The sequence below is a fragment of the Antennarius striatus genome, chromosome 1, assembly GCF_040054535.1.
Source record: "Antennarius striatus isolate MH-2024 chromosome 1, ASM4005453v1, whole genome shotgun sequence".
NCBI lineage: Eukaryota > Metazoa > Chordata > Actinopteri > Lophiiformes > Antennariidae > Antennarius > Antennarius striatus.
The window spans coordinates 3,363,534-3,504,922 of NC_090776.1; the positions used below are offsets into that span (position 1 = coordinate 3,363,534).

The 141,389-nt window shown below is 42.9% G+C and overlaps 10 protein-coding genes across 17 annotated transcripts; 5 read left to right on the top strand and 5 right to left on the bottom strand.

Annotated features, from left to right (window-relative positions):
• Positions 1-4,778: 4,778 nt before the first annotated feature.
• On the top strand, positions 4,779-6,736 carry uqcrfs1 (ubiquinol-cytochrome c reductase, Rieske iron-sulfur polypeptide 1). The gene is made up of 2 exons (XM_068314446.1): positions 4,779-5,039; positions 5,728-6,736. Exons 1-2 carry the CDS (start codon positions 4,829-4,831, stop codon positions 6,336-6,338), a joined length of 822 nt encoding a protein of 273 aa, XP_068170547.1. The 5' UTR covers positions 4,779-4,828; the 3' UTR covers positions 6,339-6,736.
• Positions 6,737-10,886: 4,150 nt separating this feature from the next.
• Positions 10,887-16,102, top strand: si:cabz01068815.1 (solute carrier family 51 subunit beta). The gene is made up of 6 exons (XM_068313272.1): positions 10,887-10,958; positions 12,603-12,644; positions 12,716-13,099; positions 13,716-13,835; positions 14,012-14,102; positions 15,481-16,102. Exons 2-6 carry the CDS (start codon positions 12,605-12,607, stop codon positions 15,800-15,802), a joined length of 957 nt encoding a protein of 318 aa, XP_068169373.1. The 5' UTR covers positions 10,887-10,958; positions 12,603-12,604; the 3' UTR covers positions 15,803-16,102.
• A 258-nt stretch (positions 16,103-16,360) lies between these two features.
• rasl12 (RAS-like, family 12) lies at positions 16,361-19,915 on the bottom strand. Its single transcript, XM_068313283.1, has 5 exons — positions 19,588-19,915; positions 19,042-19,098; positions 18,577-18,650; positions 17,669-17,859; positions 16,361-17,419 (listed from the first exon to the last, which is right to left on the bottom strand). The coding sequence occupies exons 1-5, from the start codon at positions 19,688-19,690 to the stop codon at positions 17,086-17,088; spliced, it is 759 nt and encodes a 252-aa protein (XP_068169384.1). The 5' UTR covers positions 19,691-19,915; the 3' UTR covers positions 16,361-17,085.
• A 1,670-nt stretch (positions 19,916-21,585) lies between these two features.
• On the top strand, positions 21,586-23,979 carry kbtbd13a (kelch repeat and BTB domain containing 13a). Of its 2 annotated transcripts, XM_068318392.1 has the most exons (2): positions 21,586-22,494; positions 22,744-23,979. In XM_068318392.1, exons 1-2 carry the CDS (start codon positions 22,356-22,358, stop codon positions 23,844-23,846), a joined length of 1,242 nt encoding a protein of 413 aa, XP_068174493.1. In that variant the 5' UTR covers positions 21,586-22,355; the 3' UTR covers positions 23,847-23,979. The 2 variants fall into 2 exon arrangements, with proteins under 2 accessions (XP_068174493.1, XP_068174492.1); XM_068318391.1 differs by having other exon boundaries at positions 21,586-23,979.
• A 722-nt stretch (positions 23,980-24,701) lies between these two features.
• On the bottom strand, positions 24,702-32,175 carry ubap1lb (ubiquitin associated protein 1-like b). 3 transcript variants are annotated; one of them, XM_068313864.1, is made up of 7 exons: positions 32,132-32,168; positions 30,990-31,196; positions 30,738-30,843; positions 29,525-30,094; positions 27,205-27,402; positions 25,700-25,801; positions 24,702-25,559 (listed from the first exon to the last, which is right to left on the bottom strand). In XM_068313864.1, the coding sequence occupies exons 3-7, from the start codon at positions 30,840-30,842 to the stop codon at positions 25,425-25,427; spliced, it is 1,110 nt and encodes a 369-aa protein (XP_068169965.1). In that variant the 5' UTR covers position 30,843; positions 30,990-31,196; positions 32,132-32,168; the 3' UTR covers positions 24,702-25,424. The 3 variants fall into 3 exon arrangements, with proteins under 3 accessions (XP_068169965.1, XP_068169957.1, XP_068169973.1); XM_068313856.1 differs by lacking the exon at positions 30,990-31,196 and having other exon boundaries at positions 32,132-32,175; XM_068313872.1 differs by lacking the exon at positions 30,990-31,196 and having other exon boundaries at positions 29,525-30,009; positions 32,132-32,163.
• A 488-nt stretch (positions 32,176-32,663) lies between these two features.
• On the bottom strand, positions 32,664-36,245 carry pdcd7 (programmed cell death 7). 2 transcript variants are annotated; one of them, XM_068313842.1, is made up of 5 exons: positions 35,183-36,244; positions 34,883-35,021; positions 33,318-33,548; positions 33,153-33,240; positions 32,797-33,066 (listed from the first exon to the last, which is right to left on the bottom strand). In XM_068313842.1, the coding sequence occupies exons 1-5, from the start codon at positions 36,158-36,160 to the stop codon at positions 32,934-32,936; spliced, it is 1,569 nt and encodes a 522-aa protein (XP_068169943.1). In that variant the 5' UTR covers positions 36,161-36,244; the 3' UTR covers positions 32,797-32,933. The 2 variants fall into 2 exon arrangements, with proteins under 2 accessions (XP_068169938.1, XP_068169943.1); XM_068313837.1 differs by having other exon boundaries at positions 32,664-33,066; positions 33,153-33,548; positions 35,183-36,245.
• Positions 36,246-36,428: 183 nt separating this feature from the next.
• Positions 36,429-41,226, bottom strand: spg21 (SPG21 abhydrolase domain containing, maspardin). 2 transcript variants are annotated; one of them, XM_068313891.1, is made up of 9 exons: positions 41,088-41,226; positions 40,822-40,884; positions 38,944-39,105; positions 38,637-38,717; positions 38,423-38,568; positions 38,231-38,339; positions 37,574-37,681; positions 37,355-37,495; positions 36,429-37,069 (listed from the first exon to the last, which is right to left on the bottom strand). In XM_068313891.1, exons 2-9 carry the CDS (start codon positions 40,882-40,884, stop codon positions 36,944-36,946), a joined length of 936 nt encoding a protein of 311 aa, XP_068169992.1. In that variant the 5' UTR covers positions 41,088-41,226; the 3' UTR covers positions 36,429-36,943. The 2 variants fall into 2 exon arrangements, with proteins under 2 accessions (XP_068169992.1, XP_068169985.1); XM_068313884.1 differs by having other exon boundaries at positions 37,355-37,681.
• Positions 41,227-56,257: 15,031 nt separating this feature from the next.
• LOC137593897 (anoctamin-9-like) lies at positions 56,258-72,826 on the bottom strand. Its single transcript, XM_068312993.1, has 24 exons — positions 72,586-72,826; positions 69,441-69,506; positions 69,156-69,278; positions 68,905-69,044; positions 68,701-68,750; positions 66,566-66,624; positions 66,202-66,281; positions 65,358-65,492; positions 64,496-64,589; positions 64,144-64,204; positions 63,981-64,063; positions 63,138-63,242; positions 62,829-62,993; positions 62,140-62,176; positions 61,878-61,989; positions 61,386-61,440; positions 61,215-61,312; positions 60,936-61,132; positions 59,984-60,136; positions 58,968-59,112; positions 58,762-58,884; positions 58,567-58,660; positions 58,371-58,483; positions 56,258-58,266 (listed from the first exon to the last, which is right to left on the bottom strand). Exons 1-24 carry the CDS (start codon positions 72,601-72,603, stop codon positions 58,233-58,235), a joined length of 2,340 nt encoding a protein of 779 aa, XP_068169094.1. The 5' UTR covers positions 72,604-72,826; the 3' UTR covers positions 56,258-58,232.
• A 4,593-nt stretch (positions 72,827-77,419) lies between these two features.
• Positions 77,420-113,407, top strand: arnt2 (aryl-hydrocarbon receptor nuclear translocator 2). 3 transcript variants are annotated; one of them, XM_068329030.1, is made up of 21 exons: positions 77,420-78,352; positions 78,431-78,471; positions 86,720-86,831; positions 87,473-87,520; positions 88,653-88,700; positions 90,553-90,766; positions 91,576-91,789; positions 96,532-96,634; positions 98,821-98,886; positions 99,333-99,418; positions 102,250-102,326; positions 102,895-103,029; positions 104,983-105,057; positions 105,145-105,296; positions 107,563-107,635; positions 107,734-107,857; positions 108,140-108,242; positions 108,326-108,464; positions 111,338-111,488; positions 111,588-111,733; positions 113,279-113,407. In XM_068329030.1, the coding sequence occupies exons 2-21, from the start codon at positions 78,441-78,443 to the stop codon at positions 113,375-113,377; spliced, it is 2,196 nt and encodes a 731-aa protein (XP_068185131.1). In that variant the 5' UTR covers positions 77,420-78,352; positions 78,431-78,440; the 3' UTR covers positions 113,378-113,407. The 3 variants fall into 3 exon arrangements, with proteins under 3 accessions (XP_068185131.1, XP_068185223.1, XP_068185306.1); XM_068329122.1 differs by lacking the exon at positions 88,653-88,700 and having other exon boundaries at positions 77,421-78,471; XM_068329205.1 differs by lacking the exons at positions 77,420-78,352; positions 78,431-78,471; positions 86,720-86,831; positions 87,473-87,520; positions 88,653-88,700 and adding an exon at positions 88,703-88,827.
• Positions 113,408-131,929: 18,522 nt separating this feature from the next.
• Positions 131,930-139,722, top strand: abhd17c (abhydrolase domain containing 17C, depalmitoylase). Its single transcript, XM_068311866.1, has 3 exons — positions 131,930-132,730; positions 135,539-135,718; positions 137,395-139,722. Exons 1-3 carry the CDS (start codon positions 132,246-132,248, stop codon positions 137,612-137,614), a joined length of 885 nt encoding a protein of 294 aa, XP_068167967.1. The 5' UTR covers positions 131,930-132,245; the 3' UTR covers positions 137,615-139,722.
• The last annotated feature ends 1,667 nt before the right edge of the window (positions 139,723-141,389 follow it).

Sequence of the window (141,389 nt, forward strand, 5' to 3'; positions counted from 1 at the left end):
TTCTCTACCTGTGGAACAGAGGCAAAAAGACAGTGGCAGTATCGTGCAGACAGACAGTGTGATTTGACAATAGTAGTAATAAACTCCAGGAGTAGTAATAAATTCTAAGACCATAAAAAGATAAAGAAAGCGAAGGAGAAGTGACAGATGCTTCAGAGTATCTCCCTTTAATGGGAGAGACGGAGAAAATACCCTCAGCAGCCTAGGCCTATAGCAGCATATCTAGTGGGGTGAGTGTTATTTCTAATTGTAGGCTCTATCAAAGAGGAGGGTTTTTAGTCTACTCTTAAATAAGCTTAGAGTGTCTGCCCCTCGGATCGAGGTTGGGAGGTCTCCCAATGAAGCTTCTGCCTCCAGTTCTACTCTTAAAAACCCGACGGGTCATCAGAAATCCTGCATCCTCGGATCGAAGGGGCCTGGGGGGGTGGTACACTCTCCACTGTAAGATGGAGCCTTACAGTGGAGAGCTTTATATGTAATCATAAGGAGTTTGAATTGTATTCTATAATTAATCAGGAGCCAATGAAGTGACGCTAGGACAGGAGAGATGTGTTCTCTCCTCCCAGTTCAGTCAGTCAGCGGTCAGCTGCATTATGAACTACCTGTAGAGTCCTAATAGAGGATCTAGAACAGCCCGATAATAAGGAATTGCAGTAATCCAATCTAGAAGTAACAAAGACATGAATGATTTTCTCTGCGTCTTTAAAGGATAAGAAATTTCTAACTTTCGCAATATTTCGCAAGTGAAAGAAGGCTGTCCGGGATACAAACTTGATATGAGAATCAAAGGACTGATCTTGATCAAAAATCACTCCCAAGTTCCTGACATCACTGGTGGAGGATAGAGCAATGCCATCTAAGTGAATTGCCATGTTAGAGAGATCCTCTCTAAGATGCTTCGGCCCAATAATAATAACTTCAGTTCTGTTACTGTTCAACATTAAGAAATTGTGAAGCATCCAGGATTTAATATCCCTGAGGCAGGATTCCAATTAAATTAGCTGATCAGATTCATTTGTTTTAATTGATAGATATAATTGAGTATCATCAGCATAACAATGAAAATTAATGTTATGCTTCCATATAATATTTCCCAATGGTAACATATAGAGATTAAACAGAATTGGCCCCAGAACGGATCATTGAGGTACTCCACAGGTGAGAGTCCCTTGATCTGAAGATTTATTATGTACATAGACAAACTGAAATCGGTCGGATAGATATGACCTACACTAATCTAGTGCTGAGTTTTTAATCCCAACTTCCTCTTCCAATCTCCTTAAAAGAATATTATGGTCAACAGTATCGAATGCTGCACTCAGGTCTAACAAGACTAGAACAGACAGAAGACCTTTATCTGACGCTGTTAAAAGGTCATTTGTGACTTTTAGCAGTGCGGTCTCCGTACTGTAGTTTGTTCTAAAACCTGAATGAAAACCCTCTAACAGAGTGTTCTCTAACAGGTAGTCATTTAGCTGTTTGGCCACTACGTTCTCTAGGATCTTAGATAGGAATGGCAAGTTAGAGATCGGCCTGTAATTTGAGAGGATGCCAGCATCTAGATTTGTTTTTTCAGGAGGGGCTTGAATACAGCTACTTTGAAAGATTTCGGTACATAACCTATTTTTAAGGATTGATTGATTATAGATAGTACAGGTTTATTTATTAATGGTAGAACCTCTTTGAGGAGCGTACTTGGAATTTTGACTAGAAGACAGGTGGTGGGTTTAGTAGAGAAAATTAGGGAGTTTAAATCGGAGAGTTCCATTTGCTGAAAACACTCCAGGGTATTGCCAGAATTAGTTGATTCTTCTGCTATCTTATTTGTGTTAGGCAGTACATGATGGATCTCATCTCTAAGATTTGTAATTTTGCTTTGGAAAAACCTAAGAAAGTCATCACATTCCAGATTTAAAGTATTGGTAGGCTCCATACTGTTGTGTTTCTCAGTCAGCCTGGCTACAGTGCTGAAAAGAAACCGAGGTTTGTTTTTATTTTCCTCTATTAAAGTAGAGTAGTAAGTATTTCTACTTCTACCGAGAGCCTTCTTATATAACATAAAGCTGTCTTTCCAGGTTGAATAGGCTAGGTCAGTTTTTGTCGATCGCCAGATTCTCTCCAGTCTGCAGAAGCGATGTTTAAGGTCGCGGACTGACGAGTTAAACCACGGGGCTGACCTTTCCTGTGTTTTAATTTTTCTTTTTTAACGGGGCTATGCCATCAAGAGTTGTTTTTAGAATGTTAGCCATACTGTCTGTCAGAAATTCGATATTTTGTCTACTACTGGAATAGGGGTCAGGGGGTTTTTGACTCATGAATATTTCTTCTTTCTACTGGTGACCATTCATATCTGACTGCTACTGTTGCAGGACTACTCAGTTTTGTCCACATAAATTTTTTTTAAATATATGGGTGTAGTGCAAAATTTTATATGACTAATCAATATTGAACATAGTTATTGTGTTCTGCTAATGATAATTACACCTGGATAGATTCTTCATAAAACCCACAGAACCCCTGTTAACTCATCATGATATGTCAAACATAAAGGTCAGGTGTGCAAGATCGTGTAGATCGTGCAAGATGTTTATCAGTTAATTAGGATAAAAAGTATTTTCATATGTAATATTATTCACATTAATGTGAACAAACTTTATTTCTCGACTAACAGTTTTATTTTTACATTCTGTTAAATCACACCTGCTTACGTGACAAACGGTGACGTGCGGTCAGGGGAGGCAGGTGACGCACAGCCTCATCTGCCATCACGAAAGAAAAAAAGTGAAAGATGGAAGAAATAAATTAAATGGTAATATTTATCCAGTGATGTGTAGTATAAAGTTATTTTTGGTTTAACGTCACCAATTTTAGGTTATTTTTGCTCAAAATCGCTGAATTTTCACATTTACCGCTGAAATACTGAGAAGAGGTAGGTAGGTAGATAGATAGATAGATGGATGGATGGATGGATGGATGGATGGATGGATGGATGGATGGATGGATGGATGGATGGATGGATGGATGGATGGATGGATGGATGGATGGATGGATGGATAGATAGATAGATAGATAGATAGATAGATAGATAGATAGATAGATAGATAGATAGATAGATAGATAGATAGATAGATAGATAGATAGATAGATAGATAGATAGATAGATAGATAGATAGATAGATAGATAGATAGATAGATAGATAGATAGATAGATAGCCAGGCATTACATAATGTCTGGCTATCAGACAGACCACTGAGAGGATTACATATCTCAACTCAAATTTTTTCCGATGCTTTATTTATAAGTAAACATAACATAAAAACAAACAGGTAGGTAACAACATAACGTTTTTTTTTAAATCAAATGTACTTATTTGTGTGTTACAGTTTGTATGTGTAAATAATTCTGCTCTGAGACTTTAAAAATAACCCATCGAGCTAACTTTCCCAGTGCAGACAATCACATGACATGCATCAGTCGTCCAGTGAGAACCCAGCATCCGTCCACTTCCTGTCCTCTGTTAGAGGAAAACCCAGCGCCTCCTGTCGCCTCATGAGCGATGACACTTTTCCATCACCGACCCATCCTTTCCTCAGTGGGAGACAGGGCGTGTAAATGAACTGAAGTGAGTGCTGCCACTCATCAGCTCTCTGCATGTCGGTGATAATAAAACCATCACATAGTTGAAATTGATTGAACTCCAATGCAGTCTAAAAAAGAGATGGTTTGCCCTAAGGTCTGTTTTTCTCTGCATAGCATTGACTCCACTGATTTAAAATTAGAAAGGGGGTAAGGGTGGAGAGTGAATACGTATTAGCAATCGCTGGCTGTCAGCAGGTCATCTGGCCTCCATCAGTGTCCCCTTATGTGAACTAGAACTGAAGAAACCTCTGAGATGAAACCAACCCCAACCCAAATTTTTTGTTTGTTTGTTTTTCGTCCACTTCTTGATTTTTAAGGGGAAGAGAAACTGTTTTTTTTTTCAACATAAAACACATCACGTCATTTCATATACAGTATATGCATGTGATTGTTTAAGTAGAGTGTGCCACTAATTATCCTTTGGGGATTATTCAAGAATATAAAATAAAGTGGATATTCCTCCTATAAATCCCAATTGATGTTTCCTGAACAAGTGTAGCTTCTTCATATGTCACCCGATCTCATCTGTTATGATGGATTCAGCCAACTTGCATGTAATACATGTTAGTCTCACAGGCCAGTAGTTTCCTGGATCTTTCTCGTCTCTGTGTTGAAGATGGCGGTAACAGTTCCTTCATTTCAAACTTAAGGCAGAAGACTGATCATGTATTACTGATAGTATGGCAGGTTTATGGTTTGTACAGCCATGTAGGTTTGTATGCTTACTGCAAGGAGTAAGGAGATGACTTCACTTAAGAGGGCTCTACGTAAATGTTTCTAGTTTTACAGATGTATTTTAAATATTACTCGAGTGATTGTATAACATGCATAAAATTCTCAACAATGCAGAAATGAAGGCATGTAATTTCCTCCGGGATTACTAAAGTATAAATCTATTTATCTATCAAATCTTTATTTTGTCAAGATCATGAAAATGGATGGAAAAAAATCAGTATACATTAAACTTCTAAATGTATATTGTATTTTATTTTAACATCATAACTATAAGGTTAAATGATAAGTAAGAAATAAATCAACACACATTTTCCGTGGAGTTGCTTTTACGTTTTTCCGGTCGTAGCGTTACGTAACTTTATGACGTCATACGCAATTGGCGCAAACACTGCGCCCAGGCGTTGCTCGCCCACAACTTCACAAGGTCGTTGTCGTAAGCATCTAGCCGCAGCCATGATGTCGCTCGCTGCCCGGTCAGGGGCTTTTTCTCCTTATTTGCAGGCCACAGCCTTTGCGGTGGCGGGGCCCCTGAAGGCTCTGGTACCGGGGGTCGTTGTGAAGACGGAACAATTCGTCTTGGATCGGAAAAAACAGTTCTTGTGCCGCGAATCGCTAAGCGGTCAAAGCCCAAAGACGGGGCCTGCTGTTACAGTTAGCATCAACGGTGAGTACTACCAGCGTCCGCTAGCGCTAGCGCTAGCCGGCTAAGGCTCGTCCTTGTTTTTTTTACTGAAACATTTAGACTTGACGAGTGAGATTCGCGAATTATCATGCTATCGAAAACGAGTTCTCTGATTATTTAAGGTTCAAATATATAGCAGCCGGTGATTTAAGCACTGGCTGCTCCAAACCAAGCTAACGTTAGCAGCTAGCTAGCGTTAGCTTGGTTCCTAGTGACCTATAGTTGAGGTCAGCTTTAAATACGGTTAACGTTATATATATATATATAATATATATATACATATATTGTGTGTGTACCAGACTGAGCATATATTTATGGGCTAGTTAAAGTAGATTTTATTCACGTTTTATTCACTCGGAGTCGTCTTAACTTCACGACATTCACGCCAGAAAGGGACGCTTAACGCTTGTTTGTTTGTTCTTCTACTTCCGCCTTCCGTAAATGTTGTGCACTGATTGGTCACTCGAGTGTTTATAATGTACTGAAATATAATCAATAAATTACTGATGAGGTGCGCCTTATAGTGCGGAAAATACTGTATTATTAGTCTTATAGCCATGAAGGTTTTTGAGATTACTTTTTTTTTTTTAGATTAAAATCCTTTTTGTTGGGTTGTTTTCACCTGAGTTCATCTATGGAGTCACTGATGACCAGTTTATTTTGCCTCCAGGTGGTGCAGGAGTGCGGTTTGCCCACACTGACATTAGGATACCAGACTTCTCTGACTACAGGCGCGAGGAGGTGCGGGACGCGACAAAGTCCTCTAAGGACAGCGGTGAATCCAGAAGAACCTTCTCTTACCTCATCACCGGCACCGCAACGGTGATTGGTGTCTACACTGCCAAAACGGTGGTCACTCAGTTTGTGTCTTCAATGAGCGCGTCCGCGGACGTCCTGGCCCTGTCCAAGATCGAGATCAAGTTAGGCGACATTCCCGAAGGCAAGAACATGACCTTCAAATGGAGGGGTAAGCCGCTGTTTGTCCGTCACCGTACGGCGAAGGAGATCGCCGCGGAGACAGCCGTGAACATTGCAGAGCTGCGAGACCCTGAGCACGACAAAGACCGGGTCCAGAACCCCAGGTGGGTGATTGTTCTCGGAGTCTGCACACACTTGGGGTGCGTGCCCATTGCTAACGCTGGCGACTTTGGGGGTTACTACTGCCCCTGCCACGGCTCTCACTACGACGCCTCAGGACGCATCAGGAAAGGCCCCGCCCCCCTCAACCTGGAGGTTCCCTACTATGAGTTTCCAGATGAAGAGACTGTGATCGTTGGATAAATAACGCGCTGTGCTGCGCTCACTGTCGGCTTGATCCTTCCATCTGTGAAGAAGGAGTTAGTTTCAGCTGCCGAACGTCGACCCGCTCTCTTCTCTGGTTGCCTGACTGTCGATTCACCGTGAACAACAACATAACCACCGGTGTTGGTCATCCCTGCTACCGCCTGTATTTAATGTAATAAATCACGTCACAGAGTGAAAACAAGCGTGAGCTGAGTTTCCTTTTGATGGCAAATCATTGAGAATGTGTTATCTTCATTTAAGTCGGTAGACACGGGGCAGATAGCGTTGTTTGTTTATTGTGTAAATTTAAGAAATGTCTGCTTATCCTGTCCATCTCTAGCAAAGTTCAAATATTAAATTCGGGTCTGATTATTAAAGAGTTTTATTTTACTTGACACCCGGGTCTCTCTTTCCTTACATGAAGTTATTTGGATGAAGCTATAGCAGGATGTTTTGTGGATGAAGTCACGTGATCTGGGTTTTAACATTTGTACGCGAGTCTCTGCTGTCAGGTAGCGCCTAGCATCAAACGGAATGTAAAAATAGTTAAACTACAAAAATGTGCCTTCACAAGCAGTAAAGATGTTTTACTGATATTGTCCTTTGGGAATATTTAAGACTGATTGAAAAAGTTGCAATTTAAAATTTTTTAATGGAAGTTCTCATCAAACCGGAAAGACCAACAATTTATAATTTAATTGGTGATCAAACTGCAAATGCATTCGGTCCGTAGAACAAACGAGCACTGGTGGACTCGAGTGGGAGAAACGGGTTCAGAAATGTAAAGGTTCATCTCTGCCTCCTTCCCCTGAAGACACACGGCAGTGGAAACGAGAGATGCAGCAGTACTGCAGATAAGAGAACATTTTCAGCACCATAGATGTTAAATCTGTAAGAACTGGGAAAAAATGCGGGTGATTCGTAAAGAATTTGTTTAGTGGTAATGGAAGGACCGGAAAAAAAAAACCTCAGCACAAAGCAACACTTCAGTCGAATAAATACACAGCTGTGTTCAAAATAATAGCAGTCCGACGTCAATAACACGATAAATCACTTTTTATCAGAATTTCAACTTCACTGCAAGTAATTTTCTAGAAGGTTTAGTAAATACAGAAAACCAACAGGAACTAATTAGTACATGAGTTTCAGGAACATGGGATCTTCAAACATTAGTTTATTTGAGATTGGAAATAAAGATGTCGACACTACTTTTTTTTAACCTCTACTGTGTAATTAAAAAAATTTTTTGAACATTTGCAATGTCTTCTATTTACATTTCATTGACGGCGATCAAAGTTGCAGAATCACATTCTTTTTCAAAAAATTTTTTTTTACATTATATATAAATATACACACACACACATACAGTATATGTGGTAGTATATTCCAATGATCCAGAACCTCTATCCATCTCCATGTGCTTCTAGAGACCAAACTGGACTCCATTTGTCAGTTTTGGAATGGAGGTGAATGGACTGTATTCTGGATGCAGAGAACCTTATATTGTTTCAGCATTTGAAGCATTGATTATTTAATGTGAGTGTAAGAGCTGGTGGCAGATGAAAAACACCATCCCTGGGAATAAAGCTTCAGGGACGGAGGAAAATGAGCTGAAGACGTAAACAGCACTTTATCATGAGCAATTAAAGGGAGGCGGTAATAAATCAGAGCTGCTCTCCGTGTCACATTCGTTAATGACTCGGCCTCTTAATGCTGAAATGAATTATTTACAGAGCACAGAATCAAATCAAACAGGAATAAATCTGTTTGAGGGTAACGGAGCTGCAGAAGCAGCTGCATGGAGGTTCACGACGCGTCGTCTCTGTCAGAGGCTGAGGGATGTGTGAAGTCCTTAAAGCCCACTGATGAGATGAAGCACACAGTCCACAGCTGAGGTTCACCTCTGTGGGTGAGAAACAGTCATCCTGACTCACAGGTGTGATGCTGCATTTGTTGGGTTGTATCACCTCACAGTAAACCTCAGCCCACTGGAGAACCAAGACTTAAAGCCAGCTTTAATTATAATCACATTACTCACACGTACGTCTGTACTTGTGTCAGTGGTGCACCAAAAATGTAAGAATTATTTATTAAATCTATTTAAAATTGTAATTTAAAATGAAATACATTTCTTTATAATTGTCCTTAATGTACAAGTATTGTTATAATATATCTTAAGTGCAGGTAAACCTCAGTTTACATCGTTTCAAGTGACGTCGTTCTTGATTATACGTCGGGTTTCAAAATAAACAAACAGAAAAATAAAAATCAAGTTTAAATCATTTTTTTCCACTTACAAATAATAGTGATTTCTGTATTTGTTTAATAACATTAAAAAAGGGTCATTATTTTAAAATTCATTAATAAAAAAAGCGTCTGTGAGCCAGAGTTTGGTAGCAGTCAGCTCCTCCCTCCAATCAGGCACATTTTTTGTATACGCTGTAACTATGCTTCTTTTCTGGCTCAGGTGTTGATTGTTGCACATGCTGCTATAAGTTATGTTTTTTTTTTTTTTGTATATGTTAATGTGCTTTGTATGTTTTCCTAAATTTCCTTCTGTGTATAAATGAGTTTATCTGGCAGAAGCGTTATTTATTTAAACTTTTCTTTCATTATAGACAGTCTGCCACTGCTGTTTTGTTTTTATTGTTTTATTCTGCTCCATTTTTTTAGGTTATTGTGCTCTTATGTAGTTCTCGTAATTCTTCTGGGCTTGTATTTACCCCCCCCCCCCAAGACAATATACTGGACTGTGGCAGCAGTCTTGTTTTCCTTGCTGTGTGAGTGTGTGTCGGGTACTGAGCTTGGTGAGTGCTCTGGCCTCGATTGGCTACCTAACTGCGGTTGTTCTGGCCGTCCTGCAGTGCTCATGCAGGTAATTGAAAGCTAATAGGTCCATTGGTGTTTGTGTTGCTTGTTTTATTCTATTTTAATAACGTTTGTAGTCTTGGAAGATTCTCGTCTCCAACCATTATTTAACCGTCATTTGTGTCAATTTGAAATATCTGTGGTCTGCTAGTGAGCCTAGACGAGTTTCAGAACTTCTCGATTTAACATTCTCACACCGTGTTCTTCAGTTTGGCAGCGGCTACATACGGGAAATATCGCCAAATTGTATTCATAAATTTAGGTTTTTTTGTGCACTATATTAAAAAATTGTAAGCTTAAAATAGTTTCTTATTAACCATATTTCTATTCAAACTCATATTATTTATAACCTGGAGACAAGTTAATTCAACTTACAACGAGTCTTGTAAAACCAATTAACGAAGTAAGCTGAGGTTTACCTGTATATACGTATACATATACGTATATATATATATATATATGTATATATATATATATATATACACGTACATATATATATATACTGTATATATACACACAAATATATTAGCAGTAGGCTTTTTGGTGAGCTGTAAATGTTACTCAATGTGATCTGAATGGAGCTGAAAGTTTAACACAGGGTTCTCAGGAGATCCTAGATTTAGATTGTAGTAGCAGAGAACGCGATGCTCATTGTGCTGTTCCTGACCTGAGGAGTCGCAGGAAAGTCCTCCATCTATGTCCTTTGTGGTGCTCTGGGGGTGGGGGTGGGGGGTCATCCGGTTCCCAAAATACTGGAGCTTTGGTTTGTCACTTTTGGCTGACATCAAGGGGTCAGAGGGTATCCCGTTTGGTGGACTTTGGATTGCATCTCCGCTGTTTGCAGATGATGTTTTCCTGTTAGCTTTATTGTGACATGCTGCTCTCTGCAGTCCAGGCACGAGTTGCATCCCAGAGGAGGTCAAATATTGCTAGGAGGGCATCAGGGGCTTTAAGCAAGTTCACATGTGGGGGAAGAAAGGACCAGAAGACCAACCGATGGATGGCAGCAGCACCTGTAGTTTGGTTCTGTTATGTTTTGTTAATCCCTCTTTATTTCATGTGAAATAAACCTTTTCATCATTCCTACAATTATTTACTTTGACAGTCGGTGTTGCATCCGTTTGTGTGGGTTTTGAAACGTTAAAGTGGTGCCCAGTGATTTATTTTCTAATGTCTCCATTAAACCTTCACAAGATAAATGAAGACGTTTGTGTTCAAATGTTTCTTGCATTTAGTTTCTTTATATATCAAGTCAGATGATCTGTATTACACCGAATCACAATAGATAAATCATTCAGTTATGGCTTATAACGTTGTCTGTCGGTTACCATAAGTAGCTTCGCTGCTGTTAAGTGTATGAAAGGGAACTCCAATGAAGACAGACATCCTCTTAGACCTTTCAGCCTGTTCACATCAGCTTAACTTTCTCTTCCACTGATTTGATTATAATCATAAATGTGTCATCTTCATTCATTCAATGATCCACAGGTCAGTAACCTCTCCACACCTTTGCTGTAAAGATAAAAAGACAGCGTTTAAATGTTAACGTGCGTGGGGTGTTTGACCGATCGGTCATGTTCTCACACAAACAGACATAGACAAGGTTCCTGTGAGGCTGTCTAAACAGTAACCAGGCAACACGGTCAAAGAGCAGCGGTCCACCAGCCTGAACTTTGTTCTCAAGGTAGTTTCTGTGTGAAATCACAGACTCACCGTCACTCCTGATCTCCACCAGAGACCATCACACAAGTAAGTGCTAGATCAAATTACTACGTAGTTACTATTTCTATATAGGTTAGAGTCGTTTTGCTAGTTCATTTGACATAAACTGTTGAAGCTACATTGAAGCTAGTCTGCTGTATGGCTGTGTGTTATTGTTGAGCCCTCCACACTGCACTGCTTTGGTCGACACTTTCACTTAACACGTCATTCTAATCTAATCACCCTCAGTAAACCCTTCCTCATCCTAATCCGTGTCATAATCTCCATCTAACTTGTCTGTTTTAGTAGAATTACTATCCGTTATCATCGTAAGGGAGCACACAACACTTTCATTTAATATTAAACACTGAAAAATTGTCTTTTTTGATGATTAATGTACAGGACACAATTATTAGAAACTGATCTGTAGATAAATATCCAAATTTCTTTGATCAATGTGTACAACTATGCTACTTGGCCATTGAATGGCAAAATCACAGTGGGGTCAGTGGATGTTGGGGCACATAGTGCACAGAGGTCACCATCTGTCTGCAAAGAAGTTGATAGTTACAGACCGTACCCCTCCTCCATTCTCCAATGTTGATATTTAATTCTGACTTTTATGTGCAGCCATGTTTTGACCGGTGAGTTCTCTTACACTGCTTTACATACAAACACAACAGCCAACCATCCTGTTAGTAGGAAACAGTCAAAATGACATTAAAGTCTCTCACTAACTCACAAGTGTTCTTCGGAGCAATGAATAAAACATCATCAAACACAACTCCAGCTCTTCAGCGTGAGGCGTCCTCCCTCCGGGTCAGGAAAGCACTCAGTTCACCTCAGAAGACCTGCTACCAGTCTCTGAGCCTGACTGGATGCTTGAGGAAGAATGTTTTAATGCATTTTGAAGCTTTGTTTAACTGTTGTATGACAGAGTACCCTGTGTTGCTCATTCAAAACGAGTTCAGACTACTTAAGTCTACCTCGGGTTATGTCGTTCTCAATAATACGTCGGTTTTTCGGAAATTCACGGAAAAATAAAAATCAATTTTAAGTCACTGTATTCCAAATAAAGTCTGTCTGCCACAAATTCTGGAATTGCACAATCATTAATAATTAAAATCACATAATATCATGCTATTGTACAATAAATCAGAGTAAAACATATAATATCATATTATTAGCCTGTAGCAACCCCCGTGACCCACAATGAGGAAGAAGTGGCTGAAGACGAAAGTGAGATTCTTTTTCTGTACTATATTAAAAAATAAAAGTTAATTGTTTGTCAGTTTAAAATAGATTTGTATTAACCCAATATCATTCAAATACATTCATGGATAAATTTCAGTACACAACTGGGAATGGTTATCTTTAGTTTAGCCTGGAGACTAGTTTATTTGACTCACGTGATTTTTCGATTTACCTCACTCCTCCTGAAGTAAGTTAACAATGTAAACTGAGGTTTACCTGTTTAATTGTTTGTTGTGACAGATACTGCAAATAATCCTCGTTAGATTCGATCCCCCCTATCTCTGAGACTTCTTCTGTGTGCAAGAAGTTACAGAACTCTAACAGATGGAATGGTTTTTAGATTTTTGTTGGTTCAAATTGTCCCTTGCCCCTAAAGTTCCTGCTTTTTTATGTGAATGTCGTTTGTAATTTATCCAAATGTCCTTCATTTCTCTGTAGATATGTTTCACGCCTGGATCCTCTTTTCCCCACTCCTGTTAGGTAAGTCCACCCACAACGCATTTACAGACTGCATTAACAATAATTCTAAACCAGTCTTTCTTATCATTCAGGAGCAAGTTCCTTCATGATCCACAACACCTACCACCGTCTGTGTCTGGAGGACTCTGCAGCCACAGGCCATGTCCTGTTGAAAATTTGCAACCTGGACTCAGAGTCCCAGCAGTGGGTCTGGATCAATCAGGGCATGCTGATGAGCGCTGCTACCTCCAGATGTTTGTCTACCCAGCAGAGAGAATCTGTCCAGACCCTGCAGTGCCGGGGTCCGAAAGTAGATGCTGCAGCTTTTATGTGGGACTGTGATAGGGATATGCTCATCAGCAGGAACACATCAATGCTGCTGTCAACTGATGGACGGCAACTAATCATTACACATGACAGCAAACACTCAAAATGGCGATCTCTGGATGAGGGGAGCATCTGCCAGGAACGACTAAGTGAGCAGAAAGACTGTCATCTGGACTATTTGGAGTGTTATCAATGAGGGCTTTCACATCCCTGTCAACAGGCTTTTACAATTCCAACCCCAACAATTCCAACCCCAACTTGTTCCAATTGTTGGGGTTGAGTTGTCAAATTGGGGTTGGTGTTGTTGGAGTTGGTGTTGGCAAGTTGCAGTTGTTATTGTTGGGGTTGGTGTTGTTGGAATTGGAAATTGGGATTGGTATTGTTAGGGTTGGGGTTGAGGTTTGTAAATTGGGGTTGGGGTTGACAAGTTGGGGTTGGTATTGTTGGAGTTGTGGTTAGCATAATTAGATTTTGGAAGTTGATGTTGGTATTGTTGGAATTGGAAGTTGGGATTGGCATTGTTAGGGTTGGGGTTGGGAATGTGGGGTTGGAATTCTTATCTACGAAAACAAATATAACACAACAAACACTAACTTGAACAATACCCAACAATAATGGCTTCCAAAGTGACAAATTGAAACTGAAACTATTTTACATGTGGCAGCTTCTATCATTTACCGATGTGTCTAATGAACCGTTTGAAGACTAGTAGGTAACCACAGAAGAAGCTTACACATTGTTTTCTTTGCGTTGTTGTTCCTCTAGGATCCAGGAGAGCATCTGATCCGGGAAAGTCTGACGCTTCAGAGAAGCAGACAGAAGAGCTGGACGCCATGACAGAAGAAGAGAAAGCCTACCTCCGCTGGTTCTACCGCACAGAAGACCGTAAGTCCTGCTGCTCAAGCCGAGAACGTTCATCACAGAACCAGATAGAAAGGCGAACAGCCACTCACACAATTAAGTCAAGACAATAAAGAGACATAAAACAGGAGAGGAAAGCCACCACAAACGTTATGTGTTATACAGTCGCGTGTTCATCAGTCATCTTCTTACTGTTGCAGAAACCACATGGACGTTCGTGTTGCTGGGGCTGGCATTCTTCTGCCTACTTGTAGGCTTCTTACTGTTGGGAATGGGAGCCATGGCCAACAAGTATGACTGGAACTAATTCAATAATAATTACTTATCTACGAGCTATTATTGTTTGGTTCATACCATAATTCCTGGACAACTGAGTGCACCTGATGTAATGTGAGATATTAATACAGGAAGATGGTACACAGATTTAAATTTTTTTTATCTGCCTCTTTCCCGAACAATGCGTGTAACACGGCAGTAAAACAACGCAGTCATTTCAAACGTGTCGCCATCGATTCTCTGATGCTAAGCTAACGTGCAGCAGCTGTTTCCTACTTCAACAGCCAGGTCGATTGTCTGTAAAAGTTGACAACATGTGACTTTTTTTCACGCGTTTCCCATCATGAGGGGTGTGCGTGCTCAAAACACAGTCAAACTACGGTACAGTCTTCCTCTAAACATTGTCTCCTCCACCTGTCCGTTCTATGCCAGGGAAGAGCAACCCCTAGAGGCCGTTAGCCTGTAAAAATCTACAGATTAGCCATGTTGATTAAATCACAGCGTTCCAAGCATGTGAAAAAAAGTTGCGGTTTATAGTCTGGAATTTATGGCATTCTAGAAAAACTACGTATCCCAGCTGATATTGGGCTTGACAAGCCTAAAGAAGTCAGTGTTTTATCACAGGACCAATCATAACAATCAATCACACCTATAATTACCCTATTTTCTGGACTATAGAGCGCACCTGTGTATAAGCCGCAGCCGCTCTTTTAAATTTTTTTTAAAAAGATACACAAGCCAGGATTTGAAAGTAATTACCAGTTACTAATTTGTCGTGCGTGTTCTATCTGCTAAAGAAAAAGTAGCGTTGGCTATTCTTCTTTACATTTATTTTTCATCTATTTTGATTCTAATTCCGGTTAGAGCACCCTTAGTGGTGGAAGAAAAATCCACAAAATAGCCGCACCTTTGTACTACCCCTAGCAAAAAGTATGAAGTCACCAGTCTTGGAAAAGCATTCACTCCGACATTTCATTATTTAGAACAAACTCAGATGAAAAGCATGAAAAAATAATGAATTTTTACAAAAGTGCAACACCTTGACATTCAGAAACATTAAAATAAATGAAGAAAAAACATTGTGGTGGTCAGTAAATGTTACTTTTATAGAGCAAATAGTGATTCTATACTTTTTTCTAGGGGTAGTATAAGCAGCATGGTTCAAAACCTAGGAAAAAAGTAGCAGCTTATAGACCAGAAAATATGGTAGTCACATGTTGCGGTCATCTCCGGGGGAGTCAGGGTGAGGAAGGCTGTGTGGAAATTTAATCAAATGTATTTAAAGCACTGAAAAACATAACCCGACCTGTGAACAGTCACATCACCAATTATCGGCAGACGCTTTACTGCTTGTTTACAACCCGACGACTGACATCCTGTCTGTTTCATTCAGGAACAGGAAGAAGATTGCAAAGTATAAGGCGGCGGCGGCGAAGTCTCAGAGGAGCGGTGGAGAAGAAATGATGGTCATTTCAGCCGTCAGAGACGACGACGGTGGCGCTCGCTCTCTGCCCATCGACATTCAGACGCAGGCAAGCAAGGCATCCCCATCCAACGGTGGGGTGGGCGAGCTCGGGACCGGAGACATCATGGTCACCTGGAAGGATGGCAACACGTCCTGCTTGTACCCAGATCCAGCAGCAGGGGGCGTCGACCAGGAGGAGGAGGTCGTCACCGAGGTGGACGCTGACGAAAAAACGATGGCGATGGAGTGAAAATCAGATTACCAAAGATGTGAATGAGAATCAGTTTATGGCAGCGTTACGGAGTTCCTCTTTGGTTGTTTATGAAATGCTCCACCCACAGGGGGCAGTATCATCCATAAAATGATGAGTCAGCCCCTGGTCATCGCCACAACCGGTAGTTTTATTGTAGGCGGGATGTCAAAGGGATGTACAATCTGTTTAACTGCATTCTAACAGGAAGGAGAAGGGCACTAAATGAATCAGAAATGTCAAGATATGAAATATAATGTGTAATATTTTTTTTAAAAATAAAGTATTTGAGGTATATGATATGTACGTGGTTCTGCATCAGAACTGAACACATATTGAGGATGTGGTCCTATTCTGGCAGTCTGAACCCCAATGCATTGTGGTCCGTGATGAAGGACGAGCTGATGCAAATCATGTCCGCGTTTCTCACCTGTCCAGGTAACTGTAGGTAATGTTTTCACTCCTGATCCTAACTCATTCGTAGATTTGTTGCCAGGGGAACCATAAAGTGTCTTAAAAACTGAAAGCGGGTTCGTTTCACCATTCACACCACATCCATGGAAAAAACAACAACAGCGTTTTATTAGGATTTGAATAAATATAACAACATAAAGTAGGTTTCAGTCCAACACAGGGTCAGGATTGTGTTTGACATTGTTGTGTCTACATTTATGTCATGTTGTGTTGATTTGTTTGTGTCTACTTCCAGCCTAGTCATGTGACACCAGCAGAGACTGATCCTAGCTTACTGTAGCATCACAGCGTTAATTAAATGATGAGTACACACATGCACACACACACACACACACACAGATAGTGTTGCCATTGGAACACATAAGGGTTCTGTGCGTCTTGCTCTACGGTTCCTCTCCAGTCCATAACCTGGTCCACGCTGGTCTAGAACCAACCACCCTCTGGTTCCAGAAACAATCTGTTGTGTGTGTCTTTAGCTTACCTCTCATGGTAATGGCAACAACAAAAAAAGTCTGGATGCACAACCTTGTGTCCACTTGTGTGGCTGGACCCCCTGTGTTGGGGCTGGAAGCAGTCCTTTACTATAGTCACCGTAAGGATGGGGTTCCAGTCTGGTGCCTGGAAATGATCCTTTTCAGGAATAAATAGGGGTTCATTTTAATGACCAGTAAATATTATTTCACTTGCATATTTGGTTGGTCCATTACTTCGAAAGTTCAGTTCAGGTCAGCAGAAACATGTCTGACTATCCGCGACCCTGTTGGTATTGTTCTAGATTATTTTTAACTTGATCCTGTCAGGGGGGGGTATCAGAAGATCTTGAAGCCTTTGAGTAGGGTGAGCGTGGCGGCCCTTCTTTTACTCTGAGCTCTGGACGTCTTCACGGTGACCAGCTTGGCGGTGGCGGGGGCCGGCAGCTCCTTGTAGCAGGGGGTGGTGAAGGTGGGGACGTCGAGCAGAGCTTTGTCCTCGCTCAGGCAGACAGCCGGGACCAGGCGGCTTCTCTCGCCTCCCCTCCTCGCCCTCCTCACTGCCTCGTAGAAGACGTGCTGCACAGACAGGAAGTCCAGACAGGCCGACACCTCGAAGAACAAACAGCCAAAGCGAGACGCCAGGGCCTCGGCGTCGCAGCGGCTCACCTGCCTGAGAGGAAACCAGGTGTCACGTCATTGATTTGATTGATTGCAGTACTTCTGTCGACACACTCAACAACGAGTCAGTTCACAGTTTGCAGGTATGCTGAAGCAAACAGACCACAAGACGATTGGAATCTCAGGTCACGGTTCTGCTGGACCCTATCCCAGCTGGCTATGGGCTAGAGGTGGGGTAGACCCCTGATGAAATGCCAGCTCATTACGGGGCCAACAACCACTCACACACTCAGATACCGACCTATAGCGGTCCATGTCCAGCTTGTTGCCCAGCAGGATGATGGGGGTGTGAGTTCTGAAGGTCTTGTTGTGCAGGGCGAGGGTTTGCAGGTAGGGCTGGCAGCCTCTGAAGCTCTCCAGGTTATCAATGCTGTAGACGATGAGGAAGCCGCTGGCCCATGACAGGTAGCGCTCGCAGTTCCCTGGACCATTCTTCACACACACACACACACACACACACACACACACACACACACACACACACACACACACACACACACACACACACACACACACACACACACACACACACACACACACACATTAGAAACCAGTGTGTGTCCGTCTGTCACGATGACATCAGAGTGTCTCTTCACATTTAAGTCACGGTTTAAAGGTGAGGTTTAGCCTTAGTCTGGAGACTTGAACCAAGTGCTAGAGTGTCCCTGGTGGATGGAGGTCTTATGTTTGACCAGCAGGAGTCATCACTCACCCACAAATACTAAAATCTAAAACAACCACGTCTGAATCCTAATGATTAGCACAGATTCGTGACTTTTACTTTATGATTTTATTTATTACTTCAAGTAGGTCAATAATTCATGTGTTTGGGAAGAGAATTAAAGTCGAAGTTCCCGGTCTGGGCCGGTGTCGGACTGACTGTTGATAACATCTCAACCTTTTCCTCACACTGGACCAGGAACCATGACTCTATTCACGTCACATGACCCACATTAAAAGTAGATCATGATTAATTTAATATAGAAAACTGGAACGACTGATGATTAATAAAGCTTCACACTTTCATGACTTCATGTTTGGTGCCTTTAATCACATCAGTGCCTTTTCAGGTCAAGACACGCGTTTTGTGTTCATTTATGTGTGTGTGTGTGTGTGTGTGTGTGTGTGTGTGTGTGTGTGTGTTCATACCCTGTCACAGGTGTCCATCAATCTCACTGTGACGGGTTGATTGTCCACAATCTCTTCTGATGAAAAGATGTCCTCTAAAACGACAGACACACACACACACACACACACACACACACACACACACACACACACACACACGGTCAACCATCATGACGTCACTGACATCACTGTGAGTTCTACACCTTATAGTAGAATTGCTTGATATTTAGGAGGAGGAAGGGGAGGAGGAAGAGGAGGTGGGGGGCTGCTGACTGTCTGTAGGTCTGGTGCTGCATCTGATCCCAGTCTGTAGATCCATCAGAAACACGATCCTGCTGATGCAGGTGATGAAATCATCCCTCTTGACATATCCATGACATCACCGGCAGCAGAAACCAGTGTCTCTGCTGTCTGGGACATTTACCCATGATGCACAGCAGCACAGGATCTAATGTTAATGAATCCAGTGGTGTAAAGATGTCTCACCTAGATGGGGGTCGTATTCGCCGATGAAGCGCTTTGTGAGGAATTTGACCGTCAGGGCTGTAAAACAATGAAAACATCATGTGACCCAGGAGTCAGGAGGAGAGCAGAAACGGTTAACTCATCTCCAAATTCCTTTTTGTTCCCCATCTAAAATAATAGACCAAATACCATACAAGATGTCACTTAACCATCAAAACATTGTGTTTCTATTACTCATTTGTTCATTTGTAGTATTTTAAGCTCAGTGCTGAGTTCTTTTTCCCCTCAAAGACATTAACCTTCTGCTACGAGTGCAGAAAGGTTCCCATCATCCGACTCTTATTAGCCTGGAAGCATAATTTGAGTAAAAACAGAATGATTATCGTTATTACTCACAGAGCAGATAAATTGAGACACTTTGATGTCACATAAGTCAGAGGATTACATTTGATTTAGTGACACAGAAGTCAATGAATCCCTTCCTTCTTGACGAGCAGCCGGTTGGAGGGTCAGCTACAGATTTAACACACTCGGTCTCAGGATGCGGTTGAGGATCTAAAGCGTCACCTGATTTCCCGGAGCCCATCATGCCGAGCAGCACCAGGTTACAGTCAGCTGGACTTCTCTCTGGAGCCGCTGCTGGCTTCACTTTCCCAAACATCAGTGCCATGTTAGTCCCACAAAAATCATTTCTGGTGTGTGTGGATGATTCTCAAGTGGATAAAAATATGCTTTCACAGAGGCAGGCAAGACATGAAAAATGCGTGTTTATTTTTCATGCAGATGAGCATTAGAAAAAGAAAAATGAGGATTTGTCCATGTATCCGAGTGGACTGAACACAGTCTGTTCCAGACACTGAGAAGTTATCACTATGTCATTCTTGTGCTCCCATGAGAGTTAAGAACAGTCTCGTGTGCAACGGATGCACTGACCTCTCCTTTTTAGGACAAAGCCAAACCAGGCCAATAAACCTGAACCTTAACACGGTGCATTCACAGCTGGATCAGAGTCTCCTCTCATTTCTCAGGCCTCTGAGCTGCCTTTAGTTTACATAGGCCTACATATGTTTGTTATTAGGAGTGTTTCCCGTATAGGACCACCCCCCCATACAAGTCCCATAAACTCTGTACAGACCAGGATTTTAATATCTAATGCTGTGAGTCCCTCTAATGGATTCATCGCTCTTCTATATATAATTATATTGTATTAAATACGTGTTGATTATTGAATGAAGTAGTTTCTTATTTTTCTCTCCTTCTCCATCACCTGAGAGGTCTTGACTGGAGGCACAGCAATGAATATCGGCTACAAACACATCGATGTTCATGAGGTCACGTGAGGTCTCGCACCATCCTGTCAGGTGACCCAACACCTGACAGGATATACACACTATAATGTGTCTCACGACCAATTTATGCTCCCTCTATGCAGGTAAATAGGTATGTCTATCTGCTGTAGCTTACGTACTTCATCTAGACCTACGTCCGTCCTTCCTGTTGACGTCAATACAACATTAGGGCAGGGAGGAGTTCAACAACAAATATGGTGGAGGAGGAGGTCGTTGTCAAGTGCCTAGAAATTCAGAACAGCTGCTTCAAGACTTGTCAAAGACTTTTGTTTCTTTACTTCTTCATTGTGTACAAACGTATTTGCATTGCTTGGATTAGTAGCTACACTGCCCCCCCATCAGTACCTCTGGAAACTTGTACAGATTAAACACCAGATGTGTGAAAGGTTCCATCTGTATCTGTCGTCAGTGTAGAACTTAAAGAGCAGGACCTCCTCCATGGGCACAGACCCAGACCTCCTCCATGGGCACAGACCCAGACCTCCTCCATGGGCACAAAGCCAGACCTCCTCCATGGGCACAGAGCCAGACCTCCTCCATGGGCACAGACCCAGACCTCGGCCCGCTCACTTGGACTGGTTCCATTCAGCTCTTCCCTAGAGACCCTTCAATAAGGAGCACCAGCTTTGAAGACACTGACCTGTGTGTGACTGGAGCAGGGTCATGTCTAATGCTGTCAGAAACTTGACCACATCAGACACGACCATGTACACAATGATGAAGACTCGCTGAAGGTTTGGGCTAAAACGGTTCCCCGTGGGAACCAGTTCCAATGTGAAACAGTAAGAACTTTTAATCAAAGTTCTTATTCTTATGGGGTTTATAAGTAAATTTCAATTGCACTCAAGTGAAATTTAAGTTTCCATGGTGGTGACAGTCTCCGTAGTTCCTACCTCATGGGCTACTCTTCCTGTTGGGCTACACCATGGAGAACAGGAAAGAGGGCGTCCTACAGGTTCTGTGTGGAACCGACTAACTGATCTCCTTCTGGACTGGTTTGAACCCACTTGGAAAGTTCTCTTTTCACCCTAGAGCTGGTCTACAGCACCTTTTAAGGGGTTGTAGTCATTATAATAGGTAAGTAACATACAGCACTTAAAGCAAGTGTTTATCAAAGATACTCAGGAAATAAGAGACAAGTCAGCTGACCTGGTTTCTGTAATAATATAATGTGTGGTTAAGTCTATCAGCTGTAAGCTACTAGGTGTATTTTCAGACATGTTCTGTTATCATAATGAGTTCTTTCGAAACAATTCTAGTACATAAATGTCTTGTTAAGTGTCTGGTGATCAGCTGTTGCTAGACAACATCTTTTATTAGTTATCTGTATACACCTGTCCTTTCCCTTGCCTCTTTCATCACACCTGACGTCTGACAGGAGCCTCACAGTTCCAGAACATCTGCAGCAGCCATCTTTGTCTCCTATAACTGCAGATAGCAGAAGCACATCTGTTGTGAGTCGTAGCTAAACTCTATTTCTTAGTAGCATCGTCTTCGTCCGGTTCTGCCCTTGTTTGGCAGAGGAAATGCATTCTAACTGCTTATCTTTTTTAATTGATCTTTCCTTTTTTGTTCCCCTTCTGTAAATTAACGTGACTTTACCCTGTAGTGGGTAAACGTTCCACTTTGCCCCCAGCTGTACACAACCCAGGAGAGCCCTCGACTCTACTGCTCCGTGTGCTCAAGGACAAACCCTCAGCTGTTCCACAGCTAAGTCCTCGGCACATTCGCAGCCACCCTGCATTATCTGGCTCGTCTTTCTCCTCTGGCTGCATGTCACAATCCGCTGGAAGTGAGTCACACGTCCGTCCGCTATGTATAGAGTGTGTGCTTGGAGCTGTGGAATCAGGCAGGGAGTAGCTGGGGTCAGCTTCATCTCCTAAACACCAGCCATTCAGCTGCGCCGGTGAAGTGCTACAGATGTGCACTACTCTGATCTGGATCTTGACGGAAAACAACAGGAGTGTGTGGTTGAGCTAGGAAGTCATGAAGACGGAGGTGATGGAGTCCAGCCGCTGTCCCCACCCGGGCCAGGAGTCGACATGCTGTCAGGAGGCGCACCACCTGAGGGTCACCATTGACAGCAGCTCCTTCACCGTGGATAAATCTCTTCTGGCAGACAACTGTGAGTACTTCAGAGCCTTGTTCCAGTCAGGAATGCGAGAGTGCCAGCAGGAGGAGGTCCGCCTACAATGTGTGGGGGTTCTGGGCTTTTTGATCATGGTGCAAGTCCTTAACGGGGAGCGCCCGGTGCTGAACGACGACCAGATCGTGGAAGCCATTGAGTGTACGGCGTTTCTGCAGGTGCCAGCGCTCACAAAGCACTTAATCAATGTGATCAATTCTGAAAACTGCCTCCTCATGTATCACACAGCGGCCACCTACGGTGTGTGGGAGCTCTTCCACAGCTCAGCCTTATTCATCAGGGACATGTACGCCGACCTGAAAGAGGACGTTGTCACTTTACCCAACAGCATGATGGAGTACATTGAGTCTCTGCTCCCCAGCAGCTACGTGGCCGTCTGTAGCCACTCGCCCTCCACTGAGATGTTGGGGGATCTCCAGAGGACGGTGTGCTACCTGGATGAAGACACCCAGGAATGGAGGGTCCTGACACATCTACCTGTCAGCGCCAGCACCACCATGGCGGGCTTGGCAGTCCTGGAGAACAGACTTTACATCTTCGGAGGAGTTCACGATGTTAGCAAGAAGGTAGTAGAAAGCGGTTTCTGTTACGACCCTGCAGCTAACATGTGGACCACCATCTGCGGCCCTCAGCAGCCACGCTATAACTTCACTTTGATAGGTCATGACGGTTGTCTCTACGCCGTGGGAGGCGAATATGACATGAAGGCCCTGTCGTCTGTGGAGAGATACCAGGCATCCAGTGGAAGCTGGAGCTTCGTCTCGCCCCTCCCGTGCTCTGCAGCCTCCGTGGTGAACGCTGTGGCCACCAACAGGATCTTTATCTGTCTCTGGAAAGGACAGGGGGCCACAGAAATACACGAGTATCTGCCTGAATGTGACCAGTGGCTCCTCGTCACCACACTCGTCCGTCATCACAGTTACGCCCTATATATGGTCGCCCACAAGGATAATCTGTATGTGATGCGTAACGGCCCCGGTGATGACTTCTTACTGTGTGTGATGGACCGTTACAACCTGAGCTCAGGCCAGTGGACGGCCATATCAGGTCAGTACGGGAACAGCAAAGGATCTCTGTTCACCGCCGTGGTGCGAGGAGACTCTGTGTTCACGCTCAGTCGACACGTGACCACCGAGTACTCCATCGAGGATCATATATGGAGACCGAGGCGTCACATGAAAGGTTTTGGCAGGATTGGGTCTATATATACTTTCCTGATGAGGCTGCCTAAAGCCACAATCTCCCTCACGGGAACCCCTCCAGGTCGGACACAGGACCAGATTCTCAGAGTCAGTCCCATATTATCGTCACAATGCTCCGATCACACGTGAAAGTCCTTACGGGATGGAACTTTTAGAAGACTAGTTATGTATGTTTCATGATTTCAGCCATTCAAATCCCACAAAGGTAACAACGATCAGGTAAACACATGAATATAATGAATGTAACCTATAATAGTGGGACTTAAACCTTGTTAGAATAAATAAAAACAGGTTAAATTGATTCTCTGGATCAGAAAGTTTTCTTAACGTCTCAGTTACGTTGATTTATTAGTTATATGTGGCTGACGTAGCAACATGGAAGCATGAAGAACCTGACTGATTTACACACATTACACAACATTAGCACAATATTTGTTTGTGGATCAGCAGCACTCCTGCATTGCATGATTGTACATCGTGTATCTTTGTTTCACAAGCAGACGAAGCCTGGTGTGTAAGCTAACATGCTTGGGTATGGTTGATGGCTAACTAATGGATTAGCTGGATGAAAGAAGCTCTGACTTGTTGCTCTGCTGTCGATCTGGTTCTCTAATTGGATTATAAGCAGCTCCAAACCTTACGCTCCAGTTTTAGCTTAATGCTAATGCTACTAGCTGACATCACGGGTCGTCCTACCAACATTCACACTTCATAACCACAGAATGTGAACACAACTTATTTTAGTCTAAGTTAAACCTGTTGTTCAATACACTGGGGCATATGACCCACCCAACTCTGCCAATGATTGGCTTGTACTTGTTACCATAGTGATCATAGTTGGTTAGGTTTAGCTATGAGGTGTGATGATTGAATTATGTGTTGACTGAACAGTGGGATGAGTGTCTGCTTGAATATCTTTATGGGAGCAGCGGGATGTGAGCGTCAGGTGGTAGATAAGAGACAAACAAGACAGCGTGATGACGAAGCTCTTTAATAAATCTGTTCAAATAATAATCAATACCCAGATCACTTCTGTTTCAACCAATTCGACTACAGGTAAACCTGTTCTTACGGCGTTAATCGGTTCCAAGGGATGTGATGTAAGTCATGAAACGACGTTAGTTGAATTAACTCCTCTCCAGACTAAACTGTAGATAACCACTCCCAGTTCTGTACTGAACTTTATTAATGACTGTATTTTAATAATATTTAGTTAATACAGTAATCCTGGGGTGCACTGGCATTGCTCCCGGAGTTTGACACGCTTCACGCTCTTAGTCAGCTGGGATAGGCTCCCGCACAGTAACATGATGCTATGTGCTTTAAACAGTTCAGTAGTGATTTTATGATTCAAATATTTGTGACAGACAGACGTGAAGTTGGTTAAAATCTAGTAAAAACTTGATTTTTATTTTTCCATGTTTTTGAGAAATATCATCGTATAATTGAGAACGACATAACAATGTAAGCCGAGGTTGATCTGTAATCTACAAATACACAGCCAGACATTTGACACCATAACAACATGGACAGAGAGGTTCAGTCAAGTTAGATTAAATAATATGGGCACCATCATGGTGATAACGTCATATTCCCATTATCTAATTATAATACATCAACAGTGAAGGCCACACCCACGTTGTCTCTGTGGCTTTAACATGAAGCAAGTCAGTGTGTGTGTGTGTGTGTGTGTGTGTGCGTCTGCTGTCACACCACACGCGTCATCAGCTCCTCCAGTGCCCGTTCTCTGTGGTTCTCGTGGACCAGCAGGACCTCCTTGATTGCGTTCTGCTGGAAGCCCATCTCATTGAACTGACTCAGCAGCTGGAGGAACTCCTCAGCCTCGGGAAGAAGAAAGGTCAACAGGGTTACACTGAATGTTTGGTGTGTGTGTATGTGTGCTACACGTTACATGCTAGCTTAGCATGTAGCAGTTAGATAGGACACAGTTAGCCTTGGGGTGTGATCCTGAAGGACCTTACCTTGGTTTCACAGTTCTGAAACATCTCCAGCGCCTCTTCTACCTGAGCCATATCGTAACCCCGCTGACACAGGTGGTCACAGGACACCAGGTAGCTCAGGATCTGTGAGACACCAAGGGATAATCTGTGATTGGTGGTTGTATTTGAGTTTACCACTAAGTAAATATAAATCTTTTCTGTCAACATTCCAGTGTTTCTACAAATACTTTCAAGACAATGTTGTGTTAACACTAAAGAGTTGTTTTTCACAGACTTTTGGAGACCTACAAGATGTCCTCAGCGCTCAGCGAGTCAACCACCAAACAGTGCCCAACCAATCCCAGTCTCTGGATAGATAGCATAGGCTGACCCTCATCACGTGACCCCTGGAACAGGATCACATGGGCTTCATTATTCCTCAGTGACCTGAAATGTTCTGTTGTCTGGTTGAAGCCTGTGTTCTCTGATGAAGACCGTCTTCTTCTGGTCTTGATCACTATGGTTAATGAATCCATATCTATCTTGTTAGAATAGTCTGCTCTCCCACACACAGCCATGAGACAGAAGCAGTAGAATATCTACACATAGCTTCAGTAAAATGACTGAAGAGGTGTGTGTTATTGCTCTTCCAGTGTTTGTAACCTGAGCAGTTCTTCATGGGCAGGCTACCAAGTCTCTCTGGTCACCATTTCTCCCCCAGTACATTTCCCGTTTCTCATGTGAAACATCTTTCCAGCCCCACATGCCCTCTTCCCATCAACTCTGGGAATATTATGGGAAGACAAATAACAGGCGACAGGCTGTTGAGACTCCAGGGTCTATTTTTACACTAGCTTACGAGGCTTAGTTTCATGTATTTTTGTTTCATTCCTATATCCCTACTTTTACACTGAAGATCCAGGATGAAATTGAAAGGTGGTATTCAGAAGGCAAACCCACAACTCTCCAGTACAGAGCTGGAGTTATGGTGTTTGACTTCTTCTCAACATTTCATCATTTTATGAGCCACAGTTTGAGAACATTTAGCTGTTCTGAAACTAACAAACACGAACAAAAACTTTTCCCATCACAGATGAAATTCTGAAAGAAGGAGACAAGAACATATTGTGAACACATGTTCAAAAAGGTGATGAACGTGGGACTATAAAAATAAACCTGTGTTGATGTCACTGCCTTACAGACTTGGTCATGCTGTACCTCCAGTTGAGGAGGGGGAACGGTGGTCTTGACTAGTCAATCCTGGGTGACCTGCTGATGGTATAAGGTCAACATGGGTAAGAACTAGAATGTGTCACTGATTCCTATTCAGTCGAACCCGGGGTAGGACGACTCTCTGCACACATTGAATGGTTTGTCAGGCAGCTCTGTTTCATGTCCCTTTGGAACGAGCATTTCCTGTTTATGAAGTTGACTCATCTAACACAACCACGTCCAGATCAGGTTAGCAACCACTGGTGGTGACAACTGGACAGCAGAGGTCAGCATTTCATTGGTTCTTACATCATGTGTCTGTGACCCTGACTTACGTGGTCTGGGGTCTTCTGGCCCGTCTTCTGCAGGGCGATGATGGCGGTCTGGAGGGGGTAACCTCGGGCAGTGATGGCTTCCAGTAGTTCTCTCTCCTCTTGGCTGAGAGCTGACAGGAGCTCTGCTGAGGAGTCAGGTCCAGAGATGGGGGGGTCATGGTCGGATGAGTGTCTGTATGAGTCTGGGCAGGGAGACTTCTAGGAGGCAACAGACTGTAATGAACGAGTGGCTCCTCAGAGGGGGGGACCAGCTGGGGAGCTTCTTTGACAGCAGAGGTGAGTGGCAGACGTCCAACCCACTAATCTGGGTGAATGTACAACGTGGCTGGATTCAGGAGCAGACTTTACACCGGCTATTTATATTAGAGTGAAGACCCCTGAAAACATTGTAGACTTGGGAACTGAAAAACAACTAGACTGTCTTCTCTGTAATGAGGTGTTGGTGCTCAGAGACAGAATTATAGTACAGCTAAAGGACATGTGGCCAACATGACTGTAAATGAAGGCAAACTAATTGTGCTGCCATACACAGAGAGACTGTCCACGCCAGGCTTATGTGTGGATGTTAAAAGTAGACGTCAGGAGTAATGCCCCAGGCTTTAGGCTGTATTCATAGTGTGTCCCTGCAGACCAGAGGCAAGGCTATCTATACCCCAGAGCATTAACTCCTCTCCCCTCCGCAGGCTGCATGGACCACTTCATGGAGGCAAAACAAGGTCTTTGTACTGAAGCTGTGGCTCAAATCAAAGATACGTACCCTAAACTTAACCCTGACCCTAACATTAACTTTAACCCCAACCCCTAACCCTAAACTCTAACCCTAATCCCAATCTTAATTTTAACCTTAACTCCAACCCCAACCATAACCATAACCTCTTAAACCTAAGCCTAAATGTCATTTTAACTCTTACCTTAACCCTATCCCTAAAGCTAACCCTAAACCCTAACTCTAACCTTAACCTTAACCCTAACTCTAACCTTAAGCTTAACCTTAACCCTAACCATAATCCCTAACGCTAACCTTAACTCTAACCCTAAACTCTAACCCTAATCCCAATCTTAACTCTAACCTTAACTCTAACCCAAACCATAACCATAACCTCTTAATCTTAAACCTAAATGTCACTTTAGCCCTAACCTTACACCTGACCCACAACCCTAACCCCTAATGTTTACACATAACCCTAACTCTTAACCTTAACCCTTTACACATAACCCTATCCCTAACTCTAATCCTAACCCTAATCCTAACCTTAAAATAAACTTAACCCTAACCCCTAAACCTAAATGTCACTTTAGCCCTTACCTTACCCCTAACCTTGACCCTTAGCCCTAACCTCTAACCTTTACACATAACCCTAGCCTTTACTCTAACCCTAACCCCTAACATTTGCACATAACCCTAACTCTAACCTTAACCCTAACCATTAACCAAAGGATTTGGAATTAATACAAAATCAAATTCAAGAACTTTACACCTGACAGTCATGGACCCCTAATATTTCACCTACACATTGGCTATAGACGCAGGTTTTTAGCTGTTCGATCATTTTCATCAAGTTCTTCTGAGACAAATTTACAAAATCTAGAAAAAGTCCTGCCATTTTTAAAAACATTTTTAAAAAAAACAAAGAAGAATGAATGCTGTTGAGCCGGGTCCACTCCAGCATGTAGTTCCTCCTTGGACACCAAAGTCACTTGAAATCGGTTGATTCATTCATGTGTAATTAATGTTTAAAAGCAACAGAACAGCGTTGTCAGCGCCTCATATCAGTCTGCTGAGTTTGACACCGGGATGGCAACAGAAAAATGTTCTTTTTAGTCCAACTATTAATGTTGAACCAATCATGAGAGTTTCAGTCATTTATTGCCAATTTAGAGTGAAATTATTGATTAGAAAAATTACACTGACTTAACTTTAGCTAACATATTTAATAAAGCACAGGACAGAAAGGCCCGGGTGGAATCGAACTCAGGACCTTCTTGCACTACTAGTCATTGGTGTATAATGTGAACGATAACGGGTGAGAGAACACGGCCTTTTGGAACCCCAGTGTGAGAGCTGATGATAGATGACTGTCCACCGTGGACGCAGAGTCCATTAGGCTGAAGTGTCTTCTTGAATTTTGACATACAGTAATTCCAATTTATTCGTGATGCGATAGACAGTTTTATTGATCACTGCTTTGAAATGAAGTCGTTTCAATGCAAAAAATAAATTGGTTGGATTTTGCCATATCAGCTTTGCTGCACTGAGAATGCTGAGAAGCTTGTTTTAATGAGGAATAAGTGGAAGTATAATTAAAGGTGTTCCTCTTACCGTGTGGTTGCTGCTGTTTGACAGCCTGTCACCTCTACTGGCTTTGGCGATCGAGGTTCTCCCAGTTGTGGTTCTGGGTTCTGCTGGGCTCTTGGACTGGTCTGAACGGGGTTGGGGTTGTTTGGCGGTCTCCAACACTGACAGGGAGCTCTGTCGGAGATTCTTCCTGCGCTGGTGAGGCAGACTGCTGAGGCAGGTTGGCGGGTTCAGGAGGTTTGGGACAAAGGCTCTCTGAACTTTTCCCTGACCATGCTGACATGAGCTGGGGAGATGTTCTCCATTGGATGAATATGTCTCCGTGCCATGCTTCCATTTCTCCTCAGAGTTTGAGGCAGCAGATTTAGTGCATAGGACGGCGGGGTTGAGGCTGTTTGAACGTGGGCGAGGGTTGGGCTCCCAGAAGTCCGAGCAGTGCCGGCTGGCCAGGCGACTCTGCTGTGGGCTACTGAACATCATCCAGTATGGTGGACAGGATGGCTCCAGTTCTGATGAAGAGCAGAGAGGCTGATGATGGTTGGCGAGGCCGTTCTGAAGCCCGGTGAGTACCCAGTTCTCCAGGCTGAAGTCATACTGACATAAAAACAGACATGTCAGTGTTCTACCTGTCAACCCTGGTCATCATTTCCTTCCATTAGCATTGCTACATTAGCATGGTGTTTGTGTAGGTTTGCAGTTATCCAGGTCATGGTTATCCAATGCTGTTTAAATCTATCCGCTGGACTTTTAAGAAAGTTTCTTGAAACTGTCAAGAAACCTTCTTAAACGTCCAGTGGATTGATTTAAACTGCTTTGGATTAGCATGATGTATAAGTCTAGGCAGAGTCATACGTTCCAGTCAGAGGACCATGCATGAGGACCATGAAGATCCTTATCCATCAAATCATAGAGATACAGATTTCATCTGGATCGCATGTGAACAAGATGAAGACCAGCCTGGAACCATGAGGGTAAAAACTTTCTATCTGTCACTGCGGGAAAAGTTCAACATTGTTGTTGATGGAGCTTTCTTACTCTCAGTAAGAAATGAAATGGTAACAATACTAACAATGCTAAAAATGCAGTTGTAGCCATGTAGTTCTTCAGTCAAGTTTCAAAGTTATATCATGTATTTCTCCATCCTTTAGGTGCTAGAAAGACATACAAATACTGTACATCTGATGAACAGAGACTGGCTGGTGTGGACGGTTCAACCTCCCACCGGGAGACCACTCACCTCCGTCATCAGCAGCACGCTGAGGTAATCAGGAACCAGGACTTCCACATTGTCTGTGGCTCCATTTGGGGCCTCCTGAGGCATCTTCAGAGGGACGCCATCCATGCTGCAAAGAGACGCAATGGAGAGCAAACAGATCTCTCTTAGAAGCGTGACAGAGTTGTTCTTCTCTGGTTCTGTTACGCTGGTAAATACTAGCCTGGCATGCGTCCTACAGAGATAACGACACTGTCACGGTTCAAAGACAACAACCTGGATGTGTGACGCAGGACAGACACTCAGGCAGCTGCTGTCTGTCTCGGAGACACTAATCACGTCTTTGCCCCGTGACACCAAACGCTGTGGAGCCAGATGGTCCAGATGGTCCAGGCCCGGCAACAGCAGGGGGGTCCAGCAGCTCCTCAACTCAGAGTGTCATTGGCTCTGGACCTACATGACCTGCAGGTGATCCGACAGGTCCTGCCAAAGTGCTCCAATCAGCTCTCTCATTTGTAACACAACGTGTCGCACACAGCTGAGGCGTGTTTAAGGTTTAAAGTGAACTCATTCTAAATAGTGTGCAGACCGGTGTAATCTTTAAGATTCTCACTTTATTTTATATAAATCCAGATAGTTGTGGCAAAAAATACGACAATGAATGAAGCTAAAGAAAGAGAGTCGGGCTGAGATTCAGAAGACAGGATCATTTGAGTTGTCTGCTGACATTTGAGCCATTCAGATTAGCTTCTTTGCTAAGAATGGGAAGAAATAGAACCTCAACAGGACAAACTGTTGCTTTATTTTCAGTACATCCTCTGAAATGTTCATTTTTTTGTCAAAGAAATATTATTCTATGTCAGATTGTAAATGAATTAATCAGTTTTCTATTAGTACTCCTTTACGGTCTGTTTGTATGGTTGTGATCCTGGACAGGACGCTCTACAAATTATATCATATGAAAGTAAAATAAATGAGGCTTCAAGTTTAAAGAGTTTAACTTAAGGATCTCCAGCGTTCATGAATCAACCGCAGGCTCTATTTCAGGTGTGAGCGCCGCTGTGTTGCTCTGTACACGTGTTGAGTGGCGTGTGTCCGGGTACGGTGAAGCGTCAGCATCTTGAATAGTGTGTGTCCGGGTATGGTGAAGCGTCAGCGTGTTGAGTAGCGTGTGTCCGGGTATGGTGAAGCATCAGCGTGTTGAGTAACGTGTGTCTGGGTATGGTGAAGCATCAGTACTTGAGTAGCGTGTGTCTGGGTATGGTGAAGCATCAGTATCTTCAGTAGCTTGTGTCCGGGTACGGTGTAGCGTCAGTTGAGAAGCGTGTGTTCAAGTATAGTGAAGAGTCAAGTGTGTTGAGTAATGTGTGTCCGGGTATGGTGAAGCATCAGCGTGGAGTGTGAATTCTGAGGCTTACCTGTGGTGTTAGAGCTGCAGTCAGATGTGTCCTGGCCGCAGTGGAACTCCACTGAGACTGGAGGAGAACCACCTGGAGTACTAATCCACTGACCTACAGTAACCCTCCCGCCCCCACCCACACAGAGTCATTACACAAACAGCCTGGGAGACATCAGACTACGGTTCTCGTGATTAAGTTACCTTTTCTCGTTATTCTTTGATTATGGAAGTACTAAAGTCAAAGAGGGGCTGAAAATGGGATTTTTACCCCACCAGAGGCATTTACATTTCCTGTTCGGTTGTCAGCACAGGATCCATTTGCTTCATGAAGAGAAGCAGGTGAAGGAGGAGGTCATGAATGGAAGACCAACACCACCGACAGAATGATTTTAAAGCTGAGAAAGAATGTTTGATTGAAATTCACGTTAGTTTTTATTTCATCCTGTCTGCTGGACAAAGAGCAGCTACAGTCCAGGTTCTGGATCAGGTCCAAACTGTCACCGGTCTAACCACAGTAACCTCAGACCAACGTGTCTAGTGGTGAACCCACCGGAGGGGTTGAGGAGCTAAACAGAGAACATTAATCTGGTGACACCAGATTGCTGCTCGCTAAGATCCTCAGCTGTGTCGGAGGCGTCCGCTTCAGGTGGACAAACATGCATTCACCCCCAACAAACATTGGGTTTCAAAGCATCTTTAATTTCATCCAGACATTACAAAATATAAAACACACAGGGCATGAGAAGAAGAAGAGTTGGGTCTGATATCCACACGAACAGAGACTGTCTGTCCATCCCGTCCAGCAGCAGGTCCAGTGTCCGTCACTCTGTGTCATCCGTAAGGAGAGCAGAAGCCCAGATGTGATCCGACGGGACGTCTGGGAGGACCCAGTCTTGAGGAACCGAAGAACCTTCAGGATGATCCTCTGCCACCACAAACCGGTCCCAGTCTCTCCTGAAAGACAAACAGACCCGACATGTCAGTACGCCGTCCTCACCCTTGTGTTGGTTCCACAGGCTGGAGTCCAGACAGAGGAGCACCTGATTTGGAGCAAAGCCTGCAGGGAGTGTTCCGCCTGGGTGTGATGTTCTCTGAAGGGCAGCAGCACAGGATCAACAGGAAGCTCGTCTGTGGAACAAACACACCAATCTGCACCAATCTGCCGCCTGACGGAGGACCAATGTGGAGCGGCTCCGAGGCCGTACCTCCAAACAGCATGGCCTCCGTCTTCTGCTTCTTCTGCAGCAGCCTCTCCCTCTCCTTCTTCGCTCGTCTCTCCTGTTCCCTCTTCCTCTCCTCCTCCTGCTCTCCCTCCAGCATCACCATCAGAGCGTTCTCCTCGGCTGAGTAGACGGCCGTCCTCCTCTTCATCACGCTCCTCAGCTGCTCCAGTCTGCTGCTGAAGGCCTCCTCGTGCTCCGGCTCGGTCGTGATACCTAAAGGTTCCACCGCAGCACAGCGGCGACACCTTTTAGTGCACATGACCAACATCTGGAAGCTCTGTAGACAATGATGCTGTGACAAGAACAACACACCAGGAGGTGGCGCCGACCTCATCTGCCTCCCTATACTGAAAACTGCTTTGAGGGATCATCTTAGCGTTAGCTGCTGAATGCTAAAAGCTTCTTCTGATGAAGAACCATAAAACTGTAAATACATTAACATTAGCGATGACGGTTTGATTCATTAGCCACCCTTAGCGTACATGTTACATGTGTTCTCTGTAATGTTAATAATTCCTCAGTTCCAAATGCTAACGTCACTGTTGAGAATTTTGACAACAAATACAAATCAAGGAAAGAAAAAAAAACTAAAAACCAACTTGTGGCATTTATTTTTGCGTCTTTTCCTCATCTTACTTAGCTGTTAGCGCTTTATGCTACACAGTTAAACAACTGTTTGTTTCTACAAGCGTATTGCATTAAAGGTTTAATAAACTCTAGTCTTAACTGTCTTTATTTTTAGTCAGGCTGGAACCCAACGATGGTTCTATCAGAGCAGCTTCATGCCGGTGCCATAAGGTGGAACCCTTCCCTTCAATTGATTTCATCTTTGAATCCAATCATGGTTGTGATTTCATAGTCAGAATTGCTGACTTGGCGTATTTCCTGCATAAAATACATAAACTGGACGCAAAGTGAGTGAGCAGCTGAGCCTCACCTCAGATTGTACGACCAATAGAAACACGATTTAATTCAAAAAGAATGGTGCACTCCTCTTGATTTTAACCAGTTTTTAATATCAGCCTGCTAATGTAATGGCAAATACACCACACGTCACGTTTCTGGGGGTGTATGTTCGCTATGTCCTCACAGCAGACTAGAAGACATCTGGTCTGGATGAATCAGACTCCTGTAGCGCCATCTAGTGGCCCCGGAGCTCCATGAAGAAGATGTTCACCCCTAGATGCATTAATGATGTATTGAGCGTCCACCCCGACCCAGTTCTGTCTGTACACACCGTTCTGCTGCTGGTAGCAACAGTTCTGACATCACGCGCTTTATTCAGAGGCTCGCCATGACAACGGAATCCTCTTTGAAGAGGGAGGCGTGAATGTCTTCCCTCTCTAAAGTCATGAACAGACTGGTAGTCCTGCTTTCATCCATCGTCTGTCTTCAGGATTGCAACTTATGAACCTTCCCTGCAGTTTTCCTTCATTAAACAAAAACTTGTAAACCAGTTTCCTGCATTGGATGAGATCAGCATTGGTTCTGGGAAATAATACAGAAATCATGATGGAGTGCAGAGGAAACCACAGGACAGGACTAACCTTTTCGCGACGCGGCGTCCTTCCTCAGTCTGCGCAGCTTCTCCAGCGAGCGGAGGACGTCCTGCATCCTCTTCACGTCTGCCTGCTTCTTCCTCACCTCACAGAGGACGGCGTCTGCAGCCAGCTTCAGCTCCTGCTCCTGGGAACACAGGTACACCGGCAGGTGAGCATCACCAACATCAGCATCAGCATCCCTATCCTCAGTCTCTGTCATGTGATAGTGTCCAGTGTTTCACAGCTTGAGATGAATTCATCAAGGATGGATGGATGGAGGGATGGATGGAGGGATGGAGGACTTACAGTCTTCTTCTCTTGTACTTGGCGGATCTGCTCCATCCTCCACTTGTCTATGACGGCCTCCTTCTCGGCGACGCGCTCCTCCCGCCAGCTGTCCTCCACCTGCCGCCGCCTCCCGGCCCTCCGCTGGCGGGCCCTCCTCTTCGCAACACGGGACAGTTTCTCCTTCCCGATGTCTAAATGCGAGCCGTGGAGGTCGGCCAGCTTGTCATCCAGCTGCCTCTTCACCTCCAGAGCCAGCAGGTAGGAGTCCATCCAGACACCCTCGTTGTCCGCCTCCCTCCTCAGGGTGTCGCAGGACTCCCTCAGCCGGGAGACGAGCTGCGCGGCCCCGGCTAGAGCCGCCCGCAGCTCCGGGAGGCTGCAGCCCTGCTGCCGGCTCCGGGACGCCCCGGACGGTCGGTCTCTGCTCCGGAGGAAACCTCTGAGCCACTGCCGGTCCTGCTTCCTCTGCAGGGTCGCCCCATCCTCAGCTCGGGGCGCGGTCTGGACCGAGTCTTCCATGCTGACCTGCGGGGGGTGGCCGAAGGGAGACCCGTGATGAAGGTGCCTCTGGCGGGGGTCCCGGTCATACTGAGCGGTCTGAGACCCGGAGCTGAACGTCGGAGGGAACGCTCCAGTGCTGCCGTAGGAGTTCAGCGGAGCAGGAGGCGCCATGCTGGGGAAGGGTCCAGGTGGGGGGCAGCCGAACGGAGGTGGGGGGACAGACGGGTCGAACCCGTACGGGAAGGGGAAGCCATGTCCGCCGAAGCCTCGTCCTCCTCCCCCGGGGGACGGAGCGGGAAAGCCGTGCCGGTGATCGGACGGGGGACCGTCGTATCCCTGTGAGGCCGTTAGCCGTGAAGCGGTGTGGAGTAACGCCGACGGGTCGCGCTCCGAGCCCGGCGGCGGCGGTCTGTGAGCGGCGGGCGGCGCCTCCAGATAGTCACCGTAGACGGGCCGCGGCTCCTCCGACGGGCCGCGGTGGAACGGAGCGTCCATGTCGCACAGAACCCGTTAATCAGAAGCAGCCATACATCCGACTTCCTGTTAATTGTCGCCTCTAAATGACGTCATTCTCCTTCTTCACGTATTTATCGGGCCTTCCAGCTATGTAGTGCGTGTTGTCGCCACTATCCCGCTGTGGTCAATGTCGGTACTGCAATGACCGACCACTGCTGAGTTTTAAGTTTTAATACTGTATAAAAATAAAAAACTGCTACTCTTTGCTCGAATCCCTTTTGCGTCAATGATTTACTCCAATAATAAGAATAGGCTACATTTTAATCAATACAAATTTCACTCAAAAACATTTTACAGGTTGATGCCTGCAGCACATCTGTGGTTCCAAAGTGATGACATTTTTTGAACATGTAAAATTTGAACAAATTAACAAATGCATCTTTATTCACCTTCATAACACACACACACGCACGCACAAGCGCATACACAACTAGATGGCATTTCTCTCATTCACTCTCTCTTACACACACACACACACACACACACACAAAATTAACCCTTCAGGTGGTTTATAACTTGCGAGACTTTGCAGATTAATTCACAGAAGGCAAGGTATTGAAGGTATTGTATGTTCTTAAAGCAAAGTGACCCGCTGTCATTTATGTACAGGTCATTATAAAAATACTGCCTCATCTGTCCAACAAAAATATTCTGTTGTCCCACTGATTGGACACTGAAATCTACAGAACAGCTGAGGAAGATCCTGTAAAATGATGTGTTCAGGAGCCACTGTGGCAAGTGCTGAGAGACGGTCTGTCCGCCTCATTGGTTGTCGTCACAGTCCTGGTCACTGGTCACGTGACCCTCCTGCACCTCCAACTCCTCAGCACTCACCATGCTGGGACTGATGGCGGCGTATCTGGTCCCGTGGAACTGCCGCAAGTGTATCTGCACATGAACAACAAGCATCAACACCGGTTGTCTTCCAGAAGTTTGCTGTTCTGCTCATTAAAATGCATGTGGAGTAACGTGTCCGTATATCAAGGTGGATCTGTGGCTGAAACATCGACTCTTAATGATCTCTAGAGATGTCTAATTAGAGATGTCAAGAAAATCAAAGCATTCAGAAACAAATCAAAATGTTGTTTAGTAGAGGACAGTATGTTGTTGCTGGTTGGTCTGAATCCAACCTGCTGATGCAGGACCACCGCCACCAGTGGTGAATAGACCCACCTGTATGTAGAGGTTGACTTCAGCGCTCCTACAGAGGTAAGGAAAGTTTCCTCCCGTCTTCAGATGAGCGCGTCTCGCGTTGGGATATAACTTGTACATCTCCTCCTTGGCCTCCAACGATAGAGCGCTCTGATCGAACACCTCGAATCGACCACACAGGAGAGAAAACTCACAAATATGTGGAACAGGGTGAACCAGACGGGACGGTTCCACACTTACATCTATAATGGTCACAGCAACGTCTTTTATTTTGTGTGGCTCCACGTACGAGTTCTGACAGTTGAGTGTCAGTCGTGAAGCTAAGTCACTTTGGTTCAGACTCTCCAACTGCAACACACAAGACACGGAGGGTAGTCTTTCTTCCATTATATATACATATGTGTGTGTGTATATACTGTATATATATATATATATATATATATATATATATATACTATGTGTACACACACACACACACACACACACATATACAGTATATACACACACACATCATCCCTACGTCTGTCCATCTGCAAACATTGTATGTCCAGAGCACCTCATTAACTCCCATTAAGCTGCTTTCCACAATCCTCTCATATCTGTGATAACTAGTTAACTAGTTGTCTACCCCAACCATCTGCACACTAGCGACAATATCTTTTCCTGTTTCCCTGGAATCATAATTTTTAAGGGTGGTCATCTTGTCTTTCAGACTATATTTGAGTTCCATCACAGTTACACATAAATCAAAAGTGATATGTACTGTAGTTGAGCCCCACGTCACAGTTTACTGAGAATTAACTATACATTATATATATATTTCAGAATTATATAGTTATGGATAAAGTTTTAGTTGTGATTATGATTATTATAATAATAGGTATGTGTGCCGCTTACCCTGTCAACCATGAAGTCGATGGCTTCGGCCATTTTAGAGTCCACAGGTCCTTTGGCAAAGTTGGCCAGAACAATCTTCTTAAGCATGAAAGCTGGCATCAACCAGAAACTGCAGAGCAGGAAACAAAACGTGAACGGAGAACACCAACCGAGCGCCGGAGGACGATCCACTACGGGACCGCCTGAGATCACCTGTTTGCCGTCCACGTCTGATTGAAGATGGACGTATCGCTGAACGAGTTGCACAGTAACAAGGAGTGCACCCTGGGAGATTTGTGTGTGCACTCGGCAAACTTCTGAGCCAAGAATCCCCCCAGAGACGCCCCAAACAGATGGACCTGGGGGTTCACAGATGACCATTAGAAGATGATGGGTGAGATGGGGGGAGTCCTGTGAAGCGACTTACTTTATCCAACTGCAGGTGATCCAGAAGTTTCCTGAAGCCATCACAGAACTCCATCAGATCCCAGTACACAGGATACTGCAGCTGGAGACCACATGGTTCGCTTATTTTACTGTCTGATTAACACAATGTGGACATTTACTGCTCCCACACCCACTCAGGAGCTGAAGACACCTTCCACACAGGATTCAGCACTGATAGTTGGTGGATGGATACATCAGCTGATCTGAGGTTCTACTGTGTTATTCTCTGAGTCAAAACCCAACGAGCACGCAGATGAAGTGAAGGACCCAGACGAGTCTGGTCTCACCGAGATGACTCTGTAGCCCCAGCCGGTCAGAGCCAACACCTGCTGAAAGAAGACCTCTGCTGTCCCGCTGACCGGGGGGAGGAAGATGATGGGACACCTGATGCTCTTTGGGCCAGCATCATACAAGGACCACACCTTACTGTCATCATCATCCACGATGATCTGGAGGAGACAAAACGGGAACCAGTTGAACCCACTGGGTCATGGAGGAAACCCTACAGCCGTGTTCAAAGGGAGATGCTGTGACAAAACTCAGAGTTACTACTAATAAATATAACATTCTTGGTTATAACCTCATTTTATAACAAGAAAATACAAAAAGCTGATGGAACCGTTTCAAACATTTCAATTCATATTCATGTTTCTTTGTCTTCTTAGTCTTTGTCTAGTTAAAAAATGTGACAATAGGGACAATTGTTTTATTTTGTTTTGCAAGAAGGTCCAATAAAGACAATGTGGGCACTGGGTTTGAAAACAACCACAGCATCGGTAGGAAGCCAGCAGTGACACTACGCTGCAGGACTTTGTTTCAGGAAAAAGACAGAACCCTTCACACTTCATGTTTGTGATGAAACAACTCCTTCCAGGCATCATGATTCGTCTCCAACAAGTATCTGAGGTTGAGCTGGGCCCTAGTTGGACAGGACACCACCTAAGACTGCTGGGACCTGAAAGCTGGTCCCACTGGTGAGTGGGAGTGAAATGGAACTCCTACTGCCTTGCATAATGCTCCTGCCATCACTTTGTGGAAAGCTGACTGCTGGTTGGACCAATTAGAACGGCTCAACGCTAAACATTAGATCAGATCAATCAATGGAACACAGATTTGATCAATTAATGGAACACAGACCAGATCGATTAATGGAACACAGATCAGGTCGATCAATGGAACACAGATCAGGTCGATCAATGGAACACATATCGGATAATCCATGGCACGAATATTTTTAGTCAATAATCATGTTTTAATATTACATAAAAGAGTGCAGACTATTCATGATGTCATGTGATAAATAATAAACCAGCTATCGGTGTTAGCAATCGTCAGATGTTCATCTAAAAACAAACATTTTCAGTACTTCATTTGGAAACGTTTGATTTAGTTTAATTTGTTTGTCGTCTCGCTCTTGAGAATAAGACAAGCATTATTTCATTTTCACTCCACCACTACAACTAAATTTGAGCATGTATGAGGAACCAATAAACAAAACCCCCCCAAAAAGCAGAACCTAAATGACAACTGTTTCTATTTTGAGATTATTCAATGATAAAGTTGTGATTCAAGTTTTTTGTTTCTGCCAGAATAACTAACGAGTAGAACTGACACACTATATAGTTAATCACCTGTACAGAAGTGTAGATGTTCTGATTCATCTATACAAACTATCATTGTAAGTTATTTTTCATTTTGAATTATTTCGTCTCGAGTTCAGTTTTCTGACTGTAGTCATTTACGTAAAATATGGCAACACACCAGCGTATGTGGAAATTTCATCTCTTGTGAGTTTCCCAGCGTAGGTTTCCATAGTAACTGAGTTTTAACTGTGTTGAACAAGCTTCATGGAACTCAACTTTTTCATAGATCCACTTGGTGTCCAGACACAAATCTTCCACAAACCCCCCCCCCAAAAAACCCACAACATAACATCCAATCAGGAGTGATCCCTGTCACGTGACTCCACTCCAAACACACACAAGTCACTAACACAGCCTCGTTAGCATAGAGACATTAAACATCTGTTTACTCGGTACATAGTGTGGAATGTTGGCGTGTGTGACGTCATTATAGGTGTACATGAAGCATCGGGCCCTCCATCATCATCATCATCATCATCATCATCACCATCATCATCATCACTACCATCAGGAGGTACTTACTCTCCTCAGCGGCACCGTGCTTCTGAACCAGTTGTAGTCAGGAGACACTTTAATCTCCTCCATCTGAGGACAGATTAGGAAACGAATGTTCAGGAAACACACACACACACACCCGTTAAAGTCACACCAAACATCTGACATGTTTACATTAGCTTGAAGAGCTAATTTTTGAACGTGTGTAACAACTGCTAGCTAGCGCTCATTACGCTGACAGCTGAATCGTTTAATGTCGACTGAATATCCGTCACATTAACGGGCAGTATTACCGTGACCTTCGGGGACGGCTGTCAGTGTATCCGACAGTTTTTATCCATGTGTCGGCAACATTTCCTCTGCGGACTGCTGGTCATGTGACGCCGCTTTCAGGCACTTCCGTAAATCTCCGCCGCCGCCTGACGGCAGCTGACGCGCGCGCTGCTGCTGCTTCTTCTTCGTTTTCTAATAAAGGTAGTGATCAGCGTGAGCGGGCACTGGCGCCCCCTGGCGTGTGGGAGGACAACCCAGAAACCAGACGATTACGATCGTATCGTCTCCCAAGATGATGAATGAAGAAATTGATCTCTAGATTTGGGTTCTGATGTCTTTTTAACAAACCTTACAGAAGATCAAAAGCTCCAAGTGCAATAGAATGAAGTTCGATCTTTTGCTTTGAGGGCAGGAGCGGGATGTAACAAGGCAGTCACAGACTGCAACATCCCGCGACACCCGAATTCAAAATTTTACCTTGACCTACTTGCATAGGTCAAAGATCAAAGCTAGTGCTTTGACCCACTGTCTTTGATCAAAGCACTACCTTTGGTCCATGGTCTTACTAACACTTGCCTTCTCCCTCGTCTTTCTATCTTATTCGGTTCCTGAGTGTACAAAAGTCCAAATTTAACCTTGACCTAGTTTTCTCAAGGTCAAGGTCATCATCTCATTTTCATCCCCTTTAATCTGCTTTTTGTTTCATCTTTCTATCTGCAACGGTTTTGAAGATATTTGGTTGACATACCAACGGACGGACGGACAAATGAAAGGATGAACAGACAAACACTGACAATTAAAATACGTCACTGATTTGAAGCAGGATGTAATAACCCTTTATGAGATCTTTACAGAAAAAGTCATGAAATAAATAACACTATTAATGAAATAACACTATGAAATAGATAATAACCAAATAATTCTCTGTGGGATCTTAAAAAAGGCCGTGGTGCATTAAATTTCTGTTGTGCCGTAAACAATCTCAACAGAGCAGAATCTCTTAATCTTAAATGTGTTATGTTTTTGGTTTTCTACTACATGCCGTGTGGCTGCTTTTGTGTTTTCCCCTTTTATTTTTCCTTTGTAGGACCTGCAGGGCTGGTGAGTGGAGGAGGTGTGACAATGAGGCACACCAGGTTTCAATCAAAGCTTATTGTGGTGAGAGTGTTTTGTCCAGCAAAATACCAAAATAAAACCAAAGTACAACGAGGATGATGTTACAGCCAAAACGGGAATTCTTTTATTGATACGCAGATCATCAGTACAGATCAATCGGGAACAGCCCCTGGATGCATGTCTCCTGACACTTTTATAGTCACAGTCCTCCATTTGTGTGTGCGTGAGCTTTGTACGTGTCCTATTCATGAGAAAACAGGAAACCAATTGTTCCCGGCAACTGTCCAAATCTAGGTAACTAGCCCATGTCAGGTTGACCCGCTTCCTGTCTTCCTGTTTTTCGGACAATCTGGTTATTCGCTGCCAAACTTGAAAATGTGTTTCCTCTGATTTGAAATGTGACCCACACATGCATTATTTCGCTTCCACATTATCAACCTCAATATAAAGCTGGTCCTGACTCCAACTACAGTGCTAGATAATTCGGTCTTGTCGTTTGGTGTCTCATCGCCCTTTGTTTCTTGCTGCTCCAGCCTCCTGCAGCTGTTTTTTGTGATTTTGCACCAGTCTTTTCCAATAAACTTCCTGAATATTGATCTGCCTGTCTCTTGAGACTGTCCACAACAGTCTCCAGCCAACCTTAACATAAGGTTAAGACTAGTCATTTCGGAACGGAATTGATTTTATCAAAATTCAATCAAAGATATTGAGGACCACGGATCAGTTTGGGGCAAGACATTTCAAATACAGTTTCTCCTCCTACTGATATATTCATTTGAACTGACAAATGTGTTTCATGAACGAATAAATGTTCTGTATGGTGGGTAGTCTCTATGTCCAAGATGGCCCTTAATTTGGACAATGTCCTCCTCTCCAACACAACAGTACACGGTCTACCTTTGCCCCAACCATGTCACCAGTCCTACGGATCAGTCTGTCCAATCTGTTGGGGTCTGCCACATTCAGACTACTCCTCCATCACACTACAGTCTGAAGTAGCACACTGGCAACCACAGACTGAGAGAACATCCCTATTGTGGTGTGTACTGTAGACGTTGAAATACCTCTGCCTCCTCAGGAAAAACATAGCTTTGGCTCTTCTTATAACGGACATCCATGTGCTTCCTCAACGCAGTTTGTTGTCAATGTGGACCCCCAAGTACTTGTATTCCTCAGCAATGTCCCCAACAAATTCTACAACATTGAAAGATGGTCAGGGCAGCCATCTATTGTCAACTGTTTCTTTAACTCCTCTATCTGGATAAGGTTAAGAGAGAGGAAGAGAGCAGGGAATTAAGACAAAGAAACAGTTGAGTAAAGTAGGAGGAAGAGGAAGTGACCTCGTAAGACCTGGATGTCATAAATGGATGTCTGTTCCACAGGTGGAGAACGCAGATGGAAGACAGGATACCCAAAGGCCTGGAAATCTATGGATATGAAACTGGCCTATCTGCCAGTCTCTCTCTTTCTCTCTCTCTCTCTCTCTCCGTCTCTTTTACTTGACCTATCTCTTTCCCCAATGCATTTCTATTTCCCAACCACCAGGTCAAGGCGGATGACCGCCCTACAGAGCCTGGGTCCTTCCTCAATGAGGGAGTTTTTCCCCGCCATCGTCGCTTATGCTTGCTCTGGAGGGCATTGTTGGTTTTCTATCTGTAGAGCGCTTTGAAATGTCTTCAGATATGATTAAGCGCTATATAAATAAAAGCTAATTGATTGATTGATTGATTGATTGATTGATTGATTGATTGATTGATTGATTGATTGATTGATTGATTGATTGATAAACTGTGCCATCTCTGATTGGTTGTAAGTATCCCTGGTTACTCGACCAACTGTTTCATCTAAGCATCTGATAAGACAATCTCTAGTCACAGTTAGGCGGTTTCATCACATGTTATTTTATATCAAGACTAGCGGGAACCCGTGGAAATTCCACAATAAAACAATAATATCAGACTTCATACCAAACATAGGAAAAGAATACATAGCTACCTTGTTCTATGAAGCTAACGCTATACGTGGTAACTGCTAACATGGAGATCTCCAGCTAAACAATAGCCAACTGATGCAAGCCGAGCTTTTGCTGCAACACAACATGAGACACGGTGATGTAATGTATGCTAGTTCATATTCCTTCTAGATTACTTTACTACCTGAGCAGTGATTTCTACATTTTATTAGAACAAAAATAGTTTAAGTTTTTGATGATGAAACTTTCCAGAGTTGGAAACATCCTGTTGCGGCAGTTGGACACCAGGAACCAATTCGTTGCCGTCATGTCTCGTTCCTGCTGTTTGGACTCTGCTCAAAAACATGAAAATTGTTGGAACAGTTAATGACACTGTAAAATCATGTTAACTAGGAAGTCCATGTCTAGTTATTTCTTCTCCTAATACAGCAGATGCCTTATGCCACATTGTTCACGTGATTCCTTCTGGCAGATGTGCAGAGATTGGCTGGGGGCTGTGATTGGTTGGGCGCTTGATTGACAGGTAGTGGGTGGAATTGGTGACAGTGTGACAGCGTGAGACTTTCAAGTAAGCTTATTCAAATATATAGGTGGGGAGGTGTATTTTTCGAAAACATCACTGGCACTTCGCTTTTTGTTTTACTGCATGCTGACAAATTATTTTTGTAAATGGATTTTGGTTTGGTCTGGCTGCACTGATTATAATATTTATGACTTGTTTGTCAAACTTTTTTGCTCATAGACACAGTAGTGAAACCTTATTTGGACCCCATTTAATTGAGAAATTTTTAAATGTTTCTACTTCCATTTTAATATCACAAAAATCATCTTCTGTTCAGTGGTCAGTGATTGTGAAGATCAGAGGAAGGAGATCGGGCTTTTTGGTTAATGGAGCAAAATTTAGCTTTAATCTTCAAAGCGCATCAAAACATTAAAGACAAAAAGGATATATGAGCCTCACTCTCAATCCAACTGGTCAGTCACTGCTGTCATGCATCGGAGTCTAATGTGCTGCGATGGATTTAAGATCTGGAACAAGTTATTGTCTTTGTTCAGACAATGAATGATTCAGGTGAGTTTCAAATCCAGGTCAACACCTGGAGTTTTTGATCAAAGTGATTTTTCAGAAAATCTTGAAAATACTATTTACAAATGTTTCCAATCAAAATCTTTGTGTAACAATACAGATCATAATATTGTGATTTCTGAAGTGTCTATATAAAAGATTTTAGGACCACGTGGATGACTGGATGAAAGTTAATTTACTTTTAAGTGAAGATTACATTTCTACTGCTTGGCAGATTTGGATGAACTTGAGTTGCTAGATGAATTACAAACCTGAGTTAAAAGTTGGAATACTATTTTCTCACTTTGTTTCCCTCAATTTAAAAATACTAATGAAATTCATCCATCAATTCATCTTCATTCACTCATCCGTAGTCGGGTCGTGGGGGCAGCAGTGTCAACATGGAGCCTCATGCTTCCCTTTCCTCGGCCACATCAACCAGTTCCGACTGGAGAATCCCAAGGCCAGTGTTGTGATATAATCCCTGCAAATGGTTCTAGGTGGGCAGCACGGTGGCGCACTGGGTAGCGCTGTCACCTCACAACACGGCAGGTTCAGGTTTCGAGTCCTGCTCTGTGCGGAGTTTGCATGTTCTCTTTGTGTCTGCGTGGGTTCTCTCCAAAAGCATGCAGTTCAGGTTCATTGGCTGGTCCCAAATTGATTTTTTTTAATTTTTAAAATTACATTTATTCATAAAGGCCAAATTACAAGATAATCACGTTGACACAAAATCCAAAAGAGATTCACACAAAAAAGAATTAACATCAAAAACAAACATTACTATGTGTTTCCTGAATGAAGAAACCTAAAATTTATCAAACTAAAAACAGGCTCGTATCTCCATGTTGAATATGCTCCATTCATATTCAAAGTACAGGAAAAGACTGTCTCACGAAGGGGACAGAAGCGACACTGGCTGGACACCGCAGGGTTAAAAACAGAGAAAAGCATTGGAACCGATGGCACCGTATAAAATTCTCCACTGGAGGTCGGCTGTTTTTTTCTTGAGGGGGGGTTTGTACAGAAGTCTCCACTGTGGGTCAGGTCCATTTCCCGTCATCCTGTTGGCCCAGGTAGTAGGTGCTCTGTTACACAGGCTTCTCTTGTTGATCACTTTTACACATTGTTTGTACAGTATTTTTTTGTTGGCCGTGTGCAGGCTGATTTGTCGTTCATCTCCGAGGAGAGGACCCTCCAGTTCTCTAAACAGGGGACTTATGTGGACCTCAGGGAAAGGATCTTTGCTGTCCGGCACAGTCCCTGTACTATAGTCCAGGAGGAGGCTTCTCTCCTTCCCGGAGAGTCTTTGCCTCCACAGTTGTAGCACCCTCTGAGCCACCCTGGTGGACTGGATGTTCAGCAGGGAGCTCACAGCCTGGGCATCCGGCAGTGCAGGCCCGGCGTTGTCCACCAGCTGCTGCAGGGTCATGGTCCTGGTTCTGCAAAGCGCTGCAGACAGCCCAGGTGTGGCTCCACTGCAGACATCCAGCCTGGCTCCATGCACTAGTGGTTCCTTCAGTAACCAGAACAGAGTCAGAACTTTTTCCTGGGCTGCTTTTAAATAGGGCCCATGACTTAAAAACACCATGATAAAACGGAGGCAAACAGTTTAACTTTAGAAACTTGGAGTCCATTAAAAACAGTGCAGCATCCAGGTCCAAGTTACTCACACGTTTGAATGTGCAGCTGGCCACCTCTCTCCACGTCAGATCCGCTGGTCCGGTCAGAAACCGCTGAATGAACTGTAATCTGAACGTGGCTGTTCTACTAGCCAGGTGGATGAGGCCCTGTCCCCCCTCCTCTCTTGATAAAACCAACACTCCTTGAGGCCCCCAATGCAGCCCATCCCAGAAAAAGTTAACAAGTTTGGTCTGGATTTGGGCTAGAAACCCTGATGGAGGGTCCATACAGGCCAAGTGGTGCCACAGCTGCGAGGCCACCAGGTTGTTTATCCCTAAAACTTGACCTCTGTACGACATTCTGGGGAGCAACCATTTCCATTTCTTTAGTTTCCCTTCTATTTTTTCAATGACGCCCCCCCAGTTCTTCCTGGTTGTTGTCTCATTTCCCAGGTACACACCGAGATATTTGAGACCATCAGTCTTCCAACACAAGTTTTGAGGAAGAACCGGGAGGTTGCCATGCCACTCACCAACAGCAAGGGCTTCACTTTTGCTCCAGTTTACTTTTGCATCAGTTAAAACATTGACTGAGTTTGTCAAACCCACCAAAACATCAACATTCCTTTGGTTTTTGATAAGAACAACAACATCATCAGCATAGGCAGATAAAAGACAGCTCTCTCTAACACCAGGTACAATCAAACCGTCGATGCTTTTGCGGATTTTACAGAGGAGGGGTTCCAGAGAGAGGGCATAGAGCATCCCAGACAGAGCACAGCAGAAGAAGAAGAAATGTACTTTATTAAACTCACCTCTGAGCAATTATCTTTTCCACTCATATACTGTTAAACATGCATATACATATGTACAATTTCCTTTGGGATTATTAAAGTATGTATGTATGTATGTATGTATGTATGTATGTATGTATGTATGTATGTATGTATCTATGTATCTATCTATCTATCTATCTATCTATCTATCTATCTATCTATCTATCTATCTATCTATCTACCTACCGTCTATCATGTGTACATGCCCCTGAAACAAACACAACCACACACAAGGCATGCAATTTAAACACAATGGGAGGTAGAGCAGTGGGCAGCCCTGACTAGGTGCGCCCCCAAATGAGCAGCTTGTAGGAGGGATGGCGCATTGCTCAAGGTCGCCTCGGCAGTGCTTGGGAGGTGAGCTGACACCTCCCACTGTTAGCTCACACTCGGAGTTGGCTGGCGGGAGCGGGAATCGAACCGCCAATCCTGTGATCACTGAATGACCTGCTCGACCAACTGAGCAACTGCCGCCCGTTCAACATTGACCATTCAGGCTCGATGCCCCCAGCATACACGGGGATGCAAGAGAAGCTCCTTCAGCGGTGAGAGTTACAGGCCTCAAGGACAGTCTTCCTGCAGACGTTTCCAGTTCACCCGCACAACTCATTTGGGCTTTCCAGGTCTATCCAGAGGTTTCCCCTGCCAACGGACCCAACTCACCCCCAAGTGGTGATCAGTTGACATCTCTGCCTCTCTTCATGCGAGTGTCCAAAACACATGGTCTAAGGTCAGATGATATGATCACAAGATCGATCATTGACCTACGACCCATGGTGCTCTGGTACCAGGTGCACTTATGAGCATCCTTGTGTTCGAACTTGGTGTTAGTTATGAACAATCTGTGACTAGCACAGAAGTCCGTCCAGGCCTGGCTCCAGACGTGGGCCTCGGACTTTCTCTGGGTAAGGTCTTGTGTTTTCCCCTCCTCTTTTTGTCATAGGGTCTTTTGAAATTTTTAAATAATCAATGAAATTATTGAACAGTAAATAATAATATTTAGACATTCAGTTTGACAAGGTCACTGGTTTATAGCATTTGTAGAGACCACCACCATGCCCTGGACGGTGACCCGGTCTAAAACAGGGGGCACCGGTGACCACCAGTCAGACGGGGGGGCAGACGTCCCGCTTCTCCTTCAGAGGCTGAGCTCTGACCACACTGGTGATGTCCCAAAGGTTATTGGGGATGAGGTCCTGAAAAGTGAGAAGAAGAATCCTGAGCATCAGCTAGACAGCACCACAGAAGAAGACTTCCTTAACAAGTCCCTCTCAAGAATTTCCAACAAAGGTGAGCTGACAGTGTTAGAGAAATACTTTAGTTTGGATGTGAACACATACACGAGCTTCTGACCACAGATAACCACGTTCACAAAAGTCTCAACCAAGTCACGTCAAATCACCTCTTTTTTTTTTTCCAAAAAGTAAACTGGAATTAAGGAATTTTACATTTACACCCGTCAGACATAATGGACAACAGTAGATGTTAAAACAATTAACACTCACTGGTTTGAGTCCTGGAGATAATTAGGTCATATGTTCTCTATCGTCAAAGATGGTTGTGTTTGTGTGTCTAGAGGACTTTGAGAAAACATATGTGCAACGTGAGGTAATCGGAATAGGATCGTTTGGAAGAGTCTTTGCTGGTTATCGCAGATCTGATAACTTACCAGTAAGTATGAGTGCTGGATTCTCACTTCTACACACACACAAACACACACACAAACGCACAATCTCAACCTTTACCATCTAACTCTTCATTCTGTATTTTAGGTGGCGATCAAATACATTCATGAAGACTTTCAGCTTCAGGCAGTCGTGAGTAATTCAAATTACTTTTCTCTGTATCAGGATAAAATCACTAAATTTTGTCAAAACTTACTGGTGCTGATTTACTTTGACTTAAAAACGTCTCTCTGTACTGTAAACTTTAAAAGTGTCCAGTCTTTCATAGCCTGCCAGTCCCATGTAGTAACAGCTACAGCTCACAGTAGAGTATACAGTAGTAGAGTAGAATATAACTTTATTTATCCCCTAAGGAGGTTCCGTCAGGGAAATCAATCTCTCCGTCGCACACAGCACAGTAAAGTGCACAAAACACAGAAAAAGCACACAGAAAGCACCAGCACATAGAAAGTAGTACCAACACCAAATAGAAAGAGTAATAAATAACCCATCAAGAATATACAAATAGAAAATTATAAATAGGTATAGAAATAAAAAAAAATAAACAGGCCTAGTTAAGTATGGGTATAGTAAAATGTCTATAGTGTTTGCATTGTTTTTGCTGTATTGTTTGTGTCATCCCTCAGCTCTCATGTGGACTCCCTTCTTCTTCATCTCCCCCAGAGAGGAGTTGAGCATGTTGAGTTGTTAAGTCTGTTCGTCCTGCATGTTGGGAGGCACAGCCTCTGGCTGGCTAGGCTTCTCAGGCTTTTCTGGTTGTTGGTAATGGTAGTAGCACGAAAAAGTGCACTGGCATCGTGCAGGAGTGTCCCCTGCCTCAGCCGGCCAGTTGGCTGGGATAGGCTCCAGCACCACTCGACACCCGGACAGCAGACAACAGCGGGCAAAGAAGATGAAGAGTAGATGAAGAGAAGATGTAGACTTTATTCATCCCCATCCATCATCCCCTTCACACACAAAGGGCCTGCAAGCATGCAGATTATCGTGAGAGGTAGAGTTTCGGGCAAGGACAAGAAGCCAATAGTTGCATTGCTGTCCTGCATCAGGGCTCTCAGTCCTCAGCTAGTTTTGGGGTTGAGTTTTACATTCTGATTGCAGAGTGTGGCTGGGATGAACCTGCTTTGAAGGCCCGGTATGCATGGAAGTTGTTTGAAGAGTTAATGAATGAGTTACCAATCCGAGACGGACGTTCTTACTTTGAAGAACTAATTTCACAAGAGAGGCAATGGAGGCAATAATTTTTTTTGTTGAGCTGCTGGCTTATGGTTTCATCCGCCCGTCTTTCTCATCCGCCAGTGCCTCTGTATAGACTTTTGTGGGTTAAATAACGTCAATTGTAAGAACAAGTATCTTTTACCCCTCATTGACCTGTTGTTCAGGCCCCTGTGTCACAGCCAAGTTTTCACCAAGCAGGACTTGCCAAACATACCACCTCATTTGCATCAGAGACGATGATGAGGGGAAGACCACCTTTAACATTTTGAGTATCTGGTAAGGCCTTTCAGTCTTACTAACGCCCCTGAAGTTTCCGGCATCTTATGAATGATATGCTCAACTGCTTCATGTTCATCTATCTAGATGTCATTCTCATTTTTTCGAAGTCTCTCAAAAAACACCAAACAACATATTAGGTTCAAGGCCTGCAGGAAAACAAAGTGTCAAAACTGAAAAGGGTGACTTTCATGCCCCCTCTGTCAGTTTTCTTCGATACATCATTGCTCAGGGTCAGTTTGGGCCAGACCCTGCCAAGATCCAGGCAGTAGCTGATTGGCCAACCCCCACTACTCATAAAGAACTTCAGAGATTTCTAGGCTTTGCCAACTTCTACTGTCTCTTTATCTGCAGCTATAGTACGGTTGCTGCTCCACTCACCTATCTCACCTCCGCCAAGTCCCTATTCCACTGGACTGCTGAGATTGAGTTAGCTTTCTCTTGACTTAAGGCGTTATTCACTAGCACCCAATCCTGAAACACCCAGACCCATTTCTACAGTCTGTGGTGGAGGGGGATGCCTCGGACACTGGGGTTAGAGCCGTGTTATCCCAGCAAGACCCGGACTCCCACAAGCTGCACCCCTGTGCCTTCTTCTGTTGGCGTCTCAGTCCTGCAGCAATTACGATGTAGGTAGTCAAGAGTTGTTGGCTATCGTTTTGGCTCTGCAAATGTGTAGGCACCGGCTGGAGGGTTTTGAGTTGCCTTTCCTCATCTAGACAGACCATAAGAACCTGGCTTATTACATCGAAACTGCCCCAAGACAGAACATCCACCACCACCCCCCACCCCCAGCCCAGAGAACACCAAGACCATTCTTTCTCCTGCCTGTGTAGTGGGCGCAGAAAGACTCTCCAGACCCAGGGAGTGGCCACCTCAACCGTCTGTTTGTTTTTCATGGGGCACAATCCCAAGTTCCTCAAAACTGACTTCTCATCCCAGAACTCACAGAACTCTCCAGTTCATAAGACAGCGCTTCTGGTGGCCCAGTATCGCACAGAATACTAGGAAATGTTTCGCAGTCCGCTCTGTCTGTGCCAGCAGTAAAGCTTCCCATCAGCCACTTGTTAGTCTGCTGAACCCTCTACCCATTCCCATTCACCCTTGGTCCCACATCACCGTGGATTTTGTGACTGGGTTACCTCCTTCTGAAAAGAAGGCTGTTATACTCACTGTTGATCATTCCTCCAAGCCCCCCCTCCCCCCGCCCAAGCTTCCCTCTGCTCTGCTCTTGAGACAGCTAACCTTCTGTTTAATTATGTATTCAGGCTTCATGGTATACCAATGGACATAGTTTCTGATTGTGGGCCTCAGTTCTCTTCTGCAGTCTGAAAGGAATTTTGTAAATTGGTGGGCGCAGAGGCCAGTTTGTGCTTGGGCAACCATCCCCGAACCAATGACCAGACAGAGCAGGCAAGCCAGGCCCTGGACGCTGCTCTTGGCTGTGTTACTGCACACCACCCAAGCTATGGTCCTGAGGAGCGCTCCTGGATTTCCCAGCTTCTCATCTTCGACAGGGACTTCTATGAGGTCAACCCTGGCAAGCATGGCCCCAGACAGTGGGAGGTGTCTGTTGAAGGGGGTGTACTGTGTTCATCATGCAATGTTTATTTTGAAGTCTTGAGTTTAGTTTGTGCGACCTTTCGCTTTATTCTATTTTATTTTGTGTGGCACGGCTTTGCAGTTGAGGGCTGACAATCTATCTACCTTCACATCTGCCACCAATCTGGTCAGCTCTCCTGTTCTTATGCCAGTCTAACCTCCGATTTGGTACTAGATGGTTGTCATGAGTAGATTACAACTTTATTGATCCCTTAAGGAGGTTCTGTCAGGGAAATTGAGTTCTCCATCGTACACACAGCACAGTGACCACACAACAGCACGCAGAAAAAGCACACAGCAGTTCACTTGAGCCTTCTCTTTGTTCTCTCCTGCCTCCAGTGCCCAGTCTAGCTATTTGACTTGCTCTTGACTCTCTGAACTACAGATCCTCAACTTTTTAAGTTTTCTGAGCTGAATATTTTTACTCGGGTTAGCCTCAACATACAACTCACTGTCATTCTGATATTCCTGAGTTACATGCTTTTTAGTGTGCTGACGTATACTCAGTGTAGAGCCTGTGTGAACCCTATAAATGTTTGTCTTAAATCATTTAATCATTCATGTGTATTTTCTTCTCTAGGTCATACGTAATAAATTTACAATCCCAAAGGAGGTAGCAATGATGCAGCGAGTGGCAGGCAGACCAGAATCGGTGGGTAAATCGCCAGCCGTGACACTGATTGACTGGTACATGCTGGACAACCATTTAATCCTGGTCATGGAGAGACCAGAACCCTGTCAGGAATTGTTGGACTACATAGAGGAGGAACAACTATCAGACCATCAGGCTAAAGTAAGGATGAAGTGAATGGTCCTCCATGTCCATTCCTCTTCACTTTTGCAACTGTACCAAACCTTTTTGTAAAAACTATACGTATGTATATGTATGTACAGTAAAACCAAAGTCCATAAGTATTCCCTTCTTCCCTCATTATAACTTTATCTTCATCTTTTCAGAACATCATGAGGCAGTTGGTTGAAGCATCTATTGACATAATAACCAAGGGAGTTTGCCACAATGACCTCAAACCTAACAACATCCTTGTTGAACTTTGTTCGGAGGTACCTCGAGTGAGAGTCATTGACTTTGGCTGCAGCTGCTTCATTTGGGAGACATCTTTTACTGACTATGTGATGACTGGTAAATCATCCATCTTCCATGAACATCCTACCTGTCAATGCCCATCTGTCTGTCTCTGTACCTTTGAAAAACCTGTGCATTTCCCAACAGAAAACAACCATATAAGGATGGACTGGGCTGAGAAAATAACAATGTGTCAGCTGCGTGAGGTCCTTTACGAAATCATGGAGCAAACCTACACTTTCACGACGAAAGAAATGACCCAGGGTAGACAATGCTATATTCTATGCACACATATTAAATGCACAAACACACACACAGATTTATATATATATATATATATATATATATATATATATATATACACATACATACATACACATACACACACACATTAATACATATATATGTTTATGCATGTATATATGCATGCTTGTATAAATGTACATATACAGTATGTATATATGTATACAGTATGTATATATGTTTATATATATATACATAAATATATACATGTATACATATATATGACGCATATTAACAATATGTGTCATCACAATGACATGAAAGTCTTAGAAGTACAGCAGATGAAAAACAACCTTTTACTGTATCAGAAATACAGCTACAAGGAGAAAATTGTCAACATAAACATTCACCCACTTCATAGCTAAAATTGGAGGTAAGATGACTCATCAATCAAAAAGTTGAGAAATTATGACTTTTAAGATTCTTGTTTCATCAAACCATGTAATCAACATTTGAGCTTCCCGTCGTCATAATGTGAATATGGTCTACAGGTCACTGAAGCTTCTGACCACATCTATACTTTCTGTTTTCTCAAACTCAGATTGTCAGGATTTCATGGAAAAGTGTTTCCCTTCCCATTCAGAGATGTGTACAACCCTAAAAGAACTGCAGCAGCATCCCTGGATCTGTGACAAATGAAGTACAGGGCACCCTGTTTGACATCTAAAATGTAACCTGTCTCTGTGACTGCTGACTGTTTTAGAAGTATTCCACAAACTGTATGTGAATGAAAAGCAAATTTCTTACAACTTTGAACGGTGTAAGCAAAAATTCTTTCAAATTTTTTTATTCATTTATTATCACACAAGGTACCTGATGGATGTAGCAGCAGGGAAAGAGTCATTGACCTGATTGCTCTCTGGCAGTACATTGATGCAGTGGGTATCACTGTTGCCTCACGGCAAGAAGGTTCTTGGTTTGATTCCAGCTGGGGTCTGTGTGTACAGTTTCCTAGGTCCTCTGGCTTCCCGAAAATGCCCAAAATAGTCTTTGTGGACTGACTAATCCACATAAGTGGATATTATACTGAATTAAACTCTGAAGATAATGAATGAATTCTCTTTTTAAGTAATTAGTAGCAACTGTTCCATTCAATCATCTGTTAAGACAACTTCTAGTCACAGGCAGGAGGTTTGATCATCTAAAACAATAGAAACACGTTACTTTATATGAAGACTTATTTGGAGACATCACTGGCATTGTGGTTTTTTGTCGCTTTTGTTTTACTCCATGTTGGCAACTAATTATTTGACATGTTCTTTCGTATGATCTGACTGCACTGATTGTAATAAATCTGTGGGTATTCATGACTTGTTTGTCAAACTCTTTATCAAATTCAAATGTTTGGATTTGTTGGACGCTGATTTTTGCTCATAGACACAACAGTGAAGCATTATTTGGATTCATATTAATTCATCCAACCATCAATTGTCTATACCCAATTGTCTCTCTCTATATATACACTGTATATCCCAACCTATATATTTGACTAAACTAACACACTGTCATGCTTTAACTCCATCCACTACCTGTCAATCAAGCCCCCAACCAATCAAGCGCCCAACCAATCACGGCGCATCTGCCAGAAGGAATTACATGAACAATATGTATATGAGAGAGGGGGGGAGTGCACGGTCCCCTTTGGCACCACCATGCTGGTGTATACAGACAGACGCCAGTATACAAATATACTGGGGTCTGTCTGTCAGGTAGTGATCCGGCTCACAAAGTAAGGTTCCGCATCCACAGAATCCAGTTTCTCCTGCAGTAGCGGGGGCTGGATGGTATTAAAGGCACTTGAGAAGTCAAGAAAGAGCACCCATGACAGCACATCTCCAACATCAAGGTAGGAGAGCTCACGATAGAGGAGGTACGAGATGGCATTGTCAACCCTGACCTGGGCCTGACAGTTGAACTAGAGAGAGTTCATTGTGCCCTGGGCCATGTTAATGTACTCAAGGCAAATCTCATTCATCCCCAGTGTCTTCCCAACGAAGAGCTTGGCAACTCCCTTGGTGACTTCAGCTTGGGTGATGGACTACTCCACCTTTGAGACCTCAGCCTCTTCTTCCTTAATGGAAGACATGGCAGTGGAATTATGGAGGTTCTCAAAGTTTTCTTTCCACTGACACCAATATCCCCCGTTGAGGCCAGCCTTTCCCAGCCTCAACTGTAAAAATGTTGCACAGCTCTCTCCTCCTGAGGCCTCAAACAGTTTGCCAGAATTTCTAAAATAGAATACATAAAGATAAATAGCATGAAATAGGTTTCAACCAAGCACAGGTTTATCTGAACACTTTAATATTGTTGTATCTACATTTATGTCATACTGTGTTGTTTTTTTATTGTGTCTACTTCCACCCTCATCATACATAAATAAATAAATAACCAGAAGACACACTGCAGGTTTCTGTTTAGTAGTTTACTTTAATTTCTAGGACTTTTTTCAGGTATGTCAAATAATCTGTGTTGCTGTATAACGTCATATACAAGACAACCACAACTGAATACTAGCAGGTGAACACAGTACAACATTCAAGGAGATAAAGAGACAGACGTTTTTTGTTATGAACTTGGTAGAGGTAAAAGAAATAAAAATAAAAATGAACAAAAAACAGAGCTAAAAGACAGTAAACACCTATATCAAGAGGATGCAATTATTATTTTATACACTTAAAGGTAATGTGTGATATCCCTGCTGCAAAAAATCACAAAAAATGATTTGAGGCAAGTCATAAAAGACTAGAAAGTAAAATTATGTTGCTCTTCTTTTCTTTGAGAGACGATGTGTTTAAAAGCCAGGCTTCATACTTCACACACAAACAAGGAAAATAAGAAGTTCTTCCTGATTGTTGAGCCACGTTGTAAGCTCACATGTAAAGAACACCATATAGTGATGCCTGGTTCCACTCCTGCATGAGGGATTCCACTAGGAAAATTAATTACGACAATTAATGCTAAAAACATACAGTGCTTCTATCAACTATAAACTTGGCTCAGTCTAGCTCATATTTTTGGAACAAATAATTTGGATCATTCATTAAAAAATACAGCAACAGTTTAGCCAACACTCAAGGAAGTGAGGAGAGAAAAACATGTTGAAGAAGTCTTGAACTATTTCCTGATTCTTTCTACTTCCGCGTGCACGTCACGCTAAACTGTACCAGCATCTCGAAACTAAATTGAACACAAACGATATAACAAATTCATCCTTTGGGAAACACAAAATTCAAGTTTTAAATGATTAAATAGCTGTTTAATAAAACAGATACCTGCCCCAAAAAATAAAAGTGGACTATCAAACCGCCAGATCCAAAGAAAAGATATTATGGAATACAGACATGTCAGACGTCAGTAGCATGTAGACTGTTAGGAAGTCACTGGGTTACAATGGCATCATGGGAAAAAGGAGGAGCTCCTGCAACAATCCAGTTGTTCCAGGAGCTGTTTGGGGGGAGGGTTGCTGATGAATGGCGACGTAGCATGATTGGGGGGCAAATAGTGTTTCACTTTTTTTTTTTTACATATCTGTTGACACTTGTATTTCGAGTTTACCCAACCTGTTTCAAAAATGTAATACGAAACCAAAGCAGTCTAAGATGAACTAAATGCAGGAAATCAAGAATGGCCAATACTTTTCACAACACTGTACAAATTCCAGAAGAGGAATCATCTAAAAATCAACACTTCTAACACATTCATACTCTTTTATAGATCATCTAAGGATGTATGCATGCATGTACACATATTTGCACACATATGTAATATATTCAAAGGTTCTCGTGGAGCCTTCCCAGTAAACAAACCACAAACACCCAAGAGAAGATGGTCGGAATTAAGAGATTTAAAAAAATATTTTCTTGATGTAAGAGGGTAATGTGTGGCCCTTTAATAAAAATATTCAGTCGGAATCTACACGGTCATAAACCGGACGTCTATGATTGGCTGTTGGTTCGAAAATAAAACAGATATTTAACCACACAACTGGACTGGAAAGGGGCAGGACAATGATGAATGGTGACACCAAAGATTCTGAGGTTTGATGAGAAACTCTTTCAAAACGTTTTTTTGGGATCATTGTTTTAGTGAAATAATCACTCTGAAGTCCTGCTTTGTGGAACAACAACTTTCTAACAAGGATAGTAGAAAAGGACATTATTTCGTACATGTTAATACACAAAACATCAAAGTGTTGTGGTGACGTAAGAGCAGGATTCAACAAAAGTCCAACAACATCCGTAAATCTCACCCAACAACGCTTCAACAATCCAGCGTTGAGTTTCAATGGAAAACAAGAGACAATCTTTTAAGATGAAACATCAAGTGTTCATCAGTTAGCATTCATCAGTTAGCATTCATCAGTTAGCATTCATCAGTGTAGCGACAGGAAGTCAGACCTCTGTTGATTTTCTGCGTTTCTTTTCACTGCAACAAGAACAAATACACTCATTATAGAATAAGGAGAAGACAGCAGAGAAGAACACACACACACACACACACACCCAGACACACACAAACAGCTGACCCACCGTAGCTCTTCCTTCAGGCGATCCATTTTGTCATGCAGCCGATCGTTCTTCACGTGAATGGGGTTGTTGGGGACGAACCAGGCTGCGACAAACTTACACACCACCACGACGTGCTGAGAACGTACAAAAACACAACAGCTAACCACAACTGGCTTCTTAAATTCAAATGAACTTTAGTTGTAAAAGCGTCACAAACCTCAAATATGATGACAAACGCAAAGCGCACAGCCATAACCAACCAGAACTGATAAGTCAGAGAGTAGTCTTCATTGCTTCTGTAATCTCTATAGCTGTACACACACAAAAACACACACACACACACACACACACACACACACATATATAAATGATGGACCCGTGTCGTACTTGAGTAAATGAAGGGTCTTCTCACCTGCACTGTGTGACGTTAAAGCCGCTACTTGTGACCATCTGACGCGTGGAGAAGTCTTTTCGGACGGCGGGGAACGTAACGGACGCCACCGTCAGCGTGTTATTGATGTATCCCTGCATGCAACTGCAACAACACAACATGAATTAGACACAACCGTTTGTGAGGTAACCATCAGGTAATCTGGTACCAGGTGAAAGATGACTGACTGGTTGTTGGCGAGTCCTGTGGCACAGGGGCCGTATTGGTAACGATAGACGAGGCGTGGAATGAAGTCCGACGAGACTCCGATGACCAGACCGTTAGCTATCACCGCCAACACGCCCACAACTTCCAGCACCTTCGTCCACACGCCTGCAGACACGACAAAGTCAGGCCAGTCTATCGTTAGCCGCTGGGGTGTCTAATGAACAGGACAAGTCATCTTCCCCTAGACAGACGGGAAAACCCCCAAACACCCAACGGAACCAGAAGGGATTGTCTCTTTGTGTGGTGATGTGTATGTTTGACCCAAGCTCATTAAAGGAAACTCTTAAGATACAACGTTGTCACTACTACTCCTTATTTGAATCTACCTTATACTCTGGACAACAGTGGACACCACTGTCATCACAAGACTCTGAGCAACAAGGTGTTGAGTCTGCCTTTCATTACAGATTGTTGGGCTAGCCTGAATTCTCACACAAAGAGGTGCAGACGATGAAGAGTCTGCCACATATCTTCATAGTTTTCCAGTTTCTACTGTCTTATATATTTATTACCTCATTGCACATACCTGTTTATATTGCTCGTATCTGTTTATTGTGTATTTTAGTGTTAGTTTTTTGGGGATTTTCCTCTTTGCACTCTGGATTACTTTTTTGCATCAATCCAGTCTTTTGCACCAACACTGCTGTTCTAGGTGTCTTCAATTGCCCATTGGAGACAAATAAAGTTTTTTGAATTGAATTGACAGACACATCAGGGTTAATGTCTTTTATTAACACACGCTTTCTGGGTACTGAATATTGATTGCTCTCCAACAGCGGGGGTGTCAGGGTGGGTTGGACCGACCGTCCAACCCGTAACAGCCTCCATCAGCTCCCCCCTCCACAAACACAAATTAATTCAACTAGTGTAAACTGTATAGCTCTTTACAAGCTCTTTAGTAACATGTACAGATTATATACTTTGAAATTGGATTGATTAAATCGGATTTACTCGCATAAACAGAAAGGGAACTCACCGATGTCGTTGGTCTTCCTGGGAACCAGCCTTCGTTCCAGTTTGACCATTTTGATGGCGTCCAGGCGAATCTCGAAGATGTTGTTGATGAGAGCCAGCAGAGGGGCAAGAGGGAACGCTGCCACGAATATGGTGGTGAAACTGAACTGGATCACTAGACAGGATGGACAGCGGGTTAGTAGCACAGGCTTCTGGATGAGATTCAATGTGATTTTAATTCAAGTACGTTTATTAAAAAACATCAGGAAAAAACATGCTTGTAAGGAATATTAGGTTATGTTGGACCGCACCCAGGATGCAATGGCTCAGGACCAACTCTCCATTCTCACCTTGTAATTTCATTGTACCAAAGCTTCTCAATCTTAGTCTTAAGAGTTCAGTTTACCTCAAGAAAGTAGTGCATCGATGGGATTCACTTAAAAAAAATAAAAATTGTGCATCCCAACATGACGTTTATGCACCCCAAAAGTAATGACAGAATATATGGTAGAAGCGTATGCAATTGAGTTTTGAGTTTTAGTACAATATTAAAACTAAAAAAACTTAATTTTGATGATTTTATCAATAACGACATCATAACTGTTTGAGTAAAAGGAAAAAGAGAGTAAAATTATATATTTGTTTTATCAAAATGTTAAAGCCTGGTAGTCACACTTACAAAAATAGTTTTAGAAAAAGAAAGTTATAATTTTTGGTTTACTTTTGCTTTTCACTCACTGGTTTTCTTTGCCTATAATTCATATATTCTCCTGTGGACACTGCACCAAGCAGACAGAGGCTTTTTTTTAGTCAAGAAAGCACTCATTGTCACTTGGTTTTTCTCCAACTTTTGCATCTTTTTCGGAGGCGTGGTGATCATGTAAGACTAACTCCTCACTCTCTCACTGCAGCCTGTGAAACGAACAGACGTCGTGTTGCTTTTTGTGTCAGTCGGTGTGAAACTGTGGACCTACCCATCTCTAAGAACTCATTGAACAGGCTGAAGGCGTCAGTGTCGGACAGGTGGTAGTTGCGCATCCAGTCCCGAAGTTTGCAGATGTCGCATTGTTCAAAATATCCCTTTTCATCACGGCAGGCCTTCCTGTAACAGTAACCACACTTCCTCTGCAGCTTCTTTGCAGTTTTTCTGCTGAAACATCTCTTCAACCACCTGGAAAACACGTCATGCTCACATGAATGCAACACCTGACACGCTTACGACTGTGAACTGTTGTGGAGTGTCAACAACTCACGGAACAGAAAACTCGGAAATGTTGTTGAGAGTCTGCTTCAGCAGCATGATTACAGCCATCTGGATGAAGAGGTCTGTCAGACAGCCGCTGGGATGGCACTACAAGACACACGACACACTGAAGGGCAGGTCCTGTGGAGCAACCGCGCCATATATACCACTAAATCCTTACCTCCTCCAATCTCCACCCGGCTATACGCACGTAGTTTCCTGGATGACCATTTATCCTGTGAAGAAAACCCAGTCAATATCCCTAAGCGACATTCATAACATGAAATCTGATCCGAGTCCCAGGGACCCGGGACACATCACCGTCCTTTTTTTTTAATTGCACTTCATTATTCAGGGTAGTTTCTTCAAAACTCCAACAAAGAGCAAACTCTGCAAAGTCCCTGCATAAAGGTAATGATCTTGATCCGTTTAACTTCCTAAAACCCTTGGGTTCTTTGGTCAAGACCGTTTAATTATCCTAAAAGTGCAAATAAGTACCCACAATGTGGCATCTCTTCTTTTATTATTTTGATCCAGATCTATGAGCATTCGAGGGCTAGAGAACCAGGTAATATTCTACCAGTCGTCCAATGGTATTTCCATTGGACGACTGGTATTTCCAAAGACACACATCCTGTTCTATCCAGAGAAAGAGTGTCAGACGTGAGGGTACCTCCCCAGGAAGAACGCCACGTAGAAGAGCGACGAGAACAGAGTGAAGAACTGGAAGGTGAACATCTTGACGGTGAAGCTCCTCTCTGTCGCAGCGAAAGAGTTTGTCTTCTCTGAAGGAGTGCGCGTGCACACACACACACACACACACACACACACACACACACACACACACACACACACACTGTCTATACTGTGTTGCATTGGTGTTCTTTCTGTCTGCAGGACAGCACAGTGAATGAACCACCCTCCTTAGTTCTCACCTATGTTACACAGCTTGAGGGAGACCCATCTGTTTACCTGAAGGTGATGTTGGGGAGGAAAGACACACAACTAGTTATCAAACAGACCTTGTTCACATAGAAGCAGCTCTCTATTACGTTCTGTCTGGTTCCTCAAAGACGAATTGATTACGATGTGGTGCTCGTGGCCTGCGATCACTGACACCTGACAGAACATGCTTCTAGTCATCAATCAATAATTCAACTGCGAAGCATGAAATTTCATGCCAACACCTTACAGGACAAAATGAAGAAAAAACAACAACATTATTGTATCAAAAAAGGTTCAAAGTACAACACGTTTGTGACCCCTAGCTAACACCATATCATAGGGGGAGAAAACGTGATTGCAAACATTTTTGTCTTGTTGGGATGAAGATCACAGTAAAAAAACACGTAGAACACGCGTGTCCAAAGTCCGGTCCACAGGCCACTCATAACCCGATGTCGGATTCTCTACGACCCCATGGATTATGTCCAAAAACGTGAGATATTTCATATTTAGTCCACCATGAGCCACACAAACTCAGCCTGCAGTTCCTTCACTCAACTCATGGTGGCAGCTTTGCGCAACATGTCTGTCAGCTGTTATCGCTGTTGCTGTCTTGCTATTCAAGAAAGGTGAAGACTCAGAATCCAAAGCTGTCCCCCCCCCCCCCCCCCCAGCCTACCCGGGTCATGATCTGAATGGTGAAGTAGTGCAGCACGGCTCCGAGCATCACCGCCACAGTGTTGGCGTGATCCTTGATGAACTGCCAGTTGCCTTCAGACAGCAGGGGGGCAGCGACAACTCGGAACACCACCAGGGCGTGAGCGAGCCCGATGATCAGCATCAGCTGGAACACAGAGGAGTGTGCGGTTGTAGAGCAGCCCAGGAGGGTCACGCCTGCTTCAGTGACTGTTACCTTTATTAGACACAGTCTATGTGTGTGTGTGTGTGTGTGTGTGTGTGTGTGTGTGTGTGTGTGTCTTCGTCTTACCATAAGTGTTACCAAAATGAGGACCAGAGTGCTGCGTAGGTAGGAGTGTCTGAACTGTTGGGGTTTACAGTTTTGATCATTGACTATTTCCAGAATCAGTTCCTCCTGTGAACACACACACACACACACACACACACACACACAAACACACAGTCGACGCACAACGTTAACAGAAACACCTTCAAGCAGATTGTTTTTGTTTTCTACAGAAAAGTCACTTCTCTGAAAAAAAAAAAAAAAACCCCAGTGGATTATTCTTTCGGAGAACATCCTTCATTTGTGATGAAGACTAAAATGTTTGCGTTGGTTGGTCGATGTGGTTTAAGATCAGCTGTTACATCTACAGGAGAAGAGCGTTTTGATGGACCAGAACTTCAGTTTCACTCCTGAAGAACATCAGCTCCACCGGAGAGCAGGAAAACACCAACAACACAACATCACTGTGTCGTTCTGCAAAGCTGCAACCACTCGGCAAATATTCATCAGAGAGACAAAGAACAGAGACATATTATAACTCTAATTATACTTAATTATATTTAGTATTTACTCTTCGGAAATTGTTAAATTTGACTGACTTAATATGCTTGAATAAGAGTGGATTTGTGTGGCAGGTTCTTTTTGTTTCTTTAAAAGGTTAAAAACCAAATTAATTCTCTACTTCTTTAATACAAAAGTGCTTTAAACAGAGTGTGGGAAAAGGTAATACAGATATAAGGTAGTTTAATATCAGTATGGGGAGGGTTCATGAACCTTTAAATTACGGTAAATAATAATAAAATAAAATAAATAGCACCATTTGTGACTGTAGCACAAAGATACCAGGAGGTTAACAGGAAGCCGTACCTCCTCTTCACACCAGTCATAGACCTTCCACTTGGAAACATGTCTGGCTTTGGTTCTCTTCCACAGTTCCAGGAACAGAGTGGCTGAAAACACACAGGTACCCAGTTAGAGAGCCACAGGTCAGAGGTCAGACTTTTAGACAACGCAAAGCATCAACACTCACCCCAGATTGCCATGGACATAGCAAACGCCACCGTTCCCTCGTTGTCAAAAAGATGGCTGATCTGTGTGCGAACAAACAAGATGTGTGTCACATCAACACGAAGCACAGAAACACGGTACCAGGTTAAAAAAAACCAACACATCGATAGCAGGACAACGAATACGTTCAAGTCCTGACCAACGTCAACACGCAGCTGAGGAAAACATGTCAAACGCTGAAAAATGAGAAATGTTCTTGAAAATTATCATGTTTGTCTTTACATTTTTTCGTGATGGATGAAAGCTTGATTTATGTTTACACTGAAACGTGAAATGTCAGCAGCGGGTAGAAACATCAAATGAAGATGTCTCACCTTAGCGTAGGTGCAGGTGTCTGACAGCTCCCACACCGTACACCTGTTATCACACCGAGGACACATGATGACGTTGGACTCACACACTTCCTGTCTGGGGATACACAAACACACACACACACACACACACACAGAAAAAGTAAGTAGTTTCAAATGAAAGTAAGGGATGCAGCAACCACCGAGTTTGATCAAAACATTAACGACAGGAAGAGCTTGTCTCTCATTTCTCCCCTAAGGGCCAAAACATAAAATAATCATTGGTCAAATAAAGGGTTGTCATGGAGAAACAACTAAACGCTGGAGACGTCACAATAAACTGCTACTGACAATGATTTTTTTTTTTTTTACGGATTTATTCAAATAGAACACAAAAAAAAAGCATTAGTACAGGTAGTCCTCAACCTACAAACACAATTGGTTCCCAGAGGATGTTGCTGAATTGTGCGTGAATTGTTCTTTATTAGATTTAAATCTATAATCTCCATCTGAGGTCATTTAAATGTCATCACTATTCTAAAAACTAAAGTAATGTCATTACTACTCTAATACTAATGTCATTAATACTATAAATACTAAAGTAATGTCGTTACTGCTCTAAATACCAAAGTTCTATTTCCTCAGACTGACCAGAAACAATTACACGACATTAAAACAACACAGATTAATAAAATCCTGTAGTACCGTAATGTAACTTTAACATCTCTACTTCTGCTGAATGAATTTACTCCTGGGGGGGTGTAGAGGCTAAACCGAGCTTTAACCCAACCATGAGGTATCCCACCAGACTGCATAAGAAATGGTGGCCCTGAAGGGCTCTTAAATCTCAGGACATTTGAACCATAGATTTACTTCAACAACTCACATGAGAGGACTGGTGTTGAAAAAGGCCAGTCCACATAAGAAGACTACAACACCCAGAACAGCAGCCGGAACCAGCAGCTTGGTGTACCAGCCGAGCCACAGGTAGTACAGAGCCACCTTCTCTCCAAAGTAACACCTGTGGGGATATACAAAGTCAGACACACGCATTAACACGCTACGCAGCCAATCGTAGCACTTATCATGGCGAAATGAACGGGCAGCGACACATTCACTCACCAAGCCAAAGTGGAAAAAAAAAGAAATGAGGTTCTTTTAAGATGGAAATGACTGTCAGACTTTATGTAAATAGAAGAGCAAGCAGTGAAACTGGGTGAGATTTTTTTCTTTCTTGAGAAAATAGAAAAAGTCAAGGAAATGTCAAAGCAAGAAGCAGATGAAGTCATTAACCTGAAAAAAGTGTACAACTGCGTGAAAAATAAGGTAAAATTTAAGTCGGATTTGTGCATGTTATCGTGACATTTATTAAGATTTTTTATTTATGGATATTGATCATTAAATGCTGTTACTACTAGATAATTTATGGGTAGTAGAAATCCTAATAAATAAATTAAAAAATCTAGATTTTTTATCCTGTATCACAAGCAACAGCACACGTCATTGTGCAAAAAGTGACTGTTTTAATGTGAACAAGGTGTTATGTCTGAAAGGTGTGTAATTGTCTTTTTCATTTCAAGTCTGGATTCAAGTGAGCCTTCTTGTTATTTGTTACTCCTGCCTAATGTGAACTTCACTCAAAAATTGAAAGTAAACTAAAGATCGTAACCAAATAAGTATTAAATAGACAAAGAGAGTTAAAAAAAAACAAAAAAACCAGTCAGACTGACCTGATGTCATTGATGGGCTGGTTTGTAAACAGACCCGACCATCGAGCCCACTTCGTCTTCAGCTCCTTCTGCTTTGTTTTCTGAGAATCATAGGGGAAAATCAAACAGGACTTTTTACACTGAATTAGTTTGAACAAGAATGACTAAACCGTATTCTACACAATTTCTTCTTTCACAGCACTTGATCTGAGGTAAACGTATTGTTGCTTTCTAACAGAGAAACCAAGACGGCTCATAGAAAGTTGCCATATGACAATGTTTTTCTTGACATGCTGACGCATTAACATGTCTATACTGAAATTCAGATGTGAACCAAAAGGTGATTACACAGCGTGGTGCTGATGAAGTGAAGTCGCTGACTCACCTCATGTAGGCAGAAGATGGTTTCAAAAACATTCTTCATCAAGAGTTCCCTCAAGTTCTCTGGTTGAACAAAAAGAGAGAAAGCTGTAAAGAAAGATCTTCCGGAGGGATCCCGAGGTGTTCCCAGGCCAACCAAGAGACATAGTCCTCCCAGCTTGTCCTAGGTCTTCCCCGAGGTCTCCTCCTGGTAGGACATGCCCGGAACACCTACCCAGGAAAGCATCCAGAACAGATGGCCGAGTCACCTCAGCTGGCTCCGCTCGAGGTGGAGGAGCAGCAGCTCTACTCTGAGCTCCTCTCTGGTGACTGAGCTCCTCACCCTGTCTCTATGGGTGCGCCCAGCCACTCTATGAAGGAAACTCATTTAAGCATCCGGGATCTTGTCCTTTCAGCCATTACCCAAAGCTCATGACCATAGTTGAGTGTAGGAACGTAGATTGACCAGCAAATCGAGAGCTTCGTCTTACGTCTCAGCTCCTTCTTCACCGCGACAGACCTATACAATGACCGCATGTCTGCAGAAGCTGCACCGATCCGTCTGTCAATCTCACATTCAATCCTTCCCTCACTCGTGAACAAGACCCCAAGATACTTAAACTCCTCCACTTGGGGCAAGGACTCTCCACCAACCCAAAGAGGGCAGACCACCTTTTTCCAGTTGAGAGCCATGGTCTCTGATTTAGAGGTGCTGATCCTCATCCCATTCGCGTCACACTCAGCTGGAAAGCGTCCCAGTGCACGCTGAAGGTCCAGGTTTGATGAGGCCAACTGGACAACATCGTCTGCAAAAAGCAGAGATGAAAGGCGGCAGTAGCTCAGTCCACTAAGTCTTGGGCTGGGGACCGGAGGGTCAGAGTTTCAAAGACCCGTGTCGGACAAAACATTTGGAGTGTGACCTGGCAGTGGAAGTTGTGAGTTCACCTGCAGAGTACTGTTGCTGTGCCCTTGAGCAAGGTGCCATCCCCTTTATTTTTTTTTAAACATGGGGACGGCACCTTTTATAAGTTTCTCTTCAGGGCCTGCCCTGCATGCCTGCAGGGGCCTGTACACACAATATATGCATGCGACTATTTACTAGTGTGGCTAGAGTGGACTAACAATTTCCATAAGAGGATTAACAAAGTATATTACATCTACATTTAAGAAATTCTTTGGTCCCCAAACAGGACTCCTTCCGGATTCTGGCTGCATCTAGATATTCTGTCCGTAAAAATTATGAACAGAATTAGTGATAGAGGGCAGCCCTGCTGAAGTCCAACATGCAGTCGGTCATACAGGGACCGGACAGCCCTCAGCAAAGGGCCCTAAGCCCATACTCCCAAAGCACTCCCCACAAGATAACACGAGAGACACGATCAAATGCCATCTTCAGATCCACAAAACACATGTGAACTGGTTGGGCAAACTCCCGTGAACCCTCGAGCACTGGATGGAGAGTGTAGAGCTGGTCAAGTGTGGTGCGACCAGGACAAAAACCGCATTGTTCCTCCTGAAGCCACGGTTCAACTACAGGTCTAATCCTCCTCTCCAGTACCCTGGAATAGTCTTTCCCCGGGAGGTTGAGGAGTGTGATCTTCTCATAGTTGGAACACACCCTCCATTTCCTCTTTTTGAAAAGACGGACCATCGCCCCGGTCTGCCAATCCAGAGGTACTGTCCCAGACTGCCATGCGATGCTGCAGAGACATGTCAACCATGACAGTCCCTGCACATCCACAGACTTGAGGTACTCGGGGTGAATCTCATCCAACCCCCGGTGCTTTGCTGCCTCACGGAGTTTGGCAACCACCGCGGTGACTTCAGCTTGGGTGATGGACGAGTCCACCTCTGATACCTTAGCTTCTGCTGTGTAAGGCAAGGCAGCAGGATTGAAGAGATCCTCAACGTATTCTTTCCACCGCCGAACAATATCTTCAGTCGAGGCCAGCAGCTCTCCGCTTCTACTATAAACAGTGTTGGGGGTGTACTGCTTTCCCCTCCTGAGGCGCCAAACGGTTTTCCAGAGTTTCTTCGAGGCTGACCGATAGTCCTCCTCCACGGACTGCTCCCAGGCCCGAGTTTTTGCCTCCAAATTTGCTTTATGTCTGTGGAAACTCTACAAGACTATAGAACCAAATGTGAACTAATCACACTCACCTCCTGTGTTTACGAACGTCTCATTCAGAATGAAGTTGACAATTCGGATTCTGGAGAAACATCAGAAAGGAAGATTTAAAACTTGGGCCTGCTGAGATTTTCTTTCTTTCCTTTTTTTTTTTTTTTTTTACTGCAGAGATGAACCAAACCATACCCTGTCAGACCGTGCGTTATTATGTTGGATGTACATGAGCGTTACGTTACCTGGTGGTCTGGCTGATGTTGCCCCTTACATCTCCAGACCAGTTGCAGGAGTCAGAGACCTTCAGCAGGTACTTGTAGTCTTCAAACATCTCACTCGGAGCACAGAGCCCAAAAAACACCTTGTCGTCATGAGTAATTCTCTAACACACACACACACACACACACACATTTGAGGAAAAGGTTTGAAAGACTGTCACATATAAGTGTAAGGTCACTCTGTTAAAAATAACATAGGACAGTAGTGGACGTACAGTGATGGTGATGTTTTTCTTTTCCAGTTGTTGGAGGAAGGCTCTCTGTCTTTGAGCTTTCAGATCCATGTCATCGTCCAGCTTCTGGGCCACCAGTATGTAGTCGAACGTCCTCCGGGTGCACTGTTCAACGATATCAGCCCTCACCAAATATGTACAGATTTACAAGATGATCAAGGACATTTCACAGCCTGTCTGTCCGTGTTGACGTGAACCATGGACAGACGGGGTTGATGGTTTGTGTTTGCTTCCACTATCAGTGTGGACTCATAAAGCTGCTCTTACCGTTGAAGACAGTAAAGCTTCAGTGTGATAACTCTCCTTCTGCATGTCCCACAGCTCAATGTCTTCCTATGACACACACATACACACACACGGTCACATGAGAGGAGGGTTCTACAGGCCGACAGGAGATCAGAATGATGACGGGATAATCAGGGAACATTTAACTCAACAATTACATCTGCTTGTCAAGTCTTGAATCAGTGTTTTGGTTGTTCAGTATGCTATTGATTGTGTGCCAGAATCGTGACCAGCTTTGTCTTCTCTAAACCAGACGCCCAACACCTGCAGGTCCGGACTTGTCGGCATGCTCTGACTTTCATGTCTATTTTCTCTTCTTTTGTCTCACTTCAAGCCTTGGCTTGGTTCCGTTCACGCTCTGTTTGCTGTCTTGATAGCGTATAAAAAGGCAGATAAGATGACAGATCATTTGAGTTGAGTTTCTGGATTGACTGGATCCACCAAAACTGCGATGAAGTCTGACTGCACTCACGTTTTGCCTCGGACCCACTGATCCAACACACTCCCCCACCAGTGACTTGCCCACACACGCTACCACATTACACTGCAGGTAAAGAGCAGGACAATCTTGCAATTCCTCTTCCTTTTTACCGGCCAATGGAACTTTTCAATCCTCAATTCAGAGCTGACAGAATGTTAGAAATAATTACCAGTCACATAAACATAATGTCCTGCCATGAGACCCCCACGAGCAGAGCATCATGTCTCTTGAAGGACACCACCCACCTGGCAGAAGGCTACACAACCTGAAAGCCAGAAAACGGGGCTAAAGTTCAGCGTCTTCCCAGAGTTCAAGGCAGCTTCTGATGATGTAGGATATTCACTGATTGCAAGGCCTTTTTTATTATTCTGTTCGCTGCTGGACTTGTGTTCCTTCATGTTTATAACGTAACATGATGGCGTGTGCCAGGAGGAGTGGAGTGAACGTAGCACAAACTTCTGATCCATGGGGAATTTAAAACAAGAACACAAGAGAATGGACCTTAAAATGGAGACTATCTAGAGGGTGGTGGTTCTGTGGGCAACGCCCATCATTCAAACAGGCTCACCGAAAGAAGATAGAAGAAAAATACTACCCGGTTTCAGTTTCTGCGCTGGCATTCAGATGGCTGCTGAGTCAGAATTGTGTGTGTGTGTGTGTGTGTGTGTGTGTGTCCTGTAATTGTTTGTGGTCAGTCTGAGGGAATAGAACTACTATTTAGAGTAGTAATGACATTTAAATGACCCCACATATACAGTAAATTAGAGATTGGAATTTAATCAGTAATTACTTAGGAACAATTCAGCTTCAAACAGCTTCTCTGAACCAGTTGCACTCGTAGGTTAACAACTACCTGTATGGCAAAACCAACACAGAAGTCAATTTGAACAACTTCCAACTTGTGTTAATTTGTTTAAAGTCAGCTGAGCTACAATTATTTCTTGCAAGGAACCGACCGCCAGTTGCATCTTGTCCCAATCTGCAAAGTAAAAATGAATTGACAGTTGTCCTCTTAACAGCAGCGGGGCAGAAACAAGTCGTACTTTACAGGACCAGAATAAACTGTGTTGAAGTCAAATAGCTACTAGACACGATTAGCTTCTAGACGAACAGCAGTGATCCGAGACATGACTATATGAACAAGACAATGTATCTGCTCACAACACAGACACAGACCAAGTGAGGGTTACCAGGTGACGTTTCAGGACATGAAGTGCAGCAGAGCATGCAGGTACCCAGAGGAAACTAAAGCTGGAGACACGCAACAAATCTTTACAGGTAGACGTAGCAGGAGAGTTCCAAAGACATGGAGTTCACACTGTGGTGATCACAGACTGAACGACAGTCTTGATGAGGGATCACACACTCTACAACAATCCTGATCAGGGATCACACACTGAACAACAGTCCTGATGAGGGATCACAGACTCTGCAACAGTCCAGATCACGTACTTCATGATTTGTCAAACCGTCTGAACCCAGAGAGCTCTCAGTCTCTCATGGTTTGCCATTGCTGTCTTCATAGTCCTGTTTCCCCCTTGTATTCTGATGCTCTTTCCTTCCCCCCTTCCACTCTTTTTCATTAGCTATTAACAATAAATGTTTTTAGTGGGCGCAGTAACCAGGTCACATTCCATGGTTCCTCCAGAGTCGGATCAAAAACCTTGTTTGATTGACCGTGACGGAGGTCGGTCGGCCCAGATTTCCTCCTCAAACACGAACACACCTCTTTGCCAACGAGCCAAGCTGGCAAATGGGTGATGATTGAAACCTGGGTAAAAAAACCCAAACTCAACTGTTGGGGGCAAACGGATCATCCCACCCTGTTGGAACCCTCCGTGAAGTCTTTGGTTTGGTGGGACAGGAACGTGTGTGCAGCCTCTATCTTAGGTCAACATGAACTCCATCAGCAAATAAAACACTCCCAGGAGACGTGAAAGATGTTCCAAACACCTTGGTTTTGTTTAAGTTAACAGAATAGTCTGCACATCACGGAACAGCTTGATGTCCCAAGAAAGTGCAGTTAGCAAGATTATATAAATGTACAATCAAGAAGCACAATAGGAAACTACCAAAGCATTGCTTAAAAGACGGAGGACTCATTCTCTGGGCTGCCCAGTCAAAGTCCAGGTCTTGATCTGATAGACATTTTACGGCCGGACCTAAAGCGGTTTCATCCCAGACATCCGTTCGACTGTCTTTAGCAAGGAGTGACAGACAGATTTACATGTCAGAAGTCCATTCAATCATGATTTTTGTTTGTTCGCACACAGTTGTAAACTTTTTTTCAAACTGTTTTTCTGGGAGGGCTGGGACTTCTTCCAAAGTAATAGATACAGCCTACAACCTGCAGTTTGGTGAATGTGTGCGTTAAATATTTATTTATTTGATCATTGATATAAAATTCAATTTGTAGAAAGGCAGAATAAGAAGTTACTTTAACTGTAATAGGATTATAGAAACGAGATCGATCTGAAGGGAAAGAAGTTCTGTGCACTTCCGTCACTTTCACACCTGTTAAGATTTTTTAATGTAGGAAAATAAATTTAAATGACACGTGTGTGTGTGTGTGTGTGTGTGTGTGTGTGTGTGTGTGTGTGTGTGTGTGTGTGTGTGTGTGTGTGTGTGTGTGTGTGTGTGTGTTACCTCGGCGGTCTTGAACATGTTGTTGGTTGTTTATTTGTCGGTGTAACCGGCGGTCGGAGGTCGCGTCACAGAGAAGCGGGCGGACAACGGGGGTCCATGCCCGGTGCGGCGGCTCCGTGAAGCCTCCCCCTCCCTCCCCCTCGTCACTCCATGGTTATAGATGCGACTATACGAAGAGGAATGTTTATGTCACGAATCGGTCTTCTCCATTCTTCACTTCCGCATACATTCAGGTGGAAGCCGCATTATTTTGTGTGCGCATGTGTGTGGAAAAGGTAAACCGCCTCACCTGGCTCTGTGACGTCACCGACGCGGAGCTCAGCAGGTTTACGAAATGTCACAGAAAAAAAACAACAACATTCAAGCTGTAATCAAATTTACAAATAAGCAGAAACTGAAAAAGTATTATTTTTATTTAAAAATGTAAATGCTCTAAATGAAAGGATGAAGACAATGTTTTTGGAATGTGGCGGGGATAGAAATTTAAAGGACCGATTGATTTATTATTTATTTATTACTATGTTAAGAGTTTTAGAGAGAGAGAAAAAAATGATTCCAGGTCAAAGCATTTAATGTTTTTTTTGATGAGTGGTCTAACAGAAAGTCAGCTAGTCACAAATTCAGATCCGCAGTCGTTCACAGCAGCAGTAGTTCACACCACCTACCTGTAGGCACGTCAGCCGACACATGCTCACTGTTGCCAGCAGGTGGTGCTGTTACTGCTGTTGCTGTTTTCTTCACAACCGTTGCAGATAGAAAGATGAAACAAAACACACATTACTCCGGCGGCAAAGGGGATGAAAATGAGACGATGACCTTGACCTTGAGAAAAGTAGGTCAAGGTCAATTTTTTAACTTTTTAAAAACTTTTTTTTTGCACATATCTCAGGAACAGGATAAGATAGAAAGACGAAACAAAAGGCGTTATATTCAGGGAGGCAAGGGGATGAAAATTAGATTACAACTTTGACCTTAAAAAACTAGGTCAAGGTCAAATTTTCACTTTTATACCTTCCTAGGTAAATATCTCTGAAACCTGATGAGATATAATCACAAAACAAAAAAGCAACATCGAGGCACAAAATTGTGTGGGTCAGGGGTGTCACGGGATGCTGCTGTCTCTGACTGCCTTGTTACTGTTGTTACTGCTGTTACTGGGCGGCAATGGCTCAGTTGGTAGAGTGGGTTGGCGGTTCAGTTCCTGCTCCAGCTTCCTTCCGTTGGTATGGATTGGCTGCCAAGTTTCCGTCAGTCTGCCCCAGGGCAGCTGTGGCTACACATACAGTTTACCATCAAGTGTGTATAAATAATGGATCCACTGTAAAGAGACTGCATTTACCACAATGCAGTGATTAAACCCATTTCAACATTCATTGACAAAAACGTTTGGAACAAAGTTAACGTCATAGCTTGTGTTTGATGTTTCTTTATTCTTTGGATAGTTTGATCCTTGATTGATGGAGTTCTGTGGGTTTAATAACCTGACAAATTAAAAGGATTTACGTTAGAACCGAGAAACTAACAAACATATTTTTTCTGTGTAACTGTGATGTTTGTAACTTGAATAAGGAATGAATTCAGAGTATTTAACATTAAGTAGTAGTTACATTTATTTTAGATTACATTTTAGTAGTTACATTTATTAGTTAACATCTGGCCCTTTGAGGACATCCGTTATGCTGATGTGGCCCTCGATGAAAATGAGTCTGACACCCCTGATCTAGATGTTTTCAAGTTGGTCCCACTAGATGGAGACTCACCTGCACAGAACCCTAAGAGAGAGAAAAGAGAGACAGAGACGCTGAGAAAATGCAAAAATAACAACAATAACATTTATTGTCATCACTAGAACAATTATTATTGTTGTTGACAGTGGTGTAATATATTAAATATTTGTAAGGATAAAATTGTTATTTTTGTTTTTAGTTAAAGATATATACTATAACTAGCGGGACAGCAAGAGACTTTTCAAGTGAGCTTATTCAAATATATAAATGGGGACATTATATTATATTATATTATATTATATTATATTATATTATATTATATTATATTATATTATATTATATTATATTATATTATATTATATTATGTTATTTCCAGCTGCACGACCATAATTGTATTTGTTGTTAATGAAACGTTTGACATGTCGCTGACACAGCTTTGACTCGGCCTTACTTTTATTTTTTACACCAACAAAACACAAATGAAAATTTTGTGAAACTTTGTGGAAATGCGACATGAAGTTACTGTGATGTTGAGGGACATTTATTTAGCTATTTATTGTTGGTAATGAAATATTTTTTAAGTTATTGTTTGACTTGATTTGATTATTATTTTAAGAAAGATAAAAAATGAAATCATACATAAATAATAAAACCGTTCAAATTAGGATGACTTCCTGTTTGGTTTTATCATGGATTTTTGGCAGGTATTTTAAAACAAATATGTATACAATTTAATCAGTTTCCTGTCAAATCTAAGTTACATGCAGGGGGTTTAAGTGACATTTTAAAATTACTCTCTTTTCATCACTTCAGACAAAGATCCATATTTTCATGAGTTATCAGAGCTGTTAAGCCCAATATCAAGAGTTCATGTCACCTTCAATACAGCCTGCACACAGATATAATATGTATGTACATACTTGTTAGGATATTTCTGTTAGAGAGGCAATAATGTGATGATATAATGATAATGGTATCATGATAATGATATCATAGCTAATAATCATAATAATCATGTATGGAGCTGAAAAGAACCCTCTCACACCATAAATATCCAAAAAGGTTACTATAAAAATGCATGAGATTAAAATGTAACTCTTGACCAATAAAAAAAGGAATAACATTGACTGCACAGGTGGGAATGTTTGATGTCTCTCAGGTCTCTTACTGGACACAAAAGCTTGGATTTGTGACTTATTCACTCATGCAAAGCGAGATGCACAATCCAGAGAGCTGTTAGCAGCAGGCGCAGACATCCGGAATGCTGTACATGTTGCCCCGTGGCCCCTGGAGCTCGCTCAACTAAAATAAAATTCATACAGGACCTGAGCAGAGGGCGGGCTGCCAGTAATACAGCCAAGGTTGAGAGCAAGAGAGAAGCAGGGAACAATCCAACCGTCAAGGCAAATTAATCTCTGTTTTACATTCTAACAGTGTAGACACCATTAACATAATATGCTGTATGTACTTTGAACTTGACCTTCAGAGCCCTGTGGATGTTTGGATATGCACAATATTCCCTTTACTCTGGGGATGACTGGAAACTTCCATACCAGCTAGACTGGTATGGAAGACAGAAGTGGATGTTTGCGCCTTGGGACTGGCAAAGACTCCCCTCTAGATATCCACTATGAAATTTCATTAGACCTTTGTGGGGGCCACAGTACAAGTCCTGAAAGGATGGGACATCAGCTGTCAGTTTTAATTATATAACTCACAAACCAACCAGCAAACACCACCCAACAGCCTCAACCCTCTTCTTCCTCGTGTTTCTTTCCATCTAGTGTTTTGAGGTCACTTAGACTTCGGTGTCTGTTGGTATCTCTGGTGCTGATGCTACTCCCCCAGCACACTTTAGCAAAAGAATAGAAGAAGACGATCTCTAGCATGTGGTTGCTATAATATGATATGTGATGATAAGTAATATAAGATCTCAGCTTCCTCATGAAGTGGAGTCTTTTCATTCTCTCCCTGGATACAGCCTCAGTGAGTTGCCCACGTTTTTGTAATCCTGAACCAATTCTTCACCAGAATGTCACAGTGGCTGTTTGGGCATCCAATTCATCATGAAGTCAATCATCATCTCCATGTTCTCAGCAGAAAATAGTCAGCCCTTCTTTTGTTCTCTTGCCCACACCCTATTACACCCCATCACTCATTTGAAAGCTTCCTCTGGTGGCAGAACCCAGAGGTGTTCGTATTGTCTTGGCACTCCTTCATTTCTCACCACAATGCTAGAGAGAACACTGTCCAGGTGAATAAACTTTAATTAATCCAGGTCATGGTGGACCTGTCATCCCCCATTCCACTCAGTTTTTCACTGGATTGTGTTAAGTGTACCAGAGAACTCAATGAAAGTGATCCACAGAGCAGCCACTTCTGTCAGGTGGGGGAAGACTTTTTCTAAGGCACACGAACCATGAGAGATGTCTTCTATAGAATCTCCAAGCTCAGGCTCAGGTTGAGAAGGTTTCTCAGGGTTACAGACAGCTGGCTGGCACAAGCCCTAATCCTTACCCTAACGCTTGAGGTTAGGGTAAGGGCTAGGGTCAAGCCTTGCCCAAACACTCTCTTGGCTCTTCACCTGGACAAGGGAGAGTAAAGGTGTGGAGCTCGTTGGTCATTGTGGAGCGGTTGGAGTCTGGGTACCTGAGTGTGTGGACAGGTGCGTTATATCCAGGTAACAAGGTCAAACAGCTGCAGGGTTTCCAAAAAACACACTAACGGTTACACACTAATGGTTCTGTGAGAGCCGGAGTTCTTACTGGTTGGTAGGTGATCAAATACTTATTTCATGCAATAAAATACAAATTAATTATTAAAAATCATCCATTGTGATTTTCTGGATTTTTCTTTTACATCCTGTCCCTCACAGTTGAAGGTTGCCTATGATGAAAATGACAGACATGTCTGTTCTTTGTCAGCGGGAAGACTTGCAAAAGCGAGTGGTTTATCAAATCCATCCGTTCTTCATTGTAGGTGGTGAGTCAAAGTGTGTATCAGTAACACACTGACTGACGCTTTGCCTCTGTCTTGTGGTACCTATAATTTTAGACATGAGCATCCAACTTTAAGGTAATTTTATTTTTAGAGAACATTTCATGTACACAACAATTTAAAATAAAGCATTAGAACGAAGAAGGAAAAAGTCCACTTTATTAATCCCCGGGTCAGGAGGTCACTGATGGTCCTAAATCATTCAGAGCTTTATAGACCAGCAACAGAACTTTAAAGTCTGGTGGTCTTCAGAACTGGACTGATGTGGTCCACCTTTCTACTCTGAGAGAGAAAGTTCTGGATGAGCTACAGGAGTCCGACTGATTTTTATTTTTTTTTAATTCAAATTTTGCAGAGACATCGGATCTTTTATCGTTGAGAAGTTCTTCAGGAGATGATTCAGAACACAACAGAAGAACTGCAGCACCACTAACCACAGCAGAACATTACTACCCAGTGGAAACAATGGAAATCACAAGTCCTGCAGGCACCAATGTTCTTTGTACTCCTTAAATATTTAATCACATCTAACAGGAGCTGCTCTTTAAATACTTTAACATTCTGATTACTTGATTTTTAAAGCGTATTTTACCAATAAAAGCTATTTATCATATTTCATATGTATTGCGTGATCTGCACTCCAATGCCCAACTTGACCATTCTTCCACCTGACATACCCGACATCCAATAAACACTCCACAAACGTTATAACGCGACACCAGCTCAAACACAACTCCGGTCCATCGCATCCATCAGGGCTCCAGTCGCACCACCACGACCCATTAATTTATTCTGCTCTAAAATCTCGCGGTGATACCATTCAGACATCTTGCATTTGATCCGGTCTGTTTGTGGGAGAGGGTTCCCGTTCTCGTTCCACGGACACCCACAGACACTTCATGCGTGACGCATAGAACCGGGCTGCGCTCCACGTTCGGCTCCGGATTACTTTTCCTCCTCCGTGCCGTCGGGTGTGCGGCGGATGAACCCGAGCCTTGCGTGCCGACCTCAGTCCTCCGTCACCGGGGCGCTCCAGCCGTATTGTGCGTCATCTCCATCGGTGCCGTTTGCTTGTTTTTTTCCTCTCTTTTTTTTTTTTTTTAACATTTTTTTTTTTTTAGCTGAGGAAACATGGCAACTCCCGCCGCCGTCAACCCATCCGGTGAGTTCCGACCTGCTTGTTCCGTCGTGGGGGAGAGTGAAGTTTGCGCGTCGGTGCCGTGGTGGCGGTTGTTGCCGTAGCGGGCTTGAAGCACCGACAGGCCGCCCGAAGCGTGGCTTCAGCATCCATCCCCTTCCCCCCACCGGACCTGCTTTGCACAACGCCGCTGTTCTGCACAGCTTTATGTCCGAATATCAACGCCCAGGGCCCGGATATCAAAGCTCAGGGGCCCGGGGAGTGCGCTCCAGGTGGATCGGATGTGGCGCATTGTTCGCTTTTCTCGCGTATTTTTGCGCTTTTCTTTTTTTTTTTCTTTCTTTCCACCAAAATCGACGCTGATGCCGTCATTTCGGGATACAAAAGGATATTGTTGCCCCACATCTCAACATTACACCTCATATATTATGGGTTGCATGAGTAGAATCCACATGCACGTCCGCGGGGGTTGCATGCTGGAAGCGCCACATGTATTCCTGAGTCCGCCTTTTCCAACCTCGCCGGTTCGATCCATATGTCGTGTCTAGGACTTGATTATTCATGCATTACTATTTATTTATTCACGCAAAGCTGCCAGCTGCACTGAAAGGCAGCCAACGTCGTGACATTTCCACGAATTCCCTCCCGAATCCCTTTGGAGGAATAATTCTGCAGGCCGGAACCAGAACCAACCCAGTGCTGTTGACTGGTTTTAGGCTAGAGAATGCTCTGTTCAGATTATAATTTATGTGGATTTAATCAGTGACGTGGGCCCTCTTAAACATCTGTGGGGGACACAAAGGAAAAGTCTCTCCGGTGTTGACACACAGTTTGAAGTGTTGAAGGCTCTTCCGCTCAGAGAAACTGGCTTTGAATGCAAACAGCATTATATATCTCAATTATAGTTTTAATATAATGAGGGTAATGACATCACGGTTTGTGTTATCTTCTTATTACACAATGTAATGATAAGAAATTAAGTTATAAACTCTATAGTTTAACCACTGCATTGTCATTAATGTGATAATAAGGAGTCATTACACGGCGCTTAGGAAATAGCTTTGAAAGTACGATGCATGAATTACAGCTTAACAGTTCAACAGTGGTTTGTGTCGCTTTATGTGAGCGAGCCTTTAAGTACAAGTTTAGCATTACATTTAGTCCTCAACATAATAACAACTGGCTCCAAGAGGTTGTTCATAAGCTGAATCGTTTGTAAGTTGTTATTTATTAAAGTTCAATCTACAATCACCAAAATACTAAAGTTTTATTCCTTAAGACTGGCCAAAAACAATTACAGGACATTAAATCAACAAATGATAAATAAAACACAGGTAGAAGTTGTTTAGAGTCCAGTTGTTCTCAATTATAGATCGGTTTTAAACAAAGAATACATGGAAAAGTAAAAACCAGGTTTATGTCATTTCTCTTGGCTTAACGTCTGTCCCCCACAAATACTGGACAAAAAAAATCGCTAGAAAACCGTTAAAAGCTCATAATATCATGTTACTGCACGTACTGCATGTGATTCACGTGATCGTTTTCATCCAGATTAGGGTAAATTTTAATCCCGATAATTTAATCCTTGAGGAGAAGAAGAAGAAAACACTACAAGGAACTTGTAGCTTAGCTTTAGAGTCAGCTGTTGATGTTGATGATCCACTGTAGCATGTAGCATACAGTTTACCTTAAGGGTGAAAGAAAAGGAGGAGGAGGGTGGAGTTATTGTTGGTCAGAATCAGAGGGGGTGCTGCTCAGCTGGGGTTGTGTTAGAAAGGGGAACTGCAGGACAGTAGTTGGTTATGGCGGTGCGTATTTATGAATGTTCCTGTGCCCGTATCTGTGAATGTTCGTAATTTGGATGTTCGTATGTTGAGGACTACCTGTTTGACAGAAATATTTCAGTTTCATTCTTACAAAAAAAAAATAATCAAAAGCCCCCCAAATTGGAGAGGTGCTGAAGGAATGATTGGTGTGAATGAGTCGAGACCTCCAAGTTAAAACAGGTCGGGATTCTTCTGCCTCATGCTCATTGGTAATTTTAATGAAATAGGTAAATAAATAAAGAACTAGGAGGCTGTTGGCCCCTTGGCTGCATGCAGAGTGTTGGAGATGAGCTGCTGTCAGAATGAACAATGAGTCCTGTCAGAAGAAGACTGGCACCGTGAGAAGACAACAAACATCCCTGGTCTTGGTTCAACCGGACGGATGGGTGGAAGGTCACAACCTGCTCTCCTTTCCTGTGTGAGGTTTCGTAACGTGACGACCCGTTGGGATGCTCAGCAGCGTGCGGCGAGACCTCCGTGACACGGTCGGGCTTAACGCTGCTGCAGGAGGTGAAGGTATCTTGCTGATCCGAGATCAGCTGTAGCGGCTCCCCTTGCAAACTGCTATGGTGAGGTGTGAATTGCAAACGCTGTGTCACCTCGGGATTAGCTAAAGCTGTCCTTCCTCACGTCTAGCAGGTGTAACCCCAACGGTGGAAAGATCTCATGGTGTTGCATCCCTGAGAAGGACTAATGTGTCCCCAGAGATAGGAAGTAAACAGATAAATCTGTTGTATGTGATGTAATGCACTTATCTCTCCAGTTTTTCCTCACACAGTCAACAGGAAATTAGTTTTGTATGACAGTTTTGATAGACACTAAATTATTTAAGTGTTTTATAAAGCAGAGATTTGTTCTTGTGCTTGTGTAGATTTTCCACCGGGGATGACTCAGAAACCACTTTACTTCTTTCCTAAGGTGTGCAGGCGTGTCACCTCTCATTATGGAGGCTGATGAAGAGGAGAGAACTCATGAAGTTGGGTTCACACCCTCTTCACCCTCTTATAGTTTCAATGTTCTAAGGTGGACGAGAACCATAGAACTTCGGCTGATGATGTGATTCATGTCGTCTCTGGGTATGACACTAAACGTTAAACTGCATCCAACCTCGCGAGGGATGGGCACTGCCAGGTTTAGTTGCCCAAGACACACTGTCTGTGGTGCCCCAACGACCCTCCGGGGTTATGGGATAGGCTAGGCTAGGCTAGGTCGCGACTGTACCTCGTCTTCATCGGCTGTTGTTGAAGCTTACACCCTTCTGCTCGACGTCTCGTCGTCGTGTGTTCTTATGTTCTTCTTTCTTAGGCAGTGGCTGCAAACAGCCTCCAGCTAATATTCACCTGTACCAGATGGAAACGCAGTACCACGTTCTGACGGCGTTACCACGGCTACAAAGCAATTTTCTGTTCTGCAAAAACACTGTCAACAGTCTCTGTTACCGAGAATAATATCGTTACCTCTGAAAGTTTGCGCTGCTAGATGGGGAGAAGACGTTTAAACATGTCACCAGAAAATTGTAATCGGCAATTTAGCTATTTTCGACTAACTAAACAATCAATTTAGGGAAAGAATCAACAGATGAATTAGGAAAAGAAAATGACAAGTTATTTTCTTCTTGAAGCACCAGTTTTGTTGGTTCATTTCTCTGAGCAAAGCTCGGGGTTCTTTGGTTTATTCAATTTTTTTTACTAAAAAAAAAAAAAAGAATTTTGTGTTAAAATGTGTTTCTGTTGGGTTTGTAGAAATCTGGCTCAGCCTGAGGGGGAAGTGATTTCTTCTTCTCTTCTTGATTAAAGACATCAATCTTTAACTTTTTGGCTGCAATCGATCTCCTTCGGCGGACTCTCCTCAGCGCGCCGGACATTTATTGGTGTTCTCTTGACCGATTGTGGAGGAAGCTGAAGGGAACATAAAACCTCTGTGCAGAAAGGAGTCCAACCAAGAACCTTCTTGGTGCTATCTACTGCACCAGCGCCGCCCACGAAATGTGAAGTCGAAGCTGTTAAACGTGAGACTGATTTGAATGAACAGATATAGAGTCACCATGGAGGACTGGCTGTCGGTCTTGACTTCTGTTGGAGGAGTTGTCTTTGTTAAATGGTAAACCCCAGGCTGTTTGATCAGGCTGGTGATTGGCAAAAAGACCGGATGGAAGAAAGAAGGGATGACAGGCGAGAGAGAGGGAAAAGAAACAACCTTGTCGGAGGGAGAGCGGTGATTGAAAAGGGGAATGAATGCAGCATTCCACCCCCCCCCCCCTCCACTCCGCTCTCCTAACAGGCTCATCAATGCGTTTGACCTCCGGGCTTCAGCTCCGGCTGTCTGGGGATGTGACTGGGATGTGATGCGTGAGTGGAAACCAGGATTTTAATGGATGGAGCTGAGCGTCGGTGAGACGCCGCATCAAAGGAAGCGGACAAATTAGCATGTGCTTAAAGGATAGGAATTAGCAACTTACCCAGGGTTCAGCACTAATATTCTTTCACAGATATCTACATGACGGTTCATGAATACCTATACCAGTTTTTACTCCCTCCCCAGAAGCTTTGGGTGTCTATTTGTCTATCTGTCTGACTATATGTTGCTGGATATCTTCCTCTTTATTTCTCCCAAAAAACCAAACCGATGCTCAGACATGCTCAACAGCGGTCTCCAACCCCCGGGCAGACTCCAACCCCCGGGCAGACTCTCTTCCGTTTTCTTTCTGATGTGATTCTGAACCGTGTTTTGCTTTAAATGAGTGGATTCTTTCCTACATATCTGCCTATGAGTCACTCTTGACCCTTGTCCAGATGCTTGCCTCGGGTCACATGACTACCTTCTTAAAGGGGCCGCTCCGGCCGCTAACACAGAACACATTACCGCTAGTTCTCCCCGTGTCTGGTTCTCTCCGGGTTCTTCAGGTTAATTATCAGGTCGCAAATCAACCGTAGGTGTGTTTGTCCTTCTCTTACCGCGGTGCACTGACGTTAAACCAGTCTGTGGAGGACAGGATGTTGGAGGACCACTGGGCTAAAGTTGTCCCTCCGATTGGTTTCTTCACTTTGATCATTTTAATACTCGTAGGCCTGTTTGAACTGAAAGTGATTTCATATAGTGTCTTCAGTTTCCTCGGTTTTTAAGGTTTGTGGTTATGCTGCTGTCTTGTCTCACGTGATGTGAAGCTACAAACATTTGTGCTGCTGTCAGTAAGTTCAAACTAAGCATGAAGAACTTCAGTCATTCCCGGTTCTGGTGCTGTGGACACAACATAAAGATAATCAGAGCTTGGATCGGGGGCTGTCCACTGAAGGGCAGTGACTGAGTTAAAGTAGTTCTTCTGATCAGCATCATCTTTTCTTTTGGTGATAGTTAGGCTGATTCAGCAGATTAGACAGGAGTTTCCTTGGACTATCATATTTGCTGATGACATTGTGATGTGAAGTCAAGTTCAGAGAAACTTGGGGAGAGAGAAAGAGTTTGTTGTCTCATTCAGCTGCTGGTGAAAACATGGATACAGATCATAACACGGACATATGCAGGGTTTTAGAAACACTGAGGGCAAAAGAACTGAGCTTTCCAGAAGGGTTTGAGGGCAAACCACACCTGGTTAAAGTCTGTAAACACCGTTTAGTTCATCTTTGAGTTGAATTTGCATCATTTGAATGACAGAAATGTGCTTCAAAGCTTTTGAAGATAAGGGAGATTAAGGTTTTATGTTCTACTGAGGTTCCACCCTGACCACCAAAGGATGGGAGTCTGTGGTCAGCAGGTTGATGTTGGTTCAGTGGGTCAGTTTAAGTTGAACAGGATAGGGACGTCCTAACAGGAAGTAGTTTCACTTTAGTAACCATTGGTCCAGTCTGCTCCAGAATGGAACGTCAGCCTGATGATGTCATCCATGATATCATGACACACCTGTTGTCATCACATGGTATTCATTCAGTGATAGACTCTTCCTTGCCCATTGAACATATTGATTTGTGGTTGGATTTCAGAACAACTTCTAAAAATGTCGCCACAACATTTTTTAGAGAAAAAGTGTCTCATTCTGGATGTTTCACCTCGAAATCGTGTTTTTTTTGTGTGTGTGTGTGTGCTATCAAAGTCTACCAAAATCTTTTTATTGAGATTGTTGAATATTGATCATTGATCCATATCACCATCTTAATGTTATGAGATATTTTAAAAGTCTTTGTATAACATGAGAGATGTGGAAATGGAAGTTTAACACATTTAAGTTATTCAGCATTAGGCAGGAAGTTGTCATAACTCCACTGTCTTAGAGTCCCGCCCTGGAAAAGACTTTAATATTATAATTACAGGGACAGGAATGAACCATGTTGTGACTAGAACATACAACGGTATCACTATTGTAGTTCACGAGTCCTCTCCAAGTTTGGTCTAGTTGGTCAGTGTGATGTAAAAGAGGCTGAGGTAATGTATGCAAGCTTTATTGTGTGTAATTGAGATAAGGTAAACATGTGATACACATCCGAGGTATTTCTTTATATCTTTACTACAGTAGTGTGTGTCGTGTGTGTCGGTCAGTGTTAGCCGTCCCCTGCTGGTTGAATGATGCCGGCTGGAGGGTGAAGCTATCTCCTAATCAGATTAACAGAGCCTTGTGTTCCTCGTACGCACGGAATGATGAACGGCGATCCCTGGAAGTGTGCACCGGTGAGCGAGTGTCACCAAAGAAAGACCAGTTTGTTTGTCCCGTTGCATCGAGATACAGGGAAGAACAGCAAGGCAAACAGCGTGGAGAGCGGTCCCGTATAGGTTATGTTAGCCGTAATGGTGGAGAACACAGTGAACAGCAACCGACAGGGTTGTCATGCATCTTTGCAAGAAGTTACATTTGTTGTTGACTTCTCCCAGTCCCCTACGGACTGACAAAAGACCGACGTACTCTAAAGAGAAAGGGTTTAGCATAATTTAAAAGACCTGATATTCATTATTCTAACCCAATATGATAGTATTTGAAGGCGTGAATTAGTAACAGTTATGTTTGTCCTCTGGAGTAACCAACTAGACTGGTTGATCGACAAATACTTTCATATTAGTCATGCTTCAAGCCAAACTGCCAAAGTTGACTGTTTCTGGCCTCAGAGGGGAAAGTCTCTGGCTTGAGCTCGTCTTTAATGATTATTTGAACAGCATGGGGGTTTTAAGTGCCTTTGAGATCAGACATTATATTCGAAAAATTTATTGTATATGTAGAAAATGATGAATGTGGTCTTTTCTGAACTCTTGTGGTTGAATTGAGTGTTTTTGAGGAGCTGTCTGATAGTGAGTCAGGAAAGACAGTCAGACACGAGAACACCCCTAATGGATGCTTTATGTTTCACTCGATCATCACTTTTCACATCTTCATCCTTTTGACTAAGACAATATATTTTAACCAGATAATAAATTCATTGGATGTCTTGAAAGTTACCACAGAATCAACCTAAACTAATGTTATTCCAATCCTGAATCCTGAATGTCTGGAGCTGCTGAGACGTCAGTTAACCTGCATGTTTGACCAGTTTTGAGTGTGTGTTGTGTGTTTGATATGAACACGGGTGGACCGCTACAGATTGTACGCCTTTTGTTGAAACCTTTCAGTCTTCATCTGTACTCCAGCTAAGCAGCTTTAACCGAGACGGGCCAGCAGTACGATCAGCTGAACGCTTTTCTTCAGAACTGATGCAATATGACAAAACCAAATATTGAGTCTCCTCCTCCTGCAATATGAACTGTTGACACTGAGAATAAATAATGAGAAGAAATGATAAAGTCTGATGCTAACTCAGTATCAACACAAAAGCCTCACGTCTTTAATTCTGTTTGAACATTCTGGCGGACCAGTTTCTTGAAATGCCTGCTGAGCTGAGTCTGTGGATTTTTTTGCATTTCGTGGTGGCATTTAAATCACCGCGTAATTTTTTTGATGTGTTTTTGCAATTTGGGGAAAATTTCATCAAAGAAAGATTGATCGTTGTTGACGTCGGGACTGCCTGTGTCGACTGAATTGGATAAATAACTTTCCTCTAGACCAGCAGTCCCCAATCGGGACCACCACGGACCCGTTTAACGTCAGACAGTATTTTAAGTTGTGGTACAAAAATAAAACGACATGAAAAGCATAAAACCTGTTTTATTCTAGATCTATTTATTTCTTAATCTATTTATTCAGTTTATTTCTTTCTTTCCGGACATGTTATTACAGGAGACTTCACCTTCATCACTTGTGCAACATCAACCACCAGAAAAATAAAAATGAAGGGCTGACAGGCATGTGTTGAGCAGTTTTATAGTTTATGATGTCATGTTTTTTCAGTCGTTTAGATTTAATGAATAATTGATTTATATGAGCTCTATAATGAGCATTTTGGAGTATTATTTTGGCTCTTTTCTGGGTCAAAAACAGGGGTTGTAAACGTGTCTTCCTGACGCGTCTTCCGTTTGTGTCGTCTCTCCAGAGATGGGCAGTGAGCTGCCGGGGACAGTCGCCATGCCGGGGGCAGTTGGAGCCAGCCAGGTGAGGATGGGGGGAGCTGTGCCGGGCCGTGGGGGCAAGAGGAGATCGGGAGGGTGAGTACATAGCTGTCCGGGGAAAAAGGAACCCCCCCACAAATTCAACATTTACATTAAGAAGTTGAAACACAGTACTTTGAGCTTGTTCAAAATTAACAATAATTAAAGATTAGGAAGACTTTTTTTTTTCAAGAACTATTAAACATTTAACAGTAATTAACATCATAGTTATCAACTATTTATTCACTTAAATTTATAATGTATTGGTTTAAATCATGACTGGGTTGAACCACTAGACTATTATTGGCAAAGCAACCTGACAGTCAAGACTCTGTGAAATACGCTCAATAACTGCGTTCTTTATTTCAAATACAATAGAGGTGTTTTATTTGAGAGGATTCATTGGGTTTTATATAAAGTGGAATAATTGGTAGAAACCCGTGGATTCAGGTGTGAAGTCAATCACGGTTTAATCCACGCACACTTTCTAATTTTTCCTCTCCTCCTCCTCCTCTGATTGGTACTCAGTGAGACGTAAGCGAGATGCGTTTAATGTCTCAGTTTCCAAACGTTCCATTGGAGCGATCGTTGGTGCGTCAAGTGTGCGGTGGTCCACGTGTCAGGAGGTCATTGGTTCCATCCCCATCTTCAGTCTGACAAAAATGCGCTGCCGGTTTTTGTTTTTTGTTTTTCTCCAGAGTGGACTTCGACGATGAAGACGGAGAAGGACCCAGCAAATTTTCAAGGTGAGATCCCACCCCCCCCCACCCCCACAGTCTTGACTTGTGAATCATTTCATTGCCCCTTTTAAGGAAGAGCAGACCAGTGGGTCTCCAGTATCATGTGGGAACCTGTTGTAACACCTCATGATGTCTCACCTCTCTTTCTCCATCAGAAACACATTCATGCTGTTAAAAGAACGAAGCGCATGTTTCTGTCATCATCTCAACGTTTGATTTATCTCCACTTTTTTTTTTCCTTTTCTTTTCATACGGTGCAGTGTGTAACACTATAGGATGTACAGTAAGTGCTTTACTCATGGATGTTGCTGCCGGGTGGAGTAGTGATGGGGAGGAGGAGCCGCTCTCTGCCGAACTCAGGAGGAACGGCTCTGTCTATTAATGGACAGCAGGGTTCCACGTGTGCTTCATCTGTTGAAGCGTCATATTCCTGCTGTGGAAGTGTGTTCCGGTCACATTCACAGTGTGGGTATGCTGTTCCTGTTAGCTAATCATTTGGGCTCAGCTCGCAAAGCAGCGTATTTTTAATGGACTCCATATTTGGTGACAAACGGGTACTAAGACTAATTCTAAGAAACAAAACGACGGCATAATGTACTTCAGTACAGTGTGGAGCATCAGTTTACCTTTAGTGAGGAATAGAGATCATTTGTTTCCATTAATGTTCCTATAATAAAATGAAATTCTATTCCACAGCCAGTCTAATAGGGTGTATTAGTTATGTTGCAGTATGGGAGGGGATAGTCAACATGCAGCAAAGGGTTGTGGGTAAATGTGCGCCTTATAGTAGGGGAAATACTGTAGTTTGAGCAAAACTAAAACCTGTTGAACACTTTCGGGATAAGCCGTTCGCTAAACCAGTGTTCTGTAGGGTTAACTAATTCAAGAAATTTAAAAAAAAAAAAAGTGTAACATTAGTTGTTTGTTCCCTCGTGACCTCTGTTTGACCCCCGATGCTCCGTGAACAGACAGGAGATCAGAACCGTCACACTGCCATCCTGTGTTGTCCACTCTCACATGCTCTGCTTCCATCAGACGTCCAACCATCCACCCACATGCATTATGGGGCTTTTTGGATTGTGACCTGACATTCTGAAGGGATCCTGTGTAAATGTTCTGTGTCCTCTGTTCTCCGTAGGTATGATGATGATCAGATTCCTGGTGGGGAGAAGGAGAGATACGCCAGGTAGGCCTAGCCAGCCGGCGCAGCAGAGGATATTCCCTTCACTCAGGGACTAACAGAATAATCAGCCGTCACGCGCACAAGTTGAAGTTCTAAAACACCTTGTAGGATCTGTGTACGGGTGCAGTAGGTTAGTATGTTACAGGTTCTTTACCCATCACGCATTGCGTACAGCGGCTGCGCTCTGACATCACGCCTCTCTCTGTCGTCTGCCTTCATCGGGGCGCGTAACCGTTCCGTAAGGACATAAATGAATCATGAAGATGCAGATCTGTTACGCGTCTACAGTGTGAGGCGTTCAGAACCTTTACTGCAGCCGGACCGCTCACCATCAGGACAGGAAGTCGTCTACAGGATGTGGACTTCAAGTCGTGGAACATGTGGTCATGTTGAAGGAGCAGCTCAGTCACAGCAGACACAGATTATAATAGAGTGGAATACAGAAGATACAGTAACACAGTAGATAATAATACAGTAGAACCTCAGATAGTCATAAAACAGAACCTCAGATATAATATAGTAGAAAGGTTCATCAGTTCCGTGATTGAACTCATCAGTCAAACATTTCCGCATTTAAAATAACAATTACAAAAAAATTTGTTCCAACCTTGTAAAAAAGCCCCCCAAAAGATTTTTAGACATGCAGACTTTCCTTTATATAATTAACTACGTATATATACAGTAAGTTATAGAAGTTACGAAAACAACAAGATCCGGTCTCAGATGACATTTCGGCTTGTTGATGTTGTTTCCATCCACCAGCTAGCGGTGGTGTCCTGAAGCACGACTCGTCTCTCTAATGACTCGTATCTCTAATGACTCGTATCTCTAATGACTCGTATCTAATGACTCGTATCTCCAATGACTCGTATCTCTAATGACTTGTATCTCCAATGACTCGTATCTCCAATGACTCGTATCTCTAATGACTCGTATCTCTAATGACTCGTATCTCCAATGACTCGTATCTCCAATGACTCGTATCTCTAATGACTCGTATCTTCAATGACTCGTATCTCCAATGACTCGTATTTCTAATGACTAGTATCTCTAATGACTCGTGTCTCCAATGATTCGTATCTCGAATGACTCGTATCTCTATTGACTCGTATCTCCAATGACTCGTATCTCTAATCTCTTATCTCTAATGACTCGTATCTCGAGATTTTACTGTCCTTCTGATCTGGCCTCATTCGACCTAACAGCGTTTAACCCTTTGCAAACATTGGAGTGTTCTGTTCTTGTGTTGTGTTCTGAGGTGGCTGGGCCTGTGTGTGTGTGTGTGTGTGTGTGTGTGTGTGTGTGTGTGTGTGTGTGTGTGTGTGTGTGTGTGTGTGTGGTTGTGTGTGTGTGCACTCTGTGCCTAATGTTAGACAAATACAAGACGCTAATCACACATTCCACTGTAAACCCAACACAAAAGCCAAAAATCCAGGAAGGAGATTAGGATAAACAGAACAGCTGAGTGAGTACATAAAATACAAAGCTCACTATCACTGCTCACTATTATGACACAGATGCTGTGGTAGTTTGCAGTATTTTGCTTTTTCCTTCGGCGACCAACGTTGGGGTGTCCAGCATTAGAATTAGGTCTAGAACCCGTTAAACCAGTGCCGTTCTTGTGATGTACAGTCAGTTGGCGTCGTTATTCACGCGCACCATGAACTGATTGGTACACGAATTACAGACAACATGAAACAGGAGGAGGGTCACTCAAATGACCAGTATGTTGAGGTTTGGGATCTACTAAGAATGATAGAACAGAGACATTTTGTCATTGGTTCAACCAAGACTGGCTATTGGACGACAGTCTGCAGCCTCTCCCAGCGGCTAACCGCTCTTCTCTGTGTTCCAGAGAAAACCACAGTGAGATCGAGCGGCGCCGGCGTAATAAAATGACTCAGTACATCACTGAGCTGTCAGACATGGTCCCCACCTGTAGCGCCCTGGCCAGGAAACCCGACAAGCTGACCATCCTGCGTATGGCCGTGTCCCACATGAAATCTATGAGGGGCACTGGCAACACCTCCACCGACGGCGCCTACAAGCCCTCCTTTCTCACCGAGCAGGTAATTAGTGTCTGTGACCACTCTGGCGAACAGGCAAGGGGGGGCAGACGGGGCTGTTTTTCCTGTTGTAGTTGTAGTGTGCACCAATAGCCACCAGGGAGCATCAGTGAGCAGTGTGGACTGTTGGAATGTGTGGACAGAAACACAGACGTGACTGTTGTCCAGACGATTGCTAATGTAAAAAAAATAAATAATGCATTGCCATTATTTGTCTGTGATTATATCTACATGTGTTTAAAATACTAAGAAATAATATTTCATAAAAGTCTTCAACATTATTGAAAGTACAGAGTGATCACTGTCCTGCTATAAGACATGTTCAGTCAGTCTGCCGCTCTGCTGCCACCTAGTGTGTAATGGTGTCAAGTGCAGCAAACATTTTCTGTGATTTCAGTCCCCGTGGTAACAACATGACCAATAAGAATATTCATATCTGCATGAATGTAGAATAGATTGATCACACTACTTTAGTTTTATGACAATCGCTGAGTAACGTCTGGTCTAAAGGGAAGCTGATTGGACACACACGGAAGGTCGAATACTAATCAGATCCATCCACTTTGGCAAATAGCAGGAGGAAAAAACGGACAATGTTTGTGCCACCGAGCGTTTCTTATTATCAGAAAGGGGAATCCAAACATCCCATAAAAAGGATTTTACTGAACAAAGTTAGAGAAATTCTGACAAATATTGTCTGATATGTTTTAATGTGAATGTTGTAGTTACAATTCCTTTCATTTAAACATATGTACGATAAAAAGGAGTTTATTCAGCCTCTTTGTGCTCATGCAGCTTTTTGCTCTCCTCAGGAGCTGAAGCATCTGATCCTAGAGGCGGCAGACGGCTTCTTGTTCGTGGTCGCCGCGGAGACAGGCCGGGTGATCTACGTGTCAGACTCAGTAACACCCGTCCTCAACCACACCCAGTCGGAGTGGTTTGGCAGCACCCTTTATGAGCAGGTCCACCCAGATGATGTGGACAAGCTGAGGGAACAGCTCAGCACTTCAGAAAACTCCATGACAGGTAGATGAGACGCTTGTGTTCCTGACGACTGATACAATCACACGGCTGGTTGGCAGGAAGTTCAGCAGCAGCTGAGAGTCTGATGCCGCTGCGTCGCTCCCTTTAATGTCACCCTCTTTGTTTTTTCTCTCTGACATGGTGCTAACCAGAGGGAGCATAGGCCCAAAGGTTCTTCACCCTGAATACAGGCACAGTCACTAGCCAAATGGTCTCTTTCTCATGTGGGACGTTGTTACTGCATTGTTGGGGCCTGGTGTTTGTCAGTTGTTGGGTTGTTGTTAGCCTGTTATTGGTGCATTGTTGGTCTATAATTGGGGTTGTTTTGGGGTATTATGTGTGTGTTGTTGGGGTATTGTTAGTCTATTGTTGGGGAGTTATTGGTGGGGCGTTGCCGGTCAACTGTTGGGGTGTCGTTGGGACATTGATGGTGCGTTTTTGAGGCATTGCTGGTCTACTCTTGGGGTGTTGTTGCTCCACACATATATTCCCTAAAATCACTATCATGTTTTTTTCCTAACTTGTCAGGATCTGTGCTAATAACTACCATGCCATCACTGGTAACTGCACAGACTCTGTAAAATAACGTGTTCTGTCTGCTTGGTACAAACAGTGGCCGGTCAGTGGAGTTTTTCTTGAGAAACACATTTTAATAACTTACGAATGACAGCAAACCCACTTCAGCTCCAGCGTGTACCCCATCTGTTGGTATCCACAGTGACGGAAGTGAAATGTGCTTCACATATAACCACTGTTAACACTGCCCTGCCCTGTGTTTTGGCACCGATCCACTGTGGCTGGTGTCTCTGGTGTCTCTGGTGGATGTGTGGGCAGTCCTCCACCAGCTGCTGAGTAAAGGCCTTTCCTCTATAATTGAAGTTTATCTGGCTGAAATCCTTGTCTGTTAACTTAAGGGTGACACTGGGGGGTCACCCTCAGAAATGAGGGGGCCCATGGGGCAGTTAGACCTTATTCCCCAGAGACTCTGCTTTATAATGGAGGCTCAGTCTATCACCCAGGAAATACAAGTTATTGTCACATCGTATTGAAATCTTGGCCTGTGTACATGTGTACGCACGCACGCACACACACACAAACATACACACGCACATACTGGCATGACACTGAGAATCATCATTCTGACTATTTTTATTAACTATTATCTCATGCCAGCATTAAATATGTACATTAGTGCCACCACGCATTTTTAATGAAATAAAATAATGAAATATGTATTAATGTAAGTGCAAACTCAGCTACTCCTCCAAATCTTTCATCTGACATTTCATAGTGCTGTATAATTCAAGGTACGAGTGGCTATAAATGTCATGCTTGCTGTGTTCACTAGAGGGCAACAGTGTCCCATTACTGAGTGCTGATGCACGTCAGTGGAGCCTCACTGGTGTCTGTCCGTCTTTATGTTGGGCTTTGGTGGAGGAACTGTATGATGTCATGTGTCACAGCATCATTCAGAGTGCTAAAGATGTGTTGGTGTTGTTGTGTGACTGTTGTAGCTGGTTGTAGTTGTCTGGGCTTGCTCTAGCCATTCGCCACGTCTCCATAGACAAAGTAAATTCCAGATTGGTTACAAGGTTTTTAGACTGTGTAGCCACAGTGGTGCTCTTATTTTTATGGAAAAAAGGCTAAAACTTAACAACTTTTTCTCTCGCTAGCGCCGCCATTTCCGCCGGGGCGCTATTTCCGCATGCCGACGGAAATAGCCGAAGTGACCCGAACGCTCCCGATCATTAAATATGCACTCGGGTCATGACCTCCTCTCGTCCAATGAAAAACAAAAAGATTTTTTACAAGCTGAACCTGTGAATTGGTGTAAGACAAGGCGAGGATGATCGATTGAAAGAAAATGAGAATAGAGTGTTTTATAGTAGATTTTGCTTTAAAATCCTAATTGAACAACAAATGGTGAATGGCGAGAGGGGGGAGGAGTGGTGACAGACCGATCAGAAGGTAAATGAAAGATATTATCAATACTTTTTTGTAGTCTGAGACTTTTGATCTTTATGACCGGCAGGAATAACCAGCGATGCATGTAAATGTGTATTCACCTCGCTTGATATTTTATATGCCTTTTTAAATTGAAATGAAAATGGCTGGACCCCCCTATGACCAGCTTGGTTTTACACTTCACAACAATTGAGAACTTGCATTCACTATGTGAAGATACAGTCATACAAAATATCACTCAATGTTTACTTGTAAGTTTGACTTTCTGTTACAGCAAGCCGCTGTCTTGGACACAGAATGTGGCTTTTTGTGGTTTACTCAATTCTTTACACTGAGCCACAGTGGCTTAGTCACACTAGCTCCTGGTGCAAGACCAGAGTTGTTGGACTGTTGTAGCTGTGTTGTTTTTGTCTGACTGTTGGAGTTGTGTTGTTATGTAACTGTAGGAGCTGTGTTGTTGTTGGTGTTGTGTGACTGTTGGAGCTGTGTTGTTGTTGAGTTTTTGTGACAGTGGGACCTGTGTTGTTGTTGTGTTATTGTTGCAGCTGTGTTTTTGTTGTTTGACTTTGGAGCTGTGTTGTTGTTGAAGTTTTGTGACTGTTTCTTGCTGTGTTGTTTGTGTTTTCTGACTGTTGGACCTGTGTTGTTGTTGGTATTGTGTAATTGTTGGAGCTGTGTTGTTGTATTTGTATAACTGTTGTAGCTGTGTTGTTGTTTGACTGTTGGAGCTGTGTTGTTGTGTGACTGTTGCTTGTTCCAGCCTGTTGATGTGGAAGGACTGAACAGCATTAGTTGGTCCACAGTGGATCCAGTGGTTGCTTCCTGCACAGGACTATTTGTGACTCATTATGGGAATGATAAGTTATCCGTTTAATCATTTATTTTTATATGTGTGAGAAAATTAATGATTTGGTACTTGATATTTGCTTCTTGAGATTTACATTTTTTAAAAATGTTTCTGAATAAATGTCTTTATTGGAATTTTTTTTTGTCTGTTTGTTTAAAAGATCATTGCAGTTAAAGCAGGTTTCAGAGGGAAAATGTGGTCCTCAGACGAATTACGATCAGGATATGACGAGTTTAATGTAAACAAGAAACAGTGAGACGACACGTCTCTGTCTGAAAGACACATCTCTGAAAAGAACACAGTAGCTCAAAGCATGACCAGCTACCTAGTTCGAAAAGCCACCGCTGGTGTGATGGAATGTCTTATTGTTTTGTTTCCTGTCACCTTTGACCTTTGGGCAAGTGTCGATGTTGTGACTCGATCTGTTGCGTGTTTATTGCAGTCAGCTGCTAAAAATTAAATCATCATATTCATGTGTTTGTTTGTGAGGATCCAGTCAGCCTGGTATTTGCAAGATGGAATTCTTTTCCCATCTGGAAAGGATCAGCCGTCTTCTAATGAGGATGGAGAATGAATGGGAAGTTTACAGAAACCAAGCCAAGCTGTGAAGTCTCAGCTTCCTTTTTCCCCATCTTACATCAACACCACCTAAATTTAAGCCCTTGTTCTACTCCAGAATATTTCAAGGGTTTGATCAGCAAACATGAGGACATGCTCTGTGTCAAAGAAAGCACAAACTAAATGAAATATACCTCTAAGTACGAGGTGCTTATTGGGTGTTACTTTTCTCATCTGTATAACTTTTTGCAGATTTTAAATCAAGCGTATAATAAACCTTTTTTAACTGTCGAACGAGTCACGCTTCAGACTGGACTTTCATTTCTCACAACCAGAAATTCTGCAAAACGAGTCTGAAACTAAAGATTCCAGACAGACGAACCTTTTTCAAATGATGTCTGGAAACATTGATCTGCTTTGGTTCTGATTATCTGAGCACCTTCTGTTTGTTCAGGATAACAAAGTCCTCCATGCACAGCTAATGCACAGCTGATACACAGTTAAAACATAGTTAATAAACAGCTAATACACGGTTAATACATAGTTAATATACAGCTAATACACAGTTAATAAACAGCTAATACACGGTTAATACATAGTTAATATACAGCTAATACACGGTTAATACACAGTTAATAAACAGCTAATACACGGTTAATACACAGCTAATACACAGTTAAAACATAGTTAATAAACAGCTAATACACGGTTAATACACAGTTAATAAACAGCCAATACACAGTTAATACACAGCTAATACATAGTTAATGCACAGTTAATACACAGTTAATACACAGCAAATATACAGTTAATACAAAGCTAATACACAGTTAATACACAGCTAATACAGAGCTAATACACAGTTAATACACAGTTAATAAACAGCCAATACACAGTTAATACACAGCTAATACATAGTTAATGCACAGTTAATACACAGTTAATACACAGCAAATATACAGTTAATACAAAGCTAATACACAGTTAATACACAGCTAATACAGAGCTAATACACAGTTAATACACAGTTAATAAACAGTTAATACACAGTTAATGCATAGCCAATACACAGTTAATGCACAGTTAATACACAGTTAATGCATAGTTAATACACAGCTAATATACAGTTAATACAAAGCTAATACACAGTTAATACACAGTTAATAAACAGTTAATGCATAGCCAATACAAAGTTAATACACAGTAAATACACAGCTAATGCACAGTTAATGTGCAGCTAATCAATGTACCAGCGTACTTATAAAAAGTTAAATATTTCATTATCTGTGTTTTTGTCACCTGATTCACTTTGTGTGTGTGTGTGTGTGTGTGTGTGTGTGTGTGTGTGTGTGTGTGTGTGTGTGTGTGTGTACAGGACGCATTCTGGATCTGAAGACGGGGACAGTGAAGAAGGAGGGACAGCAGTCCTCCATGAGGATGTGCATGGGCTCCCGGCGCTCCTTCATCTGTCGCATGAGGTGTGTGTTACCGACTGCTTGACTTTCTACTTCCTGTTCTTCCCTTTGTTTCACGGCGGAGCAGTCAGCATATCAAAATTTCCAAATGTTTTTGATTAATAATTCGACCTTAGAAGAAATTCCTGAACTTTCGTGCGAAAGTTTTTGTTCTTTCCTTCACAACCATTTCATTTCCTCCCGGTTGAGTCTATCATGTCATTGGTGCAGCTTGGTTGTTGTGTTCAAAGGAATGAGATGAAGATGAGATGTTTTAGTCACCCTATTTATTTTTAGTCAAAATCATCAGTGGAATGTTTTGGAGCGTGAGAGCTCACAAGAGTATGTGAGGAATTTGCAGAACGTGAGTAAACGCACAACACGTTCATTACCAGGAAAGCAGGAATAAACTGGAAACATGCGTTCCGGTTTATTCCTCGGGTTAAACATCTTTTTCACTCAACTCTGCTGGAAAGAAATCTGACGCTGCACAAGCTGGAACTCGTGATATCACCTCTGAAGTGTTCAAGTCGTTGTTGCTGAGGCGGCGTTGGGCCGACGCGTCTGGCTCGCACTCCTTTCCGGCGCAGCGTTCTGGCAGCTTTTAGACATGAATGAAGGATTCAAGGAACTTTCAACTTTTCATTTTATTCAGTGACTGAACTCCGTTTTTTGTTTTTTTTGTTTCATGACTGCACGCGAAAGGTTGAATCGATGGAAAACAAGCTTTCAAGAACAAACGCTGCTATCAACATCACTCAGCATCATTATCCCTGAGCAGAACCCTTAAAGGAGGACAGGAAGGAGGTCCAGATCAGGATTAGTCTTGAGTCAGAACCATAAATAGCAGTTTAATCTGTTCCGTGACTGAGGTCGTAAGTCCAAGAACATTTCCTAATCTAAAATAACAAATTACTTTAATTCCAGCATTTGGAAAAAAAGCCCCTAAATTATGGAAAAACACACATTTTTATCAACCAATAGACACGCAGTGTGTGTAATTAATTATATATAAGTTACGTAAACAATGATAAAGAATGAAAAGAAACGCAAAACTCAGGAGAACACGCCAGCTACGTCTTCACTCCACCAATGAGAACGAGATCCGGCCTCACTGATGTCGTATCCATGGTGGCGTTTTGAATCATAAGATTTGAGATTAGGATTAAAGATTAAATCAACTTCATTAATCCCCAAAGGGAATTTATTTCTATGGTTCATATCTTCGATTTTTTTGTTTGTATGTCGAACAAAAAATATGGACGATGGTTTATTTCTTTTAAGTCCCCAATCTTTTTTTTTTGTGCTACAGACCAGTTTGATCTCAGACTATATTTCATTTGCTCGGTAATCGTTACTGACGCCAGGACGGCTGTAAATTCATAATCTACATAATCTACTCTGTAAAAAAATGTATTTATTTTAGAACAAAAAATCCTTTTTAATAAGAAATAATAATATTAAAAAAACTTGATTCCAGTAACTGTTTTGATGAGGTTTAGTTTGACTACTAATCAGTGTATTTATGCCGACTAATGTATATTTCTCTCCTCTTTAGTCCCTCCAAGGGTGTTTTTTTAAAAAAAATTTTTTTTACTGAATTATTCGTACGTGGCCGACCAGCTGGGTTCGGTGCTGATATGATGTGTTGCTTCTTTTCGGAGTTCGCTGATCGTCCATCTGAGACCAATTTCTAACGCGTGGACCTCTGGCTGCGTGTCTCCATGTGATGTGACAGCATTAATATTTCTAGTCCCTAGAGGTTGATCATTCCGCTCAGCAGTGTTTTCCATCCGCAACTACTGCAGTTTATTACCGCTTTTCAACTCAAGAGAAAAGAAAAGTCGCTCGTGCAGCAGAGAACATGTATACATAAAGTATATTTAATATACAGTATGTGATGCGTTTCCCGTACGACAGGTCAACAAAACCAGGGTAACAGGCCAAAACACCCTCCTCTGTATCCACCCCTGCCCACAGCTAAATGCTAAATCTTTCTGGCTTTTAAAATTTTAAAGCAATTTTAAGTTTCTCATCATTTGAGGGAGAAAACTCTTTATTAATAAAGTTGGATTTTGCTTTTGTAAACCCGTTTGAATGTAGAGGAAACAGGAGGTGCTTCAATAAAGAATCTTTTTTTTCGGTCAGACTTCTCCTTCTGATCCCAGTTTGCTCATGATGATGATGATGATGTTTTGCTTTGTGTGCAGATGTGGGAACGCTCCTGTGGACCACATCTCCCTGAACCGTCTGTCTAACATGAGGAAGAGGTACAGGTACGGATATACATTAAATATATACACTTATAAACTGCATATACAGTGGAACGTCTACTGACGAATGTCTCCACAGACTACTGTATTCTTTGTTTTTTACGTTATGCACAGCTCTCATTTATTGTGTAATAATCTAATCGTAACATGTATTTGTTACATGTTTTGATGCATTTTTATGCGTTATAAAACATTTATGTCTGAATTTGGGGGGGGGGGGCTTGGAAAGGATTAGGGAATTTGCATGGAAAACGCGTCTCTACATAAGTAATTTCTTCCAGAACCAATCAATTTCGTAAGTAGACGTACCACTGTACATATAAACTGCATATATGTGTGTATGTATGTGTATCTACACAAACACATGCAAACTGTAGTTCGGCATAATCCTTGTATGTCCGTGTGTGTGTGTGTGTGTGTGTGTGTGTGTGTGTGTGTGTGATGAACAGGAACGGCCTTGGACCCTCTAAAGAAGGCGAGCCTCAGTACTCGGTGGTCCACTGCACCGGCTACATCAAAGCCTGGCCACCAGCAGGTGAACAAACACACACTTTGTGTTCTTTCTTGCTTTACCCATTTTTCACCTCAGTGCACTAATCCGTGCTCAGAGGGGAGACCACAGATGTCTGGCGGTCTCACCGAGAGCACTTCGATCAGAACCCGGACGCAGCCTCCGGTCCACAACAACAACAACAACAACAACTCGTTGCATGAGTGGATGTGGAACAGGACGAGTGTGAGCGAGAAGGTTGTTGGACTGTCAGCTGAAACGTGTGTGTGTGTGTGTGTGTGTGTCACTGCTGAGGTGTCTTTGCAGTCGGTCTTTGTGTTGATGACTTCCCAAACTCACAATGCAGATATTTGCTGTCACAGCGACTGTGTAGAACAAATAGGTCTGGGAATCCGACTGAACGTCGGCAGGAGGACGACTTAGATGTGAACACAGATGGTTCACGTTTAATTCTGTCGGCATGTTGTTGGATTTAAACAACAAAGACTGTCACGTTATCCCTATGAAGCCAAGAGGATCCTGTTCGATTCAGGATTGTGATTCTTCTGCATCATAAATCTAACCTGATCAGTACAATTAGAAACATGAAGCTGCATTTTCCATGCAAAGAAATTCTAAAATTCTACATTTAACCAAAATTATACAAAAAATAAAGCTCATATACACAATATTTTCCACACTTAAAGGCGCACCTAAAAGCCTTTCATTTTTTTCCTCAAAAACCGACAATGCTCCTTATAATCCAGTGCGACTTATATGTGAAAAACAGTTTGAAAAAAGGCCATTCATTGAAGGTGCAGCTTATAATCAGATGTGCCTTATGTGTGAAAAAAGTTTTAATATAGGCCATTCGTTGAAGGTGTGCTTTATAGTCAAGTGTGCGTTATTTTTATTTATTTAATATATTTAATGTATTATTTATTTTTTAATATATATATTTTTATTTATTTTTATATCATATATTTATATTATTATTATTATATATATTATATTATTATTTATTATTACATTATATATATAATATTTATATAAAGAAGATTTTTATTTTATTTTATTTGACAAATATGTCAGAAGGTTCCATTAGACAAATAACATTATTTATCCAACAATGTTATGGTTCAGGCTTTAAAGAGTTATGATGAATATTGTTGTAAGGTAGAATCTTTATAGGGGCGAAACAGTTTAATGGAAATAATCCGAAGTTTACCGAGCTCGTGTCAGTCTGATGACACTTTGCTTCACAGCCCCCTCTTTGAGGTGGGGGTCACCACCCCACCTCACCCCACCATGTCTTGTGGACTCCAGATAGTCGTGAGGACACGCTACACCTCAGAGCCAGCGCCTGGCGGGGTGAGGTGGGGTGATGGACCCGCGTGACACGAAGCAAAGCTCAGCTAAAGCCCCCGCACGACTGAAGGTCACGCTGGAATACCTCTGCGATACACACAATCACACACACACACACCCTAAAATTAGGTTCTGAAATGACTTACGTATGGTTCATTTCCTTGTGCTAAAAATACTGGAATGAATTATGGGATGTTTTGGAATGCGCGGATCCTCGCCTGGCGTGTGCTGACCAGACACACGCGCTCATAGGAAGCAGATGGCGAGCGTGGACACGCGCCGCCAACGCGAGGCGTTTGCAGCTGCTGCTGACGGACAGATGTGTTAGAGCCGCTCTGGTTCTGTCTTTCTCGCCTCTTTTCGGTCACCGGTGAGACATTTCTGAGCAGAACACCGTCGTCACGACGCCTGCTTTTAGAAATAAACTAATAAAAAAGCCAATGAACTTAGACTTGTTGTTTACTCAGCCCCGTGTCGATGAAGAAAAGTAGTGTTATTCACTATAAAACTATTATATTACTCATAACGTCTCGTAAACAACAGATGGAAATGATGACTTTTGTAACATTTGAAAGTCTTCAGAAACCTGAAATGGATTCTAAAACGGAATTATTTGCACCTTTTTAAATTTGATATTTTTTCGGGGTGTCGGGTCGTCGAGCCCCACGCTGCCGACTGCCACCCAATCCACACCCCACCCGTCCACCCGTGTTGAAGAGTCCGGGTCCTGCCCGGAGTTTCTTCCTCAATGAGGGAGTTTTTTTCCCCTCCACAGTCTCCTATGGTCTGGAGGGTCCTGCTGGGTTTCTCTATCCGTTGAAGCACTTTGAAATGTCTGTTGCCATGATTAAGCGCTATATAAACAAAACTTGATTGATGAACTTGATCCGTGGATGCACGGATTAGCAAAGTATATAAAATAAAATAAAATAAAAGGATTAATGGATGAAGAGTTGGCCTTCGTCGGGACAATCGGTGAAACATTGTGAAGGGTTTCATTTCAGTCTCGGGTATAAAGAGGTTTTTTTTATCGCGTTTTCTTTACATCTGCTTCCACCAGACAAGAATAATGGAATATTGATTTATGTTTTTATGTTTTTCACGGCCAAAGCAGCTCCCTTTTTTTTTTTTTTTTTTTTTTTTGACTGTCATGTTAGGAACTACTCAAAAGACACTTTGATTTGATTGAAGTCATTCATCATGCTCAAAAGCCCCTTTTCCTTTACATTTTCACTGAAGGAAGGGTTGTTATTCTGTTAAATTACTTCCCCACTCGAAATGTATTTACACGGTGACGAGTCCAGATCATTTCCGCGTAAAACACCTGAAACAAAGAGAGAGTGGCTCAATAAACTGCATTTGTTGCACACTACTCCTCACCAAAATGGAAAATGTTACAGCAAACGAAAGGGATGGAGAGATGAGAGAAATGGATGGGTCACAAATCCTGTGTTTCTGTGTATCTCATGATGTTTTTCACACCTCCTGCTCTTCTGTGTGGTCCTCAGGTATGACTATACCAGATGAAGAATCAGAGTCCGGGCAGACGGGGAAGTACTGCCTGGTGGCCATCGGGAGACTTCAGGTGTGTACCAGCAGCCGCTTCGCAGGATCAACAGGATTTTTCGAAATAAATGCAGTTATAAAATTTTTTTGATTGCTTTGCTCCCTGTTAAAGGTCAAAACCTTTCACGGAATGGTTTTTGAAAATGTCATTAGCATTACTAAATAAATAAATAAATAAAACACGCCGACCCGTCTGCTCCTCAACTGGCCCACCTGTCAAATTTTAGAATTTAGAAACATCATTCATGTCTGTCGCGTCATGTTTTGTCACTTCGACTCTCGACATCTCAACATTTTATGCTGACTCGACACTGATAATATGTTCCTGTAACCGTTATTTGTCTGCCTGCCTGTTCTTCATGCATTCCAGGTGATATTCTTTAATTTGCCACGAGGCCGACATCACCATGACGACAATACCAGTGTGTTTCCTGCATCAGCAACACTACTGATAATACTAATCTCTGAACAAAAAAACAAAACAAAAAAAAGTGTCGTGTTAAAACGAGCGTTCCACGTCGTGTGTTCGATCCCTCTGACCTTATGGTTAATGATCTACCTGTGTGTGTGTGTGTACCCTTCCAAAGGTGACCAGCTCACCTGTCTCCATGGATATGAACGGTCTGTCGGTGCCCACAGAATTCCTGTCGCGTCACAACTCGGACGGCGTCATCACTTTCGTGGATCCGAGATGCATCAACGTCATCGGTTACCAGCCTCAGGTTAGCAGCTGTTAGCTCGAGTTTTGTCTGAGAACAGCTTCCGGGTATTAAATTACTATTATTATAGTTGTTGTTGTGCTCCTACAGAAGTAAACACATAACTTTTGTATTTGCACATATTTTACAAATTAAAGATATAAATATTGTTAGAATTATAAGAAGAATTTCTTATAATCCGGTGCGTCTATTTGCGGAAAATACTGTACCGACATTTGTTTTGCATCGTGTTGACCTTTAACCTGAAGACCTCCGGTTACTCGCTGCTCTCAGATGAACTCTGCGTTCTCCACATGAGGAAAGAATTCCATGACTCGGTAATTCTTCTGATTAGCCGAACGCATGAGTTACGGAGCAGCGTCAGGAGACGAAAGGAGACAGGAATGAGAAACATTTGGGAGACATTCCTGTGGCGCGTCGGTTCCAGTCTCCCGTTTACCGACAGAACGGAGCAGAGCAGCTGCTTCATGGCTCACACAAACACTTTGTTGTTGTTTTCCTGCCTGTTGTTGTTGTTGTTGTTGTTTTCCTGCATCTCTATTACTGTTAATCCCAGCATCGACATAATATCACAGGTAGACGATTAAATTAATACCGGAATTAAGCAAAGAGTTTGAGTTGGTAAATTAATCCCTGAAACTTCAAGCATGAAATTATTACTAGAAAAATCTGATATTTGGAAAATTAGGTGTCATGGAACTGGTAAAAAAATACAGAAATGTGTATTGTCACCCTTAATTTATATAATTTTTGCTAAATCCAGAATTTTTTCACATCTAAAATGCAGATGCATGTGTTTGATTGTAAAACATCAGATTCTTCAGGAAATAAATGTTGAATTTATGATGTTAGTATCAAAATCCTGAAATAAATATGATACGTTTTGCTTTAAAGAATGAACCCCTAATACATTCAGGTACAATGTCTAAAAATCAATTCCATCATTTTAGGTTGGGCATCACAGAATTATTTTATTGTGCGTGATTATACTTAAAAAGATTGTTTGATGGATGAAATGTGATCTGTCAGTGGAGGCTTGTGTCCCCTAACCGTGGAACGATGAGCGTTCGGTCGTCTGCGTGTCGATTCCATCTCTCATTATGTTTAGCCTGGAGGATATGCCAGAACCACTGAACGCTCCGCCGGCTTCACGAAGCCGATGAGGCGGAAGAACACGTAGATAGAAGCATCTCCTCGTCGGGGGACGCTTGACATCTGGGTCTCAGCCTCAACAATCTGAACACGTCACAGCCAAAAATTCATGTTCCTCTGTAGAGTGTTATTTTATCTAGAGCGTGTTTCACAAATGGAGACTCCAATATAAAAGTAATCTCAATCTTGTAAAAAAATAAATACATTTGTTTTATATAAAATATATTTTAAATTTTATATGAAATATATTTTAAATTTTAAAATATAAATAAAAGAAAATATGAAATATATGTTACATTTTAAAATATAAATAAAAATATATAAATATAAAATATAAACATATTTATATAAAATTTAAATATAAAAATAAAAATAAATAATAAATAAAAACAAAAAATATATCAAATAAAATATAAATTTAAAATATAAATATATATTTATATAAAATGAATATAAAAATAAATATAAAAACATTAAAAATATATAAAATAAAAATAAAATATGAATATAAAATATATACATTTATTTTATATAAAGTATAAAATACATTTAATATCAAATATAAAAGTAATCTTAATCTTACTGTATTTTGATTTTTGTAAAATTCAGTTTTCTCTGAAAAGATGATTTTAATTAGATTCTTTTCCACAGCGCATCCAAAATAATATATACTCCTCTCAGCCCAACCAAAGGACAGGAGGATGAATCCGAGATGAAGTTGTTGTACAGGACGTCTTCAGACCGCTCTGTGTATGTGTTTGTCCAGTTAAACCAGTCCATGCTAACCACTGCTCTGCCATTCAGGACCTGCTGGGAAAAGATATTCTGGAGTTCTGCCACCCCGAGGACCAGAGTCACTTAAGAGAAAGTTTCCAGCAGGTAAGACCAGACATGTGTCTGATTGTCCTGGAATGTTTTTTCACATGGGGGGAGGGAGGTGACGTGGTTCCACTCCGTCCCGTCCAGGTGGTGAAGTTGAAGGGTCAAGTTCTGTCGGTCATGTATCGCTTCCGGATGAAGAACAGGGAGTGGATGCTGATCCGAACCAGCAGCTTCACCTTCCAGAACCCGTACTCCGATGAGATCGAGTACATCATCTGCACAAATACCAACGTCAAGTAGGTTTTTTTAATTAAAAAATGTAAGGAATATTTCTAATATTTATATTAAACACAGGTAAACCTCGGCTTACACTGTGAATCGGTACCGGTAATATGATATTATATCATATATATTTATATTATACAATAACATGATATGTGCTTTTAACGGTTTACTAGTGATTTTATGATTCCAGTATTTGTGGCGTAAAATGACATAAATGTAATTTTTTTTTTTTTTGTGGAAATCAACGTGTAATCGAGAAGGACGTGTACTCCAAACGACGTAAGCTGAGGTTTACCTGTGTATATATCTAACAGAATTGTTGATTGTAGGAGTTGATGAGTGCTTGAGTTGTGTATGTATGCCTGATGGGATGTGCAGTGACTCATTAGGCTCGGCTTAGGTGGTCAGTTCACCTGTCAGGTTTATTTGACAGGAAGTCTCCATATGTTAACCTCTGAATCCCAAAAAAGATTTGCGATGATCATAAAAAAGTAATTTCATGAAAATCAGACATTAATGGTTTTAATTTGATTGGAGACACAAGACTGGAAGACGGGGGCAAAAAAAAAATCAGTCTGGAGGTATGAAAATGGATAAATTTATTCAGAAGAAGAAATAAAAGAGGACACAGAAGACATCACCTCCAGATGACCTGCAGGATGAGGGTCTTCAGTACTTCAATAAAACATTGGATTTACACGTATTACTTCATGGTGAATGAAAATCCTTCTCTCAGACCTCCAATACACCCACAAAGTTCAAATCTCTTCTCAGTCTCAGTTCCCTGTAACTCCACAAGAGGATTTTATCCACTCGTGTCTCCACAGCAACTCCAAAATGATCATTGGAGGGATTTTAACACAATATTTCACCCATAAATTAAATAAAGTAGAAATCTACAGATACAATAAGGCAGTATGTGGAAGACTTTTGACATCACTCGTCATCGTTGACATTTTCCTCTCTGTTACCTGGGCTTGCACTAGGGGCTAGTGTGACCAAACCACTGTGGCTCAATGTAGAAGAATTGAGTAAGCCACAAAAAGCCACACTCTGTGTCCAAGAAAATTTGGACACAGAGTGAAATTTTTTTGAAAATGGGGTTGTTTTCCTGCATTCTGGGGGCAAAATCTTCTGTTCAGTTTACCTACAAAAATATACTAAAGTCAACAGTTCAAACTGAAGTATCTTTATTTCTATCCTACTTTAAGAAGGTATAAATGTGAGATTCAATAATTGAAAACTTGTGTTCACTATGTGAAGATACAGTCATACAAAATATTACTCAATGTTTACTTGTAAGTTTTACTTGCTATTATATCAAGCGAGGTGAATACACATTTACATGCATCGCTGGTTATTCCTGCCGGTCATAGGGATCAAAAGACTACAAAAAAGTATTGATAATACCTTTCATTTACCTTCTGATCGGTCTGTCACCACTCCTACCCCCTCTCAGCATTCACCATTTGTTGTTCAATGAGAATTTTAACGCAAAATCTACTATATAACACTGGATTCTTAATTTCTTTCGATTGATCGTCCTCGCCTTGTCGTACACCAATTCGCGGGTTTAGCTTGTAAAAATAGAATCTTTTTGTTTTTCATTGGACGAGAGGAGGTCATGACCCGAGTGTATATTTAATGATCGGGAGCGTTCGGGTCACTTTGGCTATGTCCGTCGGCATCCGTCGGCTATTTCCGTCGGCGCGAGCGATAGAAAAAGTTTGTTATCGCTCGGGGATATTCACGAGTCCAAAAAAGTTGTAAGTTTTATCCTTTTTTTTCCGTAAAAATAAGAACGCCACTGTGGCTACACAAGCTAAAAACCTTGTAGCCAATCTGGAATTGACTTGGCCTATGGCGACGTGGCGAATGGCTAGCACAAGCCCAGGTTACATAGAACACAACTGATACCTCAAATCACCAGATTACAGTATAAGGTGCACCTAAAAGCCTTTAATTTTCTCAATTTCTTATGATCTCATGTGCCTTATATATGAAAATAGTTTTAAAATAGACCATTGAAGAGGAGTTCTCAGATGCGATTTATAATCTAGTGCACTTTATGTTTGTTTTTTTTTTTTTAATTCATTGAAGGTATCAAAACAAATAAAAACAGGAAGTGGTCAGACAAATACTATTAATAAAACAGGAAGCAGAAACATCATCGTGTGATGGTCCTAATCTGTTATATGTTGACATGTTTTTTGTGATCTTCTACACGTTTAATTCAGTAACTGGTGATTTTAATGATGTGGGGGGGTTTTTTTTCAGGCAGCTACAGCAGCAGCAGGCAGAACTGGAGGTCCACCAGAGAGACGGGTTGACCGCCTACGATCTCTCCCAGGTAACCGTCTCCTGTCTGCGCCATCTGCTCGTATAGCCAAAGATCTGATTCTGCTCTGAACGTCTTCTAAGCTCTCCTCCTCTTCCTCACCCTCTCAGGTCCCCGTGGCCAGCGTCAGCAGCGGAGTTCACGAAGCTGGGAAGAACATCGACAAGACCGAGGTCTTGTTCTCCCAGGAACGAGACCCACGCTTCGCTGAGATGTATACGAGCATCTCTGGCTGTACGACACACACACACACACACACACACACACACACACACACACACACACTCACAGTCACATCTGAAAATAGAAAGTTTTTTTTTTGCGTTTTCAAACGTGTGGTCAAATGGTTCTGTAATAAATCTTGCTTTAGTGTGTGTGATGACCTTTACTTTGGGTGAAAAGCCAAATAGTCGATAGTACAATATAGAACTCATCGCTGCGACCATTATGTAAGGGATGGGATGTTGCGGTCTGTGACTGCCTTGTTTATCTCTGATGCTGTTTCTCTTTGTTTAGCGGGAGATAAGAAGATGATGGTTCCCTCCTCGACTGCTGGAGGACAGCAGCTCTACTCGCAGAGCTCCCCCTTCCAGCAGGGGCATTCTGGGAAAAGCTTCAGGTGCGTGTCGGCGACGGCGCTGGCTAGTCAAGTGCGTTCAGACTCACGCTTGGTTCTCGTCTCTTTTGTTTCCGTCCTCGTAGTTCCTCTGTGATCCACGTTCCCGGGGTGAACGACATCCAGCCGTCAGGCTCATCCAATCAGAATCTAGCTCAGATCACCAGACAGCTCAACCCGGGCCAGGTGGCCTGGTCAGGCAGTCGCCCTCCCTTCTCTGGACAGGTAACGCTCACGTTCTGCATCGGTAGGCCTGTTTGGAGCTCCTAGAACAGGTTGTGGTTTAGTATATACAGTAGATACCAGCTATGAGTGGGTTAAAACCTTTGTTCACATTACCCCCCACTTTTACCCCCCATAAAACAAAGACAAACATCTTTCAAATTGTTGTCGTACTGAGTTTTGCAAAAAACCTCCACAACTTGTTTGAATTATTGGTATCGCCCAACCAGTGGGGGGCGGAGCTAATGATGTCACCAGATGGATAAACCCAAGTATGTAGAGAATGTATGCATCTACAGGCTGTTACCTCGGTAGACCAGGGCTGAAAACACGGGGCTTCGCCTCCGGGTTGTAAATCTTTATCAAGTCCAATTTTTTTTTTTTTTTTTTGGTCAGGTTTATTAAAAACACAAGAAAACATCCCAACATTTCTTCTCGGTGACGTGGAGACGCTCCGAGACGACACGTCAGTGTTTTCTGTTCTATACTGATTGTTAATCCTCAATTTTAATATTCGGTGTCAAGCTGTTGATCACACTGACACCCCTGTGGCGTCACAGCGCCACCTACAGACGCCACAATACACACTGACGATATATAAGTTCATGTTTAAGTAGGTGGCAAACAAACTGCTGGCAGCTTTATCATTCTATGGGCTACTAGAATGAAGTAAAAGTTTTTTACTGTTATTTTACTCGTAGTAGTAAATAGTAGCACAAGGACTGGTCTAGTAGTAGTCTCCTTAGAAAACAAGCAGAAAAGCAATTTAAATTGTTTTCATGCGGAAAAATGCTTCACAGTTAAATTAAAAATAATTTCTTAAAATGGAAGTAGAATAAAAAAATAAATTTGAAAATAAATGAAATAGGAAAAGAAATGTAGAAAAAAATGTCTCTGTCTGACCTTTTCTTACAGCAGTTCTTCTAGCAAGAAGAAAAAATTTCACGCACCCCCACTCTCAGCCATGACTATAATTAATATCAATTGTCTATAAAATTATTTAAAAAATCCTTATTAACATTAAAGAAAGTTAAAAAAATTAAAGAAGAGATATAGTTCAATTTATAACAAAGAATAATTTCATTAACATTATTTTTTTTTAGTCTGTAACAGAAAAGATTTTAACTACATCGATTTGCCTTAAATTTCAAAAAAGAAAAAAAACATTTTTGACCAACTTTTTACTAATAAAATCAATAAATAATTTTTTTTTTAAAAATTCAAATTCAGTTCAGTAACGTTAAAATGAGGAGTACGATATATAAAACAGTTTAACCTACGAAACAAAAATGATTTGTGCTGATATTTCCTTTCTTTTTTTCTTTTTTTTTTTAAATCAAAATGAGGAAGTCAGTGACACGATTAAAAATAAATTCATGTTGTGTCTTGAGGGTTTGTTTACTGCACTTCATATCGCCTAACCCTGCACCGTAGAGATCATACACTCCCTGCGCACACCTGACAATAAGAGCACCACTGCCACCTACTGTAGTGGATGTACAATTACACTTTATTCTAGTACGGCAAAAAAAAAAAAGCATGTTCCCTCTTCCCTCATCGTCACCATTTTTTAGTTTGAGTTAAACGTAAACGAATCCTGTTCATTTTACAAAATATGTCCTTTAAAAACTGTATTTAATCTGGAGCATTTAATCTGATGTCAACATTTGACGCCTCTGGTCCAAACCAGGTAACGGTAAGCGTGTTTCTTGTTTTACAGGGAAAATGAACGAGTTGGTTTGAAGTTATAAGATTTACTTTATAAAATGATTTGATTTACCGAGCATTAAATGTGATGAATGAACGAATAATTCCTCGAATCTCAAGGTGGTGAATTATGTAACAAGGATGTTCAGTCTGCATCAGGATCAGTTTTGCTATAGCAACCAGGAACCAGCTCCCATAATGAGGTGAAGGCCCCTGAAAAAAAGTTATCAGTTATCAGGTTCTTCTTTAAAACCCAGATGGATGATGCTTCCTACTGTGTTTGAAACCCATTTTGAAACGAATAAATATGAACGTTTTCCACTTACTTCCGCTCCACTCGCAGTTTGGTGACACTCCCGTTCCTTGAAAACAAAACCAAACAGAGATGCGTTTTGAAAAGCTTTGAAAACCACCATTTTAATGATCCATTTATCCACATGTTTATGACTTCCGGTGCGTTTTGTTTCTCATTGATTGCAGGTAAACCTCGGTTTACGTTGCTGATCGGTTAATGTCCGTTCGAAGCACAATCAAACTTCCTCGGCGCTCTATCTCTTCCTATTTTTATTACTTATTTGCGTCCTGCTGAGGAACAGCGCCCCCTGGAGGCCATTAGCCTGAAAAATCTATCCAGGTAAACCTTGGCTTCGGCCGTGACCTGGTTCCAAGAGACGCGACATCAGTTGAATGACCTCCAGACTAAATTAAAGATAACCATTCGCAATTATGTAATGAACTTTTATTCGTGACCTTTATTTATGAATGCATTTTCAATCTTTTTTTAAGCAAACTAAATTAAATTTTATTTTTTCAATGTGCAGAAAAAAACCTCTCCCATCTCGTCTTCGGCTGCTTCTTCCTCATCGTGGGTCAAGGGGGTTGCCACGGGCTACTAATATGATATTATATGTTTTATTTTGATTTATTTTACAGAAAACATGTTTTGTTTTTTAAAGGTTTGGTAGTGATTTGATGATTCCAATGTTCTTGGTAGGCAAACGTAAAGTGAAGTCAGATGACGTGAGCCGAGGTTTATCTATATTCTGTTTTCATTCTGGATTCTTTTACTTCTAACGTCTTTATAAAATGTTTTTTAATGATTTTTACTCGGTCTTCCACTCTCGGTGTGACGTTGGAACTGATTTCTAACCTCCGTCTGCCCCCTCCAGTCCAGCAAAGCCCAGTCCAGTCCGTTTGGGATCGGATCCGGCCACAGCTATCAGACTGACCCGGCCTCCTACAGCCCCCTGTCGTCACCGGCCACGTCCTCCCCCAGCGGCAACGCCTACTCGGGACTGACCAACCGCAGCGCAGCTTTTGGTGAGATGATGTGTGAGAACCAGTTTGTGAGGGGACGGATGGGTCCCCCCCTGTCCTGTGTGATTGGGGTGAGGCTGAGGTGATCCTGTGTGTGTCCAGATGTGTCGGGGGAGAGCAGTCAGACTGGTGCCCAGTTCCAGGGTCGTCCCAGTGAGGTCTGGTCCCAGTGGCAGAACCAGCACCACTCCCAGCAGGCCGGGGAACAGCACACACACCCCACCTCCAACCAGACAGAAGTCTTCCAGGTGACACACACACACACACAGACACACACACACAGACACACACACACATCCGGTCCTAGAGTTCACATCATGTTTGTTTAGTAATCAATTCATCTACCGTCCCTGGGTAGGCTCCAGCAACCCCCGTGACCCGCGAAAGCAGAGGAAGTGGTTTGAGAAATGAATGGCTATATGGATGTAATTAATGTATTGATTAGAGTAGAGAGAGTAGAGCTTTATTGATCACTTAAGGAGGCTCGGTCAGGCAAAAATTATTATTGTGTTAATTATTATTATTAGTATTGTTGTAATTATTATTGTGTAAACCATTTTATGTAAATTTTTTCTCAACGACAGTAATATTTTTATGTACATTTTTAAATTAATATAATTATTTAATGTAATATAAATATAATTACGTATAATTATAATATATAATTATATGTATAATTATATATAATTATGTGTGATTATATCATAATTATTATATTTAAATTATTATATAAATTATTGTGACAATCAAAGTGTTTCTCAATGATAGTAATATTTTTATGTAAATGTTTAAATTATTATAATATATGTAATATAATTATAATTATAATATATATAATTATATGTACAATATATATGATTATAATTATATTTAAATTATTATGTAATTTATTATCGTGTAAATTATTATTGTGTAAATTATTGTGGCAATCAATAAAAGTGTTGCTCAACGATAGTAATAGAAAAGAAAAATAGAAAAGAGAGAATAAGACTATTATAAATAAGATGTGTCTCCTCAAACTACCGTAAACTCTGGACTATTGAGCACCTGAATATAAACTGCAACAAGTCGCAGAAAGATTTTTAAAATTTTAATCACCACTTCTTCCAGTGTCAGAACCACGTCAGTAAAACAAGGTAGTCGTCTCCAGTGCGTTGCCTTTGATAAACCGGCGTCATGTCACTTTATTTACGCGTTTCCATCATAAGGGGTGTGAACGATGGGCAGAATGTGTGTTCAAAACACATTAACCTACGGTAGAGTCTTCCTCAATGCATTATCTCTGACTAATAAACTCTTGTACTTCCTGCTAGAGAGGAGCGCCCCCTGGAGGCTGTTAGCCCAGAGGGAATGTATGGATTAGCTACATCCTTGTTTAAACTGCAGGTTCAAAGTGTGTGAAAATAGTGGGGGTTTATAGTCTGGAAATGATCAACTGTTATCTGGAAATGAACATACATGTATTTTAATGCAGTCAATAATCTTTGTTTGTGTTTAGAACAGATCTCAGTGTCAGGACAGGAAGTCACTGTTGCCTCACCACTAAAAATTAAATAAAATCAATCTCCTATTTGTGCTATTGAAACATCCCCTCGGTAACACATTGAGAAAATTGATCGCCAGAGGATCGAATGCTGATAAATTGATCGATGTACGTAATAGTAGAATGTTTCCATAGTATTTTCCATATTTCCATGCAGCGTCTGCCCGCTGGCGTCCGACCAGAGAACACAGACACGTAATCCGTCTGATAGCCGCGTCTGACCTCCCCCCTCACCCCTGTGTCTCTGCAGGACATGTTACCCATGGCTGGAGATCCCACCCAGGGAACGGCCAACTACAACATCGAGGACTTTGCTGACCTGGGCATGTTCCCACCGTTCTCTGAGTAACACCCCCCCACCCCCCACCCCCACCCCCACCCCCATCGCTCTGTGAACTGGACTGATGTTTGCATTCATCTCTTGTTGTACCATTTTTATTTTTATTTTATTTTCTGTATAGCTGGATCACAAACATGCAGCTGATGTGCCACGTTGTGTGAATGTGAATGTGTGTGTGTGTGTGTGTGTGTGTGTGTGTGTGTGTGTGTGTGCGCGCAGACCAACACGCCCTGTCCTGATGTTTGGGCTCCACACAGCCTGCAGTATCTATCTGTGAACATACCTCATCATCGATCGACTCGCTCCAGCTCTGTGAACAAATAGGCAAATCTGTGACGTTTCAGCTCACAGAGGTGTGAAGTAGGGCTGGGCAATAAGAAAATCAATATTACACTTACCCCAAGTCCTCAGAAAGACTCTGCTGTCTGGTTGCTCTTCATCCAAACTGTTCCAGATCTCTTTGAGACGCCTCACTGAGGTCCTTCTTTAGCATCTCGCTACCTTTACAGTCTTTTTGCGTTCGGTTTTAGTTGTTGATGGCGTCAAATTCAAAATTGGCACGTGCGAGGAATTTCTCATTTTTCAACATTTGATATGTTGTGCTATTTTTTTTTCTGTTACGTGTGGGATTTCACCTCATTTCTGTTTAACAGCGTTCCAATATTTGGGGAAATCATTGGTTGGTGGGGAACTGAGCGTGAAACATCATCCCTGAGGAACCTCCTGCCTCTGGTTGGGTGGGGCAGCTGTGGGCAGGAGAACCGATGCTGCTGCTTCAAGGGTCCGGATTCAGTCGTTCACTCATTTCTGGTCTTTAATTTCACGGACGCAGCCAGGCGTAAAAGCGGAGAGCCAAAGGAAGGCTGAGTCTGTAGCTGTGACCGTGCTTTTGGCTCGGAGTCTCTGTTTCTTTGGGTGTTTTGAACTCACTCCGGCCTCTTCGCGTGCACATTTGTTTTGGGAGGCTAACGCTAGCCGGAGGCTCTCCATCGCTCATATCGGGTCAAGTGTTAAGTCACGTTAACACACACCAGGTTTTAAAATGTCAGTATTTGGTTAATTTGGCTAATTGCCCAGCCCTGTTATGAAGCTCTCTGCAGTCAGAATCAGCATGATCAGAAGGAGGAAGGGGAGTGGAGGGCAGTCAAACGTTAGAATCTGAGACATTAGAATTCAAAATTTGAACTTTCACAATATTTCTATTACCTGCCAGCTCCATTCTGTTCCCTATTCTAGTTCTTTAATGCATTTTTAAGCTTTTTTTTTTTTTTGTTGATGTTAATTTTACTGATATAACCAGAAATGTTATTTGATAAGTAGATAATAAGAACATTCCCCCGGTCACACCTGCAGCGACTGCAGAGAGCATCAGGCGGCAGCAGGCGGTCCACGGGAGGAAAAAGCTGAGGGTGGATGTGGACGTCCACCTCCGCACCTTATAGCGCAACCTGTATGTAGCCACACCTGATACAAACAATTCTGTGTATACATTAAAAAGTCATTGCAGATCACGGCGAAGCTAAAGGCTGAAAGTGCACTTCATGAAGTTGTTAATTTCACCAGCCTGCTTTTAAAAAGGTGAAAACCGCCCCTGGAAGCGAAGCGTTTCCTCGTATATTCTGTGTTCATCGCCTCCGGCTGCTTCACTTTATGATCTTATAGACTTTTCAACTGTTTAGAGACTGAATGATAGTTTCTAGCGGCAGAGCTTTTACATGATAGATTGTATAACGTCTCTGACAGACAGACTGGAGAACTTTGAACAGACAACAGAGTCCTTTTGCTAAAAATCTCAAATCGGTGTTTTTTGTAAATGATGTGACTTTTTATGTCAACCTGTGTTTCTTTCACAAGATACATGTTTTTTTGTGTAGGCTTTAATGATATTATGTGCAATGTGAGTGCATATTTAACTATTGGTATTTAGTTTGTCGGTTAATTGTACATTGAGTTCTAGGCCTGTATAAATTGTGTAAATGTGCGCTATTATTTCATGTAACAAATTGTGCTTGTGATAATAAATTCTTATTAGTTACATAACTGCTGTTTAAAGTCTTCATTTGTCATTTTCAAGTGTGCATCGGGTCTGTGTCACGTTACGTGAATCAAGTTTGATCGTGGAGAAAAGTTGAAGGTCTCATTTCGTGATAAAAAGGATTTGTTCTCGGCCATGTGCTTCGCTCTCCTGTTTACATCTCCGTGTGTGTTTGGAGTCCGAGTCAGCACATTTCAAAACGTCTCAGTGGCAGGAAGGTGTTACTCATCAACCGCAGATACCAAAGGTCTGACGGAATCAGGGCTTTGGAGTCGCAGCTGTTTCACCCAAAGACACCAAAACGCGTGTTTTCACCTTTCATTGACATGACAACAGACGAAGACCTCATGCCAAGTCAACGTCAAAGCTTTATTGTCAAGTGTACCATATACAGTATGCACGACATACAGCACAGATGGACATTCAGTCCTCCCTGACCCACGGTAAACAGGCAGTACAACAGGAAGTACAACACAGGCAGAACAACGGGTAGTACAACAGGTAGTACAACACAGACAGTACATCAGACAGTACAACACAAAGTATGAGACAAAACACAAAAGGATGGTAAACATGTCTGTACACTCTGACCCGTAGGGGAAGTGACATGTGTTCAGTCCCTAAGTTGACGGGGGGAGAGAGAGAGGTAGTCAGGTGCTGGGGGGAGAGCAGGGCAGGGTGAGGGTAGAGTTCAATGTCAGGATAAACGGGCGAAACACAACTCCATGCTTCAATACAGGAGAATGGACACGAGAAAGTGATGTTGGACACTAGGAGTGTCAGTCGTCCTTCCAGTGAGGCTGCTGCAGGCGGGCTGTGTGCTGGTGTCGACTCATTCAGCAGCTCCTAGGTGAGCTTCAGGCTCGGGTCACCAGACATGTGTTTTGGGTTTGAAGTCATTTGAGGCTCCTTCAGTCCCGAGTGATTGATGGGGAGTGGAGGATATTTCAACAGTTGAGTCAGAAGCACTATTAGAGGCCATTACGGCCCTTAAGGACACAAGTGGTTTGCATCAAGAGTCCTTAAAGACAAAACACCCCAAAATGAAGATAGTAATGTGTGTGTAGTCCAGGTTGGCAGCTAAACACAGTGGGTTCAAGTGTTCCTGCTGCTTGTCTTCACTGAGATGGATGGAAATTAAATTTGAGATGAACGGTAGTTAGCTACTATGTAGACTTTTATTTTCAGCGTACATCTGAATGACCTTTACAATCTTGGGGCTGATGACAAGATTCAGGTCACCTGTTTGCCAGGTACCTCCAACCTCATGTACCTATATACAAGCAAACCTTGGCTTTCGAACGCTTTAAACATCGAACAAATCGGAATTCAACCAGAAAATTCGTAATTTTTTGTCTTAGAAGTCGAACAAAATTTAGAACTCGAACGCGAAACAAACGCCTTTTTCTCGCCGCCAAGCACGACACAAGGCGAGAAAAGTCAAGAGAAAACGTGACGGTAATATGCTTTTTATTTTGGTTGACTGTATTCAATATTTTGCACTAAATTAGCGTTCCATTGCCTATGGTACGAGTTACAGTACCATAAAGTTCTGTCCAAAAGATGACGGTAACTCGTACCTTAGGCTAACCTGATTACGTCCATGTTTTTCTTTCTTTTTATGTTTTTTCTTTCTTTTACATTTCTTTGATATGTTTCATTACTATAAAATTAGATATATAAATGACATCATGAAATAACATATCATGTTGAAAAAAGGTAGTTTTCTAGCTTCTCGGAACGGATTAAGACCATTTACATTATTTTTAATGGGAAAAATGTATTGGAATTCAAACAGATCGCTAATCGAACAGCCTTCCGGAACAAATTGTGGTCGGAAACTGAGGTTCGCCTGTAGATAGTCTCTGATGTGACTGTTGTGTTTGGGTCTCGGCCTCCTTCATCCCTCCCCTCAGTCCCCGCGCAGCGCTGGAGTCTTCCTCCACCGCCTGCAGGACATCCGTCTCATCCAACCTCCAGATATTAAAGCCGCGCCTTGTGATTGTTTCATTTCCTTTTTCCTGAACACAGTAATGAGAAATAACACGCAGGAGTCTGATGCTGTCAGATCTTGATCGAGCGCAGTGCTGCGGGTTAAGCAGTGTTGGGAGGGACACCCACCAGGATCTTTAGGACTTTGAAGCCGCACCTCATCCTCCATCATCTCTAGGATTCCTGTTGCTGAGCTCAGCAAGCCAGGATGCCATCATCGGTTGACACCGATGATGGAGGAGGATGTCTAAATGTGGCTTTCCAGCCTGGCTGACAAATTTAACTTAACTGTAGCTCCTTCTTCTGGTCCATTCACTCCTTTAAGTTCCTTTATTTGGTTGCCAATCTCTTCAGCACTCATAACCGGCTGTAGCTACATCACGATGTGTTCGCTCCAACCAAAACCATTCAAGAGACCTTCTCTTTCCTCCACGGGTCATTTTCACCTCCGTAATGAAGCTGCTCTTTGTTTTCCTCCACATTACATAGAATATACGTTACACAAACTCCTTTAAAGCTGACCGTCAACACCTTTGGTTGGTTGAGATGATTCGACTCTCACCCTGCGATCTTTTCCTTTCGGCTTTTCCCTTCAGGGGTCCCCAAAGCAAATCAGTTGAAGGTCAATCAATCAATCAACCTTTATATACCGCTTAATCACATTATCAGGTATTTCAAAGCAACAGACAAAGAAACCCAACAGATCCCTCCAGAGCAAGCATAAGCGACGTTGGGGTGGAAAACCTCCTTCATTGAGGAAGAAACTCCGGGCAGGACCCAGACTCTGGATCTGCTTCTGATTTTATATTATATTATATCATTTTTCTGCTTAAACATTGAATGTGTGATGCTATCAGATGTGGATTCACATTGCATAATGTCTTTCTATCCAGACCTGTCTTTACCTGCAGGCGTTAGCTCGTGAGGCGAAGACTTCTCACGGTTTGTTTTTATTTATTTATTTTTTTGAGAAAATAGAGAAAAAAAACCCACTTGTTTCCAGCATGTGAACAAATGAATAGTAAGTGTTCTCCATCAGAAGACCTGAGGCAACCGGTTGCTGTCTCGGATCATAAGTGTCTTCCACTGACAGAGAGTGACGGGGTTGAGAAACACACCGAGCTGCTGTCAAGCGCTGATCTCGGAAACACGAAAAGGCTGAGCTGTAATTTTGAGCGAACGCAACGACAGCTTCCTGCTCCTTTTAGTTCTGTTTTGGAAGTTTCCATCTGTCAACTCATTTGATCACAACACGAGTCAGACACTGAACATGTGTTTGTACTGGCAAAGCTCTCAGCAGACAATAAGCAGGAGTTTTGACAAGCTTGAATGGAGACAGACACGCAAAAACTCAGTGTGCGTGTGTGTGTGTACGTGTTTACAAGAAATAAAGCTGACCTGACTGCCTTTCATCAGACTGAGGTGATAATCAGGAGCATCTTTATAAAATCAATGTGATATAATGCGGTTACATGAACAACAAGACATACTTTATTCTGAAAGAATCCGACAATGTTCTGGAATGTCAGTGCTCGTTGTGTTTGTGCTGAAGTCTCAAATGACCCACGTATAAACCTCTTGGTTCTAAAAGTCATCTTTAATGATGTCCAGAACTCTTGTGTTCTTCTTTCATGTGAGAGCCAGGTTAGAGTTAGTTGGATTCCTGATGCTGAGTGTGTGAGGGTAGTTTAATACTCGTTACATGTTGATTTGGATTCAGTCTGGAAACATTGAAAATCATTAAGAAGAAAAAAAGGAAGAAGGAAAGAAACAAAGACACTCCACTTTTCTTGTCCCCAACAGGGAAATGATCTTTTCAGTCAGACCATATGATATATATACATACATAGAGTATATATGTGTTAGAAATGCATGTATATATTGTGTACAGGCCCCTGAAACAAACACACAAGACACCAGGGGCCTGTAAACCTGCAGATTACTACAGGGGGAGGCAGAGTAATGGGCAGCAACTTCTTGGTGTGCCCCAATGGAGCATCTTTGCTCAAGGGCACCTCGACAGTGACTGGGAGGGGAGCTGACACCTCTTCACTGCCAGTTCACACTCCAAACTGGTCCAAACGGTCCTTGAACCGGCCACTGGTCTTTGTCCCCCCAGCCCAGAGGGTGATTTTATCACTAAAAAAATAACTCATATTTTTCATTTCTTAAAATCTCCAGACTAATTTCAATGTAAATTCAGAAATCAGCCAATGTTCTGTCAAAATGAAAGCGTGGCGATGAATCAGATTTAAATGATGCCACCTTTTACTGACAGTTCTTGGCATTTTAAATGTAAATCAGTGTAGCTTTAGAGAATAGAATAGGAGTCTCTTTATTAGTGATAAATGATGTTATCAGCGCCTCCTGCAGGATCCATCCAGCCCCTTTGGGTCCTTGACCTCTGGCTGGTGTCGGTCCACTGTTGTCGGATCAGTCAGAAGGTTGTACAGCTGTCAAGACACCCCCTTTCAGGTAGAATCAGGTGAGGAGTTCTGGAAGTTTTAGGTTCAGGACCGGTATGCCACATCTCTAAAAATAATATGGTGAAGGACGTGCCATCAGCTGAAGTGCATCTTCATATTGAAGACATCATTCAGTTGTCTCTTCCCACAAGATCCGGTCTGATACTAATTAGCTGCGGGATTCAATGAAGAGTCTAAAGTTGGTTCTTAATGTGAAGAAAACAAAATTTACGATATTTTCCAGAGCTTGTTCCCAGATTTCAAAGGAACATTGGGAGAGGACTCAGTTGAAAGAGTGGCGTCCTTCAAACACTGGAGCATTTGGGCAGATGACAGGCTCTCTTTTAACTAGGTGGCAGCTCTGGCAGGTACCCAGGAGCTGTTCAGAGCTTGGTTGAACAGCTTTTTCCTATTTTGCATTTTGGTCATGGAATAACTTTTAAAATTGTCTACAGTTGCAAGTTTCTCTCAAAGCTTTGGTTAGACACTTTGGAACTGAAGAGAGCAAATACTAGTTTTGAACGGTTTTTCATGGAAAGCAGTGTTGTGTCATCAGTTTTATTTCTTCATTTACATAATTGTTGTTGTTTTTTTTAAACTAAACTCTTCAATTTCTTGTGACCTGTGACAAAGTCATTGTCATAAATATTTCTCCACCTGATTTATCCTCTGGGTTAATGTTATTTTATTAATTAAAGCTTTGTAAAGCAAAGTTTTAATTAATAAAATCAAATTCAAACCATTGTCATGTTGCAGGAACATGTGCATCAAATATTTTGATAAAGTTCTTCAACTGGTTTTGTAAAGGTGCAAAAAAAAACTCCTGCATAACTGTTTGCCCATATTACCATATTGTAATGGGGGGAACAAGAGAATAAATCGCATAAAATTATAAAGTATTTTTTTAATCTTTTAGTAAATTAAAAAGAGAAAATTGAACGAGTGGGTTAGAGATCATAGAGAACCGTATTATTTATACTAAGCAGAGGAAATTACACCTTCAATCAGTAACTGGTGAGGAGGCGGGTCAGAGAAACAGTTCAGTCAAGAGGAGATGATTAACTAGTAGAAGAGTCTGCTTGTTGCTGAACATGGTCACAGTTTTGAATAGGGTTAGGGTCTCTGTGTACCACTGAATTCAGCATGAAATGCATGATATGCGCATATATATTGGAAATGAAACCTTGGTTGCAGACAGCAGAATAATTTTTACCCATTGAAGCTTTAAAGGTAGAAGAGCGGTGATACAGTTCAGGTATCAGTCCCGAATCACACAAAGAAGAACTCGTCTTGTTAAGAGTTAGACAAGAAATCACAGAAACTGACATAAATAACACTGACTGTCTTCACTGTGTAATTGGACTGTACACCCTTCAGCATTATGACCTCTGGGAGATGAAGTGATTATCTGGTTGTCATGGCTCCTGCTTGGTGAGATATCTTAGGTATCGAGGGACCAGTGTGTCTTCAAAGCCGATGTGTGAGAAGCAGGACTGGGGGAGAGTGTGAAGACAAACGGGTCTCTCGTCAGGATCAGAGACCACACCCAGGTCCAGACGAGTCCACAGGTCAGTTCCCCTGTGGCGTTCATCCCCGTTGTCTTTTTAACGCCTCCGTGGGACCGAGCGCTGCACTCTGTGGTTCAGCATCATGGTCTTACAGAACAGTTTCTGTGATTCCCTTATTATTTATCTGAGTTTACATTGACATAGTTGTGAATAGTTGCTGCTTTAAGTTTTAACACTGGTGATTTATGTATAGAAAGGCTTCATTCGCTCACAAGAGATGGGGAAAATGCACCAAACAATCGAAGAGTTTCTCTCTGAATCCAGGAGTAATCTCTCTGTTCACATCACTGTGACTGCTTGTTACAGAACTGCTTCATTGCTCACTGATGCTCTCTCCTCCTTTTAATCTGGTCACTGTTTCTAAAGTCATTAAATCTTTAAAGGTTTAAAACCGGTACAGCAGCAGTTCTCGTTCATTTTGTGTATTTTATTTTATCAGCATTCAGCTGATTTTAATGCCCCTCCTTGAGTTTTAATCTCTCCTTGGACACCAAGGAAATTCCATTGATTGGAAAATCTGTGTCTGTTCTTCCATTAAGGGGGTGAAGAAACCCTGAATTAACTATAGACCCATTTACAAACGGTCCTGAAGGTTTTAGGTTCCCTGGTGAATGAACAATCAAAACATCCATTAGTAATTTATAACCAGTTTTCAATCTAAAGGGAAATGAAGGAGATGGAGGAGAGGGAGCAGCGGGCAAAGAGATGGACCAGGTTTATTTACGGGCCTCTTTAAGGACAGTAGCTGCTGGACACCACAGGTGTTCTGGTTCTTTATTCAGGTACCTGCTGAAGTACAGAGGTCAGTATAGTTTAGCGCCCCCAAGAGGAGCCCAGGGGTCACAACAAGTGTGACCAGCAAACCTGGAGACATTAGCCCAGTTCTGTTGTGGGAATTCTGCTTCAGAAACAATGGGGTGAGGGGTGGACCTGGTGGCCCAAAGACCCTCTGGAGCTTCTGGCAGCTCTCCTGTGGAAGAGTTACTGCTCCTCATTTGTTTCTGAAACTTTCTCCACCTCTACTTTAATTGGTGTAGCCCAGGGGAGGAGGAGGAATGAAACTCCCAAAACTCCCAGCTCTGTCCAAGAGTTCATCCAGTAGTCTCTGAAGTACGTGCACACATGACTCATTTGTTCCTCTTTATTTCTGAAAAAAAAACCAAGAAAAACCAAACTCCAGTCGTCCATACAGACGAAAACAAAACCATTTGGAAAAATGTCTTGGGGGCTTTTTAACTAAGGACTGGAAAACAAGGAGGGGCACTGGTTAAGCCAAGTGGCATCACCAGTTGGTCCCAGTGCCATCATGGTGCATTAAAGGCCACCTTGCACGTGTGTCCCTCTCCTGTTTTCACAAGATGAAATGGATTTCTCTCCCTGCAGGGGCACAGAAGCGGAGGCGATGGGGTATGAAGGAGACTCTTATTCTTATTCACGCCCTGATCACAAATACATGGGCAGAGTGACTCATCCTTGTTTTGAAAAATCAAGTAACGAAAGATGATGTATGATACCTGCTGCTTTTTAGTCGATGATATTCCTCTCGATGCAGGGGGGTAATGGTTGATACCACAGACATATGGGTGGTGAAAACCTCTCTGTGATTGGGGTATTCATTGGGGATGGTGGGATGGAGAGAATAGTAAGGTCTCCAGACAGACAGTTCATACCCTGTCCAATCAATTTGAGGGTAGTAAAATCTCAGCCAGGGGTGCCTTAGCAGCGGGGGCAAATTAGGGTGTGATATCTAACAGAGTTGAATACCTGACAGAACCAGAGTGATGGGATCGGCACCGTCTGAGCGATTCTGGCTATCAAACTGAGTGTATTTGCTGGAAAGCAAGTTGTTGTAGATTGAAGTTCCCTTTGACTCCAGAAGCAATGAGAGCATGACGAGAAAGTGAAGAACGCTCCTGGCACACAGTAGCATGTATGCATGAGTGCGCCTGAGCAGCAAATGATCTCCAACTGACAGCTGAGTGACATTTATGGCTGTGTTCAAGATCATGTGTCATTTTTAGGCTGAACGGCACGCCGCCCAGTTTTGTTGAAGATTGATCATCCATGCCCCACCCATCACAGCTTAGAGCAGCTTATTTTAGTAGCTGCAAGACTATTATTTTATCTCCAAAGAGGTTTGGCTCTTCCAGAAGACATCCATTGGTATCATGCCCGTCTCTAACACAAAGTGTTTGAAAATGTTTTAATGCAAGCGTCCTGACAGATCATTTTCAAATCACTGTAATGTAATACTCATGTGTTTGCAGCCATTTGTGCACCCAGAGAGTGTAAAATCAGGTGTGATCAGAGGTGTTGTTGGTAAATTACTGTCTTGATGCAGCAGAAAATGAGTCCAGTCAGCAATTCACAAAAATCCTGTCTGTCTAGGTCTTTTCACTCTGTGCTTGTATGGGTAAACCTCGACTTACGTCGTTCGGAGTCACACAGTTCTCAATTATACAGTGCGCCCTCAACACTCACGACTTCCATCTCATCACTGATTTTTGGTAGGAAGTCACGTGATACCGTACGTGCATTCTATTGGCTGACGGCATCCGGAAGTGCGCTACGTTCCGTGAGTCTCAGACACAAAAGTGCTTTAAACCGTTGATAAGAGTGTGGGAAAAGGTAATACAGATAGAAGGTGGTTTACATTTAAATTACAGTAAATAATAAAATGAATCTATATCACGGAATTTGCTATTCGCGTGTGATTCCTGGAGTAACCGCGAGTAACGAGGGCGTACTGTATTATATAATTTATATTTACATCATTTTTCTCTACTTTACGTCTGTCTGCCACTGACTGACTTTTGACTGATTTTCACCTGATGATATCAGCAAAGATCAGAAAACACAATTCATAAGCTTTAAATTCCCTGCAACATTTAATCCGCCCACTCAGTCCCAATAAGATCCACATAAGCCTTGCAAACTTTTTGAAAACTTGTGGAGTGTGTGTGAAATACTGGGGCTCAGATGTCTCCTTCCAACACAAAGAGGCAGCTCCTGACATCCTCTTGCCTCCAAACACCTTTCTTCAGTGTCAACTCTTGAAAAAACTGGTAAGGCATTTGAAAAGACATAGTTTCCCACATTCCTTCCTGACACGACACGCACTCTGATTAGCCTCTGAAATTCCCTCCTGACATTTGCTAAGCTCTGCAGCATTTCATATGAAGTGGCTTAGCAGGACGAAGGGATCATTTCATTCTCAGGATGTCTTCATGCTGCATCTACATGCTGCTGAGGTCTGGCTCACCTCCACATCTTCTAGCTGACTCTGTTTTATCTGATAATAACTATCAAGATGCTGTTTATGTGAAGAGTCTCAACTCAAGGGTTGTACGTAGCATTAGACTAGCATCTGGTGTCTTTACAAAGCCTCAGGCTTGGAGCTTTCACCGAGACACGCTACTGTGCCGTGTGAGACAGAGTGTGTGTGTGTGTGTGTTTGAGATAGTGTTTCATTTGCATAAGCCACTGAAATGTTATGAAGTGTACCTATGTATGTGTGTGTGTGTGTGTGCGTTGGGGCTGGTGGAGCAAAGCTGTGTGCTCGTCTGCAGTCAGCGTGTCTCCCTGCTGACAGGTTTATCTTAAAACACACGACTTTGAATCTCCTCCAAACACAGTGGCATTCAGAGCACAAAGACGCAGAAAAAACACCCCACTCTGCCCATCAATACCAACGCCTGACCTGCAGGTCAACACTCACAAGTGCTTTAATTATTTTCCACGGAGCTCCATTCTCCGTTCATGGTCAGGCTGTGTTCCATGTTTAAAGTGTAGGGGGGCTGGATATGACAAATCAGTTTGAGCCGTTCTAGCCCACAGCCTGTGTAACCCGGCTTCAGTGTAGTTCAACCCGGTTCCAATGTGGTTCAAACCGGCTCCAGTGTGGTTCCACCCGGCTCCTGTGTGGTTCAACCCAGCTCCAGTGTGGTTAAACTCGGCTCAAGTGTGGTTCAAACTGGATCCAGTGTGGTTCAAACCGGATCCAGTGTGGTTAAACTCGGCTCCAGTATGGTTCAAACCGGATCCAGTGTGGTTCAACCCGGTTCCACTGTGGTTCAACCCGGCTCCAGTGTGGTTAAACTCGGCTCCAGTATGGTTCAAACCGGATCCAGTGTGGTTCAAACCGGCTCCAGTGTGATTCAATCCGGCTCCAGTGTGACACAACCCGGCTCCAGTGTGGTTCAACTCGGTTCCAGTGTTGTTCAACCCGGCTCCAGTGTGGTTTAACCCAGCTCCAGTGTGACAACTTGGCTCCAGTGTGGTTCCACCCGGCTCCAGTGTGGTTCAATCGGGCTCGCGTGGGTTTCAAACCGGCTCCAGTGTGGTTCAACCCAGTTCCTGTGTGGTTTAACTCGGCTCTAGTGTGGTTCCACCCGGCTCCAGTGTGGTTCAACCCGGTTCCAGTGTGGTTCAACCCAGTTCCAGTGTGACACAACCCGGCTCCAGTGTGGTTCAACCCAGTTCCAGTGTGGTTCGACCCGGCTCCAGTGTGGTTCAATCTGGCTCCAGTGTGGTTCGACCTCAGGTTCCCTAGACTTTAGAAAACCAACCATACATGTACTTAATATACAGTATGTACTTTACTATCTTAAGATGTTCATTTGATTTCCATTTGGTCTTCACAGTGACCCCAAACCCAGGACCATGGACTGCTAAACTGAAACTCCCAAGCTAGAGAAAACAACAAGAAACAAATGTTGGCGTGACGTTACGAGGACGCTGTTAATAAAGTTGATGCATATCGGACACATTTATCATTCTATTAAAAAAACAACACATCTATCTATCCATCCATCTATCTATCTATCTATCTATCTATCTATCTATCTATCTATCTATCTATCTATCTATCTATCTATCTATCTATCTATCTATCTATCTATCTATCTATCTGTCTGTCTGTCTGTCTGTCTGTCTGTCTGTCTGTCTGTCTGTCTGTCTGTCTGTCTGTCTGTGTAGTTGAAGTAAATAACCAACAGCTATTGTGAACACTGATAAAAACACATGAGGCCACCTATTCACTCTAAAGTAAACCATTCAGTCATCAGTCAGTAGAGAAGAAAGAATCAACGTTTCTGATAATTGACTGATCAATATTGCATTCGCGAACCAATAATGTCCTGCAACCTGAGGGGGTCGGTGAACTCGGTTCACCTCCTCTGCCTCTCTGTCCACCTCCATCAGGAGATGCTGTGAGTTCTCTTGAGTTGACAGATGCCATTCTTGGTTGCATTTCTTTGTTCATCCTTAGTGTGAGCTGAACAATGCATGCATAAATAACACGGGTAGGTCATCTACATGTATGTCCATGGGCCGCCTCGGGGCCGCAGGCCCGGCCCTGAGCTCACTGGATGCACATTCAATTACCACACAAGTCCAAAGTGCTCAGCTTGAGGAATAGGGTGAGTCCTGAGAGGCAAAAAGAATCCAGGGTCCGACTAAAGAAGTGTGGCCTCCTCCTCATCCTCTGTTTGCTCATGTACTACAGGGATCCTCCTGTAGATTAGATGTAATTCATATTTATCATCTGCAGTTTACCTATTTTATGGTCCCTTATCACTTTAATGATACAGAATAATGTCATGTTTGTAATTTATTGTTTTGTACTCTGGACTAGAAGATCTATTTTTACCTTATTTTGTATTTCTACCTCCACTGTTTGATTTGTCACAAATACTGATATGTTAAACAAATAACAAACGAGCAAAAGGACTAAAGGAGCTGCACAGAATAAAAGTACTGTTCACCTATCCTAAATATTTTAATACCGTCTAGAAATTAATTCCCCTGTGCCCCCATCAACTTTCCATATATTGTATCAGATGAAGGGCTTCCATGATAAAGGAATTGCAGACATTCCTGCGTCTCCCTCTTGCAGACTGGAGTTATAACAAATAAATCTGTCTAAATCTCACACCGCTGAAGATTGACTGCTGCAGAGGGGAATGTGGGGCTGGGGGGAGAACGGGCTGTTGTGTTACCCAGCTGCTGACCTGATGATGATGATGATGAGCTACAGCACTGAACCGTCCATAAAGGTCATGCCATTGTTTGGTTTTGATCCTAACGCATACATGGCACCTCAGGTTTGTAAAAATAATATTGAATATGTGTATTTGAATGACTGGATCAGAATTGTGGGGTTAAAATGAAGACAGGAAACTTTTAAGAAATAAATCAAAAATGATGAACGGCAGACTGGGCTGAGAGGAAGGCAGGCGAGACTCTTCTTCAGGAAGCGGACTGCGACACATGGACGGGCTCCAGGGCAGAAAGCAGCAGCGGGACGCAGGTTCTGCAGTGCAGAGGATGAGGTTAGCAATCACAGAGTAAACAGGATCAAAAATATGTCTCACAAGAAGGCAGATTAGGAGTCAGTGTGCTTCCACAAGGAAGCACTGATGAATACTGAGTGGAAGATGAAGGCTTATCGGCGGTGAGGAGCAGGTGAAGCTGATGAACTGACTGACTGCAGGTGATCAGGAGAGGAAGAGGACCGGCGAGCCACGCCCTGGAGGCACAAACAAGCTCCAACATAGACGGGAGGAGGCAGATAAGAACATGAAGAGGTAGGAGAGCAGAGGAAAACATGATGGTTAGGGTTATACATATGATCAGTGGTGTTCACCCAATGGTAAAATCCATACAAGGATCAAATATCATGCACTTGGCTTCAAAGATTTGATCAAACCCAGTTTCAATGAAACAATGTCCTCCTGTTTGTTTGTGACTTATTCATTCTGAAATGTCGTCTTGTGCGTATGGAGCCTGCATTCCTCAGTTGTGTTTCTGTAGAATTTTGATCGAACACTGTGAGGTGTTTTCACAACAAACACACAAACCACAGTCGTGTCTCTCAGTCAGGCAGAACACACACACACAGAACTTAGTGACATATTAAACTCAGAACAACAAACAACCCTACCTGACGCCAAAAACACACTGAGACTATCCTGGTCCAGGACGGCTTGCTGTCAGGCTAACACCGCCAACTCTCTGACGGTGCTGCTGTGGTTGGAATTCATCAATCGTGAATTAATTTTACAAGCACATCAACTCAAACTCTAAATGAATGAATTTTATAGTATGAGAAGACATATCAAAGGTTTCATTTTATATGTGAGTCCAATGACATAAATGTCATCAAATCTGAATCAACATTACTCCTTTAGAACATGAACCAGATCTATGATCCAACTGCAAAACATAATGACCACAAATATAGATTTTAAATGGATCTGTCTCCTGTTTCTCTGTCTCTGACAGCTTAGTTACATGTTGTAGGCCAGTGGACATCCTGTTGGTCAAACCCGGCCCACTAGAGGCCTTAATCTGGACCACAAAGCTTTCGACAAAATGGAAATAATGCCAACAAAGGGATTTCGAACAGATACCATGTGTCTGTCTCAGCTGAACCACATGAGTCCTGAAAGAGCCCGGCCTTATCCTCAGCCACCCAGAGGAGCTTTGACAGTTTTACAAATAATTCAGCACTGGAATAAATTCAAGGTGAGAAGCTTTTCCTGTCGTGATGATTGCAAAACAAAGATTGATGGTGGATGTGATCTGCATGACACGGTGGCACAGTGGGTAGTGTGGTTGCCTCACAGCAAGAAAGGTTCCATTCCTTTCCGTATGAGATGTGTATGTTCTCTGTGAGTCTGCGTGAGTTCCTTTTGGATTCTCCAGCTTCCCCCCCACCTCCAAAACATGCAGTTTAGGTCAAATGGTAACACGAAAGTGTCCGTAGGTGTGAGTGGTTCTTTGTTTATCTAGTTGCCACATGATGAGCTGGTGGCTCTTCTGGAGTGTCTCCTCTCTTTTGCCCATAGCCAGCTGAGGTAGGCTTCAGCAGACCTACGACCCGCAGGGTGGAAAAGAGGCTGAATATGTGATGATCGTAATTTAATTTAAATCGTAATCAATGATTTAAATGGTATTTTTTTGATTATTCAAGTTTAATTCAAGCTGCAGGCCTCTTCAGAGGAGAACAGATTCCTTACCGTCCTGTAGTGTGACCATTACCATAGATGGGCACCTCAATGCCACTCTGAGACTCAGTGGTCTTGTCATGGCCTCTTGGTCTTCCTTTGGTGTGAAGATCCAGACCTCTTCCCATGAGATGCTGTCTGGTATCTCATGGTTGACATCTACCTCACTTGGTAATGGGGGAAATGGTGTCCAGTGTTTTGCCTTTTCTTGTGACTCTGTTTTGTCTCCCCACGTCTGTGTTGTGTTGACCAGGACGGGGCGACCCAAGACTCTCTCTGCCTGAACAGTTTGCTAGTGAACCATCCTCCTCAAAATGGCTGTGCTCATGTTCTGGCAACCCACTCTCCTCCCTGTGGTGGACTCATCTGTAAGAAAACACCTACTGTTGTTGTATTGCAACCTGCATCAACAATTGACTATTTTTGAACAACAGACTGTATTTTATACATGTCCTCCTTGTCTTTCTGCTGCATTTTGGGCACTTATACATGTCTAATTATAATAAAATCAGCTTGTCAAGATAAGGTAAAAATAAAACATACTAAGACACCTCATGACTGTTCTTCAGTGGTTTTTTTTTAGGTGTACAAAAATGTGGTGGGACCAGTGATGTTTTTTTTTTCTATGTTTCTGTGTATATTATTCTAATATAAATTTAGAAAATGTATATTAATATGCTAGTGTACTCCAGGGAGGAGTTGATGTCCATGAGGGTCAAAGGAGACCCAGCAACACGCGATCTCATCCGCGCAGAGCTCCAACGGAGATATCGCGGATGCCGAGCGGGTCGCGTTGAAAGGGCTAGACTAACGGCTAGAGCCGCTAACCGGAGGAGAGTCAAGCCCGGGACCGGGACACGAACACCGTCGGTGAGAAGAAAGGAGGTGGATTAATCATCTATACCAACGATAGATGGTGCCATCCAGGACATATGATGGTGAAATCAACCACAGCCAGTGATCATAGAGGGCAGTGAGGTGGAGGTGGTAGGAAACTATAAGTACCTGGGACTGCGGCTAGACAGCAGACTGGACTGGTCACTCAACTCGGACTGTGTGTACAAGAAGGGGCAGAGCAGGATGTACTTCCTGAGGAGGCTGGCCTCCTTCAACATCTGTCCTAAGCTCCTTCTCATGTTCTATCAGTCCGTAGTCTCCAGTGTGCTGTCATACGCCATTGTGTGTTGGGGTGGGGGGGCCAGGAAAAGAGATATGGACCGTCTTAGCAGATTCATCCGTAGAGTGGGCTCAGTGGTCGGGCTGAGCCTGGACTCTGTGGAGACAGTTCTGGAGAGCAGGACCATGTCTAAAGTTATGGCTACATGAACAACACCAGCCACCCCCTACACACCACCTTCTCCCAGCAGAGAAGCACCTTCAGCGGCAGACTGCTGTCACACAGCGCCTCCACAGAGAGGCTGAGGTCCTCCTTCATGCCCCGTGCCATCAGGGGGTACAATGACTCTCTCAGGAGGAGCGGGGGGGGAGGCGGCGAGGTCAGCACGGGGTTGAACGGATTTAATGTAATTTTATACTGTTTATATTTTAGTTATAGTTTAGTATATAAGTCCTGTTAATGCTACATGTGTCTGTTAGTGTAGTGTATGTCTTGTATGTCCTGTGATGTCAGTGTTTCTTTTTCTCCTGGTGTTTATCCAGTATTTATTCGTTATGTAATGCCTGAGCAGTGAATATGTACAATTTCCTCCGGGATTAATAAAGTATCTATCCATCAATGTTGTTTGGTCTAGAGACAGTATCAGTGAGGAAACGACAGGAGACAGAGCTGGAGGTAGCAGAGATGAAGATGCTGAGGTTCTCTTTGGGAGTGACCAGGAAGGATAGGATCAGGAATGAGTACATCAGAGGGACAGCACATGTTGGAGGTTTTGGAGATAAAGTCAGAGAGGCCAGACTGAGATGGTTTGGACATGTCCAGAGGAGAGATAGTGAATATATTGGTAGAAGGATGCTGAGTTTTGAACTGCCAGGCAGGAGGCCTAGAGGAAGACCAAAGAGGAGGTTTATGGAGGTAGTGAAAGAGGACATGAAGTTAGTTGGTGTGAGAGAAGAGGATGCAGAAGACAGGGTTAGATGGAGGACACTGATACGCTGTGGCGACCCCTGAAGGGAAAAGCCGAAAGGAAAAGAAGATATATAATTGTGGTTTCCCTCCGATTTGACTTAAACAAGACACTCAACAGGAAATTATATTTTCTTACAATTTGCCCCATTTTTGTTAAAATGTAAAAAAAAAAAAGTAGAAGAAGAAAAAAAAGCCTTTTTGATCAGGCAGATTAAAAGGCTTTTGTGATTATCTGAGGGAGCAGACTGACACAGGGTAATGTAGTTTTAATGCGCAAAGAGAACTTTTGAAACATCACCTGATGCAAACGCAGAATAATTAGTCTCATTCTATATAAGGAATGATGAGCACGCGCTCAATCAGACGCAGAAGCCGAACAGGATATCCGGTTCAGCCGGAAGTCAAGCTGCCTCCGCTCCCACAGAGATGGACGCGTTCCTCACGGTCTAGTAGCCGCCGTCCCGTCCAGCAGTTTGGTTTTTCACCGGGGTGGAGGTCTTCTACCGAGGCCGGTTGCTGTCCTGTTGGCTACTGATAAAATATGTCGTTATTTACGTCCGTCTCGGGTCAGCAGGCGATCTGAGTTGTGTTTTTAGCTAGCTGCTAGCCGGCTAGCGCGTTAGCCGCGGAGCTCGGACGAACCGTTGTTGAGCCGCTAACCAAAGAGGAGAGCCGCCTTCTGCTTTCAGCAGCGGAACGTTAACCGGTGACGCCGCGCCTCGATGCCCGAGCAAGGCCCCAGGATGAATGGATTCTCTCTCGGTGAACTCTGCTGGCTGTTCTGTTGTCCACCCTGTCCCAGTCGAATCGCGGCCAAGCTAGCCTTCCTCCCACCGGAGCCCACGTACTCCCTCCACACCGATGCTAACGGGGTGACCAGCCTCCATCTAACCGAGCGGGCGGACTGGCAGTACTCCCAGAGAGAGCTCGACGTGGTGGAGGTCCTGAGCACCAGGAGCAGCCGGGGGAACCGTGTGGGATGCATGTTTGTGCGCTGCGCCCCGAACAGTCGGTACACGCTGCTGTTTTCCCACGGTAACGCCGTGGACCTGGGGCAGATGTGCAGCTTCTACATCGGCCTGGGCTCCAGGATCAACTGTAACGTGTTCTCCTACGACTACTCGGGCTACGGAGTCAGCACCGGCAAGCCGTCAGAGAAGAACCTGTACGCGGACATCGAGGCGGCCTGGCAGGTGCTGAGAAACAAGTGAGTGTGATCCACCAGCGAGCTGCTCTGTCATGTCGGAATCAACACCTTTTATTTATTTAATGACACGATCCGTCCCTGAGACATTCCCACACACCGGCTGTAACCTCCACACTACCACTCCAAACAGGTGCAGGCCCAGGGTTCCCACCAGCTTCAGAAGCCCTTCCTTATCTAAAACACACAAAGGTGCCAGAACAAATTAAATGAGTCGATCCCTACATTTGTGTGGGATTCTTGTATACATTTAATTGTCTCCTTTGTGACTGACTATGCATATGTATCTCATCCGTCTCACAATCTTTTCCCTATCTTCTGTTTTAAAGGCGTTCGCTTTGGGCGTTGACAAACGTCTGCACTAGTAACTCCTGCCTCTTTTCTGTGACGATAGCATAGCTTTATTTGCGCTGTAATTAAACACACACATCATCAAACTGATTTGAATACATTTTTCAGAAGTACCAGGAACTACCGGGAATTATTTTACCCAGGTAAATAAGTTGCTGATTATAAAAGTTCCTGGGAATATTGGTGGAAAAGGGTGTCTTGACTGCAGGATGGGGGAATGTCTGGTTGGGATCCCCACTTCCTGGTCTTTAGTTTGCATATGGAATGAAGGCACGCTACCATAGAATGCAGCTTCATTGTTTTGTGGAACACTAGCTGGAAGTTGTGCTATCCAGATCAGTGAAACATGGCATTCAGAGGCTTGGAGCCGACACCAGCTGTCCCACACAGCAGGGCTCATTCTACAGGTGCTGGCAGGAGGGGGCACACGAGAGGGGGAGGGGACCACATGCTACAAACAGAAGTGAATAGCAACATTTTTTTAAACTAATCTGCAACAGCATTTATGTATTTTTGAAAGATTCCCATTCATTTACCAAACAAGCCAATAAACAGTGCCGACAAATTGCGGATACAGGACACGGTGCAAATCGTGCTTCATCTCTGTATTTGCAAAGCAAATAAATTCCTTTCAGACCATGAAAACGTCACTCGAACAAACATCACTGTATTCCCCATGTTAAAACCACAGGATGTTAACAGCGGCGTACCAACTCCCCTCTAACAGTAAGGCAGCAACAGTCAAACTATATTAGGTTAAAAATGTAGTCTGGAATCAAGTAAAGAACCACAATGACAGGTTTTCCTTAGTCTTGTTGAAGAAGTGTGTCATCTCTGATCTCATCTGTTTTTTGGTGGTGGTGAAGTGATGCCTGCAGAACTGCGGCCCCTACCGGCATCTGGTTCACAGGCAGGTCAACCAGTTCAATTGAGATTTAAGCAGGAACAACTCTGTTAGCTTCTTTTATAATATTAGTTATTACAAAACTTCATCACCTCCTGACCTTAATGTGCTTTAAACTCGTAAATCTGAGACTCAGCTGCAGGAGTTGGTGTTTATCCTTTCTATCTGGACGGGTCTCGTTGACCTTCTAAAAATTCCACTCTTATTTTTCATCTACAACAAAAACACCTTCCGCAAATCATTGCACCCTTTAAACTCTCACCCCTCCAGTTTAAAGTATATCTAAGAACTTAGTCTGCATCCCTCTAATGGCCAACACAAGTGGTCATGGAGAACGAGGGAGTGAATGTGATTCACTATCAGTGGGGAAACCTGAGACTGGGAGGATGCACATAACTGCTCTATTCTATCAGAGATGGATGAGAAGCAGAAACTAACGTCCTGGTCTGCAGCCTTCAGTCACTCCCTGTTCTTGTTCTTGATGAATGTTTGGGCTTGAAAAGCTCATTTCACACAAATTCACCTTGGAGTTTCTGCAAAATGTGTCGACTCATCGCCCTGTTGACATTCCTCCTGATTGGAGAGGGCTGCCCCCACTACCAGAACTGAAACTGGAAACCCAACCCAGTCACCCAGTGTGTGGGAATAGCTCTAAACAAATAAATTAAGAAGCTTGTGCTCTGCATGTTTTGTAAAATGAAGAAAAAAAATGCTTAAAATAACTGCAAGTGCTGCAAAGATCTTGTGCTCGCCAGAGAAATGTTTATCAGCTTGTCAAAAACCCCAAACTGATCAAACTAGCTGTTAGTGGCCCCCACTAGCAGAACGGTAACCTCAGCAGTGTTGTTGCTGACCTGATGTCTGAACATCCTCTGTTTACACATGAAAGCTTGTTCTCCCTACCAACCCCTCCGTGCCAGTTGTTCTCCTCTCCAAGCCAGACAGGCCTGCTATTCAAAATATTAGAAGCTTTGTTTGGAAGAAATTTAAACCAAAGGAAATGTTTTGAATCTACCAGAGACTTCTTTTCATACCCCGATCTCCTGATATCAGTCATTTCTGGCCCCGCGGTCAGATAAAACATCCCACGTCTGCAGGGAGGCGGGCCCCAGCTCTCACTGGTTTGTTTATCTGCAGAGAGAACTGAACATTGCCTCAGATTTTTTTGTCAATACCTGCAAAATATATTTTATACTAAAACTAAAATTCATGGCATCTTGGGTGAATGTCATAGAGGCTGGGAAAGATGAGTGAAGGACTGACTTATGTGATGTTGTATGGAATAAGAGTTTATCTGCTAGACTTAGACCCAGATCGATCCGATTCGAACTCATATCGCCTGCAGTATTCTAAATCCAGGCTGCGTAAAATTTATTACGTTTCCTCATGCTGTGACAGCTGCTCAATTCCAGCACTCACTCACGTTAGTGTCGTGAAATAAACTCTTAAAAGCAATCCTGGCCTGACGCCTCGGCTCATTTTTCTTCTTTTCAGGTTCCTTTGACGGGATCAAAATGTCTTAATAAATGAGTTTGACTCGTCTCGGTGTTGTGCAGGTACAACGTCACGCCTGAGAACATCATCCTGTACGGCCAGAGCATCGGCACGGTGCCCACCATCGACTTGGCTGCTCGCTATGAATGTGCTGCTGTCATCCTACATTCGCCGCTCATGTCCGGGCTGAGGGTGGCGTTCCCCGACACACGGAAGACCTACTGCTTCGATGCCTTCCCCAGGTGAGTCACACGCACACAGTGTTACCGGTGTCGCTGGCTGGTTCTGGTAAATCAGGACCCGTTTTTATCTCTATACTTTTGTTGATTTCCACTGGATCTGATCTGTTTATTCTTCTTGGGCATTTGTACAACTGGAGACAGGGTCGTGTTTATCACTGTACCACTGTTTTCATTGGGTACAGTTGGGCCTGCAGGCAGGTGAATCCAGCCCCCGGTTTATAACTGCTTAGCCATGCTGAGGTCATCCATGCAGAATGTGATTTCATTGTGTTGCTGAAGTAAGCAAGGCCTTTCCTGTAAAAGACGTCACCCACTTGGCAGCAAATGTTGCTTCAAACCTGAATAGATCATTACTATTAATAAAAGCTTCACTGATGGGAAGTTACCTTTGACAACTGTAGGAATCCCCCCTCCCCCATGCTGGCCGTTTAGCTGTGTGTTGATAAGAAGCTAGATGGTTCTTCACTTCCTCATTAGCCTGGAGGACCAACATCCCTGATTTCCGTCTTAAATAAACTTTGAGTCGGTGACGAACAATGTACACAATGTCTGGCTTTAAGAGATGTTACTGAGACCATGCCACCACAGAATCCTGTGTGTTTTTAATGCAGTAATGTTACTACAGAATCTAATGATTTGACACAGTTCAGGTTTTTCTGTACTGATAACATCCTGTCAGTCCCAACCCTTATAGTGTATGTGATGTCTTTGCTCAGTGTCGGGATACGTTGCTGTAGGTGTTCTCTCAGTAGAGCTGAGGGCTCACACACATTCAGATGCCGCGAGTTACACATCCAATAATTCAGTCACTAAGCATCTGTCCAGGGAACAGTACTTATTTTTAATTCCATCTGGAATGAAATTGGCTCTCTGTGATTTGCCAGCATTAAACCTCCATCTGAACATTAGGGCAGTGTGCAGGCTGAGCTCCAACAGCAAGTTATGATCCGGCATGATGACTGATTCATTTGTATGCATAGTGGGGACGGGAGCTTTGCACTCTTCCATCCAAGCCACAACAGAACTGACCACAGTCATTTAGTATGGAACTTAGTTTTGCCCGATTAAAGTTGCATTCATTCAGTTTCCATACAGCTTTTCTGCTTTCGCGGGTCACAAGGGTTGCTGAGGGTTGCCCCTAAGTCCCAGCAGACTTTTATTTTTTAACCGGTCTAAGCCTTATCATTAAATTCCACAACTGTTATTGTGTCATTGAAGTCCTGCTGTGTCTTTATTAACACTTTTTCAACCAAAAAGGTATCAGTTCACCCTAAATTTCAGGTGTTCAAGCATTCTCCCGAACAGCTGATGAAAACGAGGCCTTACATTGAAGCAAACCAAGCCAGATGTTTGCTTGTGTCGCATCATTATCACAGCATAACCCAAGCCTTCAGACCTTCGTGTGTGTGAGCTGCCATTGATGTTATCTTGTGGTGCACGTACACACATAAAACGGATATTTAGTGACTGAAATGAACCTGAAGGGATCAAATCATGTTTTCAGATCAGTTTGGGGTTTTGTGGCTTTCTGGAGTTTTGAACTACGTTTTCTGAAATGTGTTGTTTTAGTTTCCCCATTGGCGTCCTTCTGTTTCATTGCAGAGCGTTACTTGTTTCCCATAAATATTTTGTGGACCACAAAACTTCCCCTGCTTTTGTGTCTTTCCCCTCTGCAGTATTGACAAGGTGTCTAAGGTGGCGTCCCCAGTGCTCGTGATCCATGGCACCGAGGATGAAGTGATAGACTTCTCCCACGGTCTTGCCATGTACGAGCGCTGTCCTCGTGCCGTGGAGCCCCTGTGGGTGGAGGGAGCCGGACACAACGACATCGAGCTCTACGCTCAGTATCTGGAGAGACTCAAGCAGTTCATCTCTTTCGAGCTTCCTACATCCTGAGGGGAGCCGAGCCGGTCAGGCTTCATCTCAACTCACTCGACAAGCCTCCTCCTTACCATCTCCAAACATCCTCTCAGCAGGGGGGGGTCAGTGAAAAGCCACCACACTGTTTGCCTCCCGTCCTCCGAGCCGTTTCAGGATGGGACTGTGCAGCAGGCTGGAAGAGGAGGTTGTTTTTAGATTGTTGAGATGCAGCTGAGGCTAACTCCAGTACCAGCCAGGCGTGAAGGGTTAAGCTAACACAGTGCGTTTCCAAGTCCTGGCTGGAGCTCCTACATGTGGCCACAGATTGCCAATGGACTCCGGGCTAAGACAGCGTTTGCACCCACTGTGTAATCTGGATTCATTTTCCACTTCAGATCTCAGCCCCCCCCCCCCCCCCCTTCGTGAACCCAGGCTGTCTTTCACACCTTTTATATATCAGTGTCTTACTCATTTCATTCTTCTTTCCTCTTTTCCTTCCACAATCCCTTGTTTTTTGTATTTTGACTGAGCCTCCACAGAGTTCAAGCTTGATCTCATGTTTTCTATTTTATGCCAGGTGAAAAAGTGTCGATTTTTGCACCTCAAGATGTAATTAGTTTTTTTTATTCATTGTATTTTACGTTTTTTTAAGTTATGATTCAGGGTTGATTCAATAATTGCACTTTTAATGTGCAGGTATTTTCAGGTAAAAATGTCTGTTTTTGAACACGTGCACTGTATGTTGATCTCTCTTGTTTTACATTCCATATTTTTTCTTGATTGCATCAAGTTTTTTTAAAGGGCATGTGTTCTTATAAACGGTTACCAGAGTGCAACTTGGCATATCTGAGTTTTGTAGCTAATCTTTTTCGTATCGATGCATGCTGCTCTCCCATACCAAGAGCCACTGACGCCATTTAGAAGTGTAAAAATTGACTAGACCTTGCTTTTGCAAACACACGTAACAGTTATGGGAGAAATTTACTCTAATTCATGAATACTTTAGATCCACTGATAATTTTGGCATTAAAAACTGTACTGATAAATCTTGCATGTTGATTGTAGTTGTGCAATTGAAGGGACGGCGTACTGACAACACACACAGCCTCCGTTTGAAGGTATTCACTGTGAATATTTGCTCAATTTGTCATTTCAAACAGCGAATAAAGCCTTATGTTTGTAGATAATTCAGTCCTGTTGACTACCGCGAGGCTCTTGTGGTTTTCAGCGGGACTGACGATTGCTGCTATTCATCAGAAGAGTCCATCAGTCAATCAGTGACAGCCGCATAGTTGAGGGAAACGACAGGAATGTTCTGAGACTGAAATCACCCTATTATCCCCCGATGGAGACGGCCAGGTATGCCCTCGCTCTGCTGTCTGCTCAGCCCTCTCATAGTTCCCTTTTGTTCCAGTTCTGACTTGAAAAACATCTGGAAGAATCACAAAGACAAACTGGAACACTGGAAGACGGCACATGCAAATCGCTTCACGGTCGTTGACATTTCAACTTCTTCTCCTGTAATTTAAAAACGCTAAATGAAGTTAGAAACTAAAAGTTTAAGAAGGTGATAAATCTACTGTAGTAAAAGCATAGAAGGATCATTTGTGGGGGAAATGTGCATAGCAGCTTCTGATGATCATGTGATCTTTGTTTTGCTGTGACGTTATTTGTCCGTTGAGTATTGGTGTGTTCACATGATCACTAACTACGACTGACTTTTCTGGATTAAGAGCCTTCGATCACGCCCTCGACACGTCTGTCCTCTTTTTGAAGGAAATGAAAACCCTGCTTTAGTCCTGATTGTTTTGATACGGATGTTTTTACGAGGTTTTCCACTTTAAATGTTGATAGATTTACACTGTCTGAAGCCGGTTTGTACTATAATCCTCTGTGATGGTATACTTCTGTATCTACTTGATTAGCCCTTGTACTGGGATGTCTAGTCTCATTGATTTTAACATGAATCAAAATATGCAAATGATGGCAGATTAAGTTTGTATAATCTGATTTTGGTAATAGTAAAGCAGATTAATAAAGCCTTAAAATGTGTTCGATTGTCATATACATGTGGTTGTTACAAGACGACACATTTGATGTTTTAATGCTTCTAGTGAATAAAGGATGCATGGAACAGAGTCCGACCACATTGCCTTTTTTTTGTGTTGGAGAATTTGAAGGTCATTCTGCAGGATGTCAACCTAATTGTGATGAAAACAAGTCTACGAAAGTATGACTGATACAAAGATATCCGCTGGGAAACATGATGGAGGATGGAAACAAGCGTCGGGAGTCCAGAACTGTTTGTCCAGTGCCTTTTTTGACTGCTTTAGGGACACTTTCATTGCAGAGACTTGCTCAAATGAGCTGAGCTAATGTTAGCGGAACTGCCTACAGACTCCCCGATGCCCTGTTTGCCCAAAAGTGATTGGGATATGATGATCTTTAATACTAAAGTGCTTCATTCAGCAGGTCTGTTTGTTTCAGAGAGGAGGACCTCTCTGCCCATTGAACTCTGAGTGAACCCTCACCGGGAACCAGGCTGAGTTATCATTAGTACCAACCAGTAATAAAATACAAAAGATGGCGAAAGAGAAATCTGGAGTCAACTTATTAAAAAATATCATTGCTAATATTAAATATTTCTGGACGGCTGACTGCTCTCAAGGTGTGCTGACTAGAAGCTTGCCGTTGTACTTTCAGTTCAAAATTAGAAATAGAAACACACACACAATATGTAGACTGTACTCTTCCTTTGGGCGTGGCCCGTTAGGGGTCTCCACAGTGTGTCATCCTTCTCCATGTCATCTTCATCCTCCTCTCTTAACACCAACTATCCTCATGTTTTCCTCACTACATCCATCCACCTTCTCTTTGGCCTTCCTCTAGCCATCTTTCCTGTTAGCTTCATCCTCATCACCCTTTTACCAGCATCCTCATCATTTCTCCTCTGGACATATCCAAACCATCAGGGTCTGCTCTCTCTAACTTTGTCTCCAGAACATCTCACCTTGGCTGTTCCTCTGATGAACTCATCTCTGATCCAACCTGGTCACTCCTAGAGAACCTCAACATCTTCATTTCCTCCACCTCCAGCTCCGCTTCCTGTCCTCTGTCCTCACCACTGTCTCTAATCAGTCCATCATGGCTGTCCTCAACATTGTCTCTAATCCATCCATCATCGCTGTCCTCACCACTGTCGTTAATCCGGCCATCATGGCTGTCTTCGCCACTGCCTCTAGTCCATTACAACAACCCTATGTTCTCATGTCATGCTGCTGTAGGATCTGCTTCATGGAGACTTGTTTGTGTTCTCCTGCACACTTCAGTAGAAACGCGTTTCTGATGCCTTTCTATCAGTCTGTCCATTCTCCCCTGACCTCCTGCGTCATCCACAGAACTGACACGCTCTGGATATTTTTCTATTTTAAAATCGTTCTCTGCAAAACCTAGAGATGTTGGTGAATAAAAAAAAAAAAGTTCCTGAAACGCTTGGACTATCCCATCTGGCAGCCATACCACTTCTAAATACTTAAATCCCTTCTTTTTTCTTTTTTTTTCCGGAATCTTGGTCTGTCTTGCAGCGACACCTCTTGAACATATCTCCATGCCTAAATACATTGAGGTGCGTTAAATTTTCCACGAACAAGCAGTTTAACGTCCAGTGAGTTTTTACGTGAGTTTGTGTGTGTGCTCACTGATCCAAAAGACAGGAGGAGAGGTTTGATCTACCTTGGTGTAGAATTAGAGCCAATAGGGACAATGGAAGCAGAAGCAGGGCTCTCCTCATAAAGGAGGTGATTTTCATGAG

Excerpts from the sequence above, each read along its gene's own strand:
- rasl12 (XM_068313283.1), bottom strand. The coding sequence starts at position 19,690 with ATGGCACTGATGTTTGGGAAAGTGAAGCCAGCAGCGGCTCCAGAGAGA. Across the intron at positions 19,099-19,587 it reads GATGGGCTCCGGGAAATCAG|CCCTGACGGTCAAATTCCTC; the intron begins GTGACGCTTTAG and ends ATTGTTTTACAG. Across the intron at positions 18,651-19,041 it reads CGAATACGACCCCCATCTAG|AGGACATCTTTTCATCAGAA; the intron begins GTGAGACATCTT and ends CTGTCGTTTTAG.
- si:cabz01068815.1 (XM_068313272.1), top strand. The coding sequence starts at position 12,605 with ATGTTTCACGCCTGGATCCTCTTTTCCCCACTCCTGTTAG. Across the intron at positions 12,645-12,715 it reads CTTTTCCCCACTCCTGTTAG|GAGCAAGTTCCTTCATGATC; the intron begins GTAAGTCCACCC and ends CTTATCATTCAG. Across the intron at positions 13,836-14,011 it reads GTTCTACCGCACAGAAGACC|AAACCACATGGACGTTCGTG; the intron begins GTAAGTCCTGCT and ends TTACTGTTGCAG.
- spg21 (XM_068313884.1), bottom strand. The coding sequence starts at position 40,884 with ATGGAGGAGATTAAAGTGTCTCCTGACTACAACTGGTTCAGAAGCACG. Across the intron at positions 38,569-38,636 it reads ATCACCTGCAGTTGGATAAA|GTCCATCTGTTTGGGGCGTC; the intron begins GTAAGTCGCTTC and ends GTGAACCCCCAG. Across the intron at positions 37,070-37,354 it reads AAGTCAACCTCTACATACAG|ATACACTTGCGGCAGTTCCA; the intron begins GTGGGTCTATTC and ends GTTCATGTGCAG.
- LOC137593897 (XM_068312993.1), bottom strand. Across the intron at positions 66,282-66,565 it reads CCATCTTCTGCCTACATGAG|AAAACAAAGCAGAAGGAGCT; the intron begins GTGAGTCAGCGA and ends TATGATTCTCAG. Across the intron at positions 58,484-58,566 it reads CGTTTGTCATCATATTTGAG|CACGTCGTGGTGGTGTGTAA; the intron begins GTTTGTGACGCT and ends GTACGTTCTCAG.
- abhd17c (XM_068311866.1), top strand. The coding sequence starts at position 132,246 with ATGCCCGAGCAAGGCCCCAGGATGAATGGATTCTCTCTCGGTGAACTC. Across the intron at positions 132,731-135,538 it reads TGGCAGGTGCTGAGAAACAA|GTACAACGTCACGCCTGAGA; the intron begins GTGAGTGTGATC and ends GGTGTTGTGCAG. Across the intron at positions 135,719-137,394 it reads TGCTTCGATGCCTTCCCCAG|TATTGACAAGGTGTCTAAGG; the intron begins GTGAGTCACACG and ends TCCCCTCTGCAG.
- uqcrfs1 (XM_068314446.1), top strand. The coding sequence starts at position 4,829 with ATGATGTCGCTCGCTGCCCGGTCAGGGGCTTTTTCTCCTTATTTGCAG. Across the intron at positions 5,040-5,727 it reads TGTTACAGTTAGCATCAACG|GTGGTGCAGGAGTGCGGTTT; the intron begins GTGAGTACTACC and ends TTTTGCCTCCAG.
- arnt2 (XM_068329030.1), top strand. The coding sequence starts at position 78,441 with ATGGCAACTCCCGCCGCCGTCAACCCATCCG. Across the intron at positions 87,521-88,652 it reads GGACCCAGCAAATTTTCAAG|GTATGATGATGATCAGATTC; the intron begins GTGAGATCCCAC and ends TGTTCTCCGTAG. Across the intron at positions 111,734-113,278 it reads ACCAGACAGAAGTCTTCCAG|GACATGTTACCCATGGCTGG; the intron begins GTGACACACACA and ends GTGTCTCTGCAG.
- ubap1lb (XM_068313856.1), bottom strand. The coding sequence starts at position 30,842 with ATGGATGGCGTCCCTCTGAAGATGCCTCAGGAGGCCCCAAATGGAGCC. Across the intron at positions 30,095-30,737 it reads GCGTGCTGCTGATGACGGAG|TATGACTTCAGCCTGGAGAA; the intron begins GTGAGTGGTCTC and ends TTTTTATGTCAG. Across the intron at positions 25,802-27,204 it reads GCCAGAAGACCCCAGACCAC|ATCCTGAGCTACCTGGTGTC; the intron begins GTAAGTCAGGGT and ends GGTGTCTCACAG.
- kbtbd13a (XM_068318391.1), top strand. The coding sequence starts at position 22,356 with ATGAAGACGGAGGTGATGGAGTCCAGCCGCTGTCCCCACCCGGGCCAG.
- pdcd7 (XM_068313837.1), bottom strand. The coding sequence starts at position 36,160 with ATGGACGCTCCGTTCCACCGCGGCCCGTCGGAGGAGCCGCGGCCCGTC. Across the intron at positions 35,022-35,182 it reads AAGTACAAGAGAAGAAGACT|GAGCAGGAGCTGAAGCTGGC; the intron begins GTAAGTCCTCCA and ends CTGTGTTCCCAG. Across the intron at positions 33,067-33,152 it reads CAGGCTTTGCTCCAAATCAG|GAGAGACTGGGACCGGTTTG; the intron begins GTGCTCCTCTGT and ends TTTGTCTTTCAG.